Source organism: Diuraphis noxia, unplaced genomic scaffold, assembly GCF_037042655.1.
Source record: "Diuraphis noxia isolate RWA-SAM2 unplaced genomic scaffold, SU_Dnox_SAM2 contig0005, whole genome shotgun sequence".
NCBI lineage: Eukaryota > Metazoa > Arthropoda > Insecta > Hemiptera > Aphididae > Diuraphis > Diuraphis noxia.
The window spans coordinates 40,538,206-40,663,442 of NW_028301715.1; the positions used below are offsets into that span (position 1 = coordinate 40,538,206).

The following is a 125,237-nucleotide window of genomic DNA, read 5'->3' on the forward strand; positions in this document are numbered from 1 at the left end:
TGTGTGATAACATCTTACTAATATACTTTATTATGTATTCAACTTTTGGCCGTGTTTTTACAGTTATGTGCAGAAAAACGATACCCCCCAAAAAAAAAAAATTATAATCATTTAATGTTAGGTACAATATTCTTATCATTAGTATTACATTTTGCCATTTTGGTAAACATATCAAAAAGGCGTGGCACGAAGGTACACGATCATTAACTTACACGACATGACACGACAAGGCGTGAATCCTGCTTAGATTATATACAAGTAGTATATAGTAGTATATATTATGATCTAAGGAATTCGCATTTAGATGGTAACCATACTAGATCTATCATCGTTGGTGGTATAGCCCAGGTTTATGATAAATATTCAACCGTGGTTGTAGCACGGATAAATTGATAACATGAAAATATAATTTATATAATAGGTAATAACGTCTATAACCGTAATAAATTCCAAGTTTTCCCGTACTGACTAATGACAAATATGTTTTTGTAATTTTAGAAAATTCTATATCGTTATTGAATTTATGAGATTGAGATACATAATAATTAACATTTTTTATTAAAATTAAATTAATGATATTTTAAATTTTAGAACTGTCAATCTACATTTTATCATATTGTAAGCATAATAATAAATAATTCAAATTAAATATGAATACAAATTATAACACCAGCGTTGGATCACACTACAGGTATAGTAGTACCTGTTAGAGGTACCTAATAATATTAATAATTTTACTTTTGTTTATCGCTGTTATTATCACAAAAAAAAATATTTTATAGATTTAAAAACGTACACGACATTACACGATATACATTACACGTATATAATAATTTTTCATATTTAAATATTTCAATTTCAAATAAATCTTGAAAAATAATAATGTTGACTTTTCAACTCATGGGAAAATGTCCGATGAGAATCTGTTGTGTATTCAAATGGGGTTTGGCTTTTATAATTGTTTAACACAGCTTAACAAAGCGATATTATCATTTTTATTCTCTCAGAAAGAATTTCTTCGTTGCATGCATGTTGCAATTTAGTGCACCAAAGAACAACTGCATTTATAATTATATTCCATTCACCATAGTCATCATTCATATATTCACTATCAACCATCTCATGATCTAAATATGAATACATATTACCATATAGCTTGTTTAAATATTATACTTAGTTATTAAATTGCAGATGTGGTGTACACAAACGACAAACCGTATATAATTCGGCCTCAACCGATTTAAACGCATTTTACTAGCGATTGCCTTAGTGAGTTTTGAAATATTTCATTAAAGATTTCCCTAAAATAGTTCAACGTAATAAAAAAATATATATTTAATTATTTATACATTGTTTTCTGAGTATAATATCATCTAAACCTCGGTTTACCATAAACATTTTGTTTTATCAAGTTGCCGTGAATATTATAATATATTATAAATGAACAAAATTTGAATAATGGAGTATTTTTTATGACAAACGCTTTAGTATTTTACGCAATAGATAAAGTTTCAACGTACATATTATAGTAATATAATATTATGTATATGCAATCGATTCCGTTTGAATAGTAAAAATTTCAGTAAATAAATATCTCTTGGGATTATCTTATGGAAAGATGTTAACTTCAATAATAATTATGGACCAATGTGGCCATACGTACCTATATGGCTATATTTATATTCGGTATAGATGTTATATTATTGTTATTATTATTAAATCGACCAAACTAGTTTCCGGAATTGCAGCAATGACGTAATAAACAATAAATTATTTCATAAGCCTTTGTACGGCGGAAATACAATAATATATTACGATTAATGTACGACGATGAGTGATTTTTTTTCTTTCTTTTCTCTATATGTGACCCCGACTCGTCCTAACTATGCGCTTGTATTATATTTTTATAGCTGCGAATGTGGTCAGCAAACGAACCGACTGAATAGTGGTATAGACTTACAGTGCGGGTATACACACGGTGATTAATAAAAGCGAAAAAAATAACCACAGGCGTGTTATTGGTACTCGAGACGCGCGAGTCTAAAAATAACAATACTTGCGTGTAATAATATATTCATAAAAACGTATGAAAACGTCTGAGAAAAATGATCAAGAAAACGTAGGCACCTAAAATGTGAGTGTTGTGTGTGAGCGTGTGCATGTGTATGTATGATAAACGCGTAAACCGCGGACGGGGTAAACGACTGCGCACACGTAGGCGAGTATTGTAGGTAATATATTATAATAACACGACGACGGCGATTTGTAGTAATACGCGTATTAACCGCATGTAAGTATATAAGTAATTATAATAATAATATAACATATTATACAATAGACCTACCCCGGCGATCGATTTAACGCGTACTCAATCAAAATGAATCATAACATGATATGTCGGAACCGCGGGAACTCGGAAAATACCGTATTTTGGTCCAGAAGAGCGCCGCCGAGACGTAAACGACAAGTCGACAACGTGTGCAGTATCATTGATTATTAATACTAATATGTATAGTAATAGTAATATTATAATTTATGGTATTGAATAATATGCATTGCATTTTTTTATCACGGACCACTCATTCCAAAAATTATTAACATTTGTGAAAATATTTTTTTAACATAATTTAAGTAATAAAAATCAAAAATGTATACCAGTTTATGGGTTATAGGTATTAAAAGTTTATATAAGCGGAGAGGAGTGGCACTTACCCAAAAATTTTGGTCCACTTCTCCGTTCATCAAGTAAAAACTTAGAATATTGTAACGATAAAAATTAGCAAAAAATATATTTTTTGAAAAAATAATTGCAATATTTTAGTTTATTTTGGTTTATTTTTGTTATTTATATATTTAATTAATTGTGTTAACAGACTTAATATTGTATTTATAGAATATATTTTTAAAAGGTTATTTATAAATTTTTCTATTTATTTTATTTTAAATTATAATGGCCACGACCCACGGGAATGGATGAAATTAATTTATAATGCTTATCATCCTTAATTTATCGATGTACCAATAGTATCTATATAATATACGAATAAGAAATTAATAGTTACATGTCGCAGACATTGTTATTGTTTTAAGTTTTAACTGCATTGCTCCGGTACTCGTATTGTTGTTGTATTCGTCATGTGTTTTGAATTTTCCGTTTTTTATATCATTTGGTAATATTGTACGTTTTATTTGTCAGAAAAATTCTGAAAGTTAAAATTTTATACAATCAGATATGGAATAAGAATTTGAAATCTTGTGAAGGAATTTGGGTGTACTTACATTTTTATTTTCCATATATTATTGAGTGTGATTGTGCTCTATTACATACATAATTATTAAGATGGTATACTTATTTTAAACTTTTATTGAGACATTCGAACTGACGTATGGTTATCGGCTTTATTATAATAAAATAAAATAATAAAACCTACACAGTACACAAATTACCGCATATTTTTCGATTCATAAAATTACACTTGAAATTAAAAAATGTATAAATTTCTTTTGTGTTCTGCTCTTCGTTGCAACGATACGATTTGTTTATCCGTATACATATGGACGTATATGGTTAATGAAGTTAAAAAATTTTCTGTGCTTCACGGTGCATTATTATTTATGGGCATTTTATATGATCGACCACAAGCCCTTCAGCGACATCATCGTAGCGTATGTCGCGGAACAGGTTCTCATAATAATATTATTCATTATATCCGACCCGTAGTATAATAGAATGCGCGCGTTTATACGTGACGTATTTAGCACACGATCGTACGCGATTATATGGGTACAAGACAATATAATAAATTATTATCACCATACATCGATAGGTATAGGTACACACGAAAATCAATGATATACGCGTGTACTACACAACCTATATAGATATTATATTACGTATGTATATACGCGTGCGACGCCGTTTTGGAGGGCGAAACACTCGCAGAACGACGACGGACACGCAGATCGGGTCGTACGCGTGTTTTATATTTTATATGTTATTATTATGATTATTATTATTACTATCGAATTAAATGACTGACGCGCGACAGAAATATTAAAACCACCTCGCCACGCCGCCACAACGACGTCCCGGACACAAATGACACTAATACGACAAGACGAATTTCATCGCAGCTATTAGAGTTAGAATATATACTAAATATTAATAGGTATAATACATTATTATGTCGGGTGATTCGGCGAGCATACTCCCAATTTTTCATTTATTTATGTAATTATTTAAATTCTAATTTGTGAAATTCATAGGTTCATGTTTTCAAATTCTTCAATTTTTTTTTAAGCATTTAAAGCTTATAAATTATTAAACTTATAGTTGTTGTATGTGCCTACTTACATAAATCTAAATTCGAACTGGGACTTTCTGAGTTATTAAAATTTAATAACTCAGAAAGTCTACAAACCCTTTCTTCAGATTTCAACCGACGACGCCGTGGGGACTGCTTGCACATTAGTACTGCGAGAAACGTTATGAACCTACTATAAGATCTATAATAATATTAGTATGGCAGTATACAATAATATGTTACAAATATAATATTACCTGTGATTTTAAAATTGTATAATCTGTAAAAAGTGTACTAGTATGATAAATATAAGACTACATATTGCATAACATAATATATGTTATGGTTTATGTAAAATCATTATAAATAATTATGATTATTTATTATACTCTGTTGTCTGTTATATATTTATGTTCACCTAGAACTACGATCGGTAAACTCCTTAAGTGTATAAAAAAATCAAAGTTTTTAAAGATATGTGGTATTTTTAAGTACCTAAGCTTAATATTTCTAAAATCGAAAATTGAAGAAATATACATTATTAAAAAATAAAAAATAAAAGGGGCTTTGAGTATCATTCTGCAGTATGTATAATAGTAAATATGAGAGGTCTTATTTGTACCTTTTGTACGCAGTCATACTCTCATCATAGGCGCCAGATTTTCAAAAAGCTATTGGGTGCTCTTACCAATGTAAAACAACAGTGGCGCAAGCATTGGCGGGGAGGGAGTAATGGGTTGTACCCACCCCCATCTCCCCAGAAAAAAAGTCCTGTACGTGTCACTGATGTCAAGTATTTGTGAGTAGCTTTTCCCCCTCACTCCGTTTACTAAATTTTCTTCAAACTGGTAACAAAACATATTTATTAGTATGAGAGTCTCTCATACTAATGTATACCAATTCTGTGTTTGCTTGATTTATGTACTTAGATTTAAATAATAAAATCGTCATTCAATTGATGTAAGCTATCAAAAAAAGAGTTTGATCAATAAAAATTTGCATAATCAAAATCAAAATTTGCAGCCTCATAAATCTAGAACTTCTAAATATACAATAAAAGAGTGACTACATTTTAATTGTTTACGCATTGCTAAATATGATATATATTATATAAAACATCGTTAGAATCTTGAAATAATATTTTTCAACTTCGAATGTACATATAAATACACATAACTCTTATATGGAGGATCAAAAGTTCTTAGAGTATTTTACAAATATGTATAATTACCATAATGTATTTCACATACCTATACGTTTTATTATAAGTGTATTGAAATATTATATAAACTGTTTATAATATACCTTCTACAGATTAAATTTATGTATGATATATTTATTTATTTAACTATAGTTTTATTTAATCTATGATAATACAGTGTGTATAGTCAACTATATCATAGAATAATTATCGACTATAATAGTCTAACCCTAACGCAACGACACTTTTTGTGTGCGTCCATATCGTGTTTTCTCAAAATATGTTAAAAGGTAAAAAAATGTGCAGTCGTATGCACCGAATGCTGCAACTGCAGCAAAGGTGACCGCTGGAAACGCTTTTTATCGGAACATGCGATCTCCGCGTTGTTTTTGTGATACAGGTGAACCTACCTGCGCATAATAATTATAGAATACGAGCAAAATGCCGCCGCCCGGTCAGCGCGGTCACGTAATTAGTACGCGCGCGGGGACGGCGGCGGCGGGAGAGACGGTGCCAAACGTCGCGCGGCCGACAAGGTTTAGGTCACGGCCCACGTGCAGGAGGGGCGAACGGATTGGCCGCCGCCGTGCGATATAAATATAAAAACGCATCCGCGACCGTGACACTGGACCACGTCGAATCGAATCGGTCGGTGTACACATCACACTGCACGAGTCGTCCGGGCCGCAAAACGTTTCGCCGTTACACTCGTTGCGCACCAGACGGACCGACAGACAGATAGCCAGACGGACGGACGGACAAACGTACGACAGCTCGTCCAGTAAACGTACACACCTGTGCCGTACAGCATACACTGCGGCCACGTCGAAATGATTGCAGGCCACAGACTGTGCCTGTTGACGCTCGTCGTCCTCCTGGCGGCCACGCAGACCCTGCAGGCCACCTCCCCGAAGCCCGACAGGGGACTGGTCCGGTTCGCCGACAACCAGCACATCCCAGTCCGGCCGAAAGCCGCCGTCGAGCCGGCCAAGCCGAAGTCCTCGTCACCGACCAAATCGAAAAAGCCGTCAGCACCCGCGCAAGCGGTCACCAAGAAAAAGACGCCCGTCAAGCCTTCCGTCGCTGCCGCGGCCGTCAAGAGTGAGTATACATGTTCTTATCGTTTTTTATTTATTTTTTTATCATCGTGAAAAATAAGTAATATGCGAATGATTAATTTAATTATATTATGGTTAGGTAGTAAAAAAAAGTCAGTATAAAAGTCATCGATTTTGCCGTTTGTCATTTATGACCAAAAAATAGTAACTGATGATAATTTGTATATGAAGATACTCTCGTGCGCTAAATCTAAATAATTAATTTTTGTGTTTGAAATTCCTTCCTTCTTGTATTATGATTCTTTTTTCATCAGGGATTAATAGTATTACCTTAAAATTGTTTTCACTGAAATAAACAGAATATCCCGGGACGTGATTTACGTATAGACGTATAGTATAATATTATGATTGTAATATTTTTGGGGGGATTAAATTTACCAACTAAGACTATTTGTTCCGAATCTATTGATCAATATGATATTATCCAGCCATGAAGGGATTTTTTCCCGTTTGAAATACTCGTTTTCGCATAGCAGCAGAAAACAATCAATATAATAATGTGCACTTTCAAATACAATATAATAATTAATTACATACATTTATACCTTTTTTTTTAAAATAATAGGTATTAGCAAAGTCTAGCTAATAACTAGCTAAACTCTATAAGGTCTAATAGGTCTATATATAAATTGGAGTGTAGTTATTTACTTAGTAATATCTTCGTAAATTTGCCAAAACTTCGTCCGAATAGAGACGATAATATGGACCGTGTGTTATTGATAATATTATGATCAGTGTTTAACGATAAATGTCGAATTGAAATTTAACTTTTGATTTCCTGGTACAAACAGTATACAAATGAATTTAGCTGTACATTTAAATGTAGTATTTAACAAATGTTTATTGAAATAAATTTATCATAAATAGCCTCCCATTATAAATATATCATACTCACTATTAAACAAAAACTTTTCTTTGTAGTTAACATCAATAAACTGATTCTATAATTCAATTTCAAACGTACATGGAAGTATATTTATGAAGTTTATGCTGTCAATGAAGTCTTTCAATTGGTTTTACATTAATATGATTTGACTTAGGCCTTTTTTTAAAGAGTGCGCCAAAAATGTTATTTTTTATATTAAATAAAAATATTATTTATACTGTTGACACCTAAAATTATATTTCAGCAAAAATTAAATACAACTATAAAATACTAGTTTATAGATTTTTCTATAGTTTTCTTAAGCGAAAAGAAAACTACAATTAAGAACGAAAAAACTTATATAGTATGAGCTGTATCAAGCTTCTTTCTAAATCGATTTCCAAAAGTTTGGTTATAAATTTCATTATAAATAAATATTAAATTCACTATTAATACAGAAATCTAACACACTTCACTACGACTCCATTATGTAGACTTTTATAATAGAGTTGCTTTTATTAATAGAGATAAAAATTGACAAAACTAACGTTTTTGTAATACCAGTCATCAATAAATATTAACTAGTCGTGAAGTTTAGATTCAAAAATTGTACAAAAACGGAAAAATACTGTCATTTAATATGATATGATATAGCCATTACCGTCCAGCTTAATTGAAATATATCGTTATAAGTATCGCCTGCAGTTAAACATCTTAATGCATTTTTATATTATTAACCTACACAAAATTATTTTAAAAAAACAGGATTTCAAATTTACATATCAACTTCCTTTACTACAATATTTTATATTGATCATTGAACGTATATAATTAAATCAAATTCCATTAATAAAATACATCAACTACCTATGTGATATTTTGTAATAATTATAATTATTATAAGAAAACTACGTCATGTTTGTTTAGCATCAGAAATTTTATCGTTCGATTTTAGCACTCGTGACATTCTTTTCTTTTGTTCATTATTCGGTTTTCGACAGATTGATAGTTCATCGTTTGCACATGCATATATATTATATATGCATATTTATATTGATGCAAAAAAGTTTAAATATAATATTACGATTGAACAAGGTCATTCGCTGACCGGACAACCAGTTTTGTAACAGTCATAAAAATAATCCTAAATAACGGGTCGTTATGAAATCGCCTTATGCTGTCATCGGCACACATCCATAATCAAATAATAATATCCTCCGTACCATTCCGAAAAGATGCGCGACTTTGAAGTGCTAACGACCGTACCTATAAAAAAAAATATTTATATATAGATGCGATTTTTAATTGGTCGTATTTACCTACCTCCGGTCGGCCATCGTCTCGGATGACTAATCCATAAACGTTTAGTAATTCATCGAGACGTCTCGTTATTACTTATACATCTTCGAAGAAGAAAAAATCCGTTCAACAGCAAAAAAAAAAAATCGCTTTTATAAAAAAAAACTCGTATCGCAAAGAATAATAATAAGAAAAAAATATATATAAAAATAATAATAGGTTGTGTGATTCGACGTAAACAAACAGTCAGCATCCGGCCGGTGGCAATCGGCAATAATAATTCAAAACGGCACAATACAGGTTTCCCAGCAAAGTTTTTCCATCGCGCTCATGTATAGTCACCGTACAGCCTTATACAGCTATATATCACGTGTAGTAAATATATACGCGTAATACGTGCGGTAAACACTATTCGATCGAAGAGACGTTATTAATTTTTGAACTTGATTCGCGTAGCAGACATATAAATATATTATTATTATTATTGTAACAACGAAACGAATAGGTATAAAGAATAATAGGACGTTTACGGCTATGCGAAAAAAAAAATAATAATTCGAAATATAAAAATACTTTTAATACTATTATTATTTACTTCGGTTCCCATCGTATTTATACTGCACGCCGCACACATCCAGATCATTGGTCATGCAGTCGTCTGGCGGCCGCGCGATGATGTTTCACACATTACGTACGACACTCACACAAACGAGACGAGAATGTGTTATAATATTATTGTTGTGCGTATGTGAAACGTCGGTGTGTGCGTGATTGATGGTGAGAAGCCGTACCGATACATGCGAGTGCCAAAACTGTGGCGTTAAAGTCTCTGCCAAACCGTTTATACACTGCCTATATATTATAACCTGCAGTATTCACCGATCTACAAGCGTAGTATAATATAAACACGCATTTTCGATGTTTATCTCGAAACCATTCGGATCACGTTTGAATTATCAAATTGTTTTTTCTTTTATCTGTTTTTCGATAGTTACTTATACGACTATACATATATTTGAGTTACACAAAAACAAAAAATAAAAAACGAAAATCGTTTGAATATAATGTATTTATTCAAAATAATAATATTGATACTACCTATATTATAATAATATATTACACGATGGTGGAATACCACTTGTCATATTCCCACGGGAAACATGCAGATTGGCCTGACGGTCAACACTGCAACAGTGAATTATACCAGCATATAAATATATAATATACATTTATAGATATCTACCTATACATGAATACACAATATATAATATATATATATATAGTCGATACACCGCGCACCCGTGAACGGTGCCTACGTGTCTGTCAGACTTAACGTGTTTCTCACTGCAGTATATACATACACATATTATAATTAATATACATGGACCAGAAAGTCTTACTGGTTTTCGGGATGATAATATGATGGCGCGCATGTTCATAATACAGTTTTGGCTACGGTGGTCGGTCGATGCACAACTCGAGGAGAGGGACCCCTCCGACCACAACAGACGACATACAACATCATCATCGCCGAGATTGCATACACCTGTTTTTTATTCATCATCTTCTATCTTCTCGTTATATTATTGCAATATTCTCGGTATTTTATTATTATTATAATTTTTTATTAGGGGGCCAAACACGTTTTTCTGTATATATGTACAAACCTACACTGGCGGTGCAGCACTAACCACTAACGGCGGATTTCCGTCGACGGTTATTGATTTGTCAGGCACCAATACGCACGAACCCGAAATGTCCGGTTCCGTGGACATCATTTACGTTATATGCTATGTACAAGAAGATGCAAGTACGCAACTGCAGGAAGAAATTGTGTTTTAATACCTTCACGTTAAACAGTTGGTTTCCGTTATTCATACGGTGATTTTTTTTTTTGAATGTTTTTTACATAACCGTTTTTATATAAGTATATACCCATTCTAATATTTATGCATATAAAAATATACTTTTATCCATACGTACTATTATCAACTCGAGTCAGTCGCGCATCCGTTTCAATACGTCGATCCAAATGATACGTTTTATCATATACCAATTATGCCCATGGTCGTTATCGGTAACACCCTAACATATAACTTGTAAAGCAGACATGTACAAATAACTACATAATATTATGTGTTGTTATATACTCGTTTTGATCTGCAGTGAAAGATATTTACATATGACTGTATGATGAATACTGTGTATTATAGTAATTTTCGTACTCCGGCACTTAATAACAATGAGCGATTTCTTATAACCTATAGGTACCAAGGTACCTATATACATATATATATATATATATTATATACATCTTATGTTATATTCAACGCGATCAAAATATTATACATGTCATACAGGTATAGAGGTACTACACATATTATATAGATACTAATTTATCTAACCAAAGCGCGCCGAGAACGGCTTCATTATTAATTCTGAACATTCGATTCTAAATTCCTATATAATATATTGCTATATATAATTTGATAACATACATTTTGTCTGATGTTAAAATACACGTTACACGAAAACCTAATGTTTGACACGGTACAGCGTATCTGAATCGATTGCAATTAATTTTAAATCCATGTAAAGACGTTTGTATACTATATACACGAATTTACATAATCCGTTAAACCTATGCCGGATGATGTTCTACAAGTAAAATAGAATTATATTTTTTAAGTCCATCACTGACAGTTGTGTATTTGAAACGTCAACTTTAGATATCTGCTATACTCTAACTGAACCAGTACCTTTATAATAATATAGCAGCTAAATGTTTGATTTTGATTTTTGAATTGAAAAATTAACGTGTTAGCGAATCACGAAACGCGGGCGTGGGTATCATAAACAGCCTAAATCGTTAATTTAGAAGGTTTTACCGTTAAGTTGATTTTTAGAATGAAAAAAAAATAACCCGTCGTATTATTATAATTACAACCCACGCATATTTTTGTTTTCGATGTAGTTTTGTTTCGAAGTTTATAAACAAAAATCGCGGTTTTTTATTACACTCGAAATGTTGAATTCAAACATAAAAAACTATGATTACCTATATAGGCTTTTTATTTTACCTGACCATGACATCCGTCTGTTCCTATTGGCTGTTTATAATAATATTCTTTATACTCTTATAATATAATATTATAAATTTATAATGTATATAATATTTCGAAATCGATCCCGCCGTTGCTATATACTTGAAATTTGAATATCCTATTAGTGGCTATTGTCATTTGAACACCTCTTCGACGTTTCACACATTGGCATTAGTAAGTAGAAATAAATATGCCAACGAAAAGATTTATCGATCTATTTAATACATCGTATTAATTATTATGTATAAATCCTGTGCATAAAAGCAGAATACATTATAACATAATAATATACGCTCGTGGTAGACAGCAGTGTTGTGTCGCGTTCTCATTTTGCATTTTCGCAAACTCAAAATCTACATAATTATGCATTTTCCGCGACATCGGAGCTGGGGGCCCTTTTCTATATATTATCATATTGCAGGAAATCAGTTGACGCACAGTGTACAGCGAAGATGTAAAATCTCAAAATGGACTTTCCGTCGCAAACCACTCTGCCCACATAATAATAATAAGAATAATAACGTAATAACACTATACCTATATATCAGAAGCTCGCTTCAAATCCGATGTCGCGAAACTGCTGCTGCAGCCGGCACTTATTCGATGACGTTACACGGCGGTTCGGTCGTGGAGTCGTTAATTTCTTTTACATATGTCGTATTCTTGTATAAATTTTTTATACGTCTTATATTATATTATTTGCAACGGCGCGGTGTGGCCTGATGCAGCACAAGTTGACCGCGATGGTCCGTTTTTATTTATGGCTTCCGGCCCGGAATGTTGATCCTATACATATATCCCGTGTCGCCGGGATATACAATATATAATATGCCGGGCGCATATTTAATCGTATCGAACTTTCCAAAACCATTAACATTGTAAGCGGCCGAGCACATAGTAATACTATAATAATAATATAATATACGCGCGTATTCGACCGCGTTCTATATAAGTGATACGTCATGTCGCAGTCGTCTGAGCGTCGTCTCTACCGTCGTGTGTAACCGTGTAGGTACACACATTTGATAATTTTATTTATTTATACAACTAGTTCCGTATCGGCTATAAAATAACATTATGTAGGCCGTTTTCTACGAGCGTGCGCGTATACGTCATACAAATGAGTCGCTTATATATATATATTTATAGACTAGTTACATTTTAAAATGCTATACATTGGATTATATAAACGAACATCAAAGATGAATACACCTGATAAGTACCTACGCACGGGGTTGATGGTGGTAGGGTATGTTTTTTGTCCATTCTAAATGAACTCGGAACCTAGAATTTTTTTTGCAAATTAAGATGTTACTCGAGACTATTCTAGTTCATGTGAAGGTTTTTTTCAAAACTTAGTTTGTTGAAAATGTTAATTGTAAATAGTAGCAACTAGTAGACTTTAAACATCCACTTGGTGGACTGCTGAAAAAAATGTATTAAACAAAAGAGTCATAATATAAATATTTCCAGGTGTTATTGAAACATTTAAATTGTTATCTTTAGCTGAAAGAATATTATAGAGTTTTGCTTCATTTATTTTGGTTTAATAACTTTATGTGCATGGTATTCTATTAATTCTCTTCGTATAAAGTATTTTCAAAAAAATTTCATCTGCAAGTATAAAAATATACTGATCGTTATAAACACAATAATTAGGTCAATTGGTATCCATAATATTTACTTTTGATATATTATTATATGCAATTTAAGCACTCACTTTATATTCACTGATTAATATATTACCCTATGGTAAGTACCTATATATTTATTTAAAAATATATCACATAAATTGGTTTTAATTTTTTTTCTGAATCAAACGGACTGTCAAGAATTTATACTACGTATACCTATATTTGCACCTAATATCATATGTAGGTATATTGTATATTATGTACTCAAATACATCGCCTACCGGTGCAACAAAAACTTTTTTCCGAGACGTCTCGATTAATTTCACGGATTTTCGTTTGGTCATCGCGTAACTATATATAGGTAGCTGTACCTCGGCCACTCGTGTATGTATATACACCATGTACATCTATCAGTCATCTTGTATATACTCGCGTATTTTACAACAATAATAATAATTTCACACGCTAAACAATTATACGGACACACGTGGATGGTATAATAAAATATAATAATACGATAACGGACTGTCCGTCCGGGAGGCGGTGATGCTGCGTAAAATTAAAAAAAAACAAACAAACAAACAACAATATTACAACGGACAGCAGCCACTGTTACTCGTTTGCGAGGAAATTTGCGACCAGCGCCAGACATCGGTGTTTCTGAATAAATTCTCAGACCGACTACCTCTATATATAACACGCACTTATGGTCTCGTACTGACCGCCGCCGGTCGCATTACATTTATTATTGTTATTACTATTATTATATTATACGAGATAGAAACCTACAGGATGATAATAATATAATCGTATATACCCGCCTTCGTCGTCAATTATAACATTATCATTGTTTCGTTGTCGTTGCTTCTACACGCTGCTGTTGTGCTATCGGACGGTGGAGAATCGCATACTTGCAGTGCACCTGCATGGTCCATCATACTGCACACACTGCACCACGTCACGCTGCAAAAGTTTCTACGGGTCGATTTTATTTTCCATTACCTTTTTCATTATTTTTGCGCCCGACGACTCCGCGTATCTGGCAAATGCGGAAATACTATCAAACAGGTCCGTCGATCGTTATAAACCGCATACAATATACGATCACTGCGAGACAATTTAATAAAGAATACAATAAACATTTTTATTATTATTGTTATTTTCTAGAAGTGAGGTTTTTTTGTTGCTGTTTTATTGCATATTTACATTATGGAATGAGGCATTTCGATTAAGGCAATCATTATAATATTATGAATTTAGATTCTTGCGCGGGCAGAGTGACTTAATTTTACGTATTTACGTTCAATACTTGTATTTATTTATCTTACTATAGTATTACACGTATTGTGTAGTGATTACAGTATAAAATAATCTTATTGTACCACTGCGTCATTGAAAAACGCCTCGCCACTTTTGAAATGTTGACATCATTATGTCGCTCGATCGCCGCTTTACCACCTTTGAAATCGGCCGAATTGAGTGTGCGCGAAGACATTTTTCACGTAGCTACGGTTAGGGCGTGCAGGTAATCTATACGCAAACCATCATCGGCCGGTCCTTCTTTTTCGCCTCGACCACCCGCCGTCGGATTGTTTTGATGGCGAAGATTTATTCGCATTATTATTATATTATATTACGCCGCGTGTTTAAATCGCATTGGTTTTTCATTATATTTTTTACGCACCACTCGTAAATCGTCGTTCGTCTACGGTATTCCAACGCCGTATCGAATGTTTATGCGTTCCCGCGCGCGGTCACATGCCCACATTATAATATATTACCTTTATTATTCGCGTCTACTTGTTAGCTGTAGATAGGACATATAATGCGTCTAAAACGGATAATATAAAATCGAATCGCTGCAGCCGACCATTATTATTATTCCCGGTGTGTTTATATGTATAAACAGATGGGTTTTGCGGCACAAAGACTTTTTGTTTAGTTCTAAATGACGGTCGAAGCCCGAAGGTCGCGATTTTTTCCAATTCCTTAGCTGGTAACTTCTAACTGGTAAGTATATAGTACCTACTCATAGACGGAGACGGTTCAATGATTCGAACATGTACTTCTCTGCGGGCCGCGGCGTACATCATGCAATATTGATGTCGTTAGCCGGGACCCAGTTGGATGCATAATAAATGTATATATAATAATAAACTATAATATTATCCACCTTGGCCGGGACGTAAAATTATTATTGTGAAAATGTGTAATCGGCGTAAATGACGCCTATCTGATGACTGTACTTTATAATATTATTCATGTATTATTATTACTATTGGAGGTGCTCGGTCATCATCGACTTGACGTCTGTCGCCTCACCCGAAAATTAACATCATCGTTATACGTTTTATCGCCGAAAACGTGCATTGCGACATTTTACTCGACTATTAGGTACACGTCAGAGTCGGTCACAAAATTCGCGTTTCCGTTCCCGTCCGCGTTCGACGATGTTACGACCTCTGAACATCATAATAATAAGCACTGTACGCGTTTATGAAGTAATTTAATCACGTCAGAGTTTTTTATATTCCAATGTATTGACTATTGAGATCACGGGGCTAAACCAATGTCACCGACGAAATATGCAATTCAATTGGACGCAACAATGACCGAATTTGTTCCGACGAACTTTCGTCTTAATGATACAACTATTTTTTGGAGAAAAAAATGCACTCATGCACTCTAATACTTATCGTGAGGAGGGGGGGGGCGATCGCCTATTTCCAGTTAAACCATCATGGATCGTCGCGCCGCGTGTGCAAAATAATTTGATTCCCCGGGAACATGAAACGGTTGGCGAACGCGTCCGTGCCGCGCCGGCATTCCAGCTGATCCGTCTGCGGCGAACGGTTATCGTTAGCCACTGGCCACCGGCCACTACTATATTGTGCGCACGACACGCGGCCGGGTCAGCCGAGCGAATAACAATGATTGTAATTAAAAAAAACGATCCCGTACGACCGCTGAACACAATCGAACGTTGTATCGACAACGTAATAACTAATAATAACAATAATAATATTATAGTCGACGACTATCTCCTAACCATCTTGGCGGCGGCTTACCCGTACAGATTATATTATTATTATATTTATGTATAGTGTGCGACGCGATCCGTTCATTCCGGATTCCGTTTCTGCGCGCGTGTAGAACATTGAGCCGGGTCGTGTTCGCACGGGCGGTGGCGGCGGCGACAATAATGAGCAAGATAGAAATCTTGTCTCGTCCCCGCGCGACGCGATTGTATCGGTTCCAAAGGGGCCACCGGGTTAACCTCGTGTGCTGCAAATCTAACCGACCGCCACAATGATGTTCTGTTATTTATAATATTATTATGTTGTATCTATTTGCGGCACCGTTCAACGAGGAATAATTACTCACAACCACTTATCACAACGCGCGCACGGTTTATATCATCATTATTATATTATTTTTATTGAAAACCGACAGTAGTCCAAAGCACAATAGGTACCTATTAGTTTTCAGACACAATGCGATATAATATTACATAAAATACGACATGTCAATTAAATGATTTCATTAAATTATATAGAGACTTGAGTTAGTATACGACAAAATATAAGCAAACAATAATCAAAGTTGGTGTGTTACAACTTACAACGTTACAAGTCATTTAGGTATATAAATAGAAATTGTTATGTTAGGTGAGTGTGAGTACTGAATATTTAAAAAAAAAAATGCAGAATTCCGTCGTCGTCACTGTTGTTACTGAAAAAACCTTAAAAAAAAATTAAATAATTATGTGGCATACAGAAACAGATTTTAAAATTAAGCTGGTTGATTTACATAATATTAAATATTTTTCAGTTACCATGACTTGTAAGTTAAAACTGTTGTTTATCGTGAAAATATAAGAACCATAAATCCCCCCGTGCCTTAGTGCCTAATAACATATTATTATTACTAGCAATAATCAGTGAAATATTATAAAATTTAAAGGTTATTTACGCACGTAAATATCGACAAATCCGGCGTGGGTCAAACTTTTTTGATATTTTACTCGAATGATGTGCATCATAAAATACTTTTCCCCTCGCTTTTTACTGATACGCAACAAGATCAACTCTTACGAATTATGCCTCTTATAGATCACAATTATTGCCCCGGGATCAATTGCATCGCGGTCACGATTTAAGAGTAAACGGGTAATTATCTAAGATTTAACTGTGCGGTGCGCAGTCGACAATCGACTCCCGTCGTCGGATGTAGTATACCTCTGCGGTTGATTTACCGCACGCGCGTCTCATACCTATATACATATACATCGTAATGTGATAAAAAACGCACGGAAATCAATTTGATTACTTACCCATTAGCCGCCTATTATGATGGTTGGTTCGACGTGCCCGAGTCGGACAATATACTTTTTATACGCGTACCGGTTACCCATACGCTGCTATTACCCATTTAATATTACACGCATCGGATCTATCGATCAGTGTTATTGTGTTGTATTACACGCGCGTACACCTCTGCGTAGTACCTACCCATTGCCCGCCGTTGTACGCTTAAGCCTTAAGACGACAAACGCGCAAGTGAATCATGTTTAACCAATCCTACGTGTAGAAAATCACTGTCACGTGTCCAGCGTGGGTTTATTCGCACACCGTCATATTATTATTATATATAACACACTTTCTACTGTCGCTCGCCTCGATCGGACAGCTGATATACAACGCACACGCACACGCATCGTATCGACGCGCCACTGCGCCTGTTTAATAGTAATATATCATATTATTTGTACGCGTATAATATATATATCACGATAGTCGACGCGACGGCGGTATTCGGTAACGGTAAAATACTAATCCGATTTTTTCTCTCATAGTTTAGAAAAAAAAAAAAAAATGACGCGATCTAAATTCGTACCCATATATTATTATTATTACTATGACGTTGTGTATATAATATTATATATTCCCGACACGTAAGTATATAGGTATATCATATTATACATATACGACCTACACGGTCGCAGCTATGCGTATATAGTCTATTATACATTGAATAGTTATTGAATTATACCTATTATAATATCATATTATTATATAATACGGGCTCTGTTCTAGGCAGACTGCAGGCCGAGCCCCAGAATGAAAATTATAGACTTAGGTATATATATATACATCAATAATGATCATATCCGAAACCACTTGGCAGACCTCCTGTACGGCGGCGTAAAATGAATTCGAGTTTTGGGCGTTTTAGCGGTGTATACGTTGTACACACACGCGTGTAGGTTTTATAAAAAAATCTGTTAACGATCCTCCGAGGCGGTCTCTCTATATATCTGTCTCTTTCACTGGACGCAGATGGTTCCTTCCAGTTCGATTAGTGGAAATACGTACTTCGTTTCGTGTAAGACATAAAACTGTGATTTATATATTATACGAATAGTATAGACAAAGTGCCTAGCCGTACATAATACCCATCGTACGCCATAATATATATTATAGGAGGCACCTACATGTATAATAGTAATAATAATGATGATAATAATATTATATTATTTTTATATTATAATATTATCGTCGTTTGCGCGTCTCCCGCGTTCGCGGACTGCGGCCGGCGACGCGGGCGGCGGCGTCTAACATAATATATTTTATGCTAAACAGCGTGTCTGCGTGTGTTTCGAATACTTTCGATGACGGTGTAGGTATCTATATAATAATAATATTATAATATTATAATACGTACGCGGGTGTGCCGTCGACCGATAAGATCGCAGACCGCAGTAAAGCCGGGCTTACGGAATTTCGTTTTGTTGTTTTTTAAAATGCAAATCCGACGCGTCGATCGCGGGAAATTCGCTGCTGATGGTGCATTATTCATCTTGATCCACATAAACCCACCGTCGACGCGTGCGGTTATTAAATGCATTTGCAACCCGTTTTATCGTATTATGATAATATTATTATATTAAAATGACATACGTCTATATTATTATTATGTATCCGTGGTTTTGACACGACTCCGCGTCACACTCGGCGCACGCTTAGGATTAAAATCGAAGAAAAGGATTTAAATTCCAAAACTGCAGCAGGCACACGACAGTACCATAAGTTCGGGTGACCGAGAAGAAATGATACACGCAACCATTGTTGGATAGTAACTTATTCTTTTTTATTAATTAAATTATTATTACCCTTCAAATTTGTTATAAATTCATTCTTAAGTTATTGTTTTTTGTGTTTGGTCAAACAACATTACTATAGGTACCTACCTAATTATTTTCAAAAATATCATTAGTGCTGAATCATAATGCCATCATAAAATGTTTATTTAAAGAAAAATAATATTGTTTAACACAATTTATTCTTTATAATATTGTGAATATATTGTTAGTGTTAGAAAATCTCGATATTGTTATTACAATATATATATTATCAATTAGGTCTTAAAATATACTTAAAAAAAGTAACAAAAAATACGTATAAATTGCTTTTACAAAGTAATTTCGTTAAAATAACTTACAACTTAAGTATAGTTATTTCAAAACTGCCACACATGCAATGTCAGTTCATATAATCTGTTTAGATATTTATAAGAACATAATATCATAATTACTATGATACGTTTCCTATTTATGATAAAACAGTTTCGTATAGGCCGTTAAATGCATTATCCCGATTGCAGTTAATACTTTACGATATGCTAATGGTTATATTCACGTAATATACATATACACTCAATTCTGAATGGTTTTATATAATAAATAATATAAACAACAAGCTCTGATGAAGATTTTAAAAACAATATAATATAATAGCTACTGTGATCCATGTGCTATATATACGTATAGGTTACTTATATACGGCTCTACATGTCTATGTGTTTTATTTTTTACCGTTGTAATAACAACACAATATGCTTAGCCCAATAGCCCAGTGGCCTTTATTTATTACAACTACCAAATTATTATTATTATTGTTATTATTATTGTTGTTACCACTAGCACCACTCGACTAGTATAAATAAGCCCGACTTTTCAATAATGATTAATAATGAAAATATTTATTTGTGTTACAAAAGATGGATTCATAGAATATTCAGTTTGTCTAAATGTATTATGTCAATATAATATTATTTAAAAAAATAATGTTAACCTCCGGCTCAGTTTTCCGTTACTGTTGAACTGCATAGATACCGGTTTGAACATTTCAAATAGATTTTTACTTCACTATCGAACACTAAAACAACCGTACCACGATCATTCATTATTTGTGATTTCCCATATTACTCTATTTATTTTACTCATACTATAATTATTATTTTTAAAACTCCTTGGTAGCCTACTACAACTTTTTTTTTTACTTATTATTTAAATCTCTTTTAAAGCATTATGGTTTTAATCACGCAGTACAAACAATTTCATATAAAATGTACATTAAATATTCATAATATTTATCGCATTCAGCATAAATAATTACAAAGAGATAATTCTGAAAAAATATAATTTTCACTTATAATATCGAAGCTCTATAATTTTAACAAGCTGTCTGTTTTTCTTGTGTCGCTTGCCAATATTATATTCTAACTCGTGACTATTAAGAAGATAAAACGGTTTATTCAAGCCATTAAGGACAACTGAATAGGCAACTTAAATAACATATTTATGTTGTGCAGAAAAACAGGTCCAAGATGTATAAATAATCATTATTATTATAGAGTTATAGACGTTTCGCATTCGATAAATAAATCCCAACATGAACAGACAAGAGTTATGGTAATTAAAAATGATTATAAATTCGCAATAACTCCGCTGATTTATTTACACAATAACCCTTACCTATACATTTCAGTTTTTAACGATAAATTCGCGTTTAATATATATTTTTTTTTTATTATTATACCTACTCACGTGAATAAACAAAAATTGATTTGATATATATGTAAATTTTATGATATGCAATTCAATTTCGTCTTAAATAACAGACGTCATTCCGTTTTCTCACCTTGCAAATTAGATACTATATAGGTATAATGGTAAAATAAAATACAATATTATACTGTACAATTTTTTATAAAAGCAATGAATTTAACGTCTATTAATAATTGATAGTAATTTATAATAGCAAATAATATACACTTCTGAGTGTATTTTTAACAATATCTCGTCAGTACAACGAACTGAACAGTTAGCGTTCGTGCACAAAATATTTCTAGTAAACGGTACATTTTTTATAACAATATAGGTACTATTATTGTAAACCAATCGTCACACAATTGTTTACACATTCCGGCGTATACCTACTCTGCCATATTAGGTTCCATCCGTGGTTTACTTAGGTAGATATCTACGCCCCGAGAAAATACGCTCAATGGTACCACTTATTGTGTTATATGACGAATTTTTTTCGAGCTTCTGACTTGAGTGTGCTTACGTGCACGTAAATAGCAAAAGTGTGCAAGCCACGCGAGAACAGTATACGATGAGGCAGGTGAGATTTAACATCAGAGTGGTTGAGTCAAAACAACCGATCATCTGCGTGGTAAATTTACAATATATACTATATATGATATATACATAAACATAGTTCCTTTTTAAATGGAAACCAGTTCCTACTACGCTATACGGTGATATGGTTTTTTTGGCTATTACTTTTATTTATTTATATGAATTTTAGCTCACATTACAACCACATTTGAATTTATATCCGAGATGATGATAAAATAAATAAATAAATAAAAACATAAAGAATTATCGAAAACCACTTACGTGTGAGATTTCAAGTGGCCAAGGTTCAACGTCCCTAAGCCGTTTAAGAATGTGGCAAAATGTCAACAGGATTTTCACAAATAAGCATGTGTATAATTTATATTATATACCTGGTCGGTAACAACACTCTACCCAAGAAAAATACAAAATATCCAATAACAATAATCAAATAATCGCAATAGAATAATAATAATAATAATAATAATAATAAACGGATGTATAGGAACGAAAACTTTGTATTTATATACATATAATAAACTGTTAGTAAACAATCATGAATATCGATATATTTGTACATATTTACAAAACTGTTGAACTATATAATCTATCAAAACTTCTTGAAATCCCTGTATAGCCTAAAAAGTATAATAATCATTCAAATGGAGTTTATTATCGTTTTAATTTCATAAAATGATTAATCCGGAATATGGAATATTATTTTTTTTATTGAAAGTAAAAAGAATATGGTAATCGAAGAACCGTATTTCTGATTAAATCTTGACTAAAAATGTAAAAATTGCAGCTTCGTAAATTTAAATGATTAGCAGCGTCTCCAAATATATGTGACAACGTGATACTTAAAAACGGAAATAGATTTATTACGGTCAATCTGCATTCAATGTTTTCCCAAACGAGTTTATATCAACCGAAAAACAACTTGCACATGACTGCAAAAACATGTATAGTTACTATATTATGTTACTCTGATGTCATTTTTCTAAGATTTGTTATGTAAAGTACATTGGAAGTAGTATAAAATATAAATTTTAGTGAGGTTATTTTGCCGAATGAAAACCTGTTCCTAACGAATGGTCCAGCGTTTGTTATAGACCGGTTGTATAGAACGGTATATTGGCGTAAACAAAAATAGGCTTAATGCCATAATATAAATTATATATAATGTATGTATAATGTATATAAATACAGTTATAAACTTAAAACCATTTAGTTTCTTAATCCAAATGAGATAACTTGTTTATATACTATATGGTAAAGAATAATATTTCCGAATAATTTATAATATATATATATATATATACAATATTATTCACTATACAGTATACACATATATTTTTATTTTAAACTTTTTTAATTTTTCAGAAACTTCGAAACCAGTTGAAGATAAATATAGAAACGAATTCGATGAATATATGCGTCAACAAATTCAACAATGGCAAATTGCAGTTGTAAATGGTCAGCAAGTATCACCACCTCCAGGATCACAACCTTCCGGACAACCACCATCTAGTGTATGGATCCAGGTCCCAGCTAATGGATATTATCCTCCACCATCATACCCATACCCATCATATCCTCCTCAACAATACCCGCAACCGTCTTACCCGCCTCCCTCTTACCCACCACCGTCTTATCCACCACCTTCATATCCACCCCCATCTTATCCACCTCCATCTTACCCACCACCATCATATCCACCACCTGCATACCCTCAACCATCTCCATATCCTCAACCGTCTCCCTATCCTCAACCTTCACCATACCCACAACAACCATTGTATCCACCGCAACCAGCACCGAGTCCAATTTCAGAGGAGCCGGAATTATCTACTTCTGCACCATCACAAGGAAACCCATCACAGCCAGAAGCACCAGGAGTAGTAACTCCTCAACCAGAATACCCGTCCCCACCAGCACCAGAATATCCATCACCACCGGCACCAGAATATCCACCATCTACGTCAGAACCAGAATACCCACCATCTACGTCAGCACCAGAATACCCACCATCTACGCCAGCGCCAGAGCCGGGAACTCCACCACCAGGAGTTTCTGAACCTGAAATTCCAGAACTCACTCAAGCTCCGGAGTATATTACTTCCAAACCAGAAGCCTCTACAGATCTACCAGAAGTGATACCGACATATCCGGAAACACAACAACCTGAGCAGCCTGGAGTACCTTTATATCCTGGTCAACCAGAAGAAGTACCAACCACCGTACAACCAGAAACTTCATCTGAAGCTTCTACTGATCAACCAGCCTATCCAGAAAAACCTAGTTCTGAAACCCCTGGAGAAGAACCAGAAGTCACTACTAGTGCAGGATCCACATATTCCCCCGATCCTGATTCTCCATCACCGACCGGACCGCCGTCGACAGACGCATTAAAAGCTCAGTGTAAAGAACCAAGAGGACAATTCCCAAGTGAAAGTTCTTGCAACAAGTTCATAAACTGTTGGGACGAAACAGCAGTCGAACAAACATGTCCCGCGGGATTGGTATTTAACCCAGATAAACGATACTGTGACTATCCGGCAAATGTAGATTGCGGTTCTAAGCCTATTACAGGTAAAAAATATTGAAATAATTTAAAAAATAATATGCATTATACAACAGGATTCAAATAAGTCAAATTTACCTTTTATTTTCTTAGCGGTATCTGAAAACGGCAATAATACAAAATGTCCAGATGGTTATGGAACCTACCGCAGTAAGGAAAATTGCGGAGCTTTCTATGTTTGTGTAGCTGGATCTCCAGTAGATTTCATTTGCCCCGGTGGAACAAACTACAATGAAGTACGCAATTGACAGAACAATTTATTTATCTATGTATTTGTCTATTTATTAAAATATTCTTTAGGATTTGAAAATATGTGACTATCCATACCGTGTGGACTGCAAGGGATTGCCTAGCAATCCTGAACCAATTGAAACGGCCACTGAAATCGAAGTCAACACCACGTATGCCCCCGAAATATCGTCAACCACTCCATATGTTCCACTGTCTTCAGCTGAGTCTTCGCCAGCCACTGAAGTTGTTCCGACATCGTCGACATCCACCGCTCTTGCCCCAGTCGCCGACCCAATAGCTATTTACAATTACAACTTAAGAAAAATACCACCAAGTACGCATATTTAGAATCATATTATTGCACTCACCATTAAACATGGTCAATAAAATTAACATTAACATTTTATTCCACAGGCATGGTGAATACCGGCGTGCGTTGTAGTCATAAGAGTATTTACCGACTTACACCAGACTGTTCTTCGGTAACCCTCTGCCGCAATGGATTTACTAACATACTCAACTGTGGACATGCTACCAGTTACGATATAGTCAGCCAAAAGTGTTTGCCAAGTCAAAGAGCAAATTGGTAAGTTATACATTTTTTTACATTGATTAAAATATATATATATATATATATATATAATTATATAATACTCAAAATACACCACGATCAGTTTATTTATTATCTACCTAAAAGGTACCTTAATAAAAAAAAAATAATTATTTAAATCGATACCAACGCTTTACATTTTTAATCTAAATACAATTTATTTTATGAAATAATATAAGACTCGAGTATATTGAATGTTAAATTACTATCAATAATTTGAGAATATATTTATTTTTAGCGGACGATCAGCCTAAATGCACAGAAATCAATGAGAAGTAAATGAAGACTCAACAATTGATAAAATAAACAACCCAAAAACAATCAATAATTGTATCTGTGTGTTTTTTTCAATCAACATTATTATTAAGTTATTTATTATGAAATACGTACAGTAATTCTCATTTCTCATATAATTTTTTGTGCCCTTTTGGTATATTCTTTTTTTCAAAAATCTGTAACGACATTTTATGTATACGATTTTCGGAAAAAGAAAATACTGAACACAAAAGTATAAGCGTATAATAATTTATGTTTAATAATTTATTTCTTTTTTTATGTATAATCGATATTATTCTAAAATAAATTGATCGTTTAAATACGAGTATTTAAAAAAATATATTACAAATGTGTTAATTATATTGACCTGATCAACGACCAACTTGAATGTATTTACACTGAAATTATAATATGTACATTACTTTTATAATATATTTATATTTTTTTATTGATTTCGATCATCTTAATAACTTGATATACTAAAATTGTCTTGAATTTTAAAGTGGAGTACTTCTACTAAGTCAATTTTTACATAAGGTATAGTGGTAAGGCTACGTGTATATGATTTATTTCTTACGTTTATTTGAAATATACAATACCAGACGGTTCTAAGATACCGACATATCACATTTCTCATTTGTAAAAAAATGTTTAATACTTTTTTTTAAATTAACCGGCGGCAACATAGGCAATTGGGTGCGGAGGTTATTGTAGGATTTTTGGCACACGTGTGTGGTTTTTGGCAGACTTTTGAATTTACGCACCCATAGGTTTCTGACATGCCCGATTGGGAGATGGTGGCCTAAAATTACGTTTATTTAGTCTATATTATTGTATTATTGTATATTTACTTCCATATTAACCATTGATAAGTCAATACTGCTACAGTTATTTTTGTTTTTTTTTTTTTTTCAATAACATAAATGTCAATGGTGTTGTTATCTGGTCGTTAAAAAGTTGGAAAATTTAATTCAAGGTTTTTCTGACCTTCCAAATTCCAATTAAAAAATACCAAAAAAAAATTCATTATTCGAGGTATTTTTCATAACTGTTTAAATTCAAATTTGATCAAAATAGCGAAAATTTGATAATTTGTTTGTACCTAAATAGTATTGCGTAAAAATTTATTTTTGTATTTAAGAGGGCCAAAAGGAGGAAATTTTGAGTTTTATTAATATTTTTGAATTATTGTCGATAAAATATTTTCACTTCGTCAAATAACTTGAAAATGTAATACAACGTTCCTCCTAAGTTTTTGATACTGGAAATTAAAAAAAAAAATTTAAGTGTAAATCCACAATAATATTTTATTAGCATCTAAAGTTAAAATTTATCAAAATCACGAAAATTGGCAAATTATTTCGATTTAGAAATTCATAAAAACTGTTTTATTATAATATATTTAAGAATTGACATTTTTATACAAGATAATTTATACTCATGGTATTATACTTAACACCTTATATTTATATTAAAATTATAGAAATTATGCATTTTTTTACCGAATATTGGCCCATTATGATGATTTTAAAACCAATGTGCAATGCAAAGGTTTCTCTCCAACTTCCTCACTCACTGAGTTGAAACTTTTTTGTGATTTTGATTTACAGAACCATCAGTTTTATCAAATTTACAGAACTCTTTTGTGTTAGAAATTTAGAATCATATATTTTTAAATACTAGGTTTAGTATTTACATGTATAAATATATAAGGGACTAAGTCTAATGCAGAATTTCCATATCATTTACCTAAATACAAGTTTACCATAAACCTTCTTAGTCCTTATCGTGCAATATATATTATAAATACCCATAGATATTAAAGAATGGATAGGTCATGGTTATATTATATTATATTTGCCGGAATGGGGAAGAGAGCATGACTGATTTTATCAAAGCCTCTCTTTCTCACTAAAAAATTATTAAATCTTGTACATTCAAACAATGTACATTCATCAAAAACTCTAAATACATTTTTCTTTTATTATTTATAATTTAAGGTTCACATAATATCGACATTGTCCTATTTTAATTATAGATATTTTAACAATTATTATAGCTAAATGATTAAAAAATACCAAAAATATCAACATTTGACAATATTGAGTTGCTAAATTGCCTATGCAACTCGCCGTGTATTCATTACGGCAATATTAAAATAAAAAAAATATAATAAAAAATACAAGTCGCTTTGTATTACTGCCGTCTCGATCGTCTCGTATACCACCATATCACTGCAGTCTGCTATCTAAACAAATGGTGATAAGTAGTAAGCCTATAATCATAAACAAAGTACTTCAAATTTTCATAAAATAATATAATTAAATATAGAGCATAAATATAATAACTAAGAAAAACTATTTATTTTAAATTTGATTCGTCGTCATTTTTAATAAAATATTACAATCATCTGTTTATAAGTCAATAGGATATCAATTATTAACTTTAATATTTGATTACCATCTATGATTTACCGAGCAATATAATTATAGACTTACTTGCTTTCAATTGGACCAATTTTGTGTTATTAACTTTAGTATCTATATGCGTGTAAATTCTCCTATAATCAAACTTTTTAGTTAAAAACAGCATCTGTTTTTAAGTTTTTACAATATTTTTATTTTAAGCCAAAGTATAAGCAATTTTAAAACAACATATTTTACATGTTCATACAATCATAACACTCATCTCAACAAAAAATTGCAACATATTTCAAACGGCATTAACAAATATGTGTAACGTAAAGTGTCAATACTCGTCGTGTTAAATAATCATGGGTAGTAAAGTAACAAATTGATTACTATTACCATTGATTATAATATAAACTAGTTTATATAATCAATGCTATTACTTATAATTTTTTTGTGGAAAATTCTGATATGGAGATACCAGAGAAATGCACCTCCCCCTATACCGGTTTTATATTTTTCTAAACGTTCTTGACTTTATTAGAAGATATAATCGATATGTCTAGAGAATGTAAATTAATGCTAAACTATTATTTATTTATTTATTATAATCAATAAATAAATTATCATTATTAGCGCGCCATCTATAGTCGCTTCTTATAAACTTTTAAATGTTCAATTTCGTTACTAGATAGCACTGTCATATACTATATTCATTTTCAATTAATGTTCAGATTTCAAACCCCGTACAACCTCAATGCAAATTTCGACAATTGACAATGTTATCCATTTATTATGACCGTCCAACTGTCTCAAGTTCATAAATTTTTAACTAAATTGTGAAAACTTGACTAATATATTTAATTTAATTATTAAAAATACATTCTATTTTGGTGATGGAAAAAATTTTGCACGTCTGTTAAATACTGAAGTTGGTTCATTAATTATTTATAATAATACGAAGTATGTTACGTGTATTCATTCTACTCAAAATACACACCTTCTTAAAACCAAAATTACAGAAATTTTGCTTCGGTTTTAACATAATGTTTATAATTCCGAATCTGCTCTATACAACACGAATAGTTAAATAAAAAATTATAGTGTTATTAGTTAATTAATTATTTTGCAATTATATTAGCCAACAAACATTATGTTGTATGTATTATGTATATAATGTACTAAGTCCCCAAAGGCGCAGGTATATGAAGCAATATATATAGTATACTATATATGTATAGTTAAGGAAAATTAAGAATAATAAAGAATAAAAATAATAATAATATAATAACACAATAATAATTTAAACTCGTGTTTTAAAAAAAAAATACATACATTAGTTTTATTTCTTACGACTTACGCTTTACATGACATAATATGTATATATCATATTTTAATGTTACCAGATACTAATTTTTTAAAACCTATTCGTGCTAACGATAGACGAATATACGATTTATAATTTGATAATTTTGGGTGGGTTTATTCTTTAAGTCCCACATTAGTTACAATACTCATACGATACGCATTATTGTCATAGGTGGGACATAATATTCGATAAAAGAGGAGATTTAAATTAAGGTGTAAGTGCCACCGAGCCCGACTAATTTGTTTTAAAAATAAGCGCTAAGATCAAAATATCGATTTTTCATTTCAAAAAAACGTTACTATTTTGTAATTTTGTAGTTTTAACTTTTTAAGCAATTTTTTAAAATTTAAAATGCAAATTATATTTAGCGTAATTGCATATTTTTGATAATTTCTTATGTAGGCGTACACATATAATAAATTACAAAAGATAGTAATAATAAAACAAAACATTAACCTTGCAGTTATTGAAATGAATAAATAAAATATTAGGTAATTTTAATAATTTTTAATATTATTTATTTTAACTTTTTGGTAACTCCTATTAAGGCACGATTCCACATTTCCACTATATGAATCTCAATCTGTTCCGTTTCTCTGCAGCAGCATATCCTTATACTGCAGTCATTTGAACAAAAGAGGGATCCTAAAATGACCGCCATTTAATATTTTGAATGCGTCCTGAGAAAAAAAATGTCATACTTTTGACTTAGTCCGAGTACCTCCCTGTTTATTTAGAGCTACTCAGGGGTTTTGCAATGAATACCGATTAAAATTCTACATGATATATATTTTAAATATATAAATATAATAAATTATTAAGACTATTTAAAATATTAAAACTCTGAACACAACTTCTGGTTCCGCCCATGAATATATTATCATCAGTGACGCATTATCTAGTTAAAATGTGATTTAATGTTATAATTTAAATGTTTTGATTTGATATTATTTTTGTTATTTTACAATAGACCTTCGGCGGTGGACCACGTGCGGACATCAATCACGCACACACACGTCAACGTCATAACAATATTATTATATCATTCGCCAAAACTACATAAAGGCGAAGCGTCAAAATATTATATTATTATACGTCATTAAATTCTAATGACGTGCGTATAATATACATGTTATAAGTGTACAAAAGCCATCATTTTCAAATGTACAAATCCGATAGTATTATCATATAACTTTATACCTATTTATTAACATTGGCAGTCTTTGCATTGTCCAGCACAATAAGAACGCCCGCGGAGAGCTTATTACTATAACTATTGTTATTATTGTTACGACGATCGTATAATTTATTATTATAGCAGTAAATGTATCAGGTATTCGTGTTGTAATATTGTAATTGTAAATTATGAATACGGAGTGATCCACTTAACGTAAGGCTCGCTAATGTCATTACTCATTTCAGAAAACACTATCTGTCTAACTATGTTCAACACATTTCTTTTACAAAAACAAAATAGCATTATCATTAATATAGTTATAGAATAACTTCTAAAAGTTAAGCTTTTAATTTATCAAATGATAACATATACATTGTTATTTTCATATTCCGAAGGAGAATATTATTTGGAGTGCTTATATCTTTATGTATAAAAATTAAAATTCAGACAAATAATGCATTATTCATTATTGTAAGTATTCAAAGTTTTATAAACGGAGTTATAGTCCAACATTGTGTACTGCACCTTTACACTAATCCACTCCGCTGATTTAAGACTTTAAGCGCTCATAACTTATAGCTCTATATAAGTTGGTCATAAATCATAGTTCATAAACTGCTAGTCCAAAATTCGATTTTTATATAATAACGCAGTTAAGTAGGTCTACAAAATATATTCTACTAGAGATCTCCTTGAATCGGTAATTAAAAATACGCATAGGAATTTAAAAAATTATAATTAAATAAAAAATGATAAATATTATATATATATTTTAAAGAAAAATATTGTATAACCACTTAAAATCATGTAAAAAAATATTTTTTAAAACTGTAATAGAATTTAAAATAATGATGAGTGTTTAACGTTCAATGAATCACCCGGTATAATTTATATATTATATAAAGGTATCACACATTCGCTCCTATACCTATGCATGTGTGATAACATCTTACTATATAATAATAATGATTAATCATATAGGATGACGATCGTCGGTCGGTGAGAACTTCCGACGATGGCGAAAAAAAAAGCGACCATCGGTACATTGGACTCCGCCGTCGGCACACGCAGAGTAGGTATAGCTATATATATTATATATATGTATATAATATATACATATATAAATGTAGAGTGCCTAATGTATCTTATATTCTTATAGGTGCCTCCCGTATATACGTTGACCGGCTCTGAGGGCTTCGAAGGTCGATGATCTATCGTGACGGGACATTCGCGTACATATATTATTGTTATTATCGTACTTATTATTTTGATATTGTGCACACACATCAGAGAAACGCTGCCGACGAGACGGGAATATCAAACAAAAGAACATTATAACACGTCCGAACGACGACACGACGATGACGACGACAAACTATATACACGACGAGTGAGCGAGCATTATTGCGTGTGCCCTGTGGTTCCCGAGCAACAGCGTGATATCGTGTAGCAGTTGTAAAAATTATAAATGCTCTAATACAATAATTGTTTATTTATTTAGCTATATGATATTATATAGATATTATGCACGTGGATTAAGAATACAATATAGGCTCGTAATATATTTACGAACACATCATCTTTTTCGGGGTGTCATTTCATTTGGGCGAATGATCTAAATTTGACTTTGAATAGAGTATCTGACCATCCGAGTATGAATTGTGCATTCGGACAACTTCAGTGAACTTATCTTTTTTTTCCAGTTAAAACCGACAGCAGAGAAGGCTCTGTGTGAACGACACTCTACTCTAGTGTTATCGTTTATTAATGTTTACTATATATACTAATACAGCCATATACTCAACACAATTATATAAACGATTATGTTTACTTCACCTTACAAACTATATACCTACTATACAACTATATATGAACTTATATCTAACTTATCGAACTCATCTAACTTTTTTTGTACCTATTACCTACACGTCACTGCAATGTCTTAGGTATTCAAAACAAATTCAAAGTTATACAGAACACCATAACACCTATTATGTACATAGATCCAGTAGTCTCAAACAAAGAGTAGTATAGATTCCATACAGTCTCGTGGTGTAGCAGCTAATAATAATTAATTAACATAATATATTTTTACTTGAGTAAAGGCAATATTTTTTCATTGTATTAATTTTAAATATTTAAATTTAAATACCATAGGTATTAATGGTATTATTGTTTGTTATAACTATATCAACGTACCCAAATCATAACAACCTTAATATTGAATTAATTTATTTAATCCACCTTTGGTGTTAATGTATTTTTGAGTATTAGATATAAAGTAATATAGCATACTTATACTTATGTCTTAGGCTATAATACATCGTAGGGAGGATTTATAGAAATATATGCGAAGTATTGTGGCGTCGTATCGATAGACAGCAGCGAGTTATCGAATCGACAACAAATGATCATCTATGAGATAATAGTATCATCATTGTCTACGAACGAGCTGACGGCCTTGACGAGAACCCTAAACATTTTGATTTAATCGAATGCGTTATTGTTTCGGTTATGATATCATTATGATGTATGTATAAGATTTATAATTATTTACATTTTTTTTTATTACAAATCAAAATGTTTGGCAAAGAATACGTCTAAAATCTTATGTCGCGTGTGCATTAAACAAAGACATAGAATAGTGTTATCGAATCTCCTCAAATAAAGTTTCTATATATTATACTGCAATTGTTTGATCGGCAATGGAGAATAGTTATAATACAGATAGCCAGATAGATAGTCTATTAGTTAAATAGTTAATGAATTGATATGCAACATATATAATTCGAAAAGGTAAAATGAATCGTCGATTGATTATAACCGTGTTTGGTATATGCAACTCGGAACTCAAATGTTTATTGCCACCTACTTATTATTATTTAATGATGTGGGTATATATACCAGCTGCGATTTGTTTCTAAAGCCACAAAATGAGTTCTAAGACTTGCGTAAACAAACAAACGTTATGGTTTCAAATTTTGTGAATAAATTATTCCCCCCTGCCGCCCTAGTTCTATCTATAGTTACTGCAAAACACGACAATTTTAAATGTGAAAAAAAAAGTTATTCTAACCTTGCTTTCCAATAGCACTTACCTTCTAATACCCAGAGATGTCGGACATCGGACATCTTATTCAGTTGAAACGTATCTTTGCGATGACGCTCATATTATACGAACGTACCAACAAGTGGTTTGGTAATTTCTACAATAATGTTATACATTCACACGCTGTTTGTTCTCGCGGCGACCGACGAACGAGCAAAGTCCAATAATGATCTGAATATTATTTCTTTTCAATATTTCAATCTGCTTCCTATGCGGTTATGCTATATAAAAAAAAATACGTACGCGACCTGCGTTGATTAAAATTCATAACTCATATCGTATACTATACATTATTTATTATTATTTTAGATCTTATCAGTGTTTTTTACCAAATATAACTATTATAGGTAATAAGTAAAAGGTATTTTGTTTTCGACCTATTTGGTCTATATAGTTCATATAATTTATAATTAAACGTACATATTTATATTTATGTCACTATGATAGTATTACTGTTTAAAAAGTCGAATTTGATTTGTCAGAAATATAAAGAGAATATGTAATCTGGAAATACATCTAAACAATAAAAATATTGGTATAATATGTACTAGAGATTAAACTAAACTTTTTGGTTTTAACTACTAAGAAGTACGTGGTTGTGTAAAGTTACGCGTTATGTATAATACGATCGTTATCTTCCTTCATACTTTACTGTGCATTACACTAAGGATCTGTTTTACAATCATAGTTTAAACCTCGGTTATGCTTGAACCACTGATTTTACCGGCCGAATTCCGTGGTTTAACCGGAGTTCAACTATTCAAATTCGCGTTGTGTCTAATGATCACTAGTAGTGATTCACTACAGTTGTCTATTATTCGTTATCACTTATCTCACTATTAAAATTAGCTAACAGGATATACATTTGCAATTTTTAGCACCAACAAATTCTTTTGTCCTCGGCCTCTTAAATTTAAATCCGAAACTGATACTACACATATTGCGATTATTGTTACTGCCACTAGTAATATTGTTCTGCAGTAATAGTGGTTTATTTTTTTAATATTTAACGTACGTTAGCCTCCTCACATTAAAGTATTACACATATGCATTTAACATTTGTAAGTTTTTTTGGAACGCTATTAATTGTATGGCCATTTATCAAATTTGTAAGCCTTATTTAAATTACGCCCCACGCCCCCGCAGACAATAAGTGGATCGGTATTGGAGAAACTTACATTATAATATTATGCTTTTCCAGCATTCTCCGAGAAAACCGACGTTTTATTTGTTTGGGCGGGTTTGTCTTACTCCTAATGTTCCATCATTTCGAACACGAAATCCTCAAGTTTCGGCGCTGAGGTAAAGTCCCTCGGTATTTAATGATTAAGTACAACTATTTAAATATTGTCAACTATAGTTAAGTTCATATTTTAAGCTCATCATTTGATTGCATATAATATCAGTTTAAACCCGTAAAATTAAAAGGTATAAAATGTGTTTAAGACGTTTTGAATTATATAAACGTTAAATTTAATAATTAGGGGCATTATCCATCAAAAACTTCATTTCCCCTATTCGCGCCCAACACGAATGGGAAGAATGTAAAATCTCAAAAGTGATTTGACACGTCGAACTCAAATCTTATTTTCTATTCGGTGCTCGCGAGTGTTAGCGAATCGGATTATCGAGCACACACACATCACTAACGACAATAATTATTATAATTATTATAAACGTACGTCTTACGCGATTCGTGCGTGGGACACATTAGAAATCTTGCAGGAAGAAATTATCGTTGAACTCGTTACACTTATTGTCACACGCGCCGCTCAAACGGTGTTTGTAACAATAGTTAAATAACACGACTTTTGCTGGGCAGGTGTGTTTGAAAATGGTATAGTATAAAATATAAACTGCGGTCATGGACCTCAATCCCTCCGAATGAACCCATCACATAACATGAAATTATATGACAATGTGGCCACGTGGGTAAAAACGTGTAAACACGACACACTCGCGGTCAATCGTTACGTAAAGACTTATTATATTAAAGAGACAGGATTTCGCATTTGATGTTTCATTATGTGCATGCAGGCTAATGCATATCCTAATTTTGATTAAAGGATACGCAAAAACACTTTTGGTGTTTTCGCACAACAAATGAATTATTATAGAATATTATGCATATTTCATCTGCAAATTATACGCTTTAAGCGTATACGAAACGTTGATGAATACAAAAATATAATACAATTAACCATATAACAAAAATATAATATATATAATGACTTACATTTTAAAATTTGGTCTTATCGTTTTACAATTTCGTATTATATAAAATTATAATGTACTGCTGCGTTAATTATAATTACCATGATCATAATCTATACAAATCGATCGTTGCTGAGATCAATTGTTGAAATAATGGCACCTGAGACCTGATAATGATATAATAGTAATAATTAGTGTCGATAGACTTATTTGATAAGCACATATACGCATTACGCATTATAGCTATACGAATATGGTCGCAAAGGCGCATTCATATAGCTATATGACGTGTGTACTTAGCGAAACATTTGCAGTTATATTCATTATATATATAATAATTACATACAGGGTGTCCCGCGAGAATTTACCCATTGCGATATCTCACGAAATAATGGAGATATCAAAATTCTGGTTTTATAATAAGATTCACAGGGATAAGAACTACAATTATTTAATTTTTTAATTTATTTTAATGTTTTTGTAAAAAATTTAAAAAATATATTTTTTTATTTAATTATTTCCAAAAATATTAAAGATGGCCATTTTGTAGAGTTTATTTTTCTAAAAATATTGACGTTTCAAAATTTTATTTTCATTAATTTCCCGATTTTTTATATTTTTTCTGCTTTTGAAGAAATAAAATATTATAATTATAAATGTTATATATAAATAACTATTAGGAACACGGAAAGTATTCGGCCGGCCGTATGGGAATGCGTGCGGCGCGGTGGGTAACATGTTTGATATCATTACGGTGTTAAATAATTCGCAATTTTTCTCGAAATTAAAAAAAAAATATTGAAAATCAGGAAATTAATGAAAATAAAATTTTGAAACGTCAATATTTTCAAAAAAATAAATTTTTGTTGGAAATAATTAAATAAAAAAATATATTTCTTAACTTTTTCACCAAAACATTAAAATAAATTAAAATATGAAATAATTATAGTTCTTATCCCTGAGAGTCTTATTACAAAACCAGAATTTCGATATGACCATTATTTCGGGAGATATCGCAATGGGTAAATCCTCACGGGACACCCTGTATATATTCATATACGAGCACAAAGAGATAGATATGAACTTGTATTTATGATTGTATTAATATCAAACATAATATACTTAGATTTATTTAAATTAAGTTTAAAACTATTATTAGCACACCAACATTTAACTTTATCCAAGCATTTAATCATGTCACTCTCGTCGAATCTTCATAATGTTGATGTCTTTATATAACAATTTATTTCTACATCCAAATCTATAGTTACAATACTATTTGTATATATTGTAAATAATGCACAACCGAGAGGGTGTGCCGCTGAACACCGAAGAACTGAATAAGTATTTAAATAACCATTGCTATGATCAGTGCCGTACTCTAGCGGTGACTAAGCGGTCTTCAGCTCCTCCTGTTTTATTATCTATATATAATCTAAAAAAGTACCAAGAAACTTAAACTTATTGTCAAGACTATTGTGCATAAAATTAGAATTTTTTTTTTTTTACTCAAGGATTAATAGTTGACATTTTTTAACGAAGCCCATATTGATAATTATATATAGGTGTTGAAAAATTTATATCGGTTTAGAAATTTGATTAATCTTATTTTTATGCGTTTTTCAAACATTTTCCATATAAAGTTAATATGCACATCATAACACGCAATATGACATTTTTCCCGTATTCAAGTCAATACGCTAATATTAATATTTTGAATTTTTTAAGTGGTTATGATTGAATTCGCGCATAAAACTTCGGTCTTTGTTTATTACACATCATATTTATATTAAACAGTAATTTATTTATCATAAAAAACACGCAATAGAAATCTTAATATTATAAAAGGTGTAAAACCTCGGACGAGATGGCAGTGTTATATTACGACAACTATGGCGTTTCAGACTCCAACTGAACGTCGGCCAACACAAGCGACGGGTTCTCCACGTACGTCTTCCAGTCCTTGAAGAACCTGGCCACCGTGGCGCCGTCCAGGATCCGATGGTCAGCCCCCCAAGACACGCCCATGACGGGTGTCCGAACCAGTTGCTGTTGGTCGTCGTACCGTGGCCGGTAGTTGATCCGGCCCAACGCTCCGATGGCCACCTCGGGTGGTAGGATCATCGGCTGAAACGCGGAGCCCGCGATCGAGCCCATGTTGGACAGCGTGAACGTGCCGCCCGTCACGTCGGCTGGCGCCAGCTTGCCAGCCGCGGCCTTGGCCCGGAGCTCGGCCAGCCGGCGGGCCACGCCGACCACGGACAGCGTCTGCACGTTCTTGACGTTGGGTACCGCCAGCCCGAGTGGCGTGTCGATGGCCACGCCGATGTTGTGCTGTGCGTTGGGCCTGTACGACCCGAAATCTGGGCTGGCAGTGCTGTTGATACGCGGGTGCCTAGCCAATGCCAGCGAGGTGGCTTTCAACAGGAACGGCAGCAGTGTCAACTTGATGTGTGGCGCCAGCTGCGCCTTCAGTTCCATCAACCGAGTGAGATTCACCTCGTCCGTGATAACCAACGTCGGTATCTTGTTGGACGCCTCCATCGTGACCCGCATGGTCTTTGCGTAACCGGTCAACGGCACGAAGTCCTGCAGCGGCGTCGTCGACGGCGGCGGCTGACTGACAACCGCTGTTCTGGTAGGGTTGGGAGCGGGGACTGACCACTGGTCGGCCAACTCGAGTACGTCCTCCTTGAGCACCCGACCATCTTTGCCAGTACCTCGGACAGTAGTCAAATCGATACCTTTTTCGGCGGCGATCCTGCGCACCGCTGGAGTGGTCAGCACCTGCGCAGTTACGCCAGCACCGTCTGCAGCGTCGGCGCCTGCAGGTTCACCCGAAGACCCGGTGGTGACTTCCTCTGTACTATGTGCCACCACCTGCTCCGGGGCCGCAGTCTCATCGCCGTCCTCGTCCACCTCGACGTCCACCAGAGCACTGCCCACCCGGGCCGTGGCGCCCACCTCGTAGTGCATCTTGGTCACGGCGCCCGCGAACCGACTAGTGATGGTCACGGTCGCCTTGTCGCTCTCCACCTCGCACACGTCGTCGAATTCTGATACCACGTCGCCCACGTTCACGTACCATTCCTTGACGGTCACCTCGCTGATACCCTCACCGATGTCGGCCAACACGAAAGGTACGATCCTTTTGCCGGCGCGCGTACTATAACCGACGGTGGTGCAGAAGTCAGTGGCACCGCGGCCGCAGCTGAGCCGCTCGAACGACCGCCTCGGTTTGGGTTCCGGTGGACGGCGCGTAGACCCGACCGCGTATTTCCGGTCGTCGCTGCACCGGTGGCGGACGCCGGCCACGACGATCCGGAAACGCGGTCTGGCCGCGGCGACGGCGGTGCGTCTCACCGTCAACCCGGCGGCCGGGAACATGGTCGCGAAACCCGCCGTTTACACGTGCGCGGACGACAAAATATAACGTTATATCACGCGGCTACGTATTATTATTAATTTATGGTAATCGTGTGGTGTTCGAGTGCCGTGCTCGCGCTTACACGTATAGCCGTTGTTTACACGGCGCATCGCCGACCGCGGTATAGACTGATTACCATCGGTTTCCGCGAGTCCGGGCCGATGCGTGCGCGCATGTTAATCAGCTGAACTCAAGGTCAAAAAAACGAACGCGTACAGGACGTACAGGTTGATCGATAGGTATAACGACTGACGTCCAATGTGTAGGTACGTTGCAGTGCTTTTAAAAATGCGATAACGCGCGTGTTGCAGGTGTATCGGATTTGGTACCTATTACACACGACTATAATAATATTACTATTATACACGTACATTGGACGTGTACGATCTACACGATTTAACAATATATAGTGTGCATCGCAACCACACGTAGGTACCTATCATAACAGTAAAAACGTCATATACGCGACAGGACAGTAAAATATATATATATATAATATAAAAACCGAACGCCTTACTATTGTATGTGACTTGCGTCATAATGTAATAAAATATAATATTATATACAATAAACACAATCGCTGCGTCGTGTCGAATATTACGCGCAGGAAAACAGTTCGATCGGGATATCGAAAAAATCGAAATATCGAGTTTTGTTGTACAGGCATACGGCATACGAATATATTTAATATAATTTAATTTAAAATTGTTGTAACTTCGACTTCTTCGAGGCGATTTCAATTCTTTCGAGATAACGATAACGTCCAACATAATGTAGTAATAATCTATACTATATAGCAGTGGTTCCCAATTGGTAGTCCGAGGACCCATAGGGGTCCGTGGTTATGTACTACTGAAATGATATTTTTATTTTATTTTAGTAGAATTTTTAAACACGCATTGGTTTGTAATTCCTGGTATTTTGCGCAATCACTGTTGAAACCAGATTATCGCTATAAAAAGGTCGACAATGAAGGTATTATGTATATAATTTTTTTTTTTTAATTAAACAAAATTGAAAAGAAAGTAATCACAAATTAGGGGTCCCACGTCTGACTTAAGTTTTAGCTAGGTGTTCGAGGCTCAATGCTAATTGGAACCACTGCTATATAGTATATTATTATATATAGGCATATTGACATACAGGTTCGCAGAAATAACTGGTAAAGAGGGAGGGGAGTCAGATAACATAATCCGTTATTATATTTATAAAGGTAATTAATTTATATCAGACATCAGTCATGGTTCGAGATTTAATATCGCCTAATATTTTCAATTCCCATAGGAACTATTATGGCTAGGTATACTACCTATATTCACGGAGGAAAAAAAATTAGGCCGCGAGAGCTCTCCAATTTGCGCTAAACTGGAAATGCAAAAGGGATTATATATTATATTATTATAATTTATAGTTTAAGATTTGATCGTTTGATTTGTAAGTGACTTATAACCAACAAAATATAAATAATAATACTTCACGATAACAACATTCTTGTTTTATTCGATATTATTTATGTTTTCGACAATACATCTTACTCCCACTTTATGACAACTTCATCCAATCTCATTATAATAGGTACCTATACAGTGTACACATGATGAAACGAATGTCAATGATAAGTATATTACCTATAAAATATTTATGTAAAAAAAAATAGTGGTAGGTAATAAACTTCTATCAGTAAAAATGTTATCTCCGTCTCACACACGAATAGTAGAATAAAAATCTCTGATCGTCATTGCATTTTTTAAATGAACATAATTCCATATAATACGTATAATAACTGTTATGTATTATAATTATAAAGATTAATAATATTATCTATTTAGCCCAATGGCCCATGTTGCCGAGAGTATTATTAATATTAATAATAATAAAAAAAAAAATATCATCTGCGTTTTTTTCAGAAGCTTTTATTAATGTTGTGGTTTTTATTTTGTATAGTTGCCTATTTACAATTTTTTGATTTACTTTTTAAAAATAAAATTATTTAAAAAGCTTTTGACAAACAGAGATAATGTTCTTTACGTTATAATTTATTATTTTAATTTCCATAGACCATAATTATTTCAAAAATGGTCAACGGTTTCACCATTAAATGGACTTCTTTGTGAGTTTCGAACTATAATCTCGTATATTACACGTTAGTGTTGAATAGATAAAACAAGATACCTTGATGTGGTTCTATTACAGTGTGCGTCTCGATACTTCATTATAAAAAGTCAAAAAGTTCGATAGGTGCATTCAATATAAATTGTATTGGTGTAATTATGGTTGCAAATTAAGTATTTCAACTGTAACACAATGTTGCATGCCATAATGCAACATAAAATGTATTTTTTATTTTATTAAATATACGGGATATTCAAGTTTGTGAAGCTTAGTGGTTACTGGTTTTACGTTGAATTATATTTTTAAACATATTATTATTATAATAAACATTAAACGACTCAATAATATAAATCTAGTAACCAATATTATAATCATAAGATAGTGTTTTAAGTTATTATCATTTATTATATTATGTCAAAACTCGAAACCCAATAATATAACCATATTCAGACACTCAGTCTTGAGCTTTTATAGATACGTATTATATAATAAATAGATATTAAATTGAATTTTTTTTTTTTTGTTTTGGTGAAACCTCAACACGCTTTACTATTGTATTAGAAGTTTGGGACCATCGTCGACGGATGGTAGAAAAAGAGGATTAAATACCTATTGAAAAGTACACCAAAATTTATGTGATCTAAATTACCTCACTGATGTTTGAGATATTCCGAAACTTTGGAATTACTAAATCTTTATTTACCGATGTTTCGCTACAACTAATATTTCAATATAAACGATATGTCCTGCAAAGTTTCTCATTAATTCTCGTATATTTTTCAGATTAAAGTTCAATACTATTATATTTACCTATACCATATCCACTGTAAAAATATATAACAATGTCTGGCCATGCCTCCAGTATATATACGCATATCATATTTATTATTATTACATCGTAAGCGACGCGTTACATATTTTTCATATAATAACGTAATAAACCCGTTTTTGTTTATCGGCCGCTTATGTTATTACGCATATAGAACATAATATTATATATAGTGTTTATGAGTATTTAAATATTGAAATATGAAAAATCATATAGTTTGAACAAATTGATAAGGAAAAAACGATGATGATCAGGCTTGGTAAATTACCCTATATTATTATGGTATCATGGCAATGATTCCATATCATAGCGACGAATGATATGTACGTTAAATAAACGTATAATATAGTGTATTATACTATATAAAGCAACCGCTGTGAAACTCTAATAGCACTCGAAACGATAGTACGTAATGATATTACTGCTCGAGATACCAAAATCAAACATCAAAACAAGAATAAATGTGTTCTGTGTGAATGTCATGAATTTCTCTTGTTTATTTTTTTCCTTTCAATTCGAATGACTAGGCCATATTTGTGTGCACTGTGCACAACAATAACATAATATACAATTCGGTTACTAGTTACTACACAGCAATAATATAAAATAATATATGTTGCCGTAAAAGCTTATATCTACTAATATTATTTCATTTTTCAGGGAAGGGAAGGGGAAGTTCAACATGAATGATCGAATGGAATTAAAAATACAGGGTATGTTAATATTAGAGAGTAAATCTTGTTTCGTGTTGAATTGTTTGTAGTAAAGACTAACAATTTTGGTAAGGGTATTGATTTTTAAAATTTGAACCTATACCTACACGTTTTATTTTCCATCACACTACAGTAATTTTTCAACAATGTCGTATATAAACATGTAGAAATGAACAATAATTATATTATTCTAATTGAGTACTTGCTTATACCTAAAATAAAAAAATTGTAAAAATAATTAATTAAAATATAAATATATATTTTGATTGGTTGGTATAATTAAGTAGTAACGATGATTACCTCAGGTAAAAATTTGTAGGTGGAAAAATCTATAGATTTTTTTTTAAATACTTAAGTGCATATGCTATAGGTACATGCACAGGAAGAATCGATGGGCTACAAAACCACCTAACCTGAATGATAATATGTATAAACGAGTTAAGCAGAAGACATATTTTCAAGAAACTCTTAATTACTTTTTTAGTTTTCTGACTGCATAATACATACCCAGTAATCTTCGATAAACATTTTTTATGAGCGTTTAAAAGCTTAAATTTGGGCCAAATTAATTAGTCATTAAATATTTAAGTTTTCACTTTTAACACTTTAAATATATTTCTAGATGGTATGTTAGTCATATGTTGTATTTCTGTTGTTAAAAAAGTATTTTTATAATGTTGAGTATATATGTAAATATGTATTAAAAACCCGTATTATACAAAGTTGTTATATTTCAAACACATTAGTTTTCGCAATGTGAAGAATGATCTTTGCTCTTAAATTTGAAGACACTCGACTCGTCTAATGACCCACCCAAGCACCTAAATAGTATCTTATTTGTATTCATATTTTTTAATCATTACATGAGCGTATTGGAATGTGCAAAATATTTCTTGTTTACCTACTAGTGACGTAATAAAGAAATTTATAATTTATATGTTATCTATGGATGATATAATAATGTGCCTAATATTTTTTTGATGTAAATGTTTTAATCTGTTATTTTTGAGGATCAATTTTAATTTAACTTGTATATTTACATATTTCAAATTACTATGATTAATGAAATAACATTAAAAATAATTAAAATTAAGCACTACATAATTTTTCCGTTAGGTAATATATGAATAAGAAACTTTAACTGGCGCTGAAAAGAGAAATAAAAGTAATAAAAGTAATAACTTGCAAGTTTTTTTATAATAACGATATAAAATAATGACAGACATACAAATTACAAATATACGGTCCAGCTACCATAAACTACCATTTGTACGTGTCGGAAATGTATTACATGAATCAAAATATATAATATTATTAAGTATATATAGGTACGATATTCATTTTAATCAAATTGCATTTATAGTCTTCGAGTGTTTTCATCCTGTATAATAGGTCATCAGTCATCAACGAAGTTAAAGCTAATTTTAATAAGATTAGATTTTTTACGGTATACATGTTTAATAATTGGCTGCGTTCAAATAACAACACGTATTATACATCATTACCTAGCACTATTTGATTAATTATGACGCGTTTGAAAATACATATTTTCATAACATCGATATTAATTATTTAGATATTCGTTCTGAATTTTAATATTATATTATGTACTAATTGTAGTAAGATGTGTCGAATGCATATAAAATTGTTAAATCGTATCATCAACGTGTATTACGTACCTATCGTATACGGCGTGAACTCGCGTGATATACGTCTCCGTCGGTAAAAAGTTTTGGGTGAATAGTTTCATCTGAAAAATAAGTTAAAGCTGTGCCATCGCATCGTTGAAAGGACGTTAATCGTTTACCTCACTTCAGTACGAATGCCTATACAAAAATAACGCAAAATACAAATACATAAAAACGATAGAATAAAAGCCACTAGACATCTGTATAACTATTGATGTTAAAATAATTGTGCTCAGTATTATTTTATAGTCACACATACGGTTGTAACATAATTATGATGAAATCACGGCGCCAAAGATATTATTTTACTGACCACTAACAACAACACGTGTGGAATATAATATACCTGTAGCAGTATAATATAATAGCTACTGCGGTATAATAACATTTACGCGCAAAAAAATATGAACCTAGCTCATTCACAAAAAAGTGTGTTAGAAATATTTTATGGAAATCCGATGACTAATCGAAATCGTGTACCTATACATATATTATATCGTATGGGTACCTCCTCTCAACAATTTATAATATTACACTTATACGCACTGCCGAAACAACAAGGTCTTCGAGTATATTACACATTATTATTATTATTATACACCATATTATAATATACACTCGTTGTTGCAGGAAATCAATGACTACGAGAACGACAAAAAATATCACCATCAGAGTGTACCTACGCTAAGAGGACGCATGTCGCAGTAAGTAATTTAACGAACTACAAATTCGAGTATATATTATAATAATTATTACATTATAGGGTTATACAGAGTGGTTCACCAATCATATTCAATTCTTTCTTTTCTTTAATTGTGCGGTTAGGCTGTGGACCTGTGGTTATGATTTTTAGATTTTTTTTAATTTACTTAAAACCGTTTTTTCAGATTCTTAAATTTTTTACAAATACAACCCTATATACTTTAGGAATGTCCTGTCGAATGTCGAAATACAAACTTCATTTTTTCAGATCAGAACCACCCCGATTTTCTTCTGTAAATTATTCAGTGGATAATATTTTTGAAAATGTTGACTTTATCAGAATCGAAATCCGATCGAGTCATTATTAATTATCTGTTTAACTTTGTATACTAATACAGAATAATAGGTCTATGATAATCAGTTCGGAAGATATGGGAACCATCATGGTGATTTAAACATTTTAATGAATCTATTAACAATTTAACATAAATAATTTGTTCAAAAGGTCCAAGTATAAAAAATACTATATCAGATGATCTAATATTACATTAACTTTATATTTTTGCAAAACCATTTTTGATGTTTAATTACCCTTAGTATATAAACGTTATACGTTTTAATATCTGAGAATTACTCATTTAGATTTTGAATTTTCAAAAAAATTATCCAATAAAAAATGTACAGTTAAAAACTGGGATTCTCATTTGAAAAACGAAAGTTTGTATAACGCTCCTTAAGTAGTATAAAAAAAATTAAGAATTTGAAAGTATGGCCTGTTAGTATCTGCATTTAAAAATTCCAAACTTAGAATTTAAATAAATTCAATATTAAGTTTAAATAAAAGAGGCTGAGCTTGCTTGGTAAGCCACTCTGTACGTGATATCGGTGTTCATAAAATCATTATAGTCCTCCAAGAATGTAGCGGTCGAAAACAGTCGTCTGACGGACACCCTGCAGTAGTTGTACTTATATACATAACACGTATTTGAATATTTTCTCCTATCGCCAGTGTATTATATATTATTATGTTATTTTTAATTTGAATATTACGTCATCTGCAGCGGATTTAATTTATGTATATAAATTTTAAATTAAAAGCGTAGCTCATTCGACTCGTTTATCGTTTTCAATCGAATTACATATACTTGCACGTTTTAAATAATATAGGCTACAAATAGGTATAGTCTATCTAAAGGGGCGGGATTTAAATTGAAGAACTGGGGGCGATGTTTTGTTATTATTTTACAGGGCAAAGCTAAACAAAATAATAGGTAATGCATAATATTATCATGTCAATAATAGTATAACGGTGTAACTTATTTAGCTAACAGCTCAAAAATTGAATAACAATACATGCGTGAGCTTCAACAAAATAATAATATGTTGTGTGGAACAAGGGCGATTTATTTCAGTCGTAGGCGACGTGTGCAGCAAGATCCGCAGGCGAAAGACTGAAATTGTCTTTTTTCACGAGTCACTCATACCGTCATACCACATTTTGTCACGCCTCTGCGTTCAATTATCACGGCAAAGGTAATGAAGGGATCTACGCAAAAACCACTAGAAATTCGCTATACTAAACCGGTGCGGTATGATGTGGGATAATCTTAAATCGGTTTGGCCTAGCGAATTTCTTGCCAGACTATAAATTCTACAGACTACGAAAACAACTTCATGGAAGGTAACAACCATTGTAAGGTATTAACAGGTTGATCAACTTATCGGTAACGACGATAACGTTCAGCGCACTTATGCAAGAACACGGTCTATTGATGGAACAGTGAAAATTAAATAATAAATATGTTAAACGATTCCGCGTCATGCGAGGAAGTTATAATATGAATAAAAGATGTAACCAAACGTTTGTGTTTAGTAAGAACCACGCTCAGCACTTTTTGGGAATTTCCACTTTACCACCCAGCCGTTATCGTTGGTACAGTCGCCCAAGACGTGTTATAGGAAATCAGAGCATAGAATGGAACATTTTTCGGTTTTCGTCATGCAAGAAAAAACTCTGAAATTTGTTTAGGAAAGCGTTGGATTACACAATGGACAACTTCGCCTTGTCCTCAAACCCTCTGCCCTTCGTTAATCACATATTAAATTATGATTATGGATTAGTTATACACTTATACGGTGCAAAATAAGAACTTATCATATCCTTTATGCATGAATATGGGATATATATTTTGAGCCCGATGCATATTGCAGCAAAACTGCAGGGGGTGCTCAACCAAAACCCGCACCTCCCACACAGCATGAACGAATTGCGTCTATCAACCGATACAAAACATATTACATTATTAGGTGTCTAGGTGCGTATAGGTTAGATTATCGTATATATATAATAATATGAACCTATGTAAGTGAAAAATAATTATGTCGCTCTCACTATACCAACGTGATCAATATTTATATACCTATAATATATTATAGGTACTTACAAAATAAAAGGACAGATGAAAACTCACACGAACCGTTATTACTGCAGTGGGCGTCACTGTCACTGCCACGGTAATAATAATAATAATGATATCAATATGGCGTAAATATCGTAACAATTATAGCTACTGATAAAAGATATATGTATTATAATATATCCATATTTCGACCTCCATCAAACGCCGCCACACAAAATGCCCGTTGGTCAAAAATGTTTAAATGTCATTCACTTTCACATTCCGTCTGAGTATAATATTATTATGATTATACGATAATGATTTATTTCCGATACCGCATATGGATATAACATATTTCATAATATTATTAATTACGATGTTACGCATAATATGTATAATAATTTATAAGTACCTACCTATTAAACCTTCTAATAAAACGTTTGATGAGGTATTTTGTGAGCGTATAAAACGATCGATGAGCCCACCGTAGAAATAAAGCAACGAAAAACATGAAGTAAAAATAGTTGAAGGTGCTTAATGCATTTTAAATATTTTTTTAAAACATACCTAGGTATCTACCTAAACGAAAACGCTTGTCTCTGCATAAATAACATTACGCATTGATCAACACGTGGTGTGGCGCAGACAACTGAGAACACGTGTAATGTATATTATGGCCTATGGTTAATGGACAATGGTTATAGATATTCGATGAATACAAAATAAGCGACCTCTCCTCTACAGCGGTCCTCTTCCTCGAGGCCGGCGGCATTGCACTGCAGATCCGACGGCAACTGTTGTAGTCCGTCTATCTTCTCACTGCATTCTTGTAAAATACTTGAGAAAAATATTCAAATACTTTTTTTAGTACTCAAATATGTATTTTAAATACATTTTTAAAAGTATCTTTTTTAAGGCAGCCCTGCTGGAGGTAGGTAGGTGTTTCGATTACCAGTCGGTGCACCTATATATTATAATTTGGTTATGATATCATAACATTAAGTAATGCTATTATATTTTTAGTCCGGTAACAAATATTTTTTTCCCGTAATATAAACGGAACGCGTTTCGAATAAATAACAATTTCTAATGACGATATTATATACAAAACCCGTTTTCGTACTCACACTATGCGCCTGAGAAATAGCTATTTAGTAATTTATAATATATTAATATACTACATTATTATTATTATTATTATTATTATTACTATGTACAAAAGGATGACTTCCACACAAAACCATGGTATATATTACTATAATAACTTTATATAATATTATATGCACATAATACGACCGTCACTTCAGCACGTCTGTATATCGGCGCGCATACAAACGTGTTGTTAATAATATTCGATTCGATTCGTATACATCGGTACTGTACAGGAATCTTGGTCAGTTATTCTAAAATTCTTGTAAAATGTTGCATACTAAAACATAATGATAATATATTTATTTGCAAATAATTTCCATGCTACACGTGATAACACATTGTAGAGGTAATATGTATAAATTAAATTAAAATATGGTAATAAACTATTGCGAGCGTTTATAATATTTGCAATCCTCCGATAAGCAGAACAATATTTTAGTTTCAAAATTTATATAACTTTAAAGTCATTTAAATGTATGTACTTATTTTAAATACAGTTTAAAATGTTTTTCATTATAAAAATCACCTATTATTTTAATTAATAAATGCAATTAATATATTTTCAAAATACAAGGTTTTTATATACATAATTTTTACTTGTATGTTCTTGGTATATTCATAAAAACTAATAAATAAATTTTTTAAAGCATTATTGGTATATAAGACATAAATCTGTCCCCATAGATTTTTTCTATAATACAAAAATAATTGAACAAGTGATATATACGAGTATGTATAATATATAAGTCGTTTTATTTGTTTATTAAATAATTTGTTTACAACGTTAATCATCATATTTAAAAAAAATTGCGTATAGGTATAGTATTTGATAATTCATTTATAATAGATATAATAATGCTTTCGATGTATAATATATATACGGTTAGCCTTCATATCAATAATGGTATTAAAATTATAAAATCGAATCAATACCAATAATACCATCATACTTACGACTTACCTATATAATATTATGTATTGCACGCATTACATAGTACCTACCTATTTTAGCATTAAATACACTTTGTGGGTGTTATGTCGTTATATGTGTTAAAAGGTTATTATCAGCAGCATTTTCCTCGCGAATTACAACCAAACCTTTCCCCGAGGGTGTCCTACGTTTTGAGTGTTTTTATTATTTTTATATCCTCGTTACCATTATTATCATTATTAATATTCATAACTAGTAATAATTCATACTATCATGAATCTGACTTCCTTTAGGAATTTATAATTTTCAATGAATTAAAAATAAATCGAACATATTTATTTTTATAACTACCAATTATTATTACTATTCTCGTTAAACCAAAGAAAAATAATAACACTACTACAATTAAAATCAATTTTAGTTATAATTTATAACATAAACATTTATTATAACAATTATTTAGGTACTTAATTTTGATAATAATAATATATATTTATAATTTATATTCTATACAATGTATATATTATATACCATTCACTTTTAATTTTTGTTTTTTTTATATTTATATTAAGCCTCGGCGTCAAAGGCCATTGGCGTTGGTTTACAATAGGTTACATAATATATATACAATTATTTACAGGTTATATTTAATTTTTCTTGTTTGTATATATAATATATTAATATGTATGTAGTTATTTCTTGAACTTTATTTTGGTTAATTGGCGTGAATCAAATAAATTATGATTTCAACGACTTATATTTAATACCTGTTATAACTTACTTAAAATAAATAATAATATTATACTCCTGTAGAAAAAAACATAATTAAAAGATGATAATAACATAACAAATATGTTGAATGTTGAAATAAATTGTAAAACCACAAAGTTTCAATAAAAAAAAAAAAAAAAAAAAAAAAAACATAACATATATATATATATAACGTGAGAAACCACTACTCGCATTTTTACTAAACAATATTATGATCTATAAAAATATATTTAGAAAACAGCCAAAGGCTAAAGTACTAAAGTTCTTATACTACCAAGAGTGATCAAACTATTTGCTTGAAAACGGGTTTTAACTAGAATAATTCTGCATGCATATACAAACAACAAAATTTTTGCAGTAAGTGACACGTGGACTGTGGTATCATGAATTTTATACGTACATTTTCTTAGTCTATACATAAAACCGCAATAGCCATATGCCACTAAACCAAATTGACTGTGAAAAACGCGAGAGAAAACACTGAAAATTCAAAATCACTTATAATACAAAGCGCACGAATAAAAAAAAATAGTGAAAATGAATTATTAGCTATATAATATTGGTTTTCTTTACCCACATAAAGTATTTCAACCAAATCGAGATCCAACATTTTCAATTCGTTTTTAAAATTAATTTATGTTTGCTCTAGATTTACTTTTAATGGTTAATATTATATACATTATAAATACAATTGAACTTTATTCTGTACTATATTATAACACATGGCTAAGTGTATTAATGTTGTTTAGTAGTTTGTACGTATCGTGATACACCCTAAAGGGGTGTGCGGCGTGCGCATAAAAAATCTAAATAAATAACAATGCATATAAGTATATAACAATTGCAATGTAAATATAGTATATCTTTTTAAGCATGGTTCTCATTACAACACATTATATTAATAAAATATATAATAATACTATTAAATATAACAGAAACTATTAACACAAAATGTCAGTACGACCTATTTAATATATATTATAAATAATATAAAGTACGCATGTACATACCTATATAATTACACTTTCATTATTCTTTTCATTGTTTCGTACTGAAATATCAGTATATCACAGTAAATAATAACATATAGAATATTGATATAGAGCGAGTTCTGTTAGGGTCACAGAGTGAATTTTAAAAATAATTTATGTAGATCTAATCGTCAGAGTATTATAAATTATAATTTATGACAAATATATATCACCTATTCACCTATGTATTTCAGCTTGCTAGTCGCTTGCTCATATACTAAATTAGCGAAAATTCAAGTATTATTTTTAAGATTTAGTTCCATAAATATTTTAGTACAAAACTAAACCAAACATCTCAAGATAATACTGAATAAACGGTTTATCTGAAAATAAACTCTTACAATTATATTTATCATCAACGGCGATAAGTTTACATTGTATATTATATTCAACTAGTCTATAAATGTATGAGCAAGAGCCAAGGATATATAGTACTTATATTCAATTCGTTATTGTGACAAAATTAGTATAAGAATCAACGCGCGTTACTTATTCTATCGTTTTCCGACCTCCGATCACACGCCGTTTTCCATAATAGTTCTAAATTAATTGAACTTTATATTATTATGAATCCGATTCGTTTTCCGCTGCTCTGCAATGTGCAGCATAATATAACATCGACAAAAATTACGTATGTAATAAACACCTCTTATCCGCGTCTCTTAAGGTCAAAAACGTTACTACGAACACGCAATGTAGTCATCGCTGTGTAATATAAGCATACAGAATGTGATAATAATATATTCATTTAAACATGGTAGTTATAAAAGAAACACCGCAGCCTGGGGTCGTAAAACGATTTGTGCGAGCCGTGAATCTCAACAAATTCGCTAAAGTGAGAGGTTATATATATATGTAATATATGTATAATACTATACACACACCAATACCTATATACTTCTGTAGGTAAATATAATAATATAATTTTACACATTTACATAATAGCTCGAAAACTACGAGTGTGCTACTCGGAATTGGGTGGGCATGTGTGATGATATTCGCGGCTCCGATATAAGGTTAGGCGTGTGTAAACATCATCGGTACACAAAATTTGTGCACTTTAGGTGTAGCGCCGTAGCCTATGTTTTATATACGTTTTATTATCTAGTTAGATAGTTTTATCTAACTATCCTATATGGGTTGAAATAACGAGAAAAAATCATCCTCCGACTCTTAAGGAATGTATATTTATTTAACTTATGTTGAAATTTGTACAACATAGTTTCTGAGATTAGAATTTCAAACATGTAAACATGATAATTTTGTTAAACATTAAACTCACATTCATCCCTCTCGACATTGATTCTAAAAGAGGGGTGCTAAGTTCTAAAAACAACAGTGAGTCGACATATTCTGAAGAAACCCTGCATATATGCTACACAAGCGAAAGCTTGAGACTAGCATTTAACTGATCAACTACTTAATTGATTTTTTTACATCGAAATACTCTAATGAAATATTTTAATTCTGAATGCAAAATTTAAAATGTATATATGTATATATATATATATATATATATATATATATATATAACCTACGATATATAACGATAAAAACAAATTATATAAAAAAATAATATTTAAATAACGAGTGTTGTGCTCGGAGCAATTGAATTCAGGGTTGGTAAATTGAGTCCCAAATGACCCTAACTCGGTAAATTGAGTCCCGGGGAAAAATAGGTAGTAGGTAAGTTGAGTCCCACGGAAAAACGATTTATATGCATTTAAAATTTAAAAATATGCACTATACAATTTTTATTTGTGATTTGTACTATTTGTAGACATTCATTAACTGCATGTATATGATTTTGAAAATAGCAACATGTATTTTTATTGCATAAAAAATAATTATATAATTAATAAAAATTCAATTAAAATGCATGTTGCTATATTCAAAATCATATAGGTACATGCAGTCAATGAATGTCTACAAATCACAAATAAAAATTGTATAGTGCATATTTTTAAATTTTAAATGCATATAAATCGTTTTTCCCTGGGACTCAAATTACCTACTGCCTTATTTTTTTCCGGGACTCAACTTACCTACTACCTATTTTCCCAGGGACTCAATTTACCGCTTTCAAAATGCACCAAACTTATCTCGGACTCAATTTACCTAGCCCCATTGAATTGGCTCCCCAATACAGGTAGTCAATATTTTACCCTTAATAAGTACCTTTGAATTGGCTCCCAAGAATTAACTGTTGAATTGGCTCCCTACCGTTTTTTTTTTCAAAAATTTATTGATTGCCAATATGTTAATAATTTAAAGTACATATAATTCGTAATTCATATATTTTATATCGTTACACAAAATTATATTAAAAAATTAAAAAAACAGACAGTATTTTAGCAAAGTGCGTCATTATAAAATGTATAAATAAAAATCATTAAGTTAAACAAAAATATTATATTAGACTATTTTTTGGGGTCTATACTTATAATAATTTTTGTATCAGATTAAGTACTATATAATATATATAAAAAGTTGAATATATTTGGATTTTACATCGCAAAAGTAAACGCCTATAATATGAGAATCCCTGGTTAAAACTAATATTTAACAATTTAAGGAGCCAATTTAAATATACATTTTTCAGGAGCCAATTCAAGGATCGAATTTATATTTACCCAAAATTGGGAGCCAATTCAATGGTAGCCGTTGTGCTATACAACATAAAATAATAGCCAAGCAGTGAGCTATATATTATACCTATAATACGTACAATATATCTATGTATATTGCATATGATGACGAATGGTCGTTTCGTATATAGGTGTTTATGTATACTCGCATATTTATATGTATTAATTGGCAACAAAATATACTTCCTGTAAATATTAAATTGATTATTTATTTAATATACCTACACGTACTATTTATTTATTTTTTTACTTGGCTCGAAACGCTACCGCATTTCTAAATAGTTGATCGATTCATGAAAATAAAAACTGACAAAACCGGTCTTGCTAAATACCTTTCGTCAAAAAACTATACTATATCCTGATGACCATATAATGACATAATATATTATATTATGTAGGACATACGCGGATCGGGAGTCATCGCGGCGGCGTGCGTTGGAGGAAGCGTTTTCGATTAATAGAAAAACGCATTAAAAAAAAAAATGTTCGAATGTTCCAAACAAGGATTGACCCAACATATAATATATCACATAACATGTACCCCCTTAACCTACGTAATCGTAGTCGTCGTCGGTGTATATCATACATTCATACATATAATTACTACATTAGAATACGCACTCTTAAATACTCGTGACGGCTTACAACCGCCAATGCACTGCTACGAAGTGTTGTAAATTTGCAATCGACAGGTGCAGTGGTATAATATGTGCGCGTATCGTCACTTTTTATAATAATCAGTGATTAATCAGGTACCTAAAACCTTTACCTAAGCCACGATAATATCTAATGATGCTCATCATCAAAGTTTAGTATATAAGTATAGTATAATTTACAAATGTGATTAATTACGATATCATATTTTTTACCGGTACTTTCGTCTGGCCATCTGACGACTATATTGTATAGTTTATATGAATTAACACGGCGGGTCAGTTAGATCGCTGTTTCTTCTACGGAAGTAATACCTAATTATGATTGCCAACAGAAAAATATTCTATATATTATGCGTATATTATTATGTGATATAATATATATTTGAATATTTATATAACTTAATATATATTATATATAGGTATAAATGATATAATACTATAGTACAGGTACAGGGTGGCTAATACTATATGACGTATCCTATAACATTATACGTTATACCTAGGTATCTATTAAAATTTTGATTTTTTGAAATTCTCAAGTGAATACACTTAAGTACCATATTTACAAGTACAATTTTTCATACCATTTATGGACTATCCTGTAGTGTTACACACTTATAGTTTCCAAATGAGAACGATCTTTTTTTACATTATATATTGTTAAGTAGATTGATTTTTTTCAACGTTTTGAAAATAAGTATTATTAGATTTTAACGAACAACTTTAGAGTTATTTAACTTACAAAATTCTATATTAGAGATAATATAGGTTCGTTATAAGCTTATATAACAGGCTTGGAAGATAATATGAAAATTATATAATTAATCATCATCAGGTGACGCTGAGAAACACACTGGAAACGCTCTTAAAGTGTATTATAATATTATCAAATGTTACCCTATTTGCCGGAGGGCTTGCCATTATTTGTTTACCCGCTGAATACGTGTTTTTTGACATTTCCTATGCTCCGATCGACAACTTGTTATTTATCGACTGAAACATATCAGCATAAATCGTTTAATGTATGTATAAACCTACAAATGTATATATAAAATACTACACCTTCAGCCGTCCATCAAGGACGTCTCAGTCAAGTCTTGTGTATATGATATACGAAAACGGTGCAACATTATAGCTCGTGTTATTATTCCGCGTCTCCTATAGCTATACACTTATATGCTATCAACTTTTAGGCGGAAGCGTGAAAACATATAACGCAAGGACGTAATTACTGCAGGATGACTTAAATGGTCATATAATGTATATGTAAATACATATAATAATAATCATAGGTATCGATTTGGATTATCCTTGCATATATATTATACACCCTAGTATGATTCACGCGTGGTATGACATTATGCAACAGTTGTAGCTGGTATATTGTACACAAATTGGAGTATCTATATACTTAGCAACAAATGAAAATTTTGATTGATCGATGTAACTTTATGTCTAGGTATATTAATTTTTGATAAGTAGTTTAATATATTTCAGCCGATTATAATCTCACGTGGCCGCGAAAACAATTGGCAATATTATATTCGGTGGTATATAGTTATATTGTACACTTTTGGGAAAGTATAACGACTATACTACTTTTGTAGAAAGTTTCTAGTGTAAGAAGAAAATAATGATTTTCCGAACCATCTTCGTGCGTTGTTATACTATTATTAACTATTCTATACTTATATTATAGATACTCGTAGTCATACTATAAATTATAATAGTAGCCCTATTATGTTATTATTATTTTTAAACATTGTTTACATCGTAAACCTATTATGCAGTGAGAAGAAACCATAACGTTAACGTACTCAACACACATATGTGCAGTGAGGCGTATGTGTGTTCAAGTATATACCGTATACCGTATATACCTATTATACATAGTTAATGACCTTCCACGGCGCGTGCGCGCGCACACACACACGTATAGAGTCGGTCCACTGCACCACTGCACTGCGGTCGTTAGACAGCAGAATAGTAATCGGGTGCATTTTGCACGCGAATGCACACGAAAATCGTATTACTTTACAGTACCACCGACAACACGCTGTATAAATACAGCATTGTTAAAATGATATAGCCATATATATAGGAGGTACCTATATATACCTGAATTATATTTTAGGTAGGCTCCTATACGGCTGCACACACACACATATATATCATATATATATATATAGAGATATGATATATACACCTCGACAGGTGAGTGTCCGTGTTATATATAACACGTCCTGTACCCGACTTCGACACGATATCGCGATCAGAAAAATTATTCAAATGAGCGCAAAAATTACGGGCGGTTGCGCGCTCTCAATATATATCGATCACTTTCACTGGTCCTGCTTTCACCCGCGCGGTTAAACGTTAAACGCTAACACACACGAGTACGCGTATTATTATTACCATGTGCCATACACAACACCTCTGCTGACAACGAAAATTCATACGATAATAATAATAATATTTTTGTTACACACACACGCGTAAGGCGACATAATAATCATAACACCGCAGTGGCGTAATTTGGGCATATTTATGATTGTGAGAGAAATTACATTTTTGTGCATTTATTATCAATAACTCGCCTCCCCCTCCTGGAAAAAAGTTCATTTTATCATATTAATGAGCTACTCGCTTAATGCAGAAAGTAAATCTGTAAAAAGTTGAATAAGCCCCATAATTGAAAAAATAAGTTGATAATATGTTATGTCAGACCTAACCTTTTAAACAAATAGTTTTCATAACTTAATATTTACTATAATATGACGCCAGCTAGACACTTCTCTACAGTACACATTGTGTAATTGTTTATATGAATAATGAACATGATCTATATCTAATAATGATTAGAACTAGTAATGATTAGTGATAAAAAAGATGATAATGTTAATACATAATATTAATTCAAAAAAAAAAAATGCTGGAGCTACAAAAACATGTTCGTTATTATTACCACCGTCATCTATCGATTTTTTCCCATTAACGAATCCCATATGGTGGCAATTTGATGAGGTCCTTAATTCCATGTTTAAAGTAGTAAGATTTTTTTTTTAATTAACAATTTGCGTTACCTGTTGGTCTAGGGAATCGTTTAGGATGAGAATATAGGGAAAAGGGTGTGGATATTATCTATAATAATATGTGAGACCTTAAGTAGATTTTAATATGATGAGCATGATTCAGTAAATATAAATTGTATCCCAATAAAAGCTCTGGTTAAAAATCTAATCTTAATGCGGCTCGTAGGCCATATTTCGCAGATATGCATATATTAATTATGTTAGTATAACGACTGTGTTTCTGTTATGCGTACGTTAATTGAGTCAATCAAAGATTAAAAAATTAAAGAAATTCCGAGGTTTTTGAGCAAAACCAGTTTTCGATTTTGTTTCTTTAGTGTAGCTCTAAAAAAAAAAAATAATTGTAGATGCATGAAATTTCCACAGAATAATTTTATTAATAATTTCTACACATAACATTGGGACGCAACATACAGTTAGCCCAGCGATTATTGTCTTGACTTAAAGCTAAGTCATTATATAACCACGATCCTTCATAAATATTACGTATAACGCCACCCCTGCTCTCACGCATACGCTTTTTACGCCATATTTTCATATGTAAGTTGATTCATTTGGTGCTATTAATTCTACCACAAATAACACCTTTACTGTTGTTACAAGTTTTTTTCTAAATAATAGTTATGTACATTGATTAATACAATTATGCTTTAATTGGTTTTATCGCGCAACTAATACTGAAATTTGGTAACCGGTGCATTCAACTCTTCACTAATTTATTGTAATAGATAAATATATGTTTGTAAGCATAAAATCTATGTCCATTTGCATAATCCAGCACTTAGTATATTATAATGGAAGAGTTGCGCGTACCCATATACTTATTCGACGCAATAATAAGATTAATACGTTGCGGCGTACACGGTACGAGGACGTAACGAAAACTCGAAGTCGGTGGAAAGGATGGTAAAATCCGAGGGAACTGAATAATGTTAAATATTATTACATTGTTGTTTTAGCAATGCTCAACGATCAAGCAATACAATAACGGGGGAAAAGAGAGGAGCTTTGCAAGACAAAGCAGCGGCGCGGCGTAGGAATCCTCCGGAGGACATCGCAAATATATATTATGTAGAAACTTGTTGTGTTATTTTTCGAACAGATTTCGGACACAGAATACGATATGGTATTAAATTAAATACTATATATGTATGCGTGTATACGTCTTCGCGTGGGAAAACCAAGGACCTGTTGCCGCCCCACGATGGGTTGTAACATCATACAATGTATATGATATCCGCCGTTTAGCCTTGTACATAATACGAATGTAATACCTACTATAATAATATATTCGACGTACTTTCGGACGACGACCACGACACACGGACTACGACGAATTTTGTGTAATGCATACGATTTTATAATATAAAGATAACTATATTACTATATAAATAAAACATATTGTTATTATGGACGTATAGAGGTATATATATATATATGAAAACGGTCCTATATATGTATATAGGACCGTTTTCAGGTCAACCATGCGGTGTATATGCGCTTAAAATATAAATTCTTGGACGAGCTCAGACAAGCGCGATGTCCGAAGATGACGACGAAAACGAAAAGTCAACAACGAAGGATCTCAGTCTCAAGCAACGAAAAATATGTAACGTCTAGGAAAAAAAGTAAGTCGTACACAATCGGCCGTCAAGGACGAGACGTCGGTAACTATACAACATGTATACGCAAACGCAAACGGCGTAAACGCCCTGCTTGACACCCCATATACGACTACGCGACTATTATACATCAGCGACGACATTACACATATAATAACATAATGCATTTAATCGTATCGTGTGCGCTTTACTATATTTGTTATTGTTTCTTTTCTTTTTTTTCTTGCCATAACAATCCGTAAAAAACGTGTATAGGCGGTGTACAGGCAAAGCTCTGAGGCGGCGGTCCCGCTGGGCGTAGTCCAGATTTAAAAAAAATCACGTATAACAATACGTGCATCTGTGTGTGATGTATATATGTATGAGTATGAATGCATATGCGAGTGCGTGTGAGCGTGCGCGTTGTTTCTTATTATTTTTTTTTCATTTTGGATTTCAAGTCTCACACGACTGGAATACTCAAGTGGGGCTGAGGTCGCACCGGGTAGGACGTACATATAAAACAAGAGGCAAGCACCGGCCGCTCACCAGTGACGATCATCGCGTTACCGCCCGCGAAAGTGAACTCGATTTTATAAATTCATAATATTATTACACTATACTATAATAATTGTATTTTTCCCGAGTGATTTATACATCGCCGTATTTTAATAAAACACAACATTACCATTATTAAATTTTATTAGACGTGGTCAAGATGAACATTTATCTACTCGCTTCCGTCTTGCTCATCGCAGCATATCAAGGTAACAACTGCACTGATACAAAAAATATAAATAATATAGTAAAACAAATCAATGTATACAGCTAATAATCTTAATATGCTATAACCTATCTACCTATAAATTATATGCTCCAAAATAATCTATTGCTCAGTATTTTATAATACAACTTTTATTACGTCTTAAGAAACGACATAACTATTGACGCGAATTTTAACAACAATAAAACTTCGAGAATTCGGATACAATTACCACGTTAACTGTTTTTATAAAGTATTTTCTTCAAATTTTGGAAAAAACCTCACTTAACGTCTGCTTCTATATTATGCGTATTTTAATAATATAATACTGCAAGCTATACGTCGTTTTGTGTGTATGCTGTTTTAGACATATATCTAATTTCCGTTGGTTTATGTAACACACAGTTTGTTTGTATTCCCGAAAATCCATCGATATATTTTCAAGGCGACACATACGATGTGTTACATCATGAAACCAGGACACGCAGAGATCGGTGAAGCAATATAAATATACGCGTATATGGGTATATAATACAATATAATATAATGCGTTCGAATATTAAATTATACGCCACGACAGGTAATAGTGTGACTTATATACGTCGCACGTACCGTAAATTATGTCACTTTATAGTAAAATTATACAGGTAACATTGCACCCGACATATTAATAATATAATAGTATAATACCTATATAAACGTAGTTCTTTCCTACATAATATCATTAATGTGTGTATCGCGCGTATAAGAATGGCGAAGAGTGAAAGAAAAAGAAAAAAATTTCAGTACGATTGATAACTATACCTATATAACATTATGATTATGGTCTATCGGCAGTGTGGGAAAAGTGAAATTTCGATAAGTTCCTTCCTCATATGTATCGTCATATAGAAAATTCCACTACCCACGCGAAACATATATTCCACATACGCGAACATGCATACGAACAACCCGATTGTAAAATTGTACAAAAAATAACGAATTGATTAAGTATAAATTTATGTACAAATTAAAAAGATAAATACGTGTGGTTTGAAGATTTCCATATTTTTCACGAAAGAAATATTGGTTACATTTCCCTCAATGCTAAAATAAATAAATACTTCATCTATTCAGATTTTTTTAAGCCCAATGCCAATTTTTTTTTTGCTCACACCCCTTCTCATAACTAAAAATTAATGATAGTAAAAGCTAATTACATACATGTCATGTAACTTGATAGTAAAATAAAATTCAACAATAAAAATGAATTATAAACCCAAGATGCCCATACCAAAAAAATAACGTTCAGGGCAAACATTGCACCCCATCACACCACTCACTGAGACTTTTAAATTTTATCTACGAATACCTTGCATGGTTATTTTCTACTTAGGGAGGTTAGAAATTATTATGTATCACTGCGTATTGTTATATGACAACGACGCGCCTCCAGTTGTATTCTGTATAGGCAAGGCGCATAAACACCGTTCGTTTCATAGGATCGTAAAATATGATGTAATATTGTAATGACAAACAGGCGAGCTATATTAAAACCAAAAATAATAAGCAAATAAATAGCTCTCGGGGTGCGGTCGGACCAGAGTAAACACGTACCAGCTATAATAGGCTTATGCGCGTGTGACAGGTGGAAAAATTACGATAATTAAAAGTGCCCATAAAAAACTCGTGCCTGCAGTGTAGACGTTCAGTGACTTGTGTGTAATGCTTGTGAGGTAACCTCCACGCTCGACGAAGACGCGGGGTGGCAGTGAGAGGGAGAGATTTAAGACTTATAAACAGGCGTTCCTACTAAATTTTCATGAACCGGAAGACTAGATGTGTGTGTGTTCATTACATAATCACCCAGACGTTTTCGAACCCAAAGACGGAGGAGACGTAACGCCGCTGCCTAACCCTTTTCTCTCTCCCTCTCTCACTCTCTCTCTCTCTCTCTCTCTCTCTCTTTCTTTCCATTTCTATCTGCTTCCACTGACTGCAACGGCACGGCCACTCACCTCTAGCGACGACGGCCACTCCAAAATCTGACGGCGTCTAATGAATAATGGATTGCCGATATAATAATAATATTAAAACGAATGGAGACACGATCGGTGAGCTCACGGAAAACGCGCATATATTATCAATTACGCAACATCATACCACTCGAATGCCATATACATATTATGGTATATAAAAATATAGGTACCTATATAGAAATAATACTAATAACAAATAATTATATATCAACTCGTATACCGAGATAAAGAGTTTTGTCAACTTTTAGGCACGCCCAAGGACGGCGATAACCTATATTATATTTTATAATATGTGTCTTATGTCTGTGTGTATATTGTGTTATGCAGACAAATAAATATATATTATACGACATAACACAGTGGCCGAGTGATATAATAATATAATTCTATTTTCTCTGCAGAAGAATGTCGCATGTAACTAGATTATGCAGCGCGCGCATGCGTTTGATATTATCATTATTAATATTATTATTATTAAATACTCGCACCCATTGCCTATAGGACCATAAAAACAAGTTCGCTTTCTATAATAATTGTCGAGGCGATGCCGCCGTATTTGCTTGGGCTTGGCCCGGTTTTCGTCTTCCTGTAACACCGTACGTCCACGGTCATGTCATTATGATATAACAATAATATATAATTTCATAAGATATATTATTATAATACCTAATATTATTATTGAGTAGTCACAAATTGGTAATACATTCACGTTCTAGACTCATTCATTAACCAATAAACTACTGAGCAATAGACTTCAATGTATGGGGGACAAGGGTCTTGACGGTCTTATGCTTACGTATGTGGTATGCAGTTTATATACCTTTACGCAATGTCCGACGATGGTGATTGATATAATAGGAGATCCATAAACGCGCGTGATTGCAACACCCGCGCGCGAGACACATCACAATATTTTATTGAATAAATTATTAATCATAATATAATATACAAAGAGAGAGAGAGAGAGAGTGTATCTGTCATTTTTATTATTAATAAATATTGTCCTTCTTCGGTTTCCTGCGTAACACGAGTGACCTATACTTAAAAGACTATATAATAACATATTACATATACACTAAAATAACGAGCTTGGAGTGTGGAAATAAAAACAAATTCGCCTATATAACTAAAACCGGCTGCGATCTTCATCTGATTCGCCGGCGGGACATAGCGTGCGTGACCCACACGAGTGATCAACGACATCGACAATCGTACCTATATAGTCAAAACCGGATACAACTACGTATATTATGTATTATTACATAGCGTACACGTATTAATATATTATTATTACCTATATACGACGTGTGTCATAATAATTATCATCATCATTTTTGACCCAGAAACCTGGGGCAAGTTCCATTCCAGGTGTTTCGCAATCGCCAATGGTTACAGAATATCCACCGCTACAATGCGGACACCATAAAAAAAGTACCAATATAAAATAAGTATTTATTGTACTTATGTAGGTTTATACATCCGTCGCAATATAATATACGGACGCATTACTCGTGCAAACTCGTAGGCGGCCGGCCGGGTAGGGTAGGACGACAATTGTTTTCGTACACCATTGTACGTACACGCCAACGGACGCGTTCAAATAAAAAATAATATAACGACAAGAGATAGATATGGAGAGAAGCGAGATGAAATAAAAAGCTGCAGAATCATACGGTAAAGGTCATTGCGCGATACAATTCCATGGGTCCGGAGGCAACTACAATTGTATAGGTAGGTATAAGCGTTTTCTGTGTACATCGCGATACGCTGCAGTGATCCGGACCCGTCGTATGTGATACTATTATTAAATACAATGCGCGTATTCTAATAACTCGTATGAGAAGGCCTGTGCACTTGTATGAGAGCTAAAAAATATTATAATTACATAACCTCGTCGTCGCGGCGGCAGCTACCATGGTTTGAATACCTTCGTCGCTACTGCCGTCTTCGCGACGCGTTGCATAAGACGACCGGACACAATGGGGCGCGCCCCAAGGTCCTGGGAAACAACTATATTATAATAGTAATAGTACCTACCTATAACAAGCGTCGCGGTATGTTTATTAAAATTATAATTGTCGTCGTCGCGCCTATATAATATATATATATATCTATAAAGTATTATATACGTGATAAATAATTATAATGTGCTTTTCGTAATTATATGCGCAGTTCACGGCCAGAGAGAAGAGTTCAAGTGCCCAGACGACTACGGGTTCTACCCGCACAGCATATCTTGCGACAAGTACTGGAAGTGCGACAACAATGTGGCTGAGCTAAAGACTTGCGGTAACGGTCTAGCATTCGACGACACCGACCCCAAGTACCTGAAAGAGAACTGTGATTACTTGCACAACGTTGACTGCGGCGCAAGAACACAATTGGGTAAGAATCGGTTGACAATTTTATAACAATTGTAAAGCGTTGACTTCCACAATGTTTTCTGCGACGATCCGTCACGTGTAAAACCTATTTTATTATCTTCTTTCTTTCATTTGCATCAGACTTCAGACATAACTATATATAATACTCTCAAATAGTTTTCTTGGCGATAACTACCTGTTTCTATAATATTTTGAACTTCTACTCTACAATTTTTGATTCCTAAATTTATTAAGTATTCTTACATTACTTCAATTCATATTTTCTTTGCTCAGCCTTGAGATCTTCTTCCTTGAGGTTTCTATATTCTATTTCCGTAGCCTTACTGTTTTATAAATTCTTTTCTGCTCCACTTCTCGTTATGAGACCTAACCATTATATATCCTTTGCTTCTCAAATGAATCCAGTCACAAGTACAACAATAGTTATAGATTATAATATTTATAGTACCTCGTTTTGTGACAATAACTTACATAATTTACCCGCTTCAGAACCTGCCGTTGGTGGACCCCACTGCCCAAGATTATACGGAATCTTCCCCGACGATGTTAAGTGCGACACCTTCTGGAACTGTTGGGCGGGTGAGGCTAGCAGATACCAATGTTCTCCAGGTCTGGCTTACGACCGCGAATCCAGGGTGTGCATGTGGGCCGACCAAGTACCAGAATGCAAAGTCGATGGTTAGTATATTATATTATATATAGTGTGTATAGCGTGTATATAATATAGTATTTTAGTCAAGCATGTACACATAAATTGTACGCAATAACGATATATGAATTCAGCAATCGTGCGGATATCGATTTAAATAACGGCGTTTTTTTTTTTTGGTCCACCGTAGAAGTAGCAAATGGTTTCAGCTGCCCGGCTGCCGGTGAATTATTGGCATCCGTCGGATCTTTCAGCAGACACGCTCACCCAGACGACTGCAGGAAGTACTACATTTGTATGGAAGGCTCGGCCAGAGAATACGGTTGCCCAATTGGCACAGTTTTCAAAATCGGCGATACCGACGGAAGCGGAAGTTGTGAGAACCCCGAAGACGTTCCCGGATGGTATGCAAACATGACATATTTATTATAGTTTTATCCATTAAGTATTTCGACGCGTGTACTCACTACTCACTCTCTACAATGTTATAGACGTGAAATAATATGAATGAATGTAACACTATATATAATTAGTAATTACCCTTATGGGTTATGACGCTGCATACATGCATAGTAGGTATATATAGCACAATGATTTAAATTCGAACACAATGTTCATATTTCCGTAGTAGGTTGTGATAATTTTACATTTTGCTCGTTTTGATACTTTTCATTTCTAAAATGTTTTACCTATAAATCTGTATTTTCAGTTTTACAATCGTTTCGTGTAATAATACGCATACGTATATTTAGGATACATATTCTGCATTCTACAGCTCAGATATATTCTAAATACTTAACATCCATAGCAAACCGTTTGCGACTAAAACAAAATGGCTTATTCTATTCATGCACCTTCTTACGGAGTATATAACGTAACAATTTAAATTTTCCACACGTAAACGTTGTTGTAAATCGTAATAATATTATAACATCATCTGATGAATAAATAATTTTTTGGTTATGCGATGGTGAATTTACATTATTATAATCACCAAAAAGTCGTCAACGTTATGATGCTCTGACATAAATCGTACGCCTTTTCTTAAAAGAGTTTGTGAGTACGCGTGAAAAATTACTTTTAACATACTATATATCTACGATTAATATCTCGGCGTGCATGATATGGTTGCATGCGGTCTTCAAACCGTCATCGTCGCGAGGGTTAAGCGTGATAAAAACCGTAGACGCACAAGTGCATGGGCCACGCGACGGACGAGGATACTTCTCGGACGGTTTCTTCTGTATAATACATAATTTACGGATTGATATAAGCCGTTATTTTTCTCTTTTAAACCGTTTAAGTCTCCGAAAGTGCACGCGCTCAAACTTTCTTTGTATACCTATACACCGCGTATACGCACAAATTATAGTATATCATTATTATTATTATTATTATTATGCACATTAAGTCAAAGGTGCCACGTGAGCGTTTATTATATTATATTATTCCATCGTTTAATACTTTAATGCATATTTTTTCTTCCTTTTTACCTTTTGCGAAAGTGCTTTTACGAAAACAAACATTATACGACAATTTGCAATTATAATGTGCAGATACAAACGTGTGGTAGGTACAAAATTATAAACCACCGCAGCAGAGAGAGGCATGCTTATTAAAGCGATAGTCGAGTGTGAAAACGTTTTTTTATTGCGGTATACATAAATTGTTATACATAGATAATTTCACGAGCCAATTGGCAGTTCTAGACGCGCCGTCAAGAACGAAATATCACCACCGTAATCTCCGCGCCACGATATTTATTAGATACATACTTGTATGTATAACTACGTAATTTCAATAATGATAATACATAATATAATATAATAAATATAAACACAACACATTTAGCGTAACTATATAATGACCGGGTGCGTGCGTGCATAACGATATAGGTATTATATTACGTGTGTGTGGGTAGCGCGTGTGCATAATCTGCGTGGTATGCGTCTACGACGTACATTTAACATTATATATATATACATACATAGGTGCATAGACGTGTCTATATACAAATACAATTATAATATTATATCGTCCGAAATCGTAAAAAATGTAAATGTGTATCGCGTTTGAACCACACAAAAAGTGAAAGCGATACTATGCTTCTAAATATTATATTATACGGACCACTGTATACACTATACATATATAAGTATCTAACACTAAATACAATGATCTGCAACAGCCAACAGTATACAAATATTTGTTGTCCCGCCGGCTTTGGCGTACCTACCTGTTTTTAACCCGCGGCGATCGAGGAAAAAGTTCCTGGTCTTGCATACATCATACATATAATATGTAATAACAATAATTTAACAATTTTACGACTGCATGTTTTAAAAATTAAAAAAACTATACGATAATTGATCGCGATGCCAATGAAAAAAAAATGACGTCATACCGAGGAGTGGGAAAATTGTCTGTTCTATAGGTTTTTACTTTGTATATCTATCACCTTACCGCTGAGGAAAAAAAATTAAATTTAAATACCTGCAGCTCGAATTCCTCCGGACGACGCGTATATTATGTTTCATGCACCATCTCTCAGCCATCTTTCCGCGGTGCAGATTTGCAGCTCAGGGTTAAATTTTTTATGTGGCTATGATGCACTCACGAAATTCAATTCATATTTGGCCTGAGTTCAACTGCAGTCGTGTGGTCAACATCAGTCGTGTGTGCAATTTTTATTTTATATGACCTAACGAATATTAGCATAATCATAAATACGCACAATTACATAATATACAGTAAGTTCCGAAACGATGTCGCATATTAAATCCGCGACCGTCCTTAACGACTCGGCGGCGATGCTTGAGACCAAGACCTGTTAAATCAATAATAATTAATAATTATTGTTGTTACAATTGACATTTTGAAATTTATTTTTTCAACGTTCACAACGAACAACCCGACAACCGCCCCGCTACCTTGAAATCATACTTGCACTCAATGACACCGTGTACCTATGTATATATGTATACTGTATATATAATTACCACAGATTTAATGTTTTTCTTGATATCGTGCGGAATTGTTTGACTCTGTCGCATCCTTCAGGATTTTTTGACTATCCGCAAAACATGCACATATAAAATGCATTATGTACTATAATATTATACATTCAAATGTTTAAGTGTACCTACCTATATAATATAAGTACATATACGATATACCTACGTTGACATTTGTATAGGTAGTGATACTTCATACATTTAGTAATATACATTAGCATAATATTAGTATAAAATATATAATAACGACTCGGCAACAACCGTGAACGGGGTTAAAAAAATTCAAAACAAACCTACCTATGTGTGTGTGCAGTGAGGACTACTACGGCGACCTGGACCTGAAGGCGATCAGGAAGAGCGAACTGTTGGCCGGACTAGAGAACAAACCTAAACAATCATCGTCAGCTGAGTCCAAGTCAGCACCAGCCGCACCCAAGCCACAACCCCAGAGACAGCAACAGCAATCCAACAGGCCGCAACCCCCGCAGCAGTCCAACAGGCCACAACCACAACAACTCCCCGTCTCCTCGCAGTCATCCAAAGACTACGAAGACGCTTAGACTAAAAGATAACGACAGCGGCGTAACTCGCCCGCGGTGACGGACACACCACACACACACACACACACTTACACACAAATACGCAAACACAAGGACTTTTTGAAAGTTTTTACTTAAGGTTTTTGAATTGTGTGAGTACCGAGTTTTCTTTCCCTCCCTCAACCCCTCTACTGTATACTACCCATGTCCAACGCATATAAATATAAAACGATTTATATATATGTAAAGAGGATTTATATACAGGTGCTCACACAATTTAATACGTTTTTTTTAATTATTATTATACTTATTATTATTGTGTTTCCTTTTTTTATACGCTTTTTTTTTTTTTAATCGACGTCGTATTTTAATTCGATCGATATTCCAGTCTGATAAACTTGATAATTTATCGCTGTTCCCATGATTATTTTCTAAACAGTTCCGATAAAGTACTGGCGCATTGATACGACGACGGCATCAGCTGCAGCCACAAATTACTGCTTTTACTGCTATGTCTAGTCCATGACTATTGCACACACGTTTTTGTTAATATAATTATCTTATTTAAGCGCGAAAATCAAAATAAATAAACCCCATTAAACTATCCGAATATCTCACAACACAATCAATAAAATATGTGTACTTATATATACACTTCGTACATGTATTAATATTAAAATCCCAACCGTTATAATTTAGGTAGGTGAATTGTCCCGTTCACGATACATTGCATTTTTTAAATATATATGTATAAAATAATTAAATCAATTTATATAATATACTATATGAAAAATATTTTGTACAAATTACGCTCTTTAATTTTACAATGTGTACTTGTCTTTATAATAATTATGTTTTTTATTATTGTAAGTTTATTAATAATTATATACCTAAATTAAAAACATAGTTATTATATTAAATATATTAATATATATATTTGAATACATACATTTTTACATTGTTCATCATTCATCGCTACCCTTGCCATGATAATTATTCCGTCGCAATAAAATTAAATTCGTCCCAAAGTTTTCTATACCTACGTTTATAAAATGTTACGACGCTTCAAATGCCGAAGGAAAATATTATTATTGTTTTTCATAAACAGCAAGGGAAACATGTAGTAAAACATACTGTACAAAACACAAAATATGTACATAATATTATAACAGTATATAAATACATAGGTATTAAGGTATTACATTTCTATTATAACAATATAAATTGTATATACCAACATGTTTTAAGGTTACACGTTTCTTGCATGCGGCTAACAAGAGCGCTTTTCATATCTATCTATAATGCAAGTAGCCGGCTATGGGTATTTGTAGCTTTCAATATGCGTCTATGCAAATTTTTATTTTAAAACTTAAAACTTTTCAGTTTTTAAAATGTCCATCATCTTAATGTTGAGGTTATAAAGCTTTTGATTGTACGAGCATACTAATGAATATTGATATTACCTATGCCCTATTATATTGTACATAAATTCACTTAGTCTTCTCGATATTCATACTTACTTAGATACTTCTCTGGAATTTTAGATTGTGTTGAATTATAAACAGTGGTGTTTGAGGAGTAAACTAGCTACGAGTGTTCGACGTGTACCCATTTAACATTATATGTTAAATATTGGCCCAAATTTTGATGAATTAGCGTATCCCTATACATTGCAAAAATGATGCAAACATGAAAATATACCTTAGTATCTAGTGTTAATAATTAAGTAATCTGTATTCTGTATTAGGTATTATTTTTTATATTATGTCAATCGAATATATAATATTACATTCATCAACTGTCTAGTGTCTATAAGTAAGAATCACAGAATAAGTCAAAATTTAGAATTGTGTAACAAATTATTAAATTGTATCATTACCAGTTACCAAGTATAACATATGTTGGTGTGGTTAATCATAGTTTGTGACCGCGGTTATTGCAATTTTTTCAATAAAATGTTCGAGTTACCTCCACGATGAGAAATAAGGATTTTGCGTTTTTTCAAGATAAATATTAAGTTAAATGTTATATTTGAACTATGAAATAATTTAAATACATAGGTATATATATATTTACAGCTTTTTAAGGGTCGGGTCAGATCAGTTTTGGGCTTATAAAATCACAATATTAATTTAATAATATTTACCTACAACGTTATCTTATATTAAATTTATCAATGGGCGTATGGTACATAGGTACCGTTTTATACCAACCCTATGGTTACACCATTGATTATAATAAACATATAGGTATTGTAACACCAATATGAACTGTGAGTTTTGCAATTGAGCAAGTCAAATTTACTATAAAAGCACCTATACCTAATAGTACCATTTACATTACAACTAATATCTTTGACTCGTGTTGCATATTCCTAACCTAACCTGATCTGTCCGAATTCGTTTGATCTTGAAGAGACGCATTAAAACGATGTGTTGAATATTGCAATATGCCCAGTGTAACTTGAACCGCTGCTGGGAGTAAACAACACTCGAGATAGGCATAAGTACTGTACCTACCTAATACGGTGAAACTTACATATACATACGAACAACATTTAACGAAACGTTTTGTTTAACAAATTATCTCGGAGAACCATAACCTTCATTGTTAACCCGTGCATAAATTCTATTTAAGGAATTTCGCTATGCCGCGAATCTTTTTTGTTCCCCAGTCGACTTTTGTTATAATATTATGATGAACAAGAAGTTTCACTGTATATAACTATTGTACAAAACAAATAATTGTGGTCAATAGTTCAGTACCTATTGATTTCAACGGCGATGTCGTTTAGTAATAATGTGTTATATGTGTGGTGATTAAACACGATAAAAAAAAAAAAAAAACAATTTTAAACGACAGAAATATAACAATATAATTGAACAGGTATATGAAACACCGGATACTTACAAAATTAGATTAACACAGGTACTCAAAAACAATTTCACGTACAAACCATAGCTATAACCACCATAGCTATTACGTGGCGTGCTAAAAAAGGAAATAATGCATTGTTGTTATTATTAATTACTTATTGCAATTTGTAACGTATACCCTGACAATAGATACCAACTATTTTTGGGTTCGGTAATAGCGTGGGTTTATCCACACCTTTGCCGCGGTTTATAGTCTTAAGAACTACTGTACGATGATAAACCAACGGACATAGATACGACCAGCCATCAGAACGAAAGTTTTCCGAACAGCTTTGCTCGGACGGTACTATAATATGCAATATTACGAAAAAAAAAACCAATACATAAAAAGAAAGTCGTCTATCACAGCACGTTTGCAATAAATTTAATCAAGTTTAAATAATTGTGTGGTGTTACTTACGGACGGTTTCTTTAGTTTTTTGGTCACGTAGTAGATACAAATCTAACAACTGTATAATACAAATCCTAAAAGAATACACACGCATGATGTCGCAGTTAACACAAACCTAACATAAAATAAAAAGAATAAGAAGTATGAAATATTAACACATTAATAATTTTTACACGAATTGTTTTAATACGATCGTGTTTAACGTTGAACGTAAATTAAAGATCACATATTAATAAAACAAAACATTTTTAACAGTTAATATTTCTTTTACGTTTATAGTGAAGACTACTACGGAGATGTTGACCTAAAAGCACTGCGAAAAATTGGATACAGACGTTGATTGTGAGGTGCACAATTCCTCAACCTGAACCAAAGATATTTCATCAACGGAAGCCAAATAAAAACGGACATTGATTAGGATACCAAACATGCCGTTGTCAAAATACATATTATACATATATACATACATTAGCTTGCCAAAAAAATAAATGCTTTTTTTATATATTGTATTTTATTGTTTTGATCAAATAACATAATTTCTTAACTTTATACAAAATATCATTCTGAAACAATAATATTTATATATCATGACTAGAATGTAATATATATAAATATATATATATATATTTAGGTTATATATTGCTTATATTATAAAATGTTTAAGTTTGCATAGAAATAATTTAAGCCAAAATATTTAACTAAAACTTGGTACATAATGAAGCAAAAGAAAATGTTTTAAAAATCACAGTAAAATACATTATATGCGGGTAATATAATAACCTGAGACATTTCGGCTGTGACACCGTGACTAGTCACATAAAAAAAAAAACAAACAAATTGAGCAAACAATTTAAAACAGAACACAAACAATATTAAAACACAAATGTAAGTAGCAAAAATAAAGAAATAAATAAATATGGCTGTCAACGTTTTTGATTTTACTACACTAAACAAACTTTGATCAACAAATCAAAGTGTTTTACATAGTTCTTAATTAATAAATTATGTTTTAATATAATATATATATACTCACTTTCTTAATAATAAGAATTTAGCGAGTAGATTCACCAGTTAATAGACAAATAATAAGGAACTGGTTACCAGTTAAATTTCATGTTCATGTTTGTTAAACATTCTCATAAAATATTAATATTATACTATAATTGAATCTGAATTGCTAATTGCAATCGCACAACTGTTCAACACATATAACAATAATGAAATGTGCATCAAGTAAAAAAAATTAACAGAAAAAATTAAAAAGTAACTTTCAGCGACTGGAATAGTAACTAGATCTGTCATACAATTAATTAGGTATAATATGTTTAACATTATTTTGCATAATTTAATATTATAATATTATGTATAAGTTGTCTTTTTAAATTGCTAAATTAAATAAATATATCAAAAATGATTTAATAATTTATGTTATAACGTTCTAATTAAGCTGTTTAATTCACTCACTGTTTTTGGGAACAGATTCTTTACGTCTCTGTCCACACAGTAGTTGTCATATATCATTAAATTGGCAAACGACACGTCTACGTGGTTGAGGCGTGTATCTTCGATCTTTTTCTTCCAATTTTGGTTGACCAAATAATCGTTGTTGGTAAAATGTATGAAGAGGTGACGATCCACTTTCAGATAGGCGACGTGGCGGAGGAGTTGGTGGAACAGGAGATACATATCGTCTAGATAATGCTGGAGAACCTTCAAAAGTTTTACGTACTGGTGCTGGAGAGGCAGGACACACTTCACGTCTTGTTACTAATGGCGACGAAATTGCTGGTGTGTTTTGGTTTCGTGGAGGAGGACTAGGAGGAGTTTTGCTCCATGGAGCAAATTTGAGGTAGGTAGATATCAGACTCTTCCTTGGACTAGGTTTGGGTGAATCTGAGGGATTAATTTCTTTAGGAGAATTTCGTTCAAAACGACTTGGAGATACAGAAGATGACCTAGAAAAAAATTGAAGTCATTTATATCATAAAAACATAAAATTAAGATAATTTAAATTTAATAAAACCAATTTTACTATTCTCACCTAGAATGATGTTGGTTTTGTTGATGATAAAACCGTTGCAGTACTAATGGACTAGTATTGGCAGAAACATTGCCACCATTTGTCAATTGTCCCGTCAATTGTTTATACGGTGACAACAACACTGAAGGAGGCACATCCATACTTGGGAAACGTTTCACAGGTTTTGGAGAGTCAATTACCAAATTTCTAAACAAATTAATAACAAATAATTTAATTTATTTATATTGATTTAACTGTAATTGTTGAACTATAATAGCTTTAAACTAATAGTTCTTAATAAAAAAAAAAATTATTTAACTAACCCATTGATTTTGTTTTTATCAATTAAACTTAATGAAGAAAATTGATGATCTGACATCTTACGGACACTAATAGGAACGTTTTCTACAGCCGGTTTTTCTATTCTGTAAATTACATTAAATGTTAATAACGTTAATTTTTAAATTATTTATTGAAATACATATCAGCCACTCTACAAAAACATAACAAAAATTAAGTCTATAAACCCTAAATAAAGTTTAAATTACTTGAGTAATATATTTTGACTTGTGGCTTCAGCATACCATTCAGCAACATTTACTGTTTTTAACATATATTTTTGTAAAAATGGGTGTTCTAATAATTGTTTGTATTTTGGTCGTACTTTGTAATCTTTAATCAAACTAAAGAATAATACATTTAAATTATAAAAAATAGCAAATTAAATTAATCAATGTTTTTCAAATGCATACCAGCTAGATACAAAATTCCTAAATTCTAACGTAAACTCTTGATCTTGTGGAAGTGAAGGAGGGTCATCATTTAAAACTCGACTCAACACTTCAAAATCACATTTACAATCACGGTATGGAAACACGCCTGTTGCCAATTCAACTAATGTAATGCCCAAACTCCAAATATCTGATCGTATATCATAATCTAGTTGTCTAGGTTCAATTCGTTCAGGCTGAAAACCCAACATTTAATTAATATAATTAAATTAATTATTACTCGATTTTATATATTAACTTATAAATACATACGGCCATGTAAGCAGCACATCCAGCATTTTTAGTACGAGCTTTAGAATCAACTAATCTACCCGAAATACCAAAGTCGCATAGTTTTACATTTCCTCTTTCGTCCAGCAAAATATTTGATGGTTTAACATCTCGATGTATAACATCATGAGACTCTTTTAAATAGCTTAATGCTTTTACAGTCTAAAACACAAAATTTTTAATTATATCAATTATTTAATTTTACGGATTTTTTATACTAACATGTAATGCAACTTTCCCAAGTACATCTTCTGGGATTGGTGCCTTAAGTCTTCTCAAAAGACGATCAAAACAGGTAGCCATCAGTTCCATACATATACACACATCAGATTCAGTGATAAATGCACCCAAACATTTAACAATATAAGGACAGTCATGAGATTTGAGTACAACTTCAAGATCAGTCGTAATACGTTTATTTTCTTCACTATTTCCAGACCTTCTCATTTGCTAAATAATATGAGAAAAAAATAAAATATAATTAGTCATAGAATTAAATAATCCAGAAAAGTTTCACTCACTTTGACAGCTATTTCAGTATTACTAGGTTTGTGCAACATTCTGACAACATGACCACATGTACCACTTCCTAATTCTCCGAGATGCTCTAAATCTTTTAACTCAGTTTTATATTTCTAAACAATAAAAATAAATTGATTTAAACAATAATAACACTTTTAAGCATTAAATACTATACTAACAATTCCATTAATTGTAAGTAAACCACTCATTTTCATGATCTGTTTCATCTTGACTTCAACTTCAGAAGTGTCCTCAACCCTCGGTTGCATCAATACGCTTACCGGTAGGTCGATATGTTTACGAGTCCTAGTCGGCGTACCCATGTCACCAACTAAAATTAACGGAGGAAAAATATAATATAGCCATCAAGGTCATGATGATGTCCTTTTTAGTATATATGTTACACAATTTCTACAGGAGAAAAAACCGAACTGGGCGTTGCATACTCACGTTGTTTGGGCCTTCTCCCTGATCCCTGTCGAGGACTTGAGAGTGATGGAGGTGGCATCTCCTCAATGGTATCGCCGTCCGCCTTCAATCGGGCCTGTAGATTCAAAATTTTGTTCTCCAGAAACGAAGTGGTCATTTTCGATGAATCTTGTAGAAAACGTTAAACGTGTTTTCATCAATTAAACTTAAATCGCTGACGATGCACAACACGTCCTTAAACTCATGGTACAAGTACAACTAACACATACTTAAAGAATAAATACTATTTTTAAACACAATTTTCGGGAAAATTTATCAATTATTAAATTTGATGTTATTTTTATTGGCAGCGAAATCGTCCGTCAATGGTATTCACTATTCTTATCACGAACCCTTGACAGGTATGTACAGTAGGGCCAGTGCTTAAAGAACCAAAAAAATCAATATGATTTCAGCATAGCCAACCTACTCCAGGCGCCTTATCACCGCCACCTTACAATGATAATACACGTACACGAATGATAACAAGAGATGAAAATACAAAGACGATTTTATATAAATGTGGCTGTTGTGTGCTTGATCAAGACGATTTTGTCTACGTTCTTTTAACACCGCTCGACTACCGACTACTGTCATTAGAAACTCACTGACGTTTTTCAATAAATGGGTAAATTATATTTGTTATTTTTTTTAATATTTAACAAAAATCGATTTAAAATTGCATTTAATCTGATTTAAAATTTACGCCTTAATTGTTTACCTAAACATCCAAATAGTAACAAACTAACAAATTTTTATGTTTTTAACTTTTCAGGTATATTGTTTTTAAAACACACACAATGGGCTTAACATTATCAACAGTTTTCACCCGTTTGTTCGGTAAAAAACAAATGCGCATACTGATGGTTGGCTTGGATGCAGCTGGTAAAACTACCATACTTTACAAGCTAAAATTGGGCGAAATCATCACAACCATACCGACAATAGGATTCAATGTTGAGACAGTCGAATATAAAAATATTGCATTTACAGTTTGGGATGTGGGTGGTCAAGATAAAATCCGTCCTTTATGGCGGCACTACTTCCAAAACACCCAGGGACTGATATTTGTCGTAGATTCTAATGATCGAGAAAGAGTAGCAGAAGCAGAACGAGAGCTACATAACATGTTGCAAGAAGACGATCTCAGAGACGCCGTATTGTTAGTATTTGCGAACAAACAAGATCTTCCCAATGCTATGAATGTATCGGATCTCACTAACAAACTTGGACTGAATCAACTTCACCAGAGAAAGTGGTACATTCAGTCTACTTGTGCAACTCAAGGCAATGGTTTATATGAAGGATTGGACTGGCTGTCAAATGAACTAGCCAAATAAAATATTGCACATTGTATTAACTGAAACATCCTTTAATCATTGTTTAAGATTAATTCATTAATAGGTTTGATCTTAAGAATTTAAAATATTTTATTATTTATTTATTTCCTTGTTTCTAAGGACATTATTTTAATATTGGGATAATATAGTGCAGCATTTAATAAATAAGTATAAATCATATGAACGGTGTAAAATATTAACATAATTCTAAAAAAAAATTAAAAAATGTGAAATTGTTTTATCATTTTATTGATGTTTCTTGTTATGTAATGATTAATTTAATATTACTTTTTTACATTCAATATCACATGCATGAATTCTCTCTTGTTGTTACAAACAATATATTTTAGTAGATATGATATTAATTATTGGATCCAATCCATACAGAATAATTTTATCCACCAATTAATAAACCATTGAATTGTCTGTTTGAAAATTTGGTTATTGGTTATACTTATACACGCAAATTTATTATTTTATGATTTATCGCAATAATAAACTGCCAACATTTGTACAAAACTAAGCATATTATTATTATTTTTTTTTTTTTCATCAGTAATTTTACAAATTTTCTCATCAACACTACAGAAGATCAAATAGCCAATACCTAAGATTGAAAACGAGGTAGCAAACGACTAGACAATGATTTCTCGTACAAGGATATACCTAAACATATTATTCATGTGTTATAATTAAAGCTTTTCATAGTTATATTGGGTCTGTTATATATTTCCATACGACTATCACCATGCACCCGAATAGATAACATCCGTCACAAATACGTATAATTATAATAATTGTCTACGAAATACGAATATAATACAATGTGTACACAAAATTTAAGAAATATTAATGAAACAATTTTACATAATATTGTATTATTGTATGAATTCAGAATTTGTCAAATCATCCAGGGTGGTGGTCATTCCTTAACCGTTCAGAGTTACGAATTCGTCGGAAATCACGATTCGAATTAATTCGCACGTACCGGAAGGTGCGTCGCTGAAATCGGTTTACAATACATAACCGTGCGCCGTCAATCTCGAATATTTATTCTTTCTGTCGACGTTTTATTAGCTTCAAAGTCTATCGTAATAACGTTCTTCGTCTCTCTCGGTAAATAATTCATCGGTGCGTCATATAACAGGCGCATTTTTTACTAATATGGTCTCGAGGTGTGTCCCGGTCGTCCTCATTATTGGCTATTACGCCCTTAATAATAATAACATAATATTATTGTCGTTACAACATACCTACTCACGTTTGGTTACAGCAGTGACCGTCTAGTTTTATTTTTTCTTCGGACGCAATTGATTTTCAAATCACATATCTTTTGACGGCAATTATACCGAACGGCGAACGCTATATTTTTCGATATTAACGCCAACGTTTCATAATACATTTTTAGATTAAAATAGGTACATAATATACGTTGACGGTATAATTTAATTGAGTCGTACTGGCCGTACTGCATACAGATTTACACCGACTACCGAGGTACACTAAAATGCATTACCAAGACTGCAGCCTAGACATTTCTCTTAGAATAGATGATTGGTAAATCTATTGCAAGCAAATAACATTAGTGATTTAGACCAAACTTCAAAAATGGAAAGGAAAATCGAATAAAATGTTGCAAAAAAAATTGTGTTCATCGTATGGTCTATATACGTTCATTGGTTTTATTTTAAACATTTATAATTATTAGTGTCAGGGGTGTAATTAAGGGGGATGAGTGCCGAGTGGGATTGATCCCCCCAAAGCTTTTATTTTATCGCTAACATTTTATATTTAAAGGTGTAGGTTACTGTATATGAGGCTTACAAGTTTTGCTAAAAACTTATAACCCCCCAAAAAAAACTAAATTCCTAATTACGCCACTGATTAATGATAATTACACACATATTAACATGCTGAACATATATTAAGTTATTTCCGTCTCCCGAGCATAATACTATACAGCAAATTTACGTTCAGCTTTCGGAATTTACAGCTTAGAGTTGACTTTTAAATTAGATTGAATTGAACAGTTACATATCAAAATTGCATGTTACAATTAGCAAGAACAATAAGGAATTTTCAGTATATTAATTATTAGACAAGATATGATGAAAGTTTATCTATCTATATAGTTACGTTTTAAAAATGCTCACACATCTCGGTTGAAAATGTAAATATTAAAAAAAAACTAACAGATACAACATAAGAAGATGTGCCGTCCTTAAATTTCAAAAGGAATTAAAATTATCTAACCACGCCCAGAGGAGAGAAATCCATAGAAAATACTAAACAATATCATTGATAAATAATTATTTATTATTTATTTATTTTCTCGATTTTTATGAAAGTAGAAAACGATCGGCAGGTTAAACAATTAAATAATAGGGCATTATATTATTGTGTATACTATTATTCTAAATAACTGTTATGGTATTCAAAATGATATTATTTTTAAAATAACGATCAAACGGGGTTGTAAATAGGCTACTAAAAATACGAGTTATTTCCACCGTGGGAAGTCGATTTTACGGTAAGCATATCAATTATTAAAACTGAGGGATAAAATGAGTAAATTAGCTGCTGACCCGTCACGAAGAACTATATTATATTAAATAGTGATGTCATTGATATTCTGATTCGTGGCGAGAAAGCGCCGAAAATCGATGTGCCTTTAAATGTTAAAAAACACCCAAATCAGTTTACTGAACAGTACAAATACTACTCACAATTCACTTGAAAATTAAAATATCATAAAAAACCCGATCGGAAGAACGCAGATAATGTTCTTACCTAAAAGTTTCATCACAGGTCAACTTGCTCTAATATCAAAACTACCGGCATACTATAAGAACTAGCGAGTGCCGAATAAAATTTTACCGTGTCGTACGTGTGTAAGACGGAAAAAACAGAATTTGTGGGCACCATATCTTTTTAATATCTAACCTGCAGTATCCAGTTTTCTTTAAATGTATTTTAATTTACAAAATAACATCTCCACAGATGTATTGTCTGCGTCTTAATTTTTGTACATTTTAAAATGTACATAACTTACTTATATAAAAACAATAATATCAGTATAAATCAGTAATCACCCGAGATGCCCTAGCCCTAGATAATATTATTACCTTTAAATCTTATAGGTATAAGGTAAATTCACTTTAGAAATTACAGAGTAAAATGTATTACTGTAGATGTAAAATTAGATTTTTTTATTATTATTGCGCGTGAGGTGTCCTCTAAAGTCCTAACAATGTTGGATCGGGAAAAAATTATCAGAATTTTTGAACTAGATAAACTCAAAATTGGTGTGCAGTTGAAAAAAAGTGACACTATTATATATATAATAATATATATTATTTAATGAAAAAAAAAAGTTTTCTTGATGGAAAAGTCTCATACTCTCATATATTGATATAATATGAAGAGGGTATATACATGCTCATATAGAATCGTAAGAAATTTTTTTTTCCATAGATCTTGTTCGATTTTTTAACACATTTTATTTTGATAAGCGTACCGGGAGACTGATAACAAATATAATGAACCAAATATAATTTACAATATTCTCATTAGTCAGACTTGCAAGTTGCGATTTGTTTTTGTTATGGACGCTGTATAAAATATCCTTACATCGATTCTGGTCGAAACATTTGTTATTTCTATGCATTATAATATCAGGTTTGTTCTCAATTATAAATATTGTTAAGAAGTAATCACCCAACAAGTGTCATGGAGGCTACAGTAGAACTTGAACCATTCATGAAGACTGGTTTTAAAATTGCTCGTCGCACCAAGGACTCAAGTTCCATCAAAATATTACTGAAACATTTTGAAGACTCTATACAAGAGTTGTACGGTAGTAATCGGCGGCCGTCAAACGCTGCCAAAAAATTACCTGTTCCGACTACTCTGCTATCAAAAGATCTGGGTATTGAACAAATAGATGTAAGTTATAATTATTTCTGTGATATTATATTAACTGCTTAATAAACACTTAAAAACTTTCTAGTTAGATGACGATTCTAGCAGTTCGAGTTCCTCATCCAGTCCAATAGCAACTACATCTAAATCCATCATAGAAGTTCGCTCTTCCCCACCACCCACAATAACATTGGAACAGGCCAAATCTGATCCTGTCATAAATATTGATTCAGATTCTGATTCAGGATCAGATAAAGTAGAAGCATATTCCTGTTGTACTTGCAAGTATGTGTTAAACAACAATCATTACAACTTTGAAACATTAAATAATTTGATTTCTTTCTATTTTATTAATAAGAGAGAGTTACGTTGTAATGGGAAACAGTCTAGTAGAATGTTTGGAATGTCATTCTATGTATCATCAGAACTGCCATAATCCACCAATAATAGACATAAACCTGGATGACCCCCGAATCGTCTGGTATTGTATCAATTGTAGGCAGAAAGACTATCAGAAAACCGTGAGTATAATAAGTCACATTTGTATTTTTCTTGTTTTGTATGATTTCAATTTTTTATTATACTTTAAGGATTCACGTTCATCGGGAAAGGAAAGCAAAAAAAACTCTTCTAAAAATGCTTCTAAGGCAGAAGGATCTAAGTCCAGCAGTAAAAATGCACAAGGTTAATTTCATAAATGCTTGTAAATTATAAACAATTACATTATTTTCAGTAATTTCTCTTTTTCAGCCAAATCGAGTTCTAGTAAATCTAAATCTGCTTCTGCCAACAGCAGTCCTAAACATTACCCACCCACTTCTAGCACTATGATGTCTGTTATGGAGAAGAGAGTTCAAATGATGAAAAAGAAAGCTGCTAAAAAATCTGAGAAAAAGAAATAAAAACATAATAATCAATATTATATTTAAAAAAAAAGAAACAATATTGTACATTAATTCTTTGAGCGACAATTTTAATAAATAGCATTATTTATTTATTTTTTGATAGAGTACGTTGTTTTTCACCAAATTCTACAATTTTCTCTTCTACTGATAAACCTTTGCGTTTACGAACGGCATTCATGTAATTTAAAGCTCGATTACCAGAATCCGCTTTTTCTCCAAACAGTTCCAATTCTTCATCAGTGTTTGGTACCCAAAATGGATCAATATCAATTACCTATTGTGGAAAAATATTTATAATAACCCATTCAAATTTTAATAACAATCATCATTTAAATATTTAATACCTCCCAATGACTAAAAACTAGTTGTGGACTAGCCAAACCAGATGTCTGTTTGCGTATTTCAGCAGAAAATGAAAAACTTTCGATAACCGGTAACAAAGCAGTTATATTGAAGGTGGATGCCGAACCATGTGCCATATCAGAACTAATAACTCGACCATGACGTCTTCCCAAAACTGCATACATTTTACCTAAGTGACAATATGTCTTATAAGAACCGAATAAATTTGTTTAAATTATATATGCAAAATTCACCTAGAATTTCAGCGTTGGCTTGAATGGAACATGAGTACATGGCAGCCATTAGTCTTTGTGATTGTGCTTGGAAAGCTTTTCGACATCCGTCTTTCACAGCTGACATGATTTGTCCAGACATAGGTCCATAAGGATCACTATTTTTTAATTAATATCCGATTTTAATATATGTATATTAAATTAATAAAATTAAGAAATAAATTATTCACCACGAGATCTGTTGTGAAACATCAACTGTCCAATCTTCGACAACAAAACACACTCCCATCATTGGTTCTTCACATAGAGGACCAGCTAAAGTTGCTATTTGAAAACCATTCATAAAACTATTTTCATACTTTGTCAAATCATTCACATTTTCTTTTGGATTCCATACTGACCTTTTGTAATCTACAATAAAATATTATTTTTACACTTTAATCATTGAAAAAATTATATAATTAATGTTTAATAGTCATTTACTTGGTATTTTATTCATTAAGATATTTGGACCACATTTTCTAGGCCCAAAAGCCCAAATTTGAGACACGTCCATGATGTTTCCAAATGCTTCTTGTAATTGGGACCGAAACGTATCAATAGCAATTGTAATGTTTTTAGAAACACTATCATCAATTTTCAAACGTTCTAATGCATCTGAAATATTTTCAACTTTTTGTTCTGACAAAGCTCTTAAAATATCCGTTGATTTCTCTAGAAGATTTGTCACAGCAATTGGTAAAGGTTCTGCTCGGATTTTAATACAACACAGATGATTTGATGTATAAACATTCAAAAGACCATTTTGATTTTCTTCAGTTTCATTTTTCTATAAATGTGCAAAAGATATTTTTTAATTAATAACTAATAATTTAGGATTTAAATAAGATTTTATAATTTAACTTAAAGTTTTATTATGGAACACTTTATTATGATGTAATTAATAATTTGTTTATTACACAACTTTCAAAGGTTCGATTCTATAATTATGATAATAATTACTTGATTCTGGTTTTCTACAATTTCATGAGCCATGTCCACTTTAGGCGGCACCACAATAGTCTCTCGAAAAGGTACTATTGGAGCTGAAGCAATAACATCGATTTTAGCATACCTTATAAAAAAATAAAAACTGATTAAATAAATATTTTGTTATTAGCAATTACAAATCATAATTATTTTATAATTATTATACATATAAATAATGTATATATTTGGCTTCATGCAAATCCGTTATTTTTTTTCTATATTTCATAAATTTATCATCTGTATCTATGAGAAATATTTCCAAACGAATAAAATTAATATTTATAAATTAGGTGACACGAGGAACACAATTTAAATGGATGAGATATAAAACCCTTAAAATTTACTAACAAAAATCTTAATTAAATTTAAAATTTAAGGTTTTAAGTTATTCAGCTTTTTAATTTTACTATTACAAATTGAAATATATTATAAAGTTTGTATTGATTTTTACCTTTCACGAAGGTCATCTAAACATTTTTGAAGATGTACTTCTCCTGCAGTGACAATAACATGCTCGCCTGTTTCTTGCATTATTACCTACAACAAACAATAATATGAATTGTGTAGCATGATTTAAATGATAAAAACATTATTTAAAATCAATAAGCCAATAAGAAATTGTGTTCTTGGAAAAACTTATAATGATGGAAGTATTAAATTCTATAAATAGTATATATATTATATATTATATAACACAAAATGTTTTAATTGCCTGCACTTTTCTTTATAAGAAATTAAGTAATAAAAATATCTGCTGGCCTATAAATACAATATAACAAACACTTTTTCTTTAGAATTTAATAAAATATCTATATAATAAGTCACTATATTTTTTAAATATTTATGACTGTGAATCATGACAGAAATTACTAAATCAGAGAGTGTCAATATTGACAGAGATACTAAGATGTACTCTGACTTGTGTATTTCTCCAAATCAATATGTCTCTATTCCCGTTCAAGTAACACTACCCGACAATAATACATTGTCAACTAATTTTGCTTTGTCTGATACAATTTTGGATGTGAAACGTTTCATTTTACTAGCCTTACAACCAAAATTAGAAAATGTACAACAAATAAAATGTGTTATGCATGAGGGACAAAAAGTATATGAAGCAAGTGACTGTATAGTACTAAAACAAAAATGGAAGAACTGTCCCATTCAAATATCAGTAAGTATCATACATCATCAAGACATTGAACAGATATCACAGGAACCCAATGCTTCAGCACAGCCCATTTTACATCCCGAGTATGGAAATATACTTGATACTAATGCTACAATGCCAAAACATACAACAGGATATAGGGATAAGAATACTGGTAAACTGTACAGAAACACATTAGTACAAACAATATCTGAAGATATTGATTTTGATAGTCAGTACTATAAGAATAAAATTTCAATGTCAATTCAAACAATCCAAACTAAAGACGAAAATACTGAATCTGTAGTTGAATTTGGTACTCAAACCCAATCAATGGATATTCTTCGATCGTTAAATGTTATAAGAGAAATAAGTAATTATTATAATAAAGTAAAATCAATGTATATTTAATTTTTATCTTATCTAACAATAGCTCCTTGTCAATCTGTTATACTTCCTGAAGCAAATGGATTAAAAAAACTTGATAAATATGCTTGTATAATACAAAATTCTGTGCGATTATGGTTAACAAGGAAGAAATTTAGACGAATCTTGGAATACTATATCCACAAAAAGCAATTAACGTGTGATGAAGAGAAAAACTTGAAGAATATTATCAAGTTTGAGCAATCACAGAATAAGTTAAATCTACAATATCCTACTAAAACTAAGGATTTTGAAGCACTTTATTCTGCAATTCATGACCATTATAAAAACATTAAAAGTAATGTAAAAAATAAATCATTAAAATTTATAATAAGTGAAAATAAACAACACTTAAGAGAAGAATTAGAGTGCTTTAAAGAAATAAGCAAACAAAGGAATCAAGTTAAGGAAATAGCAAAAGATAAAAAAATATTTGGAGAACTATATAAAATATCTAAGCCAATAAAATTGACAAGAAGCAATGGAGAAACAATTGCTATTGAAACTCCAGAAACATATCAAGCCAGTAAATTTATGGAACTTTACATAGGCCTGAAGAAAAATGATTTGAGTAAAGATGAAAGAACTAAATTTCTTTTAAAATTACAAGAAACCTTAGAGCCCTTCAAAGAAACAGATCTAATAAAACCAATTATTAATTTGCTGACTAGAGAGTTAACAATGTTGAATGTTATTCAAATTGAAGACGATAAATTAAAAATTTTGAGGAAACGTATTGAAATATCTTTTCAGCGAATTCTTAAACAACCAGAAATAAACCCAGCAATCAAATCAAAAATTTCAAATCCCATAAACTTCATTAAATGTTATAATTGTAGGAAGTTAAAAGCTTTGAATAGATTTGTGATGAAATTAAATTTAAAAAAAGCAGCAACATGTAAAGATTGTAATCATTTATATAGAATTACAATAGACCAAATAATATTAACACCCCATGAAAACATATTGAAAAATATTAAGACAACTGAGGCACAACTGTGCACAAAAACTTGTTTAGCATTTTTTTTAAATGTAGAAGATATATATTACCTAGTCACAATCATATGGAAAGCAAAATCAGCTATAAGCGACTGCAACGACATAATACAATTAAGATTAGTAAGGTGGAATAAAGAACTAGAATGGTCGCCTTCAAATACAATATTATTGAGTATCGAGGAGGCTTATTTTCATTCCAAGATCCGTAACTTAAATAAAACGTATTCATCAACATTTATTGATAGTATCAATTTTAAACATATAGTTGCAAAGAAATATTTTAAAGGTTTAATAGAAAAAGCAGAGGAATGCGATCGTAATATAAAGAAACGTAGACATAACAGAAACAATTCAATATAAATATGCAAACATCTTTACAAAATTCAATAACAATTTACTCATATTATATAATATGTTTATTGTTCATAATATATTATAATTATATCAAAACAATTTTCACATTACCTGAACACATGCATCTGCTTGATTAAGTAGTTTAAGACCCCTGACAAGGTCAGGTAAATCCATTGAATGTTTGGGTTCCAAAGCTACCCTCATGATTGGTGTGGCCATAGCTTTAATTTCTGTGAATGGTGGGCAAGCTAGAGTCGTAGACAAAGTAGCACTCTTCAAGATGTATTGTTCTAAATTACCAGCACCTACAAAATATATCAGAACAATAAAATGTAATGTTTTGTGAATGATATATTTTAAATATATTTTTACCAAATATATTGCCAGCTGGAACTTCGTCTACTAGTTCTAAATCTCTACCCATTAACATGTACAAATCAGTTACGGTAGTTTTCATAACATGTTGATCGGATTTTAAAGTAGCCAAAGTGCATTTTTCGTCAACATAAAAATCCTAAAAAAAATATTAAAAAATTTGTATTTGTAACATAAAAATTAGTAACAAAACTATACATTATCTGTTATTTTAGACGGATCATGTTTAGGCCCTAAAACATACAACTCTTGACCACGACGAATTGTTCCACTGTACATTCTTCCAAATGCAATAAACATAACATCATTTTCATTTTGTGTAGGTTCTATAACTTCTGGTTTATTTTCCTCATTATTAACTATAACATTATCTTTAGTATCTGAATCTTCTGTTTTAATCATACTACTTTTTAAAGCATGCTTAATTCTTGCTAACTCTCGTCTTTTAGCTATTTCCTCAGCAGTTAATACTTTTGGTTTATTTTGAGGTAAGTACTTTCTTTTAATCTAAAATTAAATAACATAAATAATTAAAAACAATGTAATTTCAAATATATATATATAAACATATACAAACCGGAAACATTTTAGAAACAAAAGCTACAACTGGGGCGGAAGCATCATCAGAAGAACATTTTGAAAAATCAGTTTTCAATGCTATGGTTTCTTTAGGCATAAGGTTAAATTCTTTCATTGGAGGACAGAGTAAGTTTTCAATTTTTACATCAGTAAGTTGATTTGGTGGCGGACATTTATCAACTACCATACCTAAGGAGAATTCAAGATTCAATTAAATTAACCAGTTAAAAACAAATATAATTCAAATAAGAAATACAAATACAAATTAAAAATCAATGGATTAGTCTAACAGATTTAACCAGAAAAATCAATAGCTGTAACCAAATATAACTAGGGCCAGAAAATTTATGAATTTGCATATTTTACTAAGTACATCAAAAAGTTGCTGGATAAGCTACGAATTTGAATTACAACCTAACGGCTTAAGTTGTATTTAGTTGTATTTCTTTGGTGCAAATATAACATATTTCATATAAATTAAATGCATTTCCTTCATTAAATTGTTATTTCTAGCAAAATCTCAATAAACAACTTAACTTAACATAAAAATTTAATACTTATTTTAATAATTTTTAATACAAAAACTACTGAACCTTAATTATAACTATGGTCTATTCCAAATAAGTATGAGTGTATGGCCACTTGATCGATAAAAACTGGTCACCGTTGAGCAACCCCTCCCAAAAGTGGCGAACAATCATAGAGCACTAGCACCGATCTTGGAGGTCTAAAAGTTTTGGGGGCTTAGTATGCATGCGAGAAAGTGGTCATTCTTATTTGGAATAGGCTAAAATATTTTATATTTTTTTGTAAACAAACTTTGTTGTAAAAAATATAGAAATTTAAATTGACAATTTTATGATAAAATAATATAATATAATTTTGGTACAAATTAAATATCATGTTTATCACTACAGTTATATCTTTCACAAATCAAAATATATTTACCTAATACTGATAGAGATAAAGGAATCCATTGAGATAGAAAAGATTGCAATAAAATTCTTGTATCTGTTTGACGCAAATCTCTAGCAAAAAGTGTCACATTCATACTTTCTGCGATTTTTAATAAACGTTCTTTGTCCTAGAAAATAAATTATATTTATTACCTTGTTTTAAAACACAGCTTAATATTTACATCAACTATATGATTTTAAAATTAAATAATTTACTTTTTGATTAATAATGACATCATATATAAGCCAAATGTTTTCAAGTATCATTTGAACAAAAATTGGTTTCTTGGCTTTTTCTTGAGCACCTTTCATGATTCTTTTGGTCTTGGTATGTAAATAAAAATCTCCCCATAATGTCTTTTTTAAGACATCTACGTTCACACCAAGTTTGTTTGACACTAAATTTGCAAATGCTTCTATACTAAAACCACTTAAGTAAGTATAATTTTGAACAGTAGTGAAGAGTAAATATTAAAATAAAATTGTTTAATTAACAAACTATAAAAACACATAGCTATTATAATTCAAAAAGTATTGTATTACATTTTTAGTTTTATAAAATTGTTATTATATTTTATTCGTTATAATGACAGCACATTGTTTATCTTAAAAGTATTGCTTGTTGTGCTTCTATTGATTTAAGAAATATTTCAAATTATTTTCCCAAAGTCATATTGATTTCTTATTGATTTTAAACTCTTTTATACACATTGGTAATATTAATATAGGAAAATAATATACCTGAATGCCCAACCATCAGCAGCGGATGCAAAAACTACATTTCCTTGCTGCGGTGAAAAATATAAATCTGAATCATCAGCAGCCTCAATAGCAGTGCTCCACTGATTATACAAATCTTCACCTGACTGAACGCCAACTTGCTCTTTAGTTTCAGCTTCTTTTTCAAATAAATCTTTTTTAAATAGTTCTCCCACTACGGCATTAATCTAAATATTATAAAACTAACAATTAAAGAACATTTAATCAAATTAAGTCAACACTTACTTGTTCAAGCACTTGAGTTAAATGAATATAGGCATCAAGTGGTGTCATATTCAACTCCAATATCAGCCTATCAATCTTATTTAATACCAAAATAGGTTTGATATTTTCTGACCAAATCTGTTTTAAACAAGCCTACAACCAAAAATTGCAAGCACATAATATCATTCAAACTGGTAATTTAGTTTTTAATTAATGCTGTAAATCAAAAAAGGTGTATTTAGAATATTAATTTACCTGTGTTTGAGGACAAACACCTTCTACGACATCAACAATAATAATAGCTCCATCACATAATCTTAAAGCAGTAGAAACTTCAGAAAAAAAATCTACGTGGCCAGGACAATCAATTACATTGATAAGATATTCTAATTCATCTGAAATGATATTCATACGCTTTAATACAACATTGTAATTCATTTAATAATTAATAAATTTTACTTTTGCAATGATACAATGCTATTGATGAACTTTTCATTGTTATTCCACGTTGTTGTTCGTCTCGTCTACTGTCCATGTATCTCAACTTTCCAACCATCTTCTGAGATATAACACCGTTACTGGCGACCAGAGAGTCTGCCAGTGTTGTTTTACCATGATCAACATGAGCCATAATACAAATATTACGTATTGAACTTGGATTATGTTGAAGTTCAATCAGTTTATTTTGAGCAGTGTCCCTCATCTTTTTTTTATTTTTATCAAATGTAAAAATGTAAATTAAATGTAATATTTGAATGAGTTGAAAAACAATCTTATACTTCACATAAATAAATGTGATAGGTGACAAAAACTTCAGATGCAACAAGTTATCTTAAAAACTTAAAAATCATTAATATACCTATGGAAAATTTTAACAATATTACAAAAATACAAAAACTGTTATCTAATTAATAAAAACTTTAATACTGAAATTCATCAATTAGAGGCAAAAGATAACTGTAGAAAATCGAAAATATTAAGACAATCACAATTTCATTAATACATCAACGTTTTAAAAATCGAACTTGATATTATAGGCCTACTCATCGCTTATCAGTTATTATCATGTCACTATCTAATAGTGTTTTCCACCACACCGCACTATTGCACCAAGGTAGAACTGGTACAGTTCACTGATAATCGTCCCAACACGGGCTGGTGCAAATGTAGATGAAACATAAAATCTATACTTATTAGTTATTACTTATTACTGATATATAAAGATAATAAAATATTTAATGGGTAATGGGTATTGCAGTACTTATCATGATAATGATATTTAATAATTATAATGAGCTCTTGGAGCTCGTGCGATTATCTTTGCACTGAGTGCAAAAAACTGACGTAGTGCATTTAGGTGAAACATAAAAAAGTCCACCCGGTGCACATTAATCTTGCAGATGGAACATAAAAATATGTACTGGTGCAGTCAGTGCAGTGTGGTAGAAAACGCTATAATTGTTAACCTTAAACGGCTTAAACCACGGACTAAGATAATGTATAATTGATAATAAGATAAATACAAAATACAAAAATATAAAAAAATAAATAAAAAAAAATAAATAAATAAATAAATAATAATAATAATTAAACCATGGACTAAGATAATGTATAATTGATAATGAGATAAATAAAAAATATAAAAAAATAAATAAATAAACAGGATATTAATCCTGATGGGAGTACTAACGCTTCTAGTGGACTATATTTTTACGTATCACCAATGATTATAGTATAGAATCTATCATAGACCTTATACTTATACTTATACTTATATACCTTATACTTATACTTATATACCTTATACTTATATACCTTATACCTTATACCTTATAAGGTCTATGGAATCTATTCTATAATCAACGGTATCACATAATAATATATTGATTAATATGTATCTTACTAATGTCTATACATTAATTATCAAATTTTATGAGTAGGCAACAAATTACAAAATAAACAATAATATTTATTAAATAATATTCAATTAACTAATATTTGTTTTTAACAAATTTTAATTTACCACCTGTAGCTCTGTAGATAAAAAAGTCACCAAAGCACGTGACTTTTGGATTCAAATCGTATGTCGTGTGATAACATTTTTGTAATGGTTCGTCGGGCAACCATACTTAGTAACCCATAAGATTATTCCATGGAAATGTATTTTGTAGAAATAATCATGAATGCATTGATTTTTATGTTGTAAGCATGATAGAATCGATATCAGACCGTCTATCTTTATCTGACCGTTTATTTTTCTTTCTACAAAATACATTTCTATGGAATAATCTTATGGGTTACATTTTTATCTCCTTAGTGATTTTATTCAAATTGTTATCATTAGTTATTACTACTTATTAGTTATTTCCATCACAAATAATTAAAATTAAGATAAATTCTGGTTTCTAGATTTGTCTATTTTGCTAATTAACCAATGCAACCCATATATTTCATTGAAATCAACAACCTTCATTTACTTCGAGGCCAAAATGCTGTCAAAATATCAGTTAATATTTATATTAATGTTGATTACAAGTTGTAATTTACAACTAACAAGTTGCTCATTTCGTTTCAATTTTTGTTTTGTGATTTCACACACGTGGACTCATTAAATATTTGTTATTACGTTCAAAATTCCGTCTTCAGATTTGGCCACAGATCGAATGGCGAAACAGCACTTCACTGTTTACCATTTATCAATCTAGATAATCATTATATATTATACTTTATACAATAGTATTCCTGTGATTACCATAGGCCTATAAGGAGTGGAAAGCGCTTTACATTAGTTTATGAATCTATTATCTGGTTACCTATATTATTAATTGTTATAGTTATACGCTCAAGATGTTCAACTGTTCAAGTAAAATATTGTAAAGTATTGATACGTATCAATATTGAACATTCAGGAAATAAAGAAATTATATATAGGACAATAGGACATACGTAGGATATAACCATACGTAACGACTACCGATCCGTATCGGACTTATACTTCGACACTAGTCCGATAGCCGGTATAGTAATCTTTTCATACACGGTATCGATACGTATCGAATTTTTCTTCTTTCGTGATTTAAAATTAGTAAATATAAAATTGACACGAATAAACTGTACACCCAATTCATTACAGTATACCTACTTTAATAATAATTAATAACCACGATGTTGAGAAGAATTCTCTTTAAAACGTGTTAATCACATTTTGAAAGCATATTATCAATAAAATAAATGTTAGGTTAAAGACGGCGCTATTACACTGCCACAGGATCCCATGTAATCCGCGTGGTTAACACGTGATCATAATGAACACCAGATAGTTGAAACTATTCGAGGAGAAAATCGTATAATAGCGTGTCAACCATGTTTTTGGTGTTCAACATTTTTCGTAATTCCTCAAATTAATTATAATATTATTTAGACAAAACGACATCACTAGTCATAAACAACCATATTTAAATAACGACCTAACCCATAGTGGCATTAATCTATAGGCATATTTGGTATTCTGTGTTATTGATTTTATAATAATATACAATATTATATTATGTTACATTGCAATAAAATATTATAAAATCAATGACTGTGGTAACGGATTAATCACATACTTTACACAGAATACGGAGACAGTGTAAATAAATCCTATAGATACACACCTCAAGGCTTAGCACTCCGATCAAAAACTTATTAACAAAGGTGGGCAGTTAACTTTTCTAAATTTTTAACTTGCCTAGTTAGTTTATTTTCTAATGAACTTATGAAGTTAATTATAGTTGAACTGATAGTTGAAAAAACTTAGCTTTTCTCGGTTGATTAATCTTAGAGTAAGTAAAGCTAAAAACATTATGTTACGTAAATATTTATATGAAATAAAAACAATCCTATATTATAATAACTCAAACATTTCAGTTATTTTTCTTGATAAAAGTAATTTTGTATTTTATTAGATTAGATCATAGCTAGATGAACAAAGTCACTTTATATGTGATTTATATATACTAATTAGAAGAAATATATTAACTTTTTTTAAACTGAGTTAAAATATTATTATTTTCCATATTAACTTTTAACTTGTCAAGTTTATCTATTGCCTCAGTTGTTTTTATTCTTCTTTTTTGAAATAGATTGAATAAAACATTGTAAAAAACAAAACAAAAAGAAACTTGTCGAGTTAAATTTATAATTTGTTAACCGTTAACTTTTAACTTGCGATCATGTGTCCTCTTAACTTGAGTTAATTAACTTTCATTAACTTTCCAACCTTTGCTTATAAACGATAACACACTAATACCTGGTAATATCACAGGATAACACTATTCTGTGGTAATATCATAGACATATAATTTAATGTGTACCTATTATATTGTTGTATGTAATATAAATATACCATTGATTATACGTATATAATATGGGTAATTAGGTATATTAAAATATTAAATAGATAATCACAATATTTAAAAAATGTATTAAAACACTGGGATTATAACACAACATATAAAATTATGAGTACAATAAAGACCAAAAGCACCTTTATGTGAAAACGGCAGAAGTGAAATAGTTCCTTCACTTCACTCTTTAATTTTAGTTGAGGTAACTAGTAACTACTAACTAGTCCTTGAGCAGTATGAGATGATCATGTAATATGTTTACACCCAAATTACTTTCTCAGATATCTAAATTACACTTTACACCTAACATCGATACGGTGTTTTCCAATCATAATTACAAATACATTTTTAATTTTAATAATTATAATAGTACCATCATAATATATAGAACCAAGGTTTATCATCAAAGTAGATTGCGTTAATTGTGGTCAAGCGTAAGATAGATTGAACTATCTAAGCCATCATAATATACGCATGTTTCAAATCTATCTCTCCACAACGACTTAAAGATAAGTACTACCACTGAACTAGACAAAATAATGTACAAACACTTCCATAAAAATCTAAAAACGCAAACAAACACTTTAATATCCCACATGTTCTGCACCGACACTCTCTCAAAAGACGCACCACGTAGACTAAAGCATAAAAGGTTTAAAGGTGTAGAGACTTACTAAGTTAGTAAAAGAGGTATTACCAATACCGTTTTTTCCTCTACACGTTACTCATGTTATTTTAATCTTAATTATAAATATCAAATTTGCTTATTGTAGTAATTGTATGCAGATTGTAGGATCTAGGACATCTCGGCACAGCCGTTTCGGCGCCGAGACATATCGGAACTGGCCGTTTTGGCACAAGGAAATTTCGGAAATTATGAAAAATAACCGTAATAAAATCGTCAATAGTACAATCCAGTAATGTAATAATTATTATTATGTGATAAAATGAAAATAATGAAGAAAACAATATTATTATGTGCCTGAGCTTGAGTATAGAACTTGAATTTAGGCTAAACATTGAAACAAAAATATTCTTAAAACTTGATAATAATAACGATTTCGAGTAAGCACCTATTTAATATAGACTATACATAATATACAATTAAGAAAAATAAATAATCATATAATATTATAATAATATTTTTTATTTTGAATATTTAAAGTTGTACTACTTTATTATTATTATATCCCCGTCGCCAAGATATCCACGCGCCGAAATGCCCACCGCCGATATGTCTTCGTGTCGAAACAGCCGTGCCGGAACGTCTGTGCCAAAATGTCTGACCCCCAGATTTTAAATTGTCTTAATAATAAAAAAAAAAAAAAATAGCACTATAATATAATGCACCATAATAATATATCATAGGGTACAAGGTCAAGACGGGTAGAACAGAGTAACCGACTAACTGCTGTTTCTCATTATATGTTCAACATGGCAAAGTAGATAGGAGTCACAAGCAAAGTTTAACATTGACACTTGACAGACACAAGTATTTTATGAAATATATTTTGGACAAGATAAAATTATTTTTCACAACGAAAAAAACATAATAATATTGTATAACTTAATACTTATGAAAACATAAACGAAAGCTCAGACGAGTAATGTTGTCTAAGTCCATCGCATAATACTTAATGCACTAATTTAAAGAGGTAATATTGTAGTCGTATTAATCAGTTATAATTTATAAATTTGTTTAAAATATTTTGAAACAAAAACACTGTCTTCTGTTCTTCAATTTCACAAAATTTTTCAAAAAAAATTTCCTATATAAACCACTTAATATCATTCAACGATATTATAAAAGTATGTATTATGCCTCTAGTCACATATACAGTCCTACACTGTTATTATATTCACCCTATCAGTTTTTTTTTAACTAAAACTATGCCTATCTATTTTTATATTATTATCCTCAGCAACTCCATACTAACTTTTAAATAATATTTTTATTGTCTTATTATATCAATTAGAGGCCCCGAAAGTTGGTTTACCTTTAGAAAGTGCTACGGATAAAAAAAATTAATAGTTAAACGATTTTTTGTTTACAATTTTAAGTGCTTCTGCTTTAAAAATACTTATGTCCTTGTTGTTATAAAAAATTAAAAAAACATCGGCGCCTGAACTATCAATATTATATACATTTTTTATAGAGAAAATCGGAAGAGTGTAAATGTAGTCATGTAGAGGTACATAAGAAGTAAAAACTAGGAAGTTTATTAAAAAAAAAAAAAATACAATAAACCAAATGCCCGCACAACTCATGGTATTCCCTACATTCAAATCTACCCGTACTCTCAAGTCCAAGTCTGCAGTCTGAAATTAAAATAATATTTCAATAGGCTTTTGTATCATCTTCATCAAAATGTTCAGCATATTAAGTGTAGTCGATAATGAATAGACTGAAGATATAAAAATGCCAAGTATGTAAACCAAGTTGTGTGAATAACTTGCATCAGTAATCCTCTCATTAAAGATATGGCTTCACTGCATATCCCAGGTAACCCCCCTCGCAGGCTCAAACGAAATTGGAATCGAGATCTCCTTAAGTGATCTAAATCCGACTATAAGTTCTTAGGTGTTACCAATGGGTGACTTCCTTAAAAGTTGTTGTTTTTTTTTTAAATAAACTATGTATATATTCTATATCAAAATAACTAAATGTGCTTGTTGTACAGATTGTTTTTGAATAAAAAAAAAAAAAAAAAAAAAAAAAAAAAAAAAAAAACTTGCATCAGTGGCATGTATAAAAAAAAAAATTGGTCTTGCTCAAATAACTTAAGGTGACTTACTCAGCGACCCGCGTAATATTGTTATACCTACCAATAAAATATGTCATATTTTTTTTCTATATCAATACCCACTCAACCATATTTAAGGTGTTGTGTGTGTTTTGACCTCTCCAGTTTAAACTATATTTCAGTATTCACATAAAATGATAAATTTTAAAAATAATAATAAACAAGCAACATGTGTACATAAAATAGATATATGTATGTATATATACAACTATACCTTTGCCCTTAAAGACATTTTTATTAGGGCTTCTGTTACTTATATAGGTATTTTACTTATCGTATTATACAGATTATAAATGTTTTTTTTTTAATAAAAAAATATATTTGTTCGCTCATGTTTAAATAAAAATACGTAATAATATAATATGTTTCGTTGAAACGATAATATTGATTATGAGTATTATGACTCATAATGTTACAACTAGGTCATAAATATAATGTTGATAAGCTCATTTTTTTTTCTTTAAAGTGCCGATTACCAACTAACAGTCAGAAAAGGGTGATAATTAGAAACAAATAAAAGATAACGAAAAATGCATCTTAATCAGCTTTAAGTAAAATAATAATATTATGTACAATGTATAAATGCACCTACTACTTATACCTATTAGCTATGTATCTGAAAATGTATGTCTATAATATGATCATCTCATACTACTACCTAATAACTATATACAGAATGATTCACTAAGCATGTTTCTAATAGTTGGAATTTTTAAATATACATTTAAAGACCATATTTTCAAATTTTTGAGATTGTACTACTAATGGAGTCTTCCATGACGATACAAACTTTATTTTTTCAAATTGCAACCCCCATTTTTTATCGTAAAATTGATTAGTGGGACATTTTCTAGAAAATGTTGATTTAACTAATTCGAGTAGTATAAAAACAAGTAATTTTTCACTTATTACGATGGTCATACTAGATATAGTAGTCTCTATATAAAATATAAATAGAGAATACCAAACCATCCACCCCCGAGATTAATATTCAACTCCAATACTGACCTATTTTGTATTTATTATTGCTCAATTAAATATCTTTTGTCCAATTTTTAATGACCCCACACCCACCCAATAAATATATCGGAACTCCTCAGTCCTCACCATATCACAGTAATTTTAACGCTTGTATATAAAAACATCGTGGGTTATCGGAATTTTATACCTATAATATATACATAAATAAATTATAAATTATGTATAAATTGTATACCTATAAAGTTTAAACCTCCATCAATTTCTAATTCTATAACGTCAAATTTCAAAGATCCAAGATCTCATCATGACAGTATACTCTTGAGTGTTTGGTGAGGAAAGGGGATGGCTGCCAAAGTGCCAAGTAAGCGTAAAACCTCAGAATAGAAAACAAATTTTTGATTTTTTAATTGCAGGTTACATTATACGTAAGACATGTATTCTTTTCAGTTTTCATTTATAGTAATATTATATTATGATACATTTTTTTATAGAAAAAAGAAAATAACTTTGGCTTGTTTTCCGTGGCTTTATTTTAATGTATTTTTTTTTTTTTATTTGTACTTCATGACCCCTCCCCCTTCCTATTGACAATATCTGTGCACTGACAGTACGCGTCGGACGATGGAGGCCCAAAAAGCATTTGGCGAGACGGGTGAGAGACAAAAAAAATTACCTCCCACCACTGACCGGCGATGAACTTTCCGTGAAAATAATTATTAGTGCAGATATACGGCGCTGCGATGGCGGTCATCAACAATCTAAAATCTACACAATATTACTAAACACACACCCACACCCACCTACCCGTCGACACTCGTCAGTCGTCACTGCGTATTAACACGATGTAAATCATTATAAAGACGGCGGAAAGTCTGGTTTTCACTGAATTGCGTCGCTACCGTAATCGGGTACGACCGTTGACCGCGCGCCCGCTCGTCCAACCACCTGTGCAAAGTACACGTTTTGACAAGACGCGCTACACGATTTAATCGCATTTTATGTATATTTTACGCACATGTTTTCCGGCGAATTGTTTGTGTTGTGTTCGGTAATTATTATTAGTCATTACTCATTACGCTTAATGGCGTACCATTATACTGTGCGCCGACACAACGATTCGTGTAGATCTGTCGCATTACCACAGAACTGCAGTACCGCCGACCCACCCACCCGCCCACCCGTCAGTCACGTAATAATGTACAAAAATATAATATTTGATATTATTATAATATCGTTGTAAGCGTTGATGACGAGTGATGAATGTGACGACGATATACTGCGCGTTTCTGTAAATATTCTAAACGCAAGCTCTTATCAGTTGACGGTATTTGGATATCATATGGGGGACGACCACTTCTTAAAACAATGAATAGATACATTAGCACTGTTTACAACGATTGTATGTATTTATGTGAACCACACGTCCGAAGTAAATATGGCAATAATTAGAATAGAAAATTGTAGGTATAGTATAAGTATATTACTCGTTTGTTTTTAAGTTTATTTCATTTAAATTACACATTGTGCATATAGATAACTGTAACAACGCAAGTGGGAATACAACTACTGCACAAGCAGTTACGGTTGCCAACTTCACTCGGGGTGTCCATGATTATAACCCGCGATTGTATTATTATTTATAATAAGAGCATAATTATTCATCATAATATATAATACAGTACCTATATAATTATTAAGATTGCTTTTCTTTAATTTATAAATATTTGCAATTTGGAGTATGTTGGGTGTATACACTGTGCAGTGACCCTATACATACCTATCTTCATAATAATATACTATGTGTATATAGTGTATATAGTATATTATATAGGGTTATTCAATAACCCTTATCACCCACCACTCACGCCAAGGTCATACAACTCCCATATTTTCCTCTAATATTGAATTTATACAATTAGGATTTGTGGAATTTTAAATTTATTAAACACCATATTATTATCAAATAGTTTGATTTTTTATGCCATATTATTATTTCATTTTTTGGACTAAAATGACGTCCATAATTCATCAATTATTAAAATATTTTGTTGATCTTTTATAAAAAAAAAACCAAATATATGGCTGAATATTATGAAACAAATTCAAATAAATAAATGTAAAATAAGAAGTATTCGTATTCCAAAGAAATCTAAAATTCTAAAGAGTAAGGATTATCGTATGGCGTAAAGCAAACTACAAAAGAATTATTACATTTAAAAATGAAGAAATTTCAAAGCAATACAAAAAGTACAATACAAAAATATATAGATAGTATAGGTACCTACAAAGTTGTTAATAATTCATAAGGAATTTTTTTTTTTTTTTTTCAATGTTTAATTGTTATAACTATATTGAATTTGTATTGAACATAAACATTTTTATTCATAATTTTTTAATTTTTTATTACAAGAAAATGGTGAAGATATACATTATTATTATTTTTTTTTTTTTAAGAAGAAAACGGTATCTCATTTTTGGAGGAAAACGGCTTCTACCATGATACATATTATTATATAAGTCAACATTTAAACATAAAAATTCTGAATTATTAAATTACGACAAATACACCAGTTTCAAAGATGATTTTAAGATTTTAATAATTACTTATCATTGTAGTTAAATATTAGTATTTTAATTTGTTAAAACTGTCCGAGCTATTCACTAAACTGAAAAGTGAATATAGTTTATATAATATTTTATATTTAATATAAACCATTAGCATCCTTAAAATTTTGGTTTAGATGTTCGAAAAAGTTTAAAAAAAACCCCAAGTTACGCCACAAGTGTATTACCCGTGAACGCCTACGCATGCAAGCTTATTATTTCCGTCAATATAGATACACATCGTAAACGACGTAATGCATCATCATAGCACAATTTTAATTTTCAAAAATGAAAAAACCGTTTTCATTAATTCTCTATAGACTACAATCTTATTCTAGCCGCAATGCCGCATCAACGAGAAAATTTGCGCGGCGCGTTTCAAAACGAGTTCGATGATGCTCTCACACAGTCACACATATAATGGCGTATACGCGAAGAAGATTGCAGCTTGTCTAAGGACACATCGCACGCCGAGATAATGACAAAGGCACGATTGCAAGCGCGTAAAACAATAGAATAACTAGTTTTATTCAGGTACGTTATATACGCACACGCCGATAGAATTCTATTGATATATAATATGAAAAATTATAGGCTAAGTAGCAATGATGTATTCTTGTGCGATAATATACCTACTATTTATACTGGTACGTATATGTCATATGTAATATATAATAAATACACATTATACATACATTGTGTAGGCTGTAAGCGTGGACTGAAGGTTAGGTATGCATACATACCTAGTATATATAATAGTATTATAGATGACTTGCGGAGAAAGGCAAAACTTTTATCAGTCTTCAAACACGTAAAGTCCTTGAAGCAAAAGTTATTGAAATTTGCTGATATATAGCATACTATAGGTACTCTGTATACTCGTATCCGTATAATATTATAAAAGTAATAACTACCTAACAATCGTTTTTTTTAGATTTTATTTTAAAACATAACTACATTTACTTAAAGTTCATACCAACGTTTAATTAGCCGAGTTTCACTTAAAATTTTAATTCATCATGATGTACACGCGAACTGTTATATCGATCAGCTATTAAGTTTGATATACCTACCAATATTATAACATAATTATATATTTATAGACATGGTGTTATAGAAAAAACCTTACATATTATGTATTATGTATCATACGTATATCCGGTATATCTAAATATGTATATAGTATATAATAACAAACCATATATATATATATATATATATATATAAAATAATGGACAAATTTATTCATAAATATTCTAAATATTCAAATATATTCATAACATTTCATTAAACATAATCGTGCATGGTGCATAATGCATAACACTATTGGTTTATTATTATCTTAACAAGCATAAAATTTATAATATAAAAGTATGAAAACTAATAATTATAAAGAATATATTTTTATTTATTATTATGCAGTGTAATAAAAATATCAACAATTATTGATCGATCGTATAATATGCATGGCGTGGAGAATTAATATAATATACAATGATGCACGATTGTAACTCGTCGATAAGTCTGTAGGTAAGTAGCTAGAACTTCTAATCAGTTGACACAAAATAAGCATATACATAAATACTATATTTGGAATTTGCATAAGTGAAGTGTGTGCACGCAGCACAGGTTATATTATACTACCTGTTGAGTTAGTATACATAGTTTTAATGTTTTATGATATACAGCGTGTCCCAAAAATTCCTGTATAATATCCTTAATTAATTATTCGTGAGGCAGATCAATACACCAAAATGCAGTTTTTCAACAGTAATCTATACAATTTATGTTATTAATTTATAATTTTCTCAAACGAAAAATCCACATTTTAATAAATGTATGTGACACAAGGTCTTGTGGAAGTACTTAGGACTTTTGAGACACGCAGCATATTATTATATCGGCATTTAGCTGCAGAAATTAAAGATAAAACATATAAGCTGTAATATAGTTTATATGTTGGTACATTGTAGCATTGATTATAGAATAGATTATATAATCAATGATTGTAGGTTTATATAATAATCATTGCTAATTAATAAATAATAACACAACTATTTATACGTCTATATACTCGTATATTGTGAATTATTGTTATCTTATCTAGTTTTGATCTTCTCGTTCTTCGAATTCGCACAGTTCTTACCTTCATCGGATTCAGTCACGTCACGATAAGGGTATTAAATATAAAAATTTGAAAACATATTTTTGTTTTACAATATTTACTAAACAGAGTAAACAGCATTTAGTGGATAAAATATAAAATATAATAAAGTAATCGAATAATCTTTTGTTGAAATTTTCTAAATAATTTAATACAGATTTGCTTAATCAAATCTAATTATTATGGCGTATCTACATAATATTTATTAAGAACAGTTAACACTTTATAAACGGATCCCCTAAATGGTTGTGATTGGTACACATAAGTTTACAGCTCAACTATTTACTAAGGATCTATTAAAAAACGATTTTCATTTCCTTTACAGTGAAACGTATTTTCATGTTTTTTTAATTATTTTGTATGATAAATATAACCACCACCGTCCACCGTTCACAAACGTAATAATTTTAGGTTTTTTTTTCGTCTTTTGATTTTCTTATCACATTATTCCACATCCCACTGTATAAATAGATAATAAATAATTACAAAATAAAAATATCGGGTTAATTTCACATATAAACAGTGTTGAATTAAGTGTTTACAAGGAAATGATTAAAATTCTGAAATCAGAATACTTGTCATTGTGACGTGTGATGGTGCATGTAATTGTGGATGTATAGCCGTGAGGAAACTCAGCCAATATGTTTAATATGTATGATAAAATTATAAATACAGTAAAGTCTACGCAGGCTTATTGTGGCTCATCTTACGTTGGAATTCCGGGACGAAGAAAATAATATAACTATAGGTTAGGATAGATTGATTATTGAATATTGATAATTTTATTATTGTTACATTGTAATAAATATAGGCTATACTTATATAATATTTTAGATTATTCGTACAATAAGCTTATATAATGTTTGACAATTAATATTATCAGATAAACTATGAATTAGGATTTTATATTTTTATCTAAATATATTATATTATAATATTATCTACATAATACTATAGCAAAGCAAATTTACAAATTTACTATTTATTTAATGTATAAAATTAACGATATATAATATAAACGATATACGTAAATTTATATAAGAAGTGAGAACGTATTTGAAAGCAGAAAAAGGTGCAAAACTGAGATAATTAATAAAAAAATATACAAAACGTTGATACGTAAAAAATACTAAGAGTACATCGTACATCGACATATAAAAAAATATTGAAGACTACCGGAAAAATTCTTAGTAATTAACAAAAAAAATGATGTTTTTATTTAGTCAGATTGCACATGTTTGGAAAAAAAACCTATTGTACTTATTATAATACTTTATAGTTTATACTATACAATATATTATATTTTGAGAGACGACTTTCTTGACACTAAAACAAAATTATTGTTGTATTTTAATTTTTCTACTAGCTAGTAGTTTTTTGTAAGTAATAAGATCCTCCATAAAATATTTTATTTTAACTCAACATCAAGAATACAAAAATAAAAATAAAAATTCAACCACGCTACGCAAAATAATATTGTAATTATTGTTATTTCATGTTATGTTCTCGTCAGCCATACGTGGCGCGTAATAATTTTGTATTCAAGATTAAATAATTAAAATAATTAATTCGCATTTTTATATTTTTTCTGCGTTGTTTATCTGAGACTGAAAATACGATTCTCTGCGGTGTCGTTGGAAGAAGTTTTAAAAATAGATAAGTTACTTAAACAGTAGTACAAATAAACAATTATGTATATAATATATTACATTGGTGGTTCAAAATTGTGGAGGCTTTGAAGCATATTGAAATAATCCTATTTCCCGCTGCAGCTAATATATATATATATATAAATATAATATATACTATTATGTATTTTGATGCTTCGTTTATGTGCAATATTTAAATTGTTGTTCATTTGTTCCAAAGATAGACATTAGTGATAATCTTAGTTTCTAGTTAGAAGTGCGTACATTATTATTTTTAATCATTTGTTTTTTAAATGACCCTATAAGCCCCGTCCGTAAAATGTTGGACGATATAAATATGTACTTAATATTATAATATTGCACTTTGATAAGGGTGGAATTGTATACAAAAATATTAAATGTTTATATAATAAAACCCGTAAAATTATTAACCGGAATATTAACCCGTAAAAGAATTTATATAGCGATTGATCAGGCAGACTTGGGAATATTATAACGCAGTCGAGGTGACCACATATAATAATTATTATGTTATTATAACTCTCGAACGAGCAATAAATTGCAATATTTTCTGTCGGGTAGTCTTTAAACGGTGGCTACTGCAGACTGCAGTTTTCTTCAGCCCCCCGGGTGTCTTTTTACCTCGATCTGCAGACTGCAATGAACAGTTTTCGCGTCGCCGTTCGCAAGTGTTGTGCAGTGCGACAACATACCAGTAAAACTAGAATTATATATATATAGGTGTAATAGTATAATACACATATATTTGCAAGCCTCATCATCACTTATTATGGTCTGACAAAACGCGTTACCCGTTTCCTGCGGATTATAATATACGACCCGAGGGCGGCACGACAAGTTAAGACGCACCGCATCAGTCACATACTCTCACATGTTGAATGGCCGTAATGCTGAATGTATATTATTCTCAAGTTCCTCGTACTATAGGACACCTCAACTGCCGTAATTTTGAATAAATTAAATGTAACTAATTGTAGCTCATAACAATGTAATGATAATATAGCGGTGGAGCTGAAGAGGCTGTAAGGTAAGCCCATGGAATTTTAGTAATATGTACAACGATATCATTTTCAGGATTCTATGCAAATATATTAAAATCATAGTTTATATATATGTTGATGTAAAATCTTAATATACATATATATATACAAACACGGTATAAACATATACCAAACCCGGGTATTAAGGATCTTATATTATCAAGTAACCTCTCTACAGCAAATTACCAGCTCCTCCTGCAGTCCTCTACAAAGCAAACTTCTGCAAGCTGCTCCAATAAGTGTAGCATGATAATGCACATATTACTTTATAAAATCCAAGATCAAACCTATTGATAAAAAAACCATTTGATCACATTAGTTTAGGTAAGTGCATAAGATATATTTTTAATTCCGTAACAACATGCAGTATTTAAAAGTGTGGTATATATATTATAGACTTTGACTCATTTTAGAAATTATGAAGTTTAAATTTGAAAAATGTATTATTTAATAATTATAAAAATGGATCAAGCGCCGTGCTGAAAATCCCTTTATATATTATATACATGAAGCTCAGAGACGCGGTTTGGTATTTGATTAGGGTGTTAATCCATGGCTTGACATTTTCATGGTATATTGGTATCTATATTCATACCATAAAATACATTATAGATGTGCTCTATATAACAGCCACCAGAAAGGCAGATAACATCTTTAAAAAGTCGCTTTTTAAAGACGGGTTCAAACATTTTGTTACGGCATACGAAAATCGAATATTTTTTTGGTTGTTTAAATGCATGTTTGTCATTACTCATTAGTAAAGGTGTAATACTCAATAGATAATAATAATAATATAATTGTAAGCACACCTCGTCGTTGGCGGACTATTTTTTTCAATACACCGCCGCAGTCACCAGTTTTATCCATATATTAGGTACAACAAAATAAATACATTAAATGTATGATATTTTTTTGATGAAATCTGCGAGTGTGATGCTGAGCCGCTGTGGTAACTCTTACCCAACACACATGTAATAAATATCGGTACATTAAATATTATACATTTTTCGAACGTATACCTATTATTATAAATCATTTTGATCGGCCGTCGGTCGTATAAAATATATTATTATACGTTTTGTGTGTAGTATATGTATAAAAGACGTGGCTTGTTATCCCATGCTATACACATGTACACACTATTATACTTCATAAATATTATATATGTGCATAAGAGCGCGCGAAAAGAAACCGAATAAAAATGTGCTCACGTCGAAGCGCTTATAATTCGTGTGAAACGCGTAAACAAGAGGTGATTGCGCGTACCTATATAGGCTATAGATATATGTTTATCGGGAGTACCGTGCTAAAACGGACATCGCTCGAATGTATAGTGCGGCGTGGTCAGAATAATATTATAATAAATAATAACATAATATAATATGACAATGGTGGCAGGCGGGGACGTGTGTAAAGGACGAATGTTTTGTAGAATTACTTATGGTTACATACTTGTACATTATAGCTCCTATGTTATTAAATTTAACTAACCAAAAAAATTCAGAGCAAAAATATGTGTTGTTCTTAGACCGGACGCCCACTAAAGCGAAGAAATTGCAGTATACGAAACGGGAGGCCAGGAATTAGGAAATTGCAGTGTGTATGCAGTGCGCTGCAACACGCACTATATAGGTCGAGGCAGTTTTTTTCACTGAATTTTGGCGGGTGCCTACAGCATAGTCTTAAACTTTTATTTTTTGTTAATGAAGCATTTTGTTGGTTGTTTAAAATATAATTTAAATAAACATTAAAATAGTAAAAATCAGTACTCACAAAAGTATTAATTTATTATAGGTATGATGATATAATATATTATACTTATATAATTTATGATGAACTCAAACTCCAAAGTAAGATAAATAAACTTTCGAATGTCGATTGATGGTACAGTTTACCTATTGGCTATTGGTCATAATAAAATTAATTGTAAATGTGATTGTTGGTTAGTATAATTGTCTATTATCAATGAACGCCTGGTGAGTGACAATATATAATTTCCCATTTTAATATAGGAAGTCAGATAAATTATACAAGTATAAAAATAAGGTTAAAGGTTAATAATCAATTACATTACTCATTACTATAGTTTATAATAATATATTAATCACTATGAAGAAATAAGAGAGGTGAACAGAGCCGTGAATTTAATGCATTATAAAACCTCAAGAAATGAATTAAAAAATAAATATAATTTGAAATGTTACGAGAAAAAAATAGGAAGGGATACCTACGTACCGAAAAAACCAATAAAATTCAAAAAAGGCAAAATTAAATTAAATAAGTTTTTTCTGTAATGTATTATGCGCATTGGGAATGAGTAGAATTCACAATGCAGTAAGTACATACATATTTTATATTATATGTATATTAATTATTAAATACATTTTAAAATAATTTGAATTTTTTCTGTTCTTTCCCGATTGTCGTAGTAGCAAAATAGGTACATAATATAATAGTAAAACCCCTTTCACTGCGCTTACATATCTGTGTGTGTTTCATCACGGGCTTTATAAATACAAAATAATATATATATTTTATATTGTACTTTGAAAAGCATTATCGATGGTATAAAAAAAAGAATTGCAATGATACCGTTTACTATATAAATGTTTGCCATTAACATTTTTTGGATATTTTCAGTAGATTTGCTAATAATGTCGATTTAATAATATCATAATCATAAAATGAGAATGTCTCGTGGTAATTTAAACATATTGACTTGTCTTTGTGTTATACAGAATATAATTATTGTTAAAATGTTGAATTATATTATGTCTATATTAATGTGAATCTAATCCATTAATCACATCATCCACCAACCACGTACAATATATACTAAACGACATTATATACATTCATCAAGATTCTATCTCTAATATACAAAGTAATATATATATATACTGATAAATAAGGTTCTGAATACATATACGTGCCATATTTTCCTAAAATGTATAACAAAAAATTGTTTTTCTCTACGCTTAAAAATTAATTGAAAATCATATTTTGTTGCTTACTCATTAGTTCTCAAACAACAAGTCATTGACAAAAAATAATATAAATAATATAAATCTTTTTTTTATACACTGTAAATATTTTCAGCAGGCGATCTATTATTTCTGAAACGGCTATATTTATGATTAAATTTTATATTATACTATGGTTCTCGAGCGATGATGGTAGACCGAGGCGGTGTACCTGATCATGGCAATAACCATAGAATTTAAAAATGAAAATACAATTTAAAACAGATAATAAAATAATATATACTCATAACTCACCGTTCACCGTAGTTATTTTTACTTTTATAATTATTTTGTTTTTCACGTATATAGGTATGTGCATTTTAAAAATATTATTGTATGTATAAATTATGCTAAATAACACACCCCTGATGTACATCTATTATATACCAATTGCACGCACCATTATTGGTGCAAATATTGGTCCCCCTTATTTGCACTTGGGGGGACTTGGTCCCTCAAATTTCGGTTAAGTCCCTAAATTCAAAATAGTAATTAGTACTAATTTTTATATTCCTATGGGGAGGACGGCTTGAGTCCCCCTCAAAAAACGTAGTCAATTTGCGCTATACGATATGCATATATGTCATATATATACACCCAAGTTTAAAAGTGAATGTATGATATTATAACTTTTTAAGGGGGGCTTAATATTGACATGTGGGATGTGAGTTCACTACTTTGGTCGGCGGAGATGTAGTTGTAGCGTGTAGTATGTATAGAATCTAGATGACCGGTGAATGGTGATACATATTTGAATGGATCCCCGTGAATAATTATTGTCGTGTGCGCACGTGGTATTCTGATTATTATTATTATTGTTACAGGTAGATTATAACACGGCTAAAATACATATAATACGTAACGCCGAGCAGGCAGTGTAGCGGCGGCAATTTCGTATCATTATTATAATGCCATGTACGTTTTTATTTTTTGTCCGTACATAGAAAGTGTCCAAACTTCATATACGCCGATACATATTTGGCAAAATAAAAACTGATTACGGATTAAATTTGAAAAAAACGTCCATTGAGACATTGTTGTCGGAGGTGTCGTTAAACTTTGATCGGATGTATGTGAGTGAGTGTATGTGTGTGGAAGGGAAGAAAAAAAACGGTTATAATAAAATTCCGACAAAGAATGGGAACCGTGATAATGCAAGTACCAGGTGACAATGGCGGAAGATAGTTTTCAATAGAATGGACGCGTTCCGTTCACACACACAAAAGAGCCCGGCCGACTGCGGCCGCCGGTGGGAGGTCGTCGAGATTTTTCAGAAGAATTTTTCTCTGGAACAGGTTTGTGCGCCGCCGCTGTCGTTACTCGACAAACGCACGTATAGGCCGTGTAAAAATAATAATAATGGACGGACCGAGGCTCCGTATATTATATTGTATAATTTGTATATATATATATATATACATATATGGTACGTCTTCTAAACCGAATTCTTCTCTTTTCATTCACCAACGCGTTCACTATAAACGCATAGCATTTATACACAGCCCGACCATTATAATAACAATCCGTCGCGCACGCTGTATAATAATAATATTATACACGCGCAGTGTTATGTTACGGCTCGCCGCCACCGCCGCGAGCATCCCCCTCGCGGTACCGACGCCGAAATGTCTCGGACGAACAAAATAATATATATGCAACCAGGAATCTCGTCGCACCGGGACCAGATTATATTATATATAATAATATTATATTATATTGTATGTGGGATGGACGGCGGCGGGGGTTGTCTGTGGGCTTATTTTTTCAGGGGATTTTTTTTCTCACCGTCTGCCGTCAACGCTGCCTTTTGGCGGCAAAATATTCGTAGCCGGAGGTGTTTAAAATCTTCATACATCATATTATGTGATATTTATTTTAGCCTAATACCACACAATTTATTGAAAAACGCATCATGGCGTTAATATCATTATAACCGAGAGCACATTACTGCACGGTCACATAATATAATATTATTATATTGGACAGCGTTTATCGAAATATTTCAAACGTCGTCAAATTATCGTTGCCATTATGGAGATAATCAATCCATATATCAGTATCGATAATATTAAACTAATAATACAACCATGGTCGACTTATCTGTAAACCGTAATAATAAATTATATTATAGATGATTTTCAATATTGCAGTCTATATACGTGTGTCACGTCTATAAATACGTATATTATATAAATTAATTAAATTCTATTTATTAAATTGATAATTTTTTCGAACTACAACAATACACATGGGTACAATTCGGAGATATATTTAAAAAAATTTAATCTAAATGTATAGTGCTGGTTACGAACTTTGACGATCTGTGCGGTAACGAGCCATTTTTGCAGTGCGTGTGGTATTGTGGATCGTGTTTGTGCAGTAAAACGGAAAGCGCTGTGTTTTTCGATTACTGCAGGACCGACAGGCTACCGATTTGGCCCAAGGGAAATATTATTATCCAGAACGCGACGCGCCATAATATTCTTTTTAACGTCAAAGATTATAACGACATGTGCATTTAAACGACGCGTAATCGGAGCCGTCCGTGTTTACAGATCCGTGTTAAGGCTTGCCCAGTAGTCGGCTACCGCTTTTTCCATATTCTTTATAATAGTATATAATATTTCTCAGTAATAGAGGTTTTGGCGATACGTAAAAAAACTATGAAATACCATTCATTCTTTTGCCGTAACAAAACAGCTTTCGAGCTGCTGCATCTTGTTGTACTTTAAAACTTTTACAATACCTAATGACCTTTAATAATAAATTCCATAAATATTATCGTCACCTCCACAGACGTATCATTATTGCGAGGGGCGAGGAGGTTGAGCATACGCACCAATTTTTTTGTAAAATCACTTTCTTTTGGGCCTACCAAAAAATAAAACTAAGCGTTAGTGAAAGTGTAAAATGTAATTTATTGAGTTGGTATTTGACATTTATTTTTGTATTTCTTATGTGCTCCGAAAATTAATTAATATTTGGTACTAAAAGAAAATTGAAAACCTTAATAATATTTACGTAATGAACAAATAATAATAACAAAGTTAGCATAACAAAAAAATGTTTGAAAATCCATGTTTATAGAATAAATAACAACTACGAACTGACTAACTGAGGTCTGATTAACTGCATACTTAAACATTGATGACTCCCCATTAAAACGTCAAAAAATATTGTATTTCTTTATGGTTACTTACATTATTTTAAATCTTCTATGACTTGGCCAACAGTGCCAACAGTGCCAACTACGCGCGTGCAAGTAATAAACAAGGTATGATTAACTGTTATAGTTGCTGCTGTGACTTAACCTATAACTATAGGCTTAGTAATGATTTATAAAAAATTGCCCTCAAACATTTTAGCACCGACACAATTGAAAACATTATGGTCCTCTCTCCCCTTAAAACCTTCCACTCAACATCCGTTTCGTAACCGTAGAAGTCAAACCGCTCCTTGAACAGGAATTAGCGGATTCTTCTAGGAAACGAAAATGAAAATCCGCGAATGTGGCGTGCATAATAATAATAATATTACGTCTCTACGTAATGTAACGTCGGTTCGCGGACGTTGTTATTATTTCGTAAATGCATGTGCCATGTGCGTAAATAAATATACGACGTGATTCACGCGAGCTCGCGCAATAATTATTGTATTTCGTACGCGTAATATTATTTTCCTTTTTACGCAATGTCGGAAACTGTTGTAGACACATATAATTATTATAGTATGTTGTTGTAAATGGTACGCCGCGACGGCGACGTTAGCTACGCCAGTCGCAGCCTTGTCGCGAGACTTGGTGGCGGCGTCGCGTAACTCGTGTTATTCCGCTGCAGAGTCTGCGCGCACGCGCGCATGAATATTACGAATTCGACGTCAACGGTAGAGCGTCAAACACGTTTGTCGTGTTTTTCATCCGAGTTTTGTAGCTGTGGTCCGTCGAAAATAAAACGAAAACATCAGTAAACCAGAAATATACCAGACTGACCGGCGTCTGTCATAATGATATTTGATTATGCGTCGTTACTCGTTATCGAAACAAAAAAATCTTGTTTGATTTCGTTAAGGGCCGAAGGGAGATTTTTGTTTCTATGCCCCGAATGCCGAATCAATCACAGACGAAAATGTATTATTTTTAATATTTTTGAGTCTGAGCGCGTTTGTCCGGTATGAAGATAATATTATTATAAATTGGATTGGAACGAATAAAAATTCCTTCACTTTGCAACATAATATTATAGTATTATACAGATACTCAACAAAATCGATGTGCTCTACGAGCAATAATTATAGTATAAATTGAGGAATTCACTTAAAATTCCTTCTTTTACACTAAAATAGAAAAAATTCTTAGCAGCTCTCCGTGATGGCACCTTAGACGTTTATATACAAACTTGACTAACCTGCACAATTTAACGTTCATTAAACTCGAAATCAAGTTCAGTTTTATTTTCCGTATTATTCTACAGTCTACGATTTCAATCTGCTTCGTAAGATGCTTCGTACTGTCAATAATATCGTACCTTATAACCAACTATAGCGAGGAGCATAGTCTGATTTTTAATTTATGTACTTCATGCTGTTCACATCTACAGTTTCATAATGATATACAACTGTATATTGTAATCGTTATAATTTATAATTTAAATTATGTGTATATTTCATTATATTTTGTTCATTTGCAGTTTGGAGTTAGATATAATAGATAAATAAATTGTTTTGAAATAGAGCCATGAATAATACCTATTTAATATTAATATAGGATGTGACGACGCACACGCTTTGTCAACCGGTTCGGCCGCGCTCATAATATTTTCACTAAGGTTAGGATTCGGTGGTATTTATTATTTTTTCCTATCGGGGGCACGAGAGGTATTCTCGTCCGATTCACGACGGGTCGGCCGGCTCTACAAATATATATTATATGTATATAAATAATATGATACGGCAGAGTACCTGAAAATATGCGACCTTTCTGGTTTACCGGCGACCGACCGACCGACCGACACGCCCGGCGATGATGCTGCGGTGTGGGACGGCGGGTAGCGCCGTCCGGGGGGGTCCCGAAAGGGCAGACAGCGAGGCGCTGTTCGGACGCCGCCCCGCCACGCCGCACGCACCGTACACGTACGTGTACGTCGTCGCCGCCGTCCGTACACGCACGCACATGCACACCGAGAGGACAAAGGAAAGTCAAACGGCGGACACGCCAAGACGAACGGTGGTGATCGGGCGGCGGGGTGGGGCGGGAACGACGTGCCTCGTGGTCGCGTACTGGTCGGATGAGTGGCGGTGCGGTGGGCACAACGATGGCTTTGCGGTGGGTAGATGTGTGGTGCCAGTCCGGCTCGGCTCGTGTGTGCGGTGCGTGAAGTATACGATATAATAATGTATACGAACAACGAAGCAGTCGCCGCCGCCGGACCGGCAGCGATGGTGGTGGTGGGGAGCGGCATTCGGCGTCACCCTGTCTGGCAGGCCCGCTGCGGACCGAACGCCACGATGCCACGTCGTGCCTCCGTAAACGGACACGACGACGTGAAAACATCACGCACACCGCCGCCGGCGTCCAAACACGAATAATAACAACACGCCCCACGACCGAAGAAACGACGTCGGCGGCAACTGGCAAGCGCCTAACTTTTCTGTTGGCTTTGGAGTTTGGGAGTATTGAGAGTATTCGTTCCGCCGGACACCCGCAAATGTGCACACATTTCACACGGCGATGATAATGTTATATAACCACGTTATGTCACTTGAGTTGTTGAGTCCATAATATTTCCTACATCAAACGTTTCATAAAATGTTGGATTGACGAAAACGTTAAGTTAACGGCATGGTGTACAAGCAAAATACGGCTCGGCGGGTGGTTTTCCGTAATGGCAGCTAACACACCATTTACCCGTACACGATTCTTGGTATTTTTCCACGTTTTTCGACCCCTTTTGTCCCCAGCACGCGATATTTCGTCCCGCCGCACTCGGACGTCCGTCCGAACGTGCTTTTTCATGCGTTATCCGTTTTTGGCGGGTTATGTTATAATAACAAAAATGTGTCACCATTGCCGGGCATTGCAACGTCGAAAATAATAATAATATATTATATACGTCGAGAATAGAATATAATATTTTATTATTATTATTTGGAAACGGAACAGTCGGGACAAAGGAAACTGATTTAATACGAGAGGATGGTATATCCCCCAGTGTTGGGACTATTATTATTATATTATAGGTATGACCGGACGACAATAAAATAATATAATATATTATTATTAATGTTGGATTATTGGCTTTACGTTTCTTTTTTCCTCAGAAATACCTGAAGAATCGTAATCTTGTTATTTATACATGGGACATGGCACATCCGTATAGTGGACGGCCACAGTCATCGGTTTCGAATTTTATTTTTGTTTACGCCGATTTTACAAACTCCCTGTTTCGTTCTGACCGTGCCCACTGCCCGTTGCCAAATTAAAATAGAATTGATTCGTTTATAAATCATTATTGACGAATTTAATAATATTGACGAGTAAAAATAAAACCAAACGGTATCTTAAATCTAAAAATACCCCCGTATTTGTTCACGAAAATCTTCGTCTAGCAATTCCTCAACTATGCCAATTTAAAATATGATATGATAATTTGTTATAATATAATAAAATTTACATATTTTTATTTGAAATACTATTATATTTCTGTTGATTCCGCGCTCATAGTACTGATTAATAACGGCGAGACATTGTAATTAGTATGGGAACACGCTATAAATACACTGGCATTAAATAAAATATGATTAAAACAAAATTTACTTTGTTGTTGTTTAAAAAAAAAAAGTACATGCAAATAGTGTAATATACCAATGAAAGGGTCATTCCACACTCATTAATCTATGTCTGTTTATAAATATACTGCTTACATTTTCCACTGTGCTAAAAATATAACTCACAAGAATATTCACGATTTTCATGACACCTAACACACTTTTTAGGAAAATAATTTGCTCATGACATCAAGTCACCTAATTTTCAAACATTACTACGTATTAATAAACTATCAATCGATTATTTAATTGCATGACGTGCTTGCTTATTTTAAAGTATTTCAAATTAAATATAAGGTATAAGTGTACAACAGAAAAAATAAGGTTACGATTTTATTTTTTGAATCAGAATAAGATATTTGCGTATCATCCTGAATTCGTGATATTGCTCGCACATAAATAAGTGATTTTGAATACTTACGATTATGATTTTAACCAGTAAATATTTTCAAGACCTTTGAAATGTAAAATTTTTTATCGAAACGACAGTGGCAATTTAAGACTTATGATCTATTTGTTAAATTTACATTAGTTAAGCCTCACGCCCTCTCATCAACTTTTGAACCTCAATAATACTTTTTAGTTTTTACTTGTGTTAATCTACAATTCCAATTTAAAATATAATACATTAATACTACCTATGACATATAATTCAATACAATACAATTATAAACCATACTACATAGTACCATAGTAGTATAACTTATTGAATATAAATTATATAAATATTTACTGATAATTAAATATTATAATATTTTAATTAAATAAAATTTTTCCTTGAACATTTTTGACATGGGAGTTTCTATTTTTCTATTTTTCTATTTCATTCATGTTATCGGTTCTGAAAACTGTGTAATTATGTTATTTAAACTTTTTCGCTATATTATGTTATGATTCAAGACCTTGCAATGTGTTAAATCTGATGTAAAATTACATGTTTTTAAGTATAATCTTCGTTAGAAATTCCACTTTCTTGTATGTTTATCTTTGAATATTGATTATCTCCGTATTTACATTTTAATTAAATGTATAATTAAGGGATCTTTAACTACGAATCTAATGATCGAACCTGGTGGTGTCCTGATGGCTGATACTATAGTTGTTGGGATAAAACAAATTAATGATAATTTATTAATTACTATCCAATGTTCAAATACTATATTTTCGTACCGTAGAAATGCATACTACGTCATATTTTATTCAACAGGATGAAATTGGAAGGTTGGTACCAAATATTATCTGAGTTGCCTTAAGACATGCAAGTACTATAATAATTGTATGATATAATTTTTAGCTGTAGATTATAATTTTACAAATTGCATAATGATTCTGAAATCTGAATGTCCTGATACAGTTTAAAAGAAATATTTTAGTAAAATATAAATTTGTTTAAATAAACTTAATTCTATCATATTGTTAGTTAAGCAACAAGTAACAGATATAATATTACTTCTGTAATAAATAAAAAAAAAGATTGAAATGGTATATTAATAAAGAATTAATCAAATTGTTAATTGTGTTACACATTATATTTATTTCCGTTCAAATGTATTATATTTTTATATTTAATGTGTCTACATTTTAAACGACTATATTATAATAAAGCATACTTTAATATTTGATTGCGCACAGAGTAGTGTTACTTACATGCTGCACATTATGATTCCACAATAATGCATAATCGAATTTTAATTCGTTCAATTAATTAATACACAATCATACAACTATTGATATGTTAGCTAAAAACAGTGCCGAACATAATTCTCTTAAGAACATTGCGGTTTTAATGATATAAATTTACGTACAATGATGGAAATATAAAACCTAGTATATTGATGTTTGAAATAATATGTGGATCCGTTATCTTATTATATAATTATTTATTAATTATTAAACGTTTCTAGTCATAATAAAAAACTGTTGAATATAAACTACAGTGGTAAAAAATATTTAATTATACATTGAATATAAGTATATAACGCACGTGGGTCTTCTATATTTACATCAAAAGACAACAAAATACGAAAATGTGCTTTGATATTTACATACGAATTGCGATAATCGGTGGTAGAGGAGTTTCAATTTTAAATTAGGTTTATTTCAATTTTTATTTCACGGTTGGGAGTTTTTGATGGGTCTCATGTCCATTATATTTTTATCTATAGATATCTAAATATTAATATATTGCAAAAAGATTGCAAAATGTGCAATGCAGTCATCATACGTGTTTTACGTAAATGTGGTTGGTTCGAAATGACGTTTTCAAATATCGTGTGTTTGCGAGGTATGTTGGTCAAAGTGGGTAGACACATCGAAATACAAATAATTAACAGTCCAAAAACCGATCGCCGTCGTATAGGTAGGACGATGACGAAAGCGTAGACCTACGTAATAGAAATCGGTTCGTACAAGTGCAGCGAACGGTTCGTTCGTTCGTAAAAAAAGAGAGAGACCTAGACAGGCTGAACACAGTGAGAGTGAGATAGAGAAAGATGCCGTCGATTTACGATCGTCGCGATGTTCTTGGATGTCCATTAAGGAAACGTTGTGAACGAATAGCGCCGTCGGCGATGTATTTACAACCAGTAAGCATGCTGCACAATTTTTCAAATCGAGATATAACAAAAACTTTTAGATCCTGCAGACTGCATGAATTCAAAATAAATATATTTATTTACAGGAGATAAAACTTATAGGTTATAATTTTTGTACATTTAACGTTTATTATACGACCATCACCCAATTCAGGTAGGGCCGTATACCCCAAGTACCAGGTTTGGACCACCGAGTCGGACAGGTTCATTTGGCATTTATCCAGCCCCTTTCCCCTAATTTGATTGTTAATTTTTTTCCTCGTAATCCATTTTTAACGGATATAAAGGTATTTATTTCGGGCTGGGGAAATACACCTGAGTCGCACTGCGTCCCATCACTGCGGTGTGGAGGTATCTTGTATTTTAAAACGTGCCAGGACACCGAGTGGGCCCCGACTGTACAGTGCAAGAAATTAATCGTGTGTGTTGGTTAAACGGGCGCCGATCCATCATAGCTTATGAGAAAAACCGTGATTGCCTGACTTGACAAAACTCACAATTCAAAATCGTAATGGCCACGTTCAAGCTTGGGGCAATCATCTGGAAGAAACCTCCGGCATCACGCACGTCAGTGCCTATAATGTACCATACGTTATTTATTATAATATAACATTATAGCGTGTATCGAAAACGTAACATTATTATGCAATAATATCATAAGCGGACGTGAAAATCCGCCGAAACATAATATTTCCGGTAAGAACGGGACCGCCGCCGCCGCGGACATCGTTATATCGTTATTTATTATCTATTGGTGCGGCCACACGTTGTCCCGCCGACGACACGGTTATCGTTCCGTATGCAAGAGCGGCGGTGTGGCGCTGCCGACCGGATTTCACGGGAGCGCGGCAACGCGGCGGGGCCGACCGGCAATCTGATCCGCCGACGGGCCGTCGAATTCTTTCGGTACGTCAGACTGCCGAGTCTTCATGTGCCGAACCAGTTGCCGCCGCCGCCGCCGCCGCCGGGGCATCGCCTTTTCTCCGCGTCGTTTGGCCACCGAGTTCTTCGACGACGATACCCGGTTACCGGTTGCCAGTGCACGTGAGTACCACCGTCACCGACGAGATTATTATTCTCGTCGAGGGTCGCACGACGTTTGGCCAGGCGGCACCATTTTCTCGGCGGCCAAAACGTGCGGCCGTCACGCGGAGTGGCGTCGAACGGTGCGCGGGGGTGACGGGGGGCGACGACTCGTCAGTCTCGCGTATTTTGTCGCCAACACGGCTGGATGGTCCGTGCCGACGAGGCGCACACACCGCGGCGGCGGCGGCGGCGGCAGCGAGTCAAGAATCGGTTCTCGTCCAGCGGGGATAGGCGGGCGGCAGTGGTGGTGGCGACGACCGTTTGGTTGTGTGGCTCGGTGTGCGGGCGGTTGGGGAGAGGGGGGTGACTTGTGTGAATGCAACGCCGCACACGCACACGCGCGCACGCACGCACACGCACGGCATGAGGAGCGTGCGCACGCACACAGACAGCTTGGCACTGATTTTTGTACCAGCAAGCGCCACCGCGTCTACTACAACACACTACTCGAAAAACCTACAACGCTGCTGCTTCTGCTCCTGCTGCTGTTGTTGCCGCCGCCGAACACTCGCATTCGCTCACTCACTCACTCACACGCACGCAGTCCGTAGCGTCGACCAGACTCTCTCGGTTATTATTTGTTTGTTTGTTTTTCCGTTTTTAATACTATTATTTATATTAATGTAATTACAATAATAACGATGATAATAATATTAATAACAACAACATTATAAAACCGCTCCGTTTTATCGTTTTTGTACGTCGTCGTCGCTAGTCACTGCGTTAATCGTGCGTTGTTTCGGTCGATATACGATATAATAATATTATTGTTATTATATTTTATATAAATTATATTTATCGTTTTCCAATTGTTGTAAAATTTATAACACGGCAATACGGTACACGCGTCGCCGTTATTTCAACATAATAATATAAACTATATTAAAATACTGTTGCGTTTTGTACGCACGACGAAAACCGCCGCGATTACGTTATAAATCGCATTAAAATATCATATTTTTATAATATCGTTTCGTAACGTGTAACGTCGTCGCAGTGTTCACGGACAAGATGGCCCACGGCGCTCCGGACGAACCCGTCGGCAAGGTGGAAGAAAAGCGGCCCAAGGCGCCAGTCGGATCCAGAAGGATATTTCCACCACAGTTCAAGTTGCAGGTAAATATTGTGGTTTTCTTGTATTATTATTATGACATAATCGCTTTATTATTATATTCATTTTTCGTTTATCACTCGCAACATTACTATTTCACACGTTCTACCGTTCGGTCCACCGCTCCTCCACACTCTTCCGTCCCGGCCGTCGCAGATTAGGACCGTTCGATTTCACCAAATTTTACGATTACGAGCTCGCGCCACCGCCGCCGCCGTCGTCGTTTGGGTACTATGCCAAAACGAAATAAAAATACGACGCCGTCCACGTTAACGTCGTCCAGCCAGTCGTTCCCAATGTTCCCATAAATCCTCCTCGTTTTGTCCACGGCGGTCCGTCTTTGCGTTAGGCGCCTCTATTGCCGCGTAAAATCTTAACCATCAACCGAAACTCCCACGTCGACACGTCTACTACAAAACATACTTATTTTACCACCCACATACACTTCTCTCCGTGTATTGAAAAACCAGTCAAATTGTGCTCTTCCTACATCATCTTTTACTATTTTATTAATTTTGCGTTTTTCATAGGTGTTGGATTCATATCGACAAGACTCCGATTGCCAAGGGAATCAGCGAGCCACAGCCCGCAAGTATGGTATTCACCGCCGTCAGATACAGAAATGGTTGCAAACGGAGAACAGCCTGCGGTTGGCAGTGCAACAAGCTTCTGGCGCTCCGAAACCCTCAAAAATTGCTGCTACTTCTGCTGCTGTGACAGCAGTTGCTGTTGCTGCAGCTGTTGTGGATACTACATCAGGTTCAGACAGTGATGTTAATGTTGAAGACTTATCAGACACAGAAGACTCAGCTCTGGATTTGTCTACTACTACTTGCTTAGATTTGACCAAGCGCAAACGTGAAGAAGAAGATCTTGATCCATGCAAGAGGCGATCTTTGGCTCCTGTCACGTCTAATGAACGACCATTATATGTCAGCCCTATCAGATATCCTTACGTCGATTATCCCCTGTTCTACTGTTGGCCACCGTGTTGTTACAGGCCACCGTGCTATGTAGAGCGACCTGTACCCCAAAGACTGACTTGTTCATTAGATTTGAAGGTGTGTACTTATGAACAAAAGGAACCTTCTCTTTTGGACATATCTTACCCTCAACACTGGAACAAACAGGACTACAGATTTCCAAGTTCAGTATAAATACTACCTATGTGTTCACATGGGTTACGCTTGTTATTCTTGCACTGTAAGTATCAATAAATATGAAAAAAAATTTCAGATGATCTTTGTAACTGTTTGAATTGAATTGAAAGAAAGGATATTTGAAGTGTTATTTAATACTAGTACCACTTCATTGAAATGTTTAGTTTAACATCAATATCTTTGATACCTAAAATGGTATTGAGAATTTAAGTGATATAAATGGTTAGAAAAGAAAAAAAATATTTATATTTTTATATATTAAATTATGAATATGATTCAATTTTTCAATTCAATTTATTAGAAATATATATAAAACTGACACTACAATATTGTACAGATTCACTCTGTATTGGAGTAGGTATGTTCTATAAGTTGTTAAGGCATATTATACCATATCAATTAAGAATGTATTGTTTGAAGTTTAGAGAAATTAAGATATGTATTTAAATAATTAAATAGAATAGGATTGGAGCAAAAAGTTATTTATTAACCATATAAAACTTTGCAATAAACCATTTTCATAAGACTTGATACTATAAATTATTTTAAATTATTAAAGATTCATTCATCTAAAATTTGATGTTTTTAATATATATTACATTATATAATTATTCTAAAAAAATTTAAATATATATATGCATAAATAAAGATGAGTATAATATTAACATGTTAAGATTTATTTGTTAGAGTTCCTATATCAAGGCTAGATGTATCAAATAAAGCTTTTGAATTCATTTGAAATGGCTCAATGGAGCAATATTAAAGTATGTGCCAAAAATCTAAGTTCAAAAAAATTGCTCAAAATTTGTTTGTCTTCCGTAAACTACAATTTTTTTTTTTTTTTGGTGCTGTCAGGTTTTTCTGTATTAAGTGCCTTATAATAATTTATCATAATAATATGTTGTCAATAAAAAAAAAAAATATGAAGTCTCCTGTAAGGACCGACTTCTTGCTCAATTGAACCTTGACTAATATTTATATATTATGAATAAGATTATATACTATACGAATACTATAATTTATTTTGTAAATGTTAATTTGTAGATGTATTTACATTATGTGTATATTTTTATAAAGGAAAACAATGTTTTGTAAAGTAACATTTATTTTAAATGAAATTTAATCTTATATATACGAATTGTTATTGTTTTAAACGTATTATTGAAATTTCAAAAAATTTAGGTTAAATCATACTTATTATAAAAATATTTTCTGTTTACATATGTGAAAAAATTAATATGGAATGTAATTTATATGATTATTTTGTTATTAAATATTTTATGAAATACCTATGATTATATCAAATAAAAATGATTTAAGTCTTTTTATATTATGACTGTGGTTTGTTCTTCATTTTGATCTTAAATATTGTTGTAACTGTTTAATTCAAAATCCATTTTTTTATTTCATAAATTGATTGTTATTCTATGTTGATACTTATGGTTGCCAAAGCTGGGGGTTACATTCTTAAGTATTTAATACTCCTAAACCTAATTAATTTATATCATTATCTTTGTCTTTTGACAAATGTTTATTGAACCATTTCCATCACAGGGGGCAAGAATATCTGGTTAGTTAGTTGATTAATCGGTTGTGTGGATATAAAATTATGGTTTTGACCACTATCCGATAATTTTTTTAATTAATAAACAGGACAGGTGTCATGGCCCATGGGGCCATGGGTGGGCATTTGGTCTTCTGATATTATTCTTGGCCCAGTAAGTAGGATGTAGAGTGGGAAAAGGAAAGTTATTTGGTTCATCCATAATACCTACTGCTACTATTACTTGTATTATGCTTTGATAGTCAAACGCAATTTTGTAGTTTAATCAACACAATTTATTTTCAATTTGCATATTGCATTCCTAGTTCCTACAATGTTAAAATTGTCTACAATGTCAGTTGCGCCTTGCACCCCTAGTATTATGCCTAGTGCTGCTTCCTATGCCCAGTGTATTTCATTATTTTAACCTAACCTAACAAAGGTACATACTGAATGGTTCTTGATGGAAAATACCAGACCCAGTTTTTAGCGTTTTGTATAAAATGAGTGTAACGTTCTATTGTGAAAAATTGTAAATTATAAAAAATATGTCTTAAATAAAATATGGTTTGAACGGGTAAACCGTAGTATACCTACGCGGCGTATTTATTGGAGGGTTGGCGATTCTTTCAGTGGTACTACTTTCCCAGACAGACCACATTGTAGCAATGTTGTTGGTTTTTTTTGTTTTTGTACATTTTATTTTTATCGAATATCAATATTAAATGGATTATTTCGCGAGACGCATTGCGTTATCGACATTTCGTCGTTATCTTAACGACGTCCACGTGTGGTGTACTTAATAATATGTCGTCGTGGTTTATTTTACCGTAGATAGATAATGTTATTTTGCAGTTAGACGATTTTTATTTTTAGTGTTTTTTCTTGACGGTGATATACGGAAAAAGCCAATTTAATAATATGTTTTTGTAAAATATACCTCTAGAAGAATTTTATGTTGACTAGCATGTGCTGAAAAATAACAACGTTTAAAATGTATGTAATCAATATTTTTGTCATCTGTGACTTGTTTTTTTTCTGCGCTGTGAAAAACGTTTACAATAAGTGCTTTACATATAATATGTTAGCATCACAAGCATTATATAATAGCCTAAAACTTTAATTAATGTATCTTATAATATTGCGATAAACGATGATTAAAAAAATAGAGGATCTAAAAACCTTACTACTAAAACGTCTAAAACAAAACAGAGTATAGGTAGGTGGTAAATCTTAAATTATATATAATTTATTAAAAATTGTTATTTTTACATGACTTATTATGTTTGAACAATTCAATTTCAAGGATGAAAATGGAAACAATTAACAAACACCTACTTAACTTTGTATATGGCAATAAAAACCAATTTTAAATAATAAAATTAGATAAGACAGTCATAATGTGATAACGTGATGTCTTCAGTTAATTAATTGAACAATAATTTAAAAGTGAATTAAATAATATCCGTAGACCGTAGTGCTAATAGTGGTATAAAATCCATGTCTCATACTATTTTGTGGCGTACCTCCCGATCTGGATAAGTCAATAATGACAAAGTTCTAGAACAATAACGCAGATCTGACCAATAATAAATTGTTGGGAAGTTCATCCTTATATGAAATCAATCCTATTACTGGGCGCTTAAAAAAATTCTAAACATTAGCTGGCGAGTTTCATTGCTAGTGGCCATCATCACGACTTTGGGGTCAAGATTATAGAAGACAATCCGATAACCTACTCATAAGCGGAAATTTGTTGTTTGCGTTCAATTTTATGGGTGTCAGGCTTAAATATTAATACACTGAATGAGTCAACTTATATAAAATAAATCTAAGTTGGTTAATTTTTTTTTGTTTTGGGGGGAGGTTAAGCTCTGGAAGTACTTTCCAATCACGTCGTAGCTTCGGATACTCAGTGTTTAATTTGGGTGGTGGAGGGGCACTTCCATTTATTTTTTTTAAACGTATTCTTTCTACTTTTTTGAAATGGGAAGCTGCAGGATACGCGACATTTATTAGTGAATTAATATATGTTGTCAATTTTTCTGATGAACAACTTAACAACCATAATATTTTTACTTTATACCTATGAAAAAAAAAAATCTCCAATTCTATATAACTACAAAATACAGTGATAAGACATTTTATAATGCAAGGTAGTTCATATCAA

General features: G+C 32.1%; 9 protein-coding genes across 10 annotated transcripts; 6 read left to right on the top strand and 3 right to left on the bottom strand.

Moving 5' to 3' along the window:
• The first annotated feature begins 6,114 nt into the window (after positions 1-6,114).
• On the top strand, positions 6,115-26,030 carry LOC107167780 (uncharacterized). The gene is made up of 6 exons (XM_089229099.1): positions 6,115-6,606; positions 23,373-24,581; positions 24,667-24,809; positions 24,874-25,138; positions 25,219-25,390; positions 25,653-26,030. The coding sequence occupies exons 1-6, from the start codon at positions 6,336-6,338 to the stop codon at positions 25,666-25,668; spliced, it is 2,076 nt and encodes a 691-aa protein (XP_089085225.1). The 5' UTR covers positions 6,115-6,335; the 3' UTR covers positions 25,669-26,030.
• An 11,720-nt stretch (positions 26,031-37,750) lies between these two features.
• Dbct (Dihydrolipoamide branched chain transacylase E2) lies at positions 37,751-39,595 on the bottom strand. Its single transcript, XM_015516980.2, has one exon. It carries the CDS (start codon positions 39,352-39,354, stop codon positions 37,858-37,860), a length of 1,497 nt encoding a protein of 498 aa, XP_015372466.1. The 5' UTR covers positions 39,355-39,595; the 3' UTR covers positions 37,751-37,857.
• A 20,652-nt stretch (positions 39,596-60,247) lies between these two features.
• Gasp (Chitin binding Peritrophin-A domain-containing protein Gasp) lies at positions 60,248-72,922 on the top strand. 2 transcript variants are annotated; one of them, XM_015516975.2, is made up of 5 exons: positions 60,248-60,486; positions 64,673-64,885; positions 65,374-65,562; positions 65,724-65,937; positions 72,693-72,922. In XM_015516975.2, exons 1-5 carry the CDS (start codon positions 60,438-60,440, stop codon positions 72,751-72,753), a joined length of 726 nt encoding a protein of 241 aa, XP_015372461.1. In that variant the 5' UTR covers positions 60,248-60,437; the 3' UTR covers positions 72,754-72,922. The 2 variants fall into 2 exon arrangements, with proteins under 2 accessions (XP_015372461.1, XP_015372460.2); XM_015516974.2 differs by lacking the exon at positions 72,693-72,922 and adding an exon at positions 68,861-70,036 and having other exon boundaries at positions 60,249-60,486.
• A 535-nt stretch (positions 72,923-73,457) lies between these two features.
• Positions 73,458-76,813, bottom strand: LOC107167783 (dual specificity mitogen-activated protein kinase kinase 7-like). Its single transcript, XM_015516965.2, has 10 exons — positions 76,467-76,813; positions 76,196-76,347; positions 76,016-76,129; positions 75,717-75,944; positions 75,477-75,656; positions 75,186-75,400; positions 74,982-75,116; positions 74,757-74,858; positions 74,455-74,640; positions 73,458-74,368 (listed from the first exon to the last, which is right to left on the bottom strand). The coding sequence occupies exons 1-10, from the start codon at positions 76,600-76,602 to the stop codon at positions 73,924-73,926; spliced, it is 1,893 nt and encodes a 630-aa protein (XP_015372451.2). The 5' UTR covers positions 76,603-76,813; the 3' UTR covers positions 73,458-73,923.
• A 146-nt stretch (positions 76,814-76,959) lies between these two features.
• Arf4 (ADP-ribosylation factor 2) lies at positions 76,960-78,347 on the top strand. Its single transcript, XM_015516966.2, has 2 exons — positions 76,960-77,112; positions 77,260-78,347. Exon 2 carries the CDS (start codon positions 77,285-77,287, stop codon positions 77,822-77,824), a length of 540 nt encoding a protein of 179 aa, XP_015372452.2. The 5' UTR covers positions 76,960-77,112; positions 77,260-77,284; the 3' UTR covers positions 77,825-78,347.
• A 3,014-nt stretch (positions 78,348-81,361) lies between these two features.
• Positions 81,362-82,742, top strand: LOC107167791 (uncharacterized). The gene is made up of 5 exons (XM_015516978.2): positions 81,362-81,769; positions 81,834-82,030; positions 82,104-82,266; positions 82,336-82,429; positions 82,496-82,742. Exons 1-5 carry the CDS (start codon positions 81,554-81,556, stop codon positions 82,645-82,647), a joined length of 822 nt encoding a protein of 273 aa, XP_015372464.1. The 5' UTR covers positions 81,362-81,553; the 3' UTR covers positions 82,648-82,742.
• LOC107167790 (elongation factor-like GTPase 1) lies at positions 82,645-91,104 on the bottom strand. The gene is made up of 17 exons (XM_015516977.2): positions 90,537-91,104; positions 90,333-90,472; positions 90,099-90,230; positions 89,835-90,040; positions 89,310-89,514; positions 89,086-89,221; positions 88,136-88,326; positions 87,757-88,065; positions 87,556-87,697; positions 87,295-87,488; positions 84,706-84,791; positions 84,228-84,339; positions 83,709-84,054; positions 83,456-83,636; positions 83,247-83,383; positions 82,995-83,182; positions 82,645-82,924 (listed from the first exon to the last, which is right to left on the bottom strand). The coding sequence occupies exons 1-17, from the start codon at positions 90,778-90,780 to the stop codon at positions 82,736-82,738; spliced, it is 3,138 nt and encodes a 1,045-aa protein (XP_015372463.2). The 5' UTR covers positions 90,781-91,104; the 3' UTR covers positions 82,645-82,735.
• LOC107167792 (IQ motif and ubiquitin-like domain-containing protein) lies at positions 85,111-87,189 on the top strand. Its single transcript, XM_089228560.1, has 2 exons — positions 85,111-85,777; positions 85,838-87,189. Exons 1-2 carry the CDS (start codon positions 85,111-85,113, stop codon positions 87,187-87,189), a joined length of 2,019 nt encoding a protein of 672 aa, XP_089084686.1.
• A 28,566-nt stretch (positions 91,105-119,670) lies between the features above and the next one.
• Positions 119,671-122,852, top strand: brk (transcriptional repressor brinker). Its single transcript, XM_015516964.2, has 2 exons — positions 119,671-120,369; positions 120,895-122,852. The coding sequence occupies exons 1-2, from the start codon at positions 120,265-120,267 to the stop codon at positions 121,519-121,521; spliced, it is 732 nt and encodes a 243-aa protein (XP_015372450.1). The 5' UTR covers positions 119,671-120,264; the 3' UTR covers positions 121,522-122,852.
• The last annotated feature ends 2,385 nt before the right edge of the window (positions 122,853-125,237 follow it).

Coding starts and splice junctions, on each gene's coding strand:
- LOC107167780 (XM_089229099.1), top strand. CDS start 6,336: ATGATTGCAGGCCACAGACTGTGCCTGTTGACGCTCGTCGTCCTCCTG. Junction 6,607..23,372: donor CGCTGCCGCGGCCGTCAAGA/GTGAGTATACAT, acceptor TTAATTTTTCAG/AAACTTCGAAACCAGTTGAA. Junction 24,582..24,666: donor CGGTTCTAAGCCTATTACAG/GTAAAAAATATT, acceptor TTATTTTCTTAG/CGGTATCTGAAAACGGCAAT.
- Dbct (XM_015516980.2), bottom strand. CDS start 39,354: ATGTTCCCGGCCGCCGGGTTGACGGTGAGACGCACCGCCGTCGCCGCG.
- Gasp (XM_015516974.2), top strand. CDS start 60,438: ATGAACATTTATCTACTCGCTTCCGTCTTGCTCATCGCAGCATATCAA. Junction 64,886..65,373: donor CGGCGCAAGAACACAATTGG/GTAAGAATCGGT, acceptor TACCCGCTTCAG/AACCTGCCGTTGGTGGACCC. Junction 65,938..68,860: donor CCCGAAGACGTTCCCGGATG/GTATGCAAACAT, acceptor GTGTGTGTGCAG/TGAGGACTACTACGGCGACC.
- LOC107167783 (XM_015516965.2), bottom strand. CDS start 76,602: ATGACCACTTCGTTTCTGGAGAACAAAATTTTGAATCTACAGGCCCGA. Junction 76,130..76,195: donor TACTTACAATTAATGGAATT/GTTAGTATAGTA, acceptor TTTATTGTTTAG/AAATATAAAACTGAGTTAAA. Junction 75,117..75,185: donor AGGAATTTTGTATCTAGCTG/GTATGCATTTGA, acceptor ATTATTCTTTAG/TTTGATTAAAGATTACAAAG.
- Arf4 (XM_015516966.2), top strand. CDS start 77,285: ATGGGCTTAACATTATCAACAGTTTTCACCCGTTTGTTCGGTAAAAAA.
- LOC107167791 (XM_015516978.2), top strand. CDS start 81,554: ATGGAGGCTACAGTAGAACTTGAACCATTCATGAAGACTGGTTTTAAA. Junction 82,031..82,103: donor TATTCCTGTTGTACTTGCAA/GTATGTGTTAAA, acceptor TTTATTAATAAG/AGAGAGTTACGTTGTAATGG. Junction 82,267..82,335: donor AGAAAGACTATCAGAAAACC/GTGAGTATAATA, acceptor TTATACTTTAAG/GATTCACGTTCATCGGGAAA.
- LOC107167792 (XM_089228560.1), top strand. CDS start 85,111: ATGACAGAAATTACTAAATCAGAGAGTGTCAATATTGACAGAGATACT. Junction 85,778..85,837: donor AAATGTTATAAGAGAAATAA/GTAATTATTATA, acceptor ATCTAACAATAG/CTCCTTGTCAATCTGTTATA.
- LOC107167790 (XM_015516977.2), bottom strand. CDS start 90,780: ATGAGGGACACTGCTCAAAATAAACTGATTGAACTTCAACATAATCCA. Junction 84,340..84,705: donor TTAGATGACCTTCGTGAAAG/GTAAAAATCAAT, acceptor TTTTTTTATAAG/GTATGCTAAAATCGATGTTA. Junction 84,055..84,227: donor TTGTAGAAAACCAGAATCAA/GTAATTATTATC, acceptor GCACATTTATAG/AAAAATGAAACTGAAGAAAA.
- brk (XM_015516964.2), top strand. CDS start 120,265: ATGGCCCACGGCGCTCCGGACGAACCCGTCGGCAAGGTGGAAGAAAAG. Junction 120,370..120,894: donor CACCACAGTTCAAGTTGCAG/GTAAATATTGTG, acceptor CGTTTTTCATAG/GTGTTGGATTCATATCGACA.